The sequence below is a fragment of the Pygocentrus nattereri genome, chromosome 10 (assembly GCF_015220715.1).
Source record: "Pygocentrus nattereri isolate fPygNat1 chromosome 10, fPygNat1.pri, whole genome shotgun sequence".
Classification (NCBI taxonomy): domain Eukaryota; kingdom Metazoa; phylum Chordata; class Actinopteri; order Characiformes; family Serrasalmidae; genus Pygocentrus; species Pygocentrus nattereri.
Window position 1 is genome coordinate 29487922 of NC_051220.1, and position 143297 is coordinate 29631218.

General features: G+C 38.9%; 10 protein-coding genes across 14 annotated transcripts in view; 5 read left to right on the forward strand and 5 right to left on the reverse strand.

Moving 5' to 3' along the window:
* Positions 1–789: 789 nt before the first annotated feature.
* On the forward strand, positions 790–24588 carry LOC108415969 (bifunctional epoxide hydrolase 2-like). Its single transcript, XM_037542239.1, has 19 exons — positions 790–1116; positions 1207–1291; positions 1454–1610; positions 2458–2648; positions 2992–3114; positions 4265–4333; positions 6858–6953; positions 7146–7224; positions 8362–8396; positions 8482–8508; positions 12816–12901; positions 13100–13211; positions 14881–14949; positions 17612–17648; positions 17955–18057; positions 19538–19607; positions 20042–20122; positions 20257–20315; positions 24319–24588. Exons 1-19 carry the CDS (start codon positions 1019–1021, stop codon positions 24401–24403), a joined length of 1662 nt encoding a protein of 553 aa, XP_037398136.1. The 5' UTR covers positions 790–1018; the 3' UTR covers positions 24404–24588.
* Positions 24589–36450: 11862 nt separating this feature from the next.
* plaat1l (phospholipase A and acyltransferase 1-like) lies at positions 36451–40613 on the reverse strand. The gene is made up of 4 exons (XM_017721416.2): positions 40465–40613; positions 38614–38743; positions 37531–37784; positions 36451–37326 (listed from the first exon to the last, which is right to left on the reverse strand). The coding sequence occupies exons 1-4, from the start codon at positions 40471–40473 to the stop codon at positions 37261–37263; spliced, it is 459 nt and encodes a 152-aa protein (XP_017576905.1). The 5' UTR covers positions 40474–40613; the 3' UTR covers positions 36451–37260.
* Positions 40614–55957: 15344 nt separating this feature from the next.
* On the reverse strand, positions 55958–62214 carry LOC108441717 (zinc finger protein 513). Of its 2 annotated transcripts, none has more exons than XM_017721396.2 (4): positions 61018–62214; positions 59392–59520; positions 58544–59251; positions 55958–58159 (listed from the first exon to the last, which is right to left on the reverse strand). In XM_017721396.2, exons 1-4 carry the CDS (start codon positions 61055–61057, stop codon positions 57393–57395), a joined length of 1644 nt encoding a protein of 547 aa, XP_017576885.1. In that variant the 5' UTR covers positions 61058–62214; the 3' UTR covers positions 55958–57392. The 2 variants fall into 2 exon arrangements, with proteins under 2 accessions (XP_017576885.1, XP_037397991.1); XM_037542094.1 differs by lacking the exon at positions 61018–62214 and adding an exon at positions 60753–60944.
* gckr (glucokinase (hexokinase 4) regulator) lies at positions 60302–86250 on the forward strand. Its single transcript, XM_037542093.1, has 21 exons — positions 60302–60637; positions 76624–76711; positions 77647–77767; positions 77948–78103; positions 78192–78260; positions 78399–78467; positions 78828–78901; positions 78986–79052; positions 79613–79666; positions 79758–79852; positions 79991–80096; positions 80376–80494; positions 80583–80681; positions 82377–82474; positions 82632–82708; positions 82871–82967; positions 83063–83160; positions 83328–83408; positions 83528–83677; positions 84055–84189; positions 85645–86250. Exons 3-21 carry the CDS (start codon positions 77753–77755, stop codon positions 85762–85764), a joined length of 1779 nt encoding a protein of 592 aa, XP_037397990.1. The 5' UTR covers positions 60302–60637; positions 76624–76711; positions 77647–77752; the 3' UTR covers positions 85765–86250.
* Positions 65436–74791, reverse strand: fndc4b (fibronectin type III domain containing 4b). Of its 2 annotated transcripts, none has more exons than XM_017721399.1 (7): positions 74601–74791; positions 74067–74365; positions 69991–70106; positions 69595–69799; positions 68261–68350; positions 67844–67980; positions 65436–66697 (listed from the first exon to the last, which is right to left on the reverse strand). In XM_017721399.1, exons 2-7 carry the CDS (start codon positions 74131–74133, stop codon positions 66656–66658), a joined length of 657 nt encoding a protein of 218 aa, XP_017576888.1. In that variant the 5' UTR covers positions 74134–74365; positions 74601–74791; the 3' UTR covers positions 65436–66655. The 2 variants fall into 2 exon arrangements, with proteins under 2 accessions (XP_017576888.1, XP_017576886.1); XM_017721397.1 differs by having other exon boundaries at positions 74548–74791.
* Positions 86251–86367: 117 nt separating the features above from the next.
* On the forward strand, positions 86368–91378 carry si:ch73-340m8.2 (tyrosine-protein kinase SRK3). Of its 2 annotated transcripts, none has more exons than XM_017721402.2 (9): positions 86368–86816; positions 87398–87519; positions 87618–87784; positions 87877–88036; positions 88177–88329; positions 89179–89234; positions 89347–89500; positions 89613–89744; positions 89845–91378. In XM_017721402.2, exons 1-9 carry the CDS (start codon positions 86443–86445, stop codon positions 90036–90038), a joined length of 1512 nt encoding a protein of 503 aa, XP_017576891.1. In that variant the 5' UTR covers positions 86368–86442; the 3' UTR covers positions 90039–91378. The 2 variants fall into 2 exon arrangements, with proteins under 2 accessions (XP_017576891.1, XP_017576892.1); XM_017721403.2 differs by having other exon boundaries at positions 89616–89744.
* rp1l1a (rp1 like 1a) lies at positions 90753–107581 on the reverse strand. The gene is made up of 4 exons (XM_017721401.1): positions 107325–107581; positions 101121–101763; positions 99729–99906; positions 90753–98923 (listed from the first exon to the last, which is right to left on the reverse strand). The coding sequence occupies exons 2-4, from the start codon at positions 101742–101744 to the stop codon at positions 91581–91583; spliced, it is 8145 nt and encodes a 2714-aa protein (XP_017576890.1). The 5' UTR covers positions 101745–101763; positions 107325–107581; the 3' UTR covers positions 90753–91580.
* Positions 107582–108845: 1264 nt separating this feature from the next.
* On the forward strand, positions 108846–111711 carry c10h8orf74 (chromosome 10 C8orf74 homolog). Its single transcript, XM_017721420.2, has 4 exons — positions 108846–108909; positions 109609–109798; positions 110643–111040; positions 111451–111711. Exons 1-4 carry the CDS (start codon positions 108859–108861, stop codon positions 111646–111648), a joined length of 837 nt encoding a protein of 278 aa, XP_017576909.1. The 5' UTR covers positions 108846–108858; the 3' UTR covers positions 111649–111711.
* A 1516-nt stretch (positions 111712–113227) lies between these two features.
* LOC108441731 (L-threonine 3-dehydrogenase, mitochondrial-like) lies at positions 113228–117399 on the reverse strand. Of its 2 annotated transcripts, XM_017721417.2 has the most exons (9): positions 117254–117399; positions 115517–115708; positions 115257–115299; positions 115071–115141; positions 114809–114958; positions 114534–114706; positions 114322–114412; positions 113966–114235; positions 113685–113824 (listed from the first exon to the last, which is right to left on the reverse strand). In XM_017721417.2, exons 2-9 carry the CDS (start codon positions 115698–115700, stop codon positions 113685–113687), a joined length of 1122 nt encoding a protein of 373 aa, XP_017576906.1. In that variant the 5' UTR covers positions 115701–115708; positions 117254–117399. The 2 variants fall into 2 exon arrangements, with proteins under 2 accessions (XP_037397992.1, XP_017576906.1); XM_037542095.1 differs by lacking the exon at positions 117254–117399 and having other exon boundaries at positions 113228–113824; positions 115517–115700.
* Positions 117400–131325: 13926 nt separating this feature from the next.
* Positions 131326–143297, forward strand: part of LOC108441721 (XK-related protein 6) — a 20473-nt gene continuing 8501 nt past the window's right edge. The window contains exon 1 of the mRNA XM_017721404.2: positions 131326–132373. Within this exon, the coding sequence (XP_017576893.1) occupies positions 131823–132373 (551 nt within the window). The 5' untranslated portion in view covers positions 131326–131822. The remainder of the gene's footprint in view (positions 132374–143297) is intronic.

The following is a 143297-nucleotide window of genomic DNA, read 5'->3' on the forward strand; positions in this document are numbered from 1 at the left end:
AACAGTGCGGAGCAACAGACAAACAAATAAGGACAGCAACAACAGGCTCACAACAAACTTATAATGAATAAAATATGTCTACATTAAAAGGTTTGAAGTGTGCTCGTGTATTTAGGGGGCATTGGAGTAGAGAGCCAAATGAAGTCCACTTTTGGGGAAAAAAGATCCCCCCCCATCACAATGCTGGCTACGGGCCTGATGCACCTCCGCTGACCCCGCTCTGTCATTTTACATGGCCTACCCCTTCATCGCTGAGTTGTTGTTGTTCCCAATCACTTCCACTTTGACTGTGGAATATTTTATAGTGAGGAAATTTCACAACTGGACTTGTTGCACAGGTGGCGTCCAGAGGTGCCAAATTCAGGTCCAGAAAGTAAAAGTCCTTCCCAGGATTTTGTTCCAACTTCTCTAGTTAGATCACACCACCAGCAGAGCTGTCCAGCCTGTTGGAACAAAATCCTGGGAAGGATTTTTACTTTCTGAACCTGGATTTGACACCTCTGGTGGCGTCCTATCATGGTACCATGCTGGAATTCACTGAGCTCCTGAGAGCGACTCATTCTTTCACAAATGTTTGTAGAAGCAGTCTGCTTGGCTAAGTTCACCTGATTTGCACACCTGAATTGAATGATTTGCATGGATGAGTGAAGACTTTTGGCAGTATAGTGTATGTAACGTTGCAGTATTGTCACGATTGGCCCCTCCCAGTCCTGTCCATGTGTTCGTGTTTTGGTTTAGCCCTCTTGTTTCATGACTCCGCCCCTGGTTGTCTCCACCTATTTTCCACCGTCCCTCGTTTTCCCCGTTTTCCCTCCAGCGCCTCGGACCCTCGGTAACGTCACTAGGGCTATTGTGCTACTTTTCGTTGGCTACGGCTCTCCTGCGTGCCCTGCTTCCTGCTGAGCACAAGTCAGCCCACTGTACACCGTGCTGTATATTAAGTTCACTCAGCGCAAGCGCTGCCACTCGTTCTCTGAGTCACCTCGTTCTCACCACTTCGGTTCTACATTCAGGTTCGATGTATAAAGCTGTGCTGTTTGCTCTGTGGGGTGGTGTGTTAACCCCTCACCCGCTAAAATCTTTTCAGAAAGTCGAAAAAGTGCTTAACCTTCCAAGGTAAGTGGTTTTGAGTCTGTTGTATAGTTCATAATTAAGCTTTATTTTATTTCTCTATAATTATTCTAAAGCAGGCTGAATATCCTCTAGGGATTTCATATGGAACACCCTCGTGAAGGGAGGAGACCAGAATCCTCTGTTTCGTGCTGAACGGGGAAAGCTGACCCTTACACAGGTAAAGCTTTAGCTCCTCTGTAACTGGGCCACAGTCCAAAGTTCAGGAGGTCTGTTCAGTCCGGGATTCACACTGAGAACTTTAAATGCAACTTTCAGAAACGTCAGTGCTTTTTAATAGGCTTTGGGCATCATTACTGATTAAATCTTTGCATGCTTGAAGATGTTTCCAGAGCTGGAGGCTGACTGTCAGAAGGAGGCTGACAGTCAGGGCCTCCCTCTGCCTGCCCAGTTCTCAGCCCAGACCCTCTTTGATGAGGTAAGGCGGGTAGAGTTCAACAAGACGGTGCTTGATGCTGCTGCCACTCTTCAGCGTCAAGGTATGCAGCACATATCAAACCTGAGTACCACTTTCATGTAGTTGTAGATTATCTACAGATGTTCCAGTTAGTTGGTTAGGATTGAGGTTATATTAAGTAAAATTAAAAGGGGATTCCATCAGTTTTTCAAAATGTCATCATAATTCAATTATTGAAATGTATGCAAAGTGATTCACAGTTCTCTTATGCGGAATTTTAATTGTAAAGAACCTTACTGACTTGGATTTCTTCACAATGGTGCTGATAGGAACCCGTAGTTGCAAAGTTTGCTATAGTTTTATAGCCATTTTATTTACTGTAGTTTTTATATGGTATGTTGATAATAGGAACAGAAAAACATTCACCTTGCTTTGTAATGGCCTGCATCATCTCTGCAAAGAATGGCTTTTAAAAATGTTTTAAACCAAAACCCTATTTCAAAACTATCATAAAACAGTGTCCTGGGCTTCAGGCAAAACATTCATAACAATTTATAACCATTTCAGGTAATATTTGCTTTGTAAAATTGATTTCAGAGGCATTAAATGCTTGCTGACATCTGGACACCACGACTAAAATTCTGACTCTGAAAATTTCTCTAAAGTGGTGCATTTTGCTTTGTACTGCTCTTAATCATTTAATTTTGCAGACATTTTTAAAATATCTATGAAATTTCCCTTGAATTAATAATTTAATAGATTTTAATAGATATTTAATTGAACATAAGTTAAAGGCAAGGTACACATCAACAAAGCGTCTAGAGAGGGCTATCCAAAAAAAGTTACCATTTCATATGAAAAACATACAACAGCATAAATGCATCCTATACTGATGATTCTGATTTAATTCTCTCTTGCTTATTGTTAAGGAATAAGTACCTGTGTCTTGGCCAACATCTGGGTTGATGACACTCCTCAGAGGGACAATACTGCTAAAGTTCTCTCAGTCTTGGAAAGCCATTTTGACTTGGTAGTGCGATCCTGCCATGTTGGGGCAAAGCTTCCTGAACCTGCTGTGCTCCACAAAGCCTTGGATAAACTGAATGTTAAACCCCATGAGGTGGGAATAACCTTGTCCTTGAGCCTCAAACAGAACACAAGCAATACATTTTGACTCAGCTTTTCACACACTTTACTAACTGGTTAATTCTGTGTGTTTTAAATTTCACTAGTTCAGGCTTTCCTGTGCAGTTTTTGTGACTTTTCCTGCTCAAACACACCTGATTCAACTGATTATATTAATTACCAGGTCTTGTCAGTGTGCTGCAAGAGGGAAAACGGCAAACTCTGACAGAATTCAGCCCTGAGTTCTCCACCCCTGAACTATTGACCGAATGTTGGTAGAGCTTTCATGTGCTGCATGATCTTCATACCTACATTTCTTTAATCGACTTTCTGCTCAGGCTCTCTGGTTGGACATTTCTGAGGAGAGTGTGAAGGCAGCTGAAAGTTTAGGCATGTCTGCTGTTCACATTACTGACATCAGTGAAGCGCTGAAGAAGGTGGAGAATCTCACAGGGATAAAGGTAATGTTTGTTTTATTTTGTCCACATTGGATCCTGTAGCTCTGTGTCCACATAAGCACAGTGAGTTACCGTTATTAGGTAATCCTGTCTTGTGTCTACACTCACTGACAGTTGAGATGCATGCATATCCTGTAGTTGCACTTTGTAGGTTTGCAATTGCCCACCTGTTCTTGCATAATTTGTCAGCCCCACATCTGTGACTGGAAAGGGACCACCACAGTGGTGGACAGTGTGGTGGTCTTTGTTTTGTTTTTGTATCAGATCCAGCCATGTTTTTTAACATCTTAATGTCATTACTAGGTTGAGAATAATCTACCACCAAAAATATCCAGCCAGCAGAGATACTTTGGCCAAAAATTGACCATTGATGAAGGGCTAGATGTCAAACAAATTATGCATGGAAAAAGAGCTGTAGTCTGTGCCAAGAAGTTGTGTTTCTAATGAAGAGTCTAGTAAAAGTACTATGTTTACACAATACTTCCATGCCTGCACTCTTAGCAGCATTAAACACACTACCATTCCACTACTGTGTGCTGATCCACTACCTAAGTAATATCTGGTCAGCAGATCCTATGGCTGTCCCTTTACACTGATGGTTGGGGTGGATGTTGGGGGCTGACAAATTGTACAGCATCAGATCAGCTACAGTCAGTAACTGTATACTTGCTACATAATGAGAGTACTTGATAAAATAGAACCCCAGTGTATGTTATCAGAAGTAAGTCATGCTGTAATTGTTTTTATCAAGTGATATTCAGTAGGTCAGAAATCAAGACCACATTCATAAACTGTCATAATTACTCACATAAAGGTGGTAAAGAATGAATGTATCAATAAGCTGATGTTGCAGAGAAAGGAAGAAAGGAAGATGTAGGAAGAAAGGAAGATGTAAATAGTGTAAGCTGTAGTTTAATCTTTAAAGCTACACTATGTAAGTTTTGGGGATTTGGAGACCTCTCTGGTGGAAATGTAGAAGAACATTTTGTAATATCAGTTGCACTTCAGTCCTTCCCCCAGGAGATCAATCTGATTGTGTGTGTGCTGAAGAGTACTCAGAGAATTGTTTTTGAGAGTTTTGTACATTTTTGTGTGATGTATGGATGCTTATGTATGTCAGATGTTTCACTGACTGGTATTGCTATATCAACAGCTTACTGGTGAGCAGGTGCCTCGCTTTTGTGGTCCTGAAGAGGTCAGCCATGGATATGTTACTGTCAAGGTAAAAGCACAACGTCATAATACTAGTGCAATGTTTGAGTTGCAACTATATGAGCCATATTTCAGTGGAAAAGTCATGGTGCTGGTCATGCACTAGATCAGTGAATACAACCTCCAGTTCTAGAGCTGCCTGCCACTTGTTTTGTTTTTCGAACTATTAAGGCAGTGTTCACATTACATAGCCGAAGTTTTTTTTGCCCATATGTGACAGAGCTCAACTGTTTATGCAGAAAAAATCAGATTTTTTGTATATACACTACCTTTTAAAAGTTTGGGATTACTTGTCATAATAATCTTGATTTTATACAAAATATTAACTGTAAATTTATAATATAGTAATGATTTACATTATAATAGAGATATTTTATATACTATAGTAAAAACATATTTTAGGGGTCTTATTCAGTATTTCAGGAAGTTATGAACTGATGCATACTAAACTGTAATTATCTATTTACAAACATTGTCAAGTTATCTGCCTCAAGATTATTTCAGCATTTTAGAAATACAAAACTTTCTTCGGCATTTTAGAATCACCTATAGCTCTGTTCATCATTCTGCAGCCATCTAATGTTTCATCTTTTTCCTACAAATTATTTGAAACCTGTAAAGTTGCACCGAAGTAGCACCATAGACTCATATTATACATGCATCTGCAACCAAATTGATTTTATATTGTTAAACACGGATTCCAAACTTTGGGACATTTGTTTTCAAATATTTGAATGATTGTATATGGCCACTGGCTTGCTCATGGGGGCTTGCACCCAGATGTTCTTTCTGTAATGCTGATTGTTCCGTAAAGCTGCTTTTTGACAACACCTGTTGTAAAAAGTGCTATGTAAATATACTTGCTAGTATTTCTAGTTAGTGCCCATATGATTGTATTTGAATGATTAGATTGGAATTTATTGTTTTTATCATACAAATGTGCATATCATTGTGGTCCATCATCCAATGTCATATGTGGATATGTACATCATGCATGTGTCGATTTGAAAATGTGGGTTCTTGTAGGTCATTAAGCATATTAATGTGACACATCTTGAATTATGTCACATACACATTTGCATTGCAAAACAGCAAATCGTGTTAAGTACTGTCATGTTCTTTTTTCTGCATTTTTACTGCAATTTTGATCAGTCAGGGACTGCTGTCCTTAAAGGGCAATTACACTGATTTTTCAAAATGCATGCATAACATAGTCATTGAGATATAACAGTCATTCAGTGATGTCCTTCATTATACAGAAACATACAGAGTCAAAATTCATGTGGTGGTGATAGGTTGCAATACCTATAATACAAATATAGACATTTTATCTACTGTCCAAAGTGACCAGTGATCCTACATGTCATCTGAGTTTTATATGTAATGTTGATAAGATAAAATAATCCTTTTAGTCCCACAGCGGGGAAATTCACAGTATTACAGCAGCAACAGAGTAACAGGAGTAAGGCACTCAGTAATAGAAATGGGAAACAGTACAAACATTATCAACATTATAAATAATAAATAATTAACGCTAAATCTCTAGACTATTTACAGGAAAAATAAGGATAATAATAAAATAAAACAGAGTTGCATAGGAATCTGTATTTCACTTAGCATATTGCACAATATGATATTTGCACAAATATTGCACAATTTGATATTTGTAAAATAGTTGTAAATTTAAAAAAGTTTTATTTGAGGTCTGTTTTGCCTTATCGTGCCATGTGTACCTCTGTGCCATAAATAGATTAAAAAGTATAAAGTGAGAGAAATTAAGCTTCTATCTTCTGACCTGAGGGTGTTCAACTCCCTGCATTGTTGGTATGGCCCTTTGATTGCCGACCATAAAGTCACACAATAACCCTGCAAGGAGTGTTGATGTTCGCCATCCTTGCAGGGAGTCGGCACCTGTCCTTTTGATAAGGTAATCATCCCCCTGCTTAATCCCCTCTTCATCACCCTCATCCCACTCACTTACCCCCCTAAAACTCCTCTTCCTCACCTTTATCCTCCTCCCACAATTTCCAGTGTATATAAGGTCCTCCTAAAGTATTCCTAATCAGACTGGCTGTGATAGACTGGCTGTGATCGACTAAGCTGTACCCACATTTCCTGTGTCAGTCAGGTCTATGCTGAAGGTCTCCTAACTTCTGAATCCAGAAAGCTGAATTTCTAACAATAGTTTAGCCCAAAAGCATATCTAAAATCTATCATAAAACAGTATCTAAGGCATCAGGCAAGTTACCATTTTGTGTAACTTTGTCTAGAACAGAGCATTTGACATCAAATTGCCTCTTGACTTTGTTTAAATCTAACCAATTTAATTTAGCAAAAAATGTGGAATTCCCCTTTAAAGTCAAGAGGGTCAAACATTCCTAACACAAATGGATCACTTACAAACGCATGTGAACGAAATAGGCAATTGAAAATGAACAATAGGGCTGGTAACATGAACATAACAAAAGTTTTAGAGGTCAGTGCTGATGCTGTTGCCTAGCAGCAGGGTGACTTATGGTCTGCCTGCCTTTTAGCCCGGGGTGAAGATCCATTATGTGGAGATGGGGGATGGCCCTCCTGTTATCCTCTGCCATGGATTCCCTGAAAGCTGGTTTTCCTGGAGGTACCAGGTAAGAAAATGCAAGCTGCACATGCAACTCTATGTAAGCTGAGCCCCTTTACCGTAAAGCCAGAGACAGTCCAGAAGATGGGCTAAATTCTGAAAGCTTTGCAGAAAGAAGTGACTTGTTAATGATGTAGTATGTGGAGTTCAGCATCTACATGGGGAAAGGCATTAATGACAGATATACTACTGCTCTCAGATTCCTGCCCTGGCTGATGCTGGCTTCAGGGTTATTGCTGCAGACATGAAAGGCTATGGTGACTCCTCTGCTCCAGCAGGTCAGTCCATGTTATAATAAGCTGTAACCATTTAAAATGGTTTAATTACATATCTTTGCTGCTGTATGTTTCTGGTCATCTGTGCTCAGTATTTCTATATTCTACACTATTTTGAATGGCATAGAGGTCATGCTTAGAACTGCTTAGAAATTAGTGGTATTAAATCAAGGGGTTCTTGTGAAGCTACAGAAAGTTCATTGCCAGATTGGAAATGTAGCACCTCAGTCCAGCTCTGTCATTCACTCGCATCCTTCTGATCAATGCCCTCTGAATTCCAAATCGGTAGGGCCTTTGATATGTGAACAAGACAGTCTTTCAGTGACATTTTAATCCTGGTCCAAAACCTTTCAAAGTCGATGATCTTGCTTTTGTCTCTGGAGGTATCTAAAATGATCTCTTGGAGTTTGAAGAGCACTTTAATAGCAACTTTCATTTGTCTTGAGTGTTTTAGTGTTTTTTTTTTTTTTTCTTCAAGACCTTGCACATCCCTGTGGTAGAAGAGCAGTCATTACTCTGTATTTGCACAAGTTCTTAGTGACTTGTGTAAAGAACCCCAATAACCACATGTTACAAAACCACCCTATGACCAATTTGAGATGCTAGGTTCAAGACAGTGAACAGAAACTAATACTAGAAAGGCCTTTAACTTCAAAATTATAGGTTTTATGCTGCTGTTAAACAGTCTTTGGTGTTAATATCCAGCTACAAACCACCACAATAAAAAAGGTTTGCTTAATCTTTGCTTTTTAAAACCATTGGAAGTGCTTTAAGGGGTGGTTTCAGTACTTTCTTAATTTAAATACATGCTTCAAATGTCATGTGGATTCTTTGAGAATGTTCTGTATACATAATGCCCTCTTGTGTCACAAATTCAATTTAAAAAACAGCATGAATATCCAAGTAAGTGTGACACCTGCCTAAAGGTATTTTGGTTCTGTTCGTGTTGTATGATGATTTGGACCCCACGCTGGGAACGAAAATAAGAATGGCTGTTCTTTAATACTTTACATGTGTAGGGTTTTTTTTTTTTATCTTGGGATTCTGTCTGATGGGATCATTGGTTTCTTTGTTGCTTTATTGTTGAATATGAACAGTTAAAGCAGACTGTTCTAGTCGTATGCTCTAATCTCTTTGCAGAGATTGAGGAGTATTCCCAAGAAAGTCTTTCACAGGTAAGCTAACAGACTGACACTCAGACATACAGAAATGTTAAAAACAATTGGTGATCTTGTCTTGTTTGTGTCTTGCTCTTTATAGGATATGGTGACTTTCATGGATAAGTTGGTATGTATATTACTTTACACATATGAACAGTATTGTGCAATGTACTTTTTTAGACATCTAATACAAGTTTATCTCAGCAGTAAATTTGTTTTGGCCCATAACCACACTGACACTAGCATAAACACATACACATGCATGCAGTTAAACATCTGCTTAAGCAGGTATTTGACAGTAATTGACAGATATAAATAGACAATGTACAGTAAAATATAGCATATTCAGGACACCAAGAAGTGCTGACTTCCACTCATTTGTTTGAAATACTTGTTCAGCTGCACAATTCCAGACTGGAAAAAAAAAAAAAAAAAAAAAAAAAAAAAAAAAAAAAAATATATATATATATATATATATATATATATATATATATATATATATATATATATATATATATATATATATATATATTTATAATATATATATATTTAAATATATATATATATTAAAATCTCTGTAGGTTTAAAGTTTCTCTTCCTCCTGTTCAGAGAGAGAAAGCTGAGAGAGAGCTTTGCTGCTGGACTTGTCTATGCATCTTGGCTCAGTATTGCAGGATCCTGTCTTTCAGTGCTGACTCACACATACCAGAGTGTCACAGAGTGGATTTAATTCTCTTTTTAAAAGTCAAGACTAAGAAGTGTGAAAAAATGTGAGCTTCCTTTCTGGTGATGCCAGGATGTTTGTAAATGCACAGATTTAAATTACAGTGGAATCCTGAGTACTTCTTTCCAAATTCAACATTAATATGCCTAAATTGGTCTGACTAATTGACTGTTACATGAAATCACATGTTCTCTTTCTGCACATTAGTGGTTTTGCACATCAATATACTGGAACATTGAGTTTAAGTGTTCTCAGGATATTGCAGCATTATTTTTTCTATCTTTTGAAGGGTGAACACATAGAAACAGGCCCAGACATTACATGAGACATTTGCGCTCAGCCTTTGTGTAATTTTATTTGTGTATTGCCTGACCGTTGCCATACTGAGCAACAGACTTCAGCTAAACATGAGAAAAAAAGTAACATCATATTCATATCCTAGCAAAACAGTTGCAAGTAACTGCTTGTAACTTCCCAAAAACTCAGATAAGCTCACACCACAAACAGGAAGATATGTAAGATTGTATTCTTGAGAATTTCCGTCGTTCCCAGTAGTAGTGATTCATGCATTCTGTAGAGTTCACTTTTTTTTTCCTTAAATTCCTAATATTTTTCATGAAGTTTTGAAAGTTAATTTTCAGTAAAGCATTAAGCAATGAGAACAAAGACAAAGTTCAAGGCTTTAGGGACTAATTGGTGGTAATTGGTATGCCAGTAATCCCGAGCTATATAGTGAACAGACAACATAGTGCATCATATTTAGCACAGAAAGCTATATAAATGCAACATTCACCCATCTGTAAATTAACCTTTCTTCTGCTTCAGAGTCTGTAATCCAAATAATGAGCTTTGCACATATGCATATAATTTGATTATTTTAATGTGAATTGAATTTGTCTTTATAGGACTCTAAACCATTTCATAAGAATGTGTCACAGTGAAGATACTTTCACTACTTTTAAGTATAAATTACAAACACCATGACCTGTCACATTATCTTTAGCAGCTTTTAATATATTTTAAATTAATGTTTCCAGGTGTAATTCAAATGCATTAGTTATAGGTGCTGCAATGAGGACTTGAAAGTATTGAATATGAAAATATTTTATTTATTTGGCTTCTCTGTGAATCTAGGACCACTTAGATTAGTTTTCCTACACATTTGTCTGTGCTCTTTTGCTAAATTGTTTCCATCAAAAGTAGATTTTTTTTGGCTTCAAAAAAGAACTTTTTTTAGTCAGTTCAGTCAGTGTCAGTTGTCATAACACTCACTGAGGTGAAATTACATTGAAACAGACAAAAGTGCCTAACAGAAATAAGCTGTTGTAAATGTTTATGTAGATTTGTCAGTTGTCATCAAAAAATAAATGTTGCTGTAATGTATACATTTTATCCATACAAAAAATACCAAAAAATCTAAAACGAATGTTTTTAATGTAGATGACCATTTGCAGAATCATCTGTGATTAAAAGTGAGTCTGAATTGAAGGCAGGTTTTGAATGCTGAAGTATTGCAGAGGAGACATGGGTTCAGATGAGGACAGGGAAGATGACAGATGATGGAGCCAGCAAAAAAGCCAGGAATCAAATAAATCTCTTCAGTTTGCTCTGATAGTGATGGATTTTTTTTAAACAACTCTATATGGAAAATACAAGACGTTAACACCAAATATGCATGACATTTCAGTGCAGTTAAGAATTGAAGCGTCTAAAGAGATTACAGGCTATAATGATGTGATATCAAATGGCGAGGCCAAGCTTGATGTGTCATTACTCTCAGACAGTAACGGGGATGGTGGGGGAAGGGTAGCTGCAGGACTGTTGCCCTATTCTGGGGATGGTCATTATCCTCTAATTAGCCACTGCAGTTGGCAGGCTAATCAAGTAAATATTGTGCAGAGTAAAGTGAATTATCCTGGTGGAGTGATTGTTTTTTAATTTGGGAAATGACTGATGTCTGAGTGGTTGGCTCCTCCACTGGCTAAAGATTAACAGATTAAGGCTGTAATAGTTTGGGTTGGTGTTATGGTTGATGTTAATCTGCCAAAATACTGCAGTGACGGTGAAAAAAACAAGCTGGTGCAATTTGTGTATGCTGTTAGTAGGTGAAGGTTAGCTATTTAAATCATTATTATAATTGTTTATCCAGTCTTGTGGTGGTAAGATGAGTGTTTTAAAGTTAAAAACAAGTTACTGTACAAAACGTATCCCCAATTCCAATGAAGTTTGGACATTGTGTAAAACATAAATAAAAACAGAATACGATGATTTGCAAATCCTTTCCAACCCATATCCAATTGAATACACTACAAAGATGAGATATTTAATGTTCAAACAGATAAACCTTGTTGTTTTTTGTATATATTCACTTATTTTGAATTTGATGCCTGCAACAAATGTGGCTTGGCATTGTCTTGCTGAAATAAGCAGGGATGTCCCTGAAAAAGACTATGCTTGGATGGCAGCATATGTTGCTCCAAAACCTGTATATACCTTTCAGCATTAATGGTGCCTTCACAGATGTGCAAATTACCCATGCCATGGGCACTAACACACCCCATACAGTCAGAGATGCTGGCTTTTGAACTTTGCGCTGATAACAATCCGGACAGTCCGTTCCTCTTTGGCCCGGAGGACACGACGTTCATGATTTCCAAAAACAATTTGAAATGTGGACTCGTCAGACCACAGGACACTTTTTCACTTTGCATCAGTCCATCTCAGATGAGCTCAGGCCCAGAGAAGCTGGCGGCGTTTCTGGGGGTTGTTGATATGTGGCTTTTGCTGCATGGCAGAGTTTTAACTTGCACTTGTAGATGGAGCAACGAACTGTGTTCACTGACAGTGGTTTTCTGAAGTGTTCCTGAGCCCATGTGGTAATATCCATTACAGAATGATGTTGGTTTTTAATGCAGTGCCGCCTGAGGGATCGAAGGTCACGGGCATTCATTGTTGGTTTTCTGCCTTGCCGCTTCCTTGCAGAGATTTCTCCAGATTCTCTGAATCTTTTGATATTATGGACTGTAGATGATAATCCCTAAATTCCTTGCAATTGCATGTTGAGAAATGTTCTTAAACTTTTGGACTATTTGCTCACGCAGTTGTTCACAAAGTGGTGAACCTCATCCCATCCTTGCTTGTGAACAACTGAGCCTTTCAGGGATGCTCCCTTTATACCCAATCATGACACTCACCTGTTTTCAATTAACCTGTTCATTTGTGGAATGTTCCAAACAGGTTTTTTTTCCCTTTCAGCATTCCTCAACTTTCCCAGTCTTTTGTTGCCCCTGTCCCAACTTCTTTGGAACATGTTGCAGGCATCAAATTCAAAATGAGTGGATATTTGCAAAAAACAAAGTTTATCAGTTTGAACATTAAATATCTTGTCTTTGTAGTGTATTCAATTGACTATAGGTTGAAAAGGATTTGCAAATCAACATATTCTGATTTTATTTGTTTTACACAAAGTCCCAACTTCATTGGAATTGGGGTTGTAGTGGTGAAATGCTCAGTTAAAGCTGGATTGATTACCTAAATAATTGTGCAGTAATAAAGTGCACCCTGAAGCTCAATGAAATTACAAGAAACTCTACAAGAGTCTCCAGTATAGGCTTAATAACATTTTCATTGTATATCATTGATATATTTTTCATTGATATTTTTTGTTAATTTGAGAAGGATTGTCTGAATATCTTTTTTCTTGAACCCAGGGCCTTGCACAGGCTACTCTGGTGGGCCATGACTGGGGTGGTGCGCTGGTGTGGAATATGGCTCAGTGCCATCCAGAGAGACTGAGGTATGAAGCCCTCTCCCATCACACCTCTGACACAGACTAACAGAAGTTTAATTAACAGATGAGTGTTCAGTATAGTTGGTATACTATGTAGTTGTCAAGTCAAATCAGTAACTCATTTGTTGATACAAGCTTTGCATGTTGAGATGCACATTTGGTTTTAATTGATTTTAATTCAAATGCTCTTTTTTGCAATGCAAGGGCTGTGGCTTCTCTCAACACTCCACTGTTCCCTGTGGATCCAAACAAGGATCCAATGGATAAAATTAAGTCTATACCGATCTTTGAATATCAACTCTACTTCCAGGAGCCTGTGAGTTATATACTGTGTAAAAGTATTCAAATCCGTTTCAAATTTCCAGAATGTTCTGTATTCCATATTACACATTTAAGAATACAGTATGCAGAGACACCTGGTTAAGTGAATAAAAATAACAGTAAAGTAATTACATGTAAGGTTATACAGTATTGTGAAGGAGAGACATCTCTATTTAATTTTCAGACAAATTGGAAGTTTTTCATGAGATTCCTGAGGAGATTAGACAGTGTAATTGCTTTGCATAGGGAAGGGGAAAAAAGTTAATGTTTTCAATGACTGAACTTCAAAAATTATTCAAAGATAATAGAATAAAAGAGAAAATTGGATGCTGGTAGACCAAACTGTTAACATTAGATAAACAAAACCTGAAGCTGAAAGCATGACTCTTGCCTCAGATCTGAAAAATCCTCAGGTGTTTGTCCATCCTTCTACTGTGAGAAGGCAACTCAACACTATGGGTCTGAAAGATGTGTAGCTTTCAAGAAACCATAACTTAAAAAAATGGAAAAATTGTAAATCAAACATAGAAACTGCTGGTGTTCAAGGAACAATGGACTGACCATCCTAAATGAATAATTGGGGTTCTCCTACTTTTTCATAATAGTATATATGTAAAGTTAATGTTTTTTCTTGATAACTGAAATTCAAGTTTAATATAGCTGGTTTAATATAGCTGACATTGCTTAATCTTTGAACTCTCAATGAAGATGCATGAAAATTAGATATCTGAGGAATCACTCATGTATTTGTGATTACCATGCAATTTCATTTGCTTAACAGACTGACTGTTCATTGTGGGCTGAGGAAAGGTATTCCCATTACCTGATGTTAATATTATCCAGCATGAGATACTGTGGGACATAAGCAAATATTCAGGGCTTAGGAAAATATTTAGGGTCCATCTGCTTCCAAAAAAATAAAAGGGAAACTAAATACAATGTCTGTAGTATATCCTGATCATTATCAGCTATTATGACTGGACAAAAGTGCTCTTTAGGATTACTGTTTAAGCACTCGTTAATTTGTTTACCACCATCCAAATATTCAGATCAATATTAGCAGAGCTGTTTTTTTTAACCATGTAGTTTTATTATTCAATCAAATCATTAACTACTAAACTCTGTCAGGTCTTTGTTTATATGCCCTGATTAGTAGAATCTGAAGAGATGAATGCTTGTACCTGGAATGTGTGGCCATGCACATTTCACTTCTTAATTATTAAACCAGCAGAATCCAAACTCTTTGCTACTATATTCCATGTATTTTTCACATTTATACTGAATTAGTGGTGGAGGAAATGGTGATTACTATAGAAACTAAACATATCTATGCAGGACAGTGCACCTTACTGAGTATTTTTTCCCACCCTAAAGTAATTTAAAATCATCATAGGTCTTCTGTAACCAGTCATTTTCAAGTAAATATTTAGTAAGAACTCATCATTACTTGCACTATGTTTGACAGTAAGCCTAAGCAGGTCTGTTTTCCATATACCTGTTATCATAACAATGTTGACTGAAAAATGCAAATGTATCCTAGGTGATAAAACAGAAGCTGAAAATGTCTGGGTCTTAATACTTTTGCCATTGAATAATGCTTATTTTGCGCTTTGTCAGAGAAGAACAGCACCCAAACAGTATGTTCCTGCTGTCTGTCTGAACAGGGTGTAGCAGAGGCTGAACTGGAGAAGAACCTGGCCAGGACTTTTAAACTGCTGTTCACTACAAGTCATGTAAGTTAGTAAGTCAGTGGAGCTCTGGTCTGCAAATATGAAACATATTTACTGATTAGTTAGTATAACAAATTTTATTTTAAAATTTAACAGTTCAGTCACACAAGCTGATTGGTTGAGAAGCGTTCTAACCATGCTGTTATTTTGCCATCAGGTTTTTTTACAAATGTTGTATCACTCCGCTAAGACACCATTGCTAAGCAAGGAATTTGACAGCTGTAGCATGATAAAAATGCACTTTCGCAAGAAGGACCTAATAGTGTGCTTGAGGCATTCAAAGTGTATACAGCACACTCCTTAAATGTACATGGCAAAGCTTGGCTTTAGTTGTGCCACTCTTGCTCCTGCTGAAAAGTTCAGTGTTTCCCTGTTCTTGGAAACCTGTGGATTTGCATATGTTCTGTAAATGTAAAGTTGTTCAGAACGGTTTGATGTGAAATGCTCAATGCTAGAGAAACATACCAAGTCAGAACTGTTCAGAATTGTGGTGATAAGAACCAGATATCTGAATACCGAAAGTTATTGCATTAAATAGTACAACCCCAATTCCAGTGAAGTTGGGATGTTGTGTAAAACATAAATAAAAACAGAATACAATGATTTGCAAATCGTTTTCAATGTATATTCAGTTGAATACACTACAAAGGCAAGATATTTAATATTGAACATTAAATATCTTGTCTTTGTAGTGTATTCAATTGAATATAGCTTGGAAAGGATTTGCAAATCATCATATTCTGTTTTTATTTTACACAACATCCCAACTTAATTGGAATTGGGATTCTAACAAATATGTTGCCTGAGACAATGTTGTAAATTAGGTTTGTGACAAGACTGGAAAAAACAAACAATTTAGCAGGGTAAATGCAGGGCTTTGTGAGTCGAAGTTATACACAAAAAATATATACAATTTATAACCATGATCAACATTATATATTAGACATATGAAGGTCATTTTGGATATGAAATAAAATGTAATCTGTAAGTTTATCTAGTGCACCATTTCACATCAAACTTTGTTAAATGACTGTTTTCATCTCACCAATTAAATTATACAGTACTTTAGAAAAATCGGTGGAATTCCCCTTTAACGGACTAGTGTAGGGCTTGCAGTTCTTACGCAGACATTACTATGGATAAAGCATGCAGCACATGAGACTTACTGAGGCCGTGAGGTGAGTTCTGCACCACAAAGATCAGTTTTTAATTCAGGACCCTCTCACTAAATCCATGAGTGCTTATGAGGCTGTGCACAAGAGACATGCACTAAATATTGCTTAGTCAGAGAAGTGCCAACTATGGGGATTCTGCTGTCTCAGCAATTTCCCTTAAATTGAACAAAATACAGATATGCCCTAGAGCCTTAATCTTGCTCCTATCTCAGAATAGCAGCAAAATTGAAGACGAAAGCAGTGTGAAGAAGAAAAAAAGGTGTCTGCATTACAAGCCTGTGAAGTCTCATTCTGGTCTGTCAAGAGCACATGCAGAAGTCTGCCTTATCACAAGTGCCATTGGCAGGCTTTCCATATTTACAAGGTTTATCATGGCCATCAGAAAGCAGTGCTGATGGAGATCAAAGAGCAGGCTGTGTGGTTGTGGCTGAGTGACTTGGCATCGTAATGAGGGCCACATAAAGGCCCTCCATCCGGGCCTCTGCTGCTGGAGTAATGAGTCACTACTGACCAGCTAGGCCATCACTCAACCAGGCTGAGACAGCCACAGCGCATTCTAATGAGTGAGTGGGCCAGTGGCGTGGAGGGCTGGCCAGAGACACTGCTCTTATGTCAGCCTTTTATCTCCACACTTGCTCCTGTCAAACAGAGGTTATCACCCAGTCATGGAGGGGTCAGACATCATAGGAACGCTCCCCATTAATTAGTGACCATTCGTTCATCCCACATGTGATGCATCTATAAATGCCATTTGCTACACAAAGGGGTGTGGTGATACTATTACTAGAGCTGTTCCAAGGTGGTATTAGTAGGGCAAAGTGCAATAGATTTGATATCATCTTACTCAGAGTAGCAGCTAATCCAAGAAATACCGAAGCAGGGACTTGAGAGATCATATCTAGAAGGGCTAATTAAATTCAGATATCTTGTCAGTCAGTTATTTAATGACTTAACATTCGCCGTAGGCTCCAGGAAATAAAAGTGAAAGGTGAAGTGAAAAGACTTCTTCCTTTTTTTCTCAGCAAATGACTTCACAAGGTTAAGGCATGTCAGTAACTGCAGTGTAATGAGTAATTACAGTACTGTGCAAAAGTCAGAGACGACTTTTTGTTTATATTTGTCACTTTGTCAAAATGGCTGTCAAGTTATTTTTTTCAGGATATTTTTTCTGAGGAGATTCAATAAAAATAAAAGTTGGGTGAAATAAAAAGGAAAATAGAAGTTCAAAAAAGATATTGAGCAAATTGAATTGCAGAAAATGCAACCAACTTCTAAAACTGAACTTTGGAGGTATGGAAAAATATCCCTGTAGATTTCTTGGGAAAACTGCATCTTTTTCAGAGGATTTGTTTTCAGTGTTCCTAAATACCACAAAAATTGACATATTTAATTGTTGTGGCTTCTGAGTAATTCTGTTATTTTCTGTTTTTCCTGAAGCTGAAAAATGAATTACTTGTGCTTAGTGGCTGTTTTATTATATTTTATCACAGGATAACATGGTGGCTTCTACTGGAGTCCTTAAGAAAGGTAACAAACTTGTGAAAATATATGTCTGAATTTAGGTTATTTGTCTACTGCTAAATTCTGAATGAGCCATGTGCATTGATTATTTTAATGTGTATCATGTCTCCATTAAACACACTTGATTCACACTTTAAAATTGAATTTAGCATGTGGCACCTCACTCAAGGACAGTGTTAACCTCTGCAGTACTGTGGCCTGTAAAGAGCATAGTTTGACACCGTGGACTTTTGTTTGGGTGTGTTTTGACACCTTGGGGTGTGTAGTATCTTTTTTTTCTGTGGGTAATTGTTTTTTTCCTGTTCCTCTCAGGAGGCCTGTTTGTTGGGTTGCCTGAGGAAGTTCCTAGGAGTTCTATGCTGAGTGAGGAGGCTCTACAGTATTATGTCCAGCAGTACACAAAATCTGGCTTCAGGTACACAGAGAAAGAGGCTCAGAGTCTCAGAGCACTGCATTCCCTAATACAGCACTCTCCACAATTATTGGCACCCCTCGTTAAGATGTGTTTTTAGACTCAGATCCAGTGGCGAACCATCTTCAGCTTTTGGGCAGAGGCCACTAGATTTTGATTTAAAATGTCCTGGTATTTCAGAGTTCGTAATGCTACACACCCTAACAAGGTTCCCGGGGCCTTTGGAAAAGAAACAGGCCCACAGCATCACCAATCCTCCCCATACTTCACAGTGGGCATGAGGTGCTTTTCCACATACTCATCTTTTGTGTTATGCCAGACCCATTTAGTGTTTGTTGCCAAAAAGCTCTATCTTGGTCTCATCTGACCAAAGCACGCTGGCCCAGTTGAAGTCCCAGTACCGCTTAGCCAACTCCAGACATTTATGTTTATGTTTGTAAGTGAGAAGGCTTTTTCCGTGCATGCCTCCCAGACAGCTTGTTGGCATGTAGATAGCGCCTGATGGGTCTTATGTAGACTTTGTGACCCCAAGATGCAACTCTTTTATGCAATTCTTTAACAAGCTTTGGAGAACTTGCTTCTCTTACCATCCTCCTCACTGTGCATGCTGGTAAGAAACTTGCATCCTCGTCCAGGCTTATTTGCTACTGTGACACCTGTTTTAAACTTCTTGATTCCTCTGACTGTAGATATGGGCAGGTGTAGGTGAGTGGCTATTTTCTTGTAGCCTTTGCCTGACTTATGAAGGTTGACACACATCTGCCTTACTTGAATGGTGTTCTCTTGTCTTTCCCAAGTTGAAGAGTGGATAAGAGACATAGGCCTGTGTCATGTTGTATTTATACCCCAGGGAAACAGGAAGTGATTAATTACTAATTAAAGGTTCCTAGATACTCTGATCAACTTTATAAACTACAGTAACTACAGTAGAAACGACAGAAATGCTTCAGTTATATTTATTTTTTGGAATTGTTAGGGTTGCCAGTAATTGTGGTGAAAACAGGTGATTTTATGAAAAATAATGATTTAGTCAGGGATTTTTAAGTTCACTTGAGTTAAAAGTTACATTGAGATTATGCTTCTGAAAAATGTAATTTATTTTAAGGCTTTTAACACATCTTAATGAGGGGTGCCAATAATTGTGCAGGGCGCTGTATTTTTTGCTCCGTTAATCATTTGACTTGCATAGGTACCACATTACAGTATTATTCATACTGTGTATTTCACTGATGTAACAAAACATCATAAATTATATTTTATTAGTACTTTATATGGGAGAGAGGGACAGTCCTTAACTTTAAAGTATGCTATGTATGTATTTTTTTTCCAAGGAATTTTGGGCAGCTGATATTTTCAAATCGAGATAACATTAAAAAACAAACTGAAGGAGAATGTATAATTTGTGCAGTGATTATGCATGCGCACTCAAACATTCCCTCAGTACAAAAAAACTGCAACTTTAATGATCATGTATGTGTCCAAGGGGTCCTCTGAGCTGGTATCGGAACGTGGAGAGGAACTGGCGCTGGCTGTGTTCCAGGCCGAGGGGCAAGGCAAGTGTGCTCCAGCTTCTCTAGCTGTGCTCCAGCTCTGACACAATCACTGTCAAAAGCACCCCAGTGCCCAGCTCTTCAGCAAACTCGCATGGCATTAAGCACAATCATGCATGCTGCACGCAACAGATGGTCTCCGCTGCCTATTCCCCAACATCTGCTCCTGAGAGGCCTAGAATGAAGTGCTCTGTTGCACTCATTACATCTCTGATAAACATATCTCTTAATGCAGTGGATGTAGACCACAGCCAATCCTTTCTAACTGTTAGGTTCTGCTCCACAATGGACACTCTGTTTATTTGCTCGCTATGAAGAAATGTCAGTTTTTCTTACTGTTCTTATCATGTGTGAGCAGTTAGTTTGCAATATTGTTTCGTGTGGATAGCAAAGACGACAATATCACATGCTTCAGAGAACTCTTTTCCTATATGCAGATCCTGATGCCAGCTTTGATGGTGACTGCAGGGCAGGACAAAGTGCTTCTGCCCAGCTTCAGCACTGGCATGGAACAGATGGTGAGTTCAAGTTTAAACCAGAAGTGAAGTTATTTGTAAACTTGTAATCGTTTTATATTTAACACAATATCATTAAACTAATTTCAGTATTTCTGATTTTCTGATTCAGTGAGTTAAATGCTTTTTTTCCCAAGATTCCCAATTTAACAAGAGCCCACATTGAGGACTGTGGTCACTGGACCCAGATGGAGAGGTATGTAAATTATGCCTGCTCGAGTGTACAGGTTTAGAGCACATTGTTCTTCCAGCTGGACGTCAAATGAACATCACATAAACACCCCTTAGATTTAACGGTACTCATGCATTAAGCATTAACTCATTGAACCTTTGTCTTTAGTTATATTTGTCAAAAACAAGACTAGGAAGCCATAGTTTTTGCTGGGCTGGTACTGGATGCAGCATATAAACACCTTTCCAGTTTAGGCAAGTGACCAGTTAACATTTTAGTCCACCTGCCCACATTTTTATCAGCTCCTCTTTATGAATACATGCACATTTTCTTTTATAATACCACTAGTAGTACTAGTACTACTAATACTACTACTAAAATCTGTTCTCTGATTTTGTATTATAGTTCTATCAACTGACGTCATGAATAAATCCATAAAGACCATTAGGTCTTAGAAAGCAAGATGTCTGCCTGTCGGCTGAAAGCCTAGTGCTTTTCCCTACAAAATGTGGCACAGAGCCACCTACCTTGTGAAGAGGCCATTTGACTGACATGTAAAACAACCAATTACAACTCACTGTTTTGCCACAATTGACGATTATTAAAATCCTCAGATCTTTCTCTCATTTTTCATCACAGCGTCCAGTGCAGCAGCTGTTCAATAATGCTAACTACAATTTTGCTGGAAAAATGAAACTTTGTTTGCTGTCTGAATTATGAAAGACTATACTGAAGTATGTACATGAATTTGCTGATAGCCCCTCAGAATGCACCTGACAAAATCCAAATAGTTGTGGCAGAAAAGACATTCCATTTCTGTGTGAGCAAAGAGTCTCAGACTAGGTTTAAATTTCTACTCATGCACTCACACAAATCCCAGCAGTTACCTACAACAATGGTAAAAAAAAAACACTGCTTATACTTGAAAGTGCTCATTTCCAATTGAAGTGAGACACAGACCTGGGCTCGAATAAACACTAATTACTAGGTATGCATTGATACCAGTACTGGTATTAAGTATCAGTCCAATACCATGTTTGTTAACTTGTACTCCAAATTCACTGATGCCAACATTCCGATACCTGCTGATACCATTTGAGAAGCAGTGTGCACTACCGTGCTAATGAACAAATGACTCAAACTGGTTGTGATTGAGGCTCTGTTCACACAGAGAAGTGATACTTCTCCTTGGCATTTTCCCACCAAACCTGCGCTGTGTGACTTGTTTTGAGACACTCAATCACTACTGATTCTCCAATACAGGTAGAGACACAGGCTAGAAACTGAGGCAAGAAGTCTACATTTGCTACCAAAATCCAAAAAATGCTGTCTTTACTGTTTAACTGAATAGAAAAGTCAGTTAGAAAGGTTAATGTGGTGATTTTTTTTTTTGTAAAATAGCATGTTGAAACAATTTTCGGTCCAGTTTTTCTCACTTTCACCCTTCGTCGGTGGTATGTTATGTCTGTGTACTGTAGCTTAGAGCACACAAAAAATGAATAGCATTCATCTTCTGTCACTACAGTCAAACTGCCAATCTCATAGAACTGACTGTTCACAAGGTTAAACAACCCAACCTTGAATCCACTTCTCCACGAAATTCCTCAAATCCTGGCCATGATTTAAAGCCAAGGTCTGCTGGGCTGTTGCGTTAAACAATGCCTCTGGGTTTTTAATCAAAAGCAAGAACCAAGACACTGCTGTGTTCTGGAGTCATGTTAAGTTGGCTGGTAAAAAGCCCATATCATGGAAAAACAAAATTTGTTGAGAAGTGAGTTATGGTAGTATGTAAACATCCATACAAATGTCAAGTTCACCTTATAATACAAGAATGTAGGATATGTGCCCTTAGTAGGTGTTAAAACACCCTGATATTATGTATTTAAACTTTTGTAATGCTACATGTCGTATCGTGAAATAGGTGGAGAAAATCTAGAAAGCAGTCTAGAAATCAGATAAGCATATTATACATAAATCACTTCAGTGTATTAGCTGTCATAGAGATGGAATGGATGCATGTTTAGTCAAAACTAACCCCCCCCCCTCCCGCCACTCCTTACACTCCAATAGTGACAGATGATGGCAGTTGCAAGCACCATATCAGACATATTGGTAAAAATGGGAATTCCATCCATCTCTGCCCAGGTCTAAGCAATGCATCTACTGCTCCACCTTCTAACTCCAGTCATTTCATTCAGAGGGGAATTTGAGCATTTTGGCTGAAGTTGAGGCAATTTTGCTTTAACCTATTTCTGCAGGCTTTCTAATGGCCCCTCTACCAGCAGAATGGAATTTAAATTCAAATAAAAAAAACTAGATTAGATTAGATTTAATTAAGATAAATTTAATTTAGATAAAATTAGATTTTTTATTTCTACATGCAAATTAATAAAAAAATCAAGGCTCAACTGAGACCTCCAAAACAAGGATAAAGGCATGTGGATTATGCATTTAACCTAGACTAAAAATACAAAATATCTTCATCAAACTCAGATGTTCCTTCCATGTTAAGTGTGAGTAATCCACGCTTTCTGTAATAATAGCCAAGCTGTGTCTAATTATAGTTATCAACAGGGCAGAACTGGACAGACAATGATTTAAGCATCTTCTCCAATCAGCTGACCTGAGACCGCAGAGCACTTCTCTGGAACTAAATCATTTGCTCATTGTCTTAACCTCAGTCCCCACTCTGATCACTTGGCAGGTTGTTGACAGTTGTCAATGTTGGCGATAACGCTTCTTTGGAGCAACACCATAGAAAAACCATGATTCCCTATATAGCTTTTTAAATGCAAATGAGATGTGCGATCTGAAAAGCATTTTAAAAAAAGCATTTTTAAAATTTAAGGTTTAAAAAAACCTTCCAGATGTAAAAATAAATGTTAAGGTTTTGTCTCAGGAGCATTCAGCTTTGGTCCTGGCAGGCTGGTGTCCTTTGAATTTAAGTGTGATTCAAATTTATACATCAGTTCAACACAAATAAAATGCATTACATCTACATGATTCTTGGAAAAAATAGGTAAAATGAACAACAGTAATTGTGTTGATGTAGTATATTTTGTACATGTGGAACCAGTGAACTTGTTCAAGTAAATTCCAATCAAGATTTTTTCAGTGCTGCTCTTTACAAACTAAAGGTTTATTCAACCCAGTTTTCTTGAGGTTGAGGGAGAGCACACACTTCCTCTGAGACTCTTGAGGCCCCCTCTCCTCTTTTTGAACTGCCGTTAATGCAGCTTCATTGTGTGATGCAGAGAGGTGGGGGAGGGTGTCCATCCTACCTACCCAGAAAGAGTGCTGTCTTGGACTCCTGGCCATGGATGGAAATGGTTTTCCTAGGCTTTATTTCTAATCAAAGAACAATTTAAGAGCCCTTGTTTTTAGGAATGTGAATAGGTGGGACTGTGGTGAAGCTGCAGTGTAAAACGTTTATGTTCATAACCAAAATCAAAGGCAAATGCAAAGGGATAAGTGTAGTAGTAAGTAGTAAGCATGTTACTATAGTAAGTGTGAGATTGTGTGAAAGGGAGGCATTTTGGTGTAGATTGAAGCTTAACAGGTGAAAGACAGGGTGACTGAGGCTCTGAGCTCCAGTATGTAAGATTTGGGGATTTGGAGACCTCTGTGGTGAAATGTTTAATTGCATGCAATATGTGGAAGAATATTTTGTAATGGCAGTTACGTTTTGGGATGATTCGGATTGTAGGGATGCTGAGTATACGTATACAAAGAGAACTCGGTTAAAACTTAATGAAAAATGAAGGATGTCTCTTCTGTTGGTGAAGGATCTACTTTTGCCATCATGTCTTCATCAGTGTTTTTTGCATTTGAGACCTAAATATTGAACTGAACCTTCTTTTTTAGCCTGTTTTTGTGATATGGTCCAAAAAACAATTTCTATTTGAACAAATTTTACAGTGGAACGTTTAATGTCTTTACATTTCTGTGATTTTTTTTTCCAGTTTCCATTTTCTTTATATTTTGCAGTGAATTACTTGTTTTAACCATTTGTTTTTTTTTTTATCAGGCCCGCCGAGCTGAATAAAATCCTCATCCCCTGGCTAAAAGAGACACACGAGAAAGCATCCATTCCCATCTTTCCAAAACTGTGACGGGATTTTCAAGGCCTCAAGAGTTAGTGCAGCCGCACTGTGAGAATGGACAGCTACAGCTGGGATTCAGTACATTTATATTCAGTAATATTTGTATGCTTTTTACAGAATACTGCATTAAACAACCCCAATTCCAACAAAGTTGGGACATTGTGTAAAACAAGAATAAAAACAGAATAAAATTATTTGCAAATCCAGTCCAGTTGTCGTATTTTGCACTCCAAACCTGTATGTACCTTTCAGCATTAATGGTGCCTTCACAGATGTGCAAGTTACCCATGCCATGGACACTAACACACCCCCATACCATCAGAGATGCTGGCTTTTGAACTTTCTGCTGGTAATACGGACAGTCCTTTTCCTCTTTGGCCCGGAGGAGACGACGTCCATGATTTCCAGAAACAATTTGAAATGTGGACTCATCAGACCACAGGACACTTTCCCACTTTGTGTCAGTCCATCTCAGATGAGCTCGGGCCCAGAGAAGCCGGTGGCGTTTCTGGGTGTTATGTGGCTTTCACTTTGAAGTTTCACTTTCGAGTTTTAACTTGCACTTGTAGATGGTGTGACGAACTGTGTTCACTGACAATGGTTTTCTGAAGTGTTCCTGAGCTCATGTGGTAATATCCGTTACAGAATGATGTCGGTTTTTAATCCCTCCCTGAGGGATCGAAGGTCACGGGCATTCATTGTTGGTTTTCTGCCTTGCCGCTTACTTGCAGAGATTTCTCCAGATTCTCTGAATCTTGATGACATTATGGACTGTAGATGATGAAATCCCTAAATTCCTTGCAATTGCACATTGAGAAACATTGTTCTTAAACTGTTGGACTATTTGCTCACGCAGTTGTTCACAAAGTGGTGAACCTCGCCACGTCCTTGCTTGTGAACGACTGAGCCTTTCAGGGATGCTCCCTTTATACCCAATCATGACACTCACCTGTTTCCAAATAACCTGTTCATTTGTGGAATGTTCCAAACAGGTGTTTTTCGAGCATTCCTATACTTTCCCAGTCTTTTGTTGCCCCTGTCCCAACTTCTTTTAGGTTGAAAAGGATTTGCAGATCATCGTCCCAGCTTCATTGGAATTGGGGTTGTAGAGCGCTGCACTATTTGCCAACCTAATTTTAGTTTGCATAATATGAAGTTTCCAAAAAGCATTCTTTAATAAAAGCTTTGTGCAAAGCAAAACAATAAATGGCCAAGTGTGTTTGTAATAAACTGCATCTTCATCACTGTGTACACAATAAACAGCTAAAGAAATGTACACCATCTTCCTAATATAAGCTCTCAGCGGAAATATTAATCCTGTTCCAGCTCCACGGCACAGCGCTAGTTCCTCACAGCCAGTAATCAACCCATTCAAAGCTTTCACTGTTATCAAGATTGGAAACAAGACGCTAGCTGTCATTTCCTGAGGTGTAGCTTTGATTACAGTCATGGAAACCAGCCTCTTAGAACACTGTGCAGTTCTCTTTGTTAAGGCAAGTTGATTACTGTGACCTGAGTCTGCGTCTTTTTAATCAAGTGAGGAGAGGTAGGCAGAGCAGGGCCGTCTTGGTCTCTTCCATTTAAACAGTTGATACTTTCAGAATGAAGCTTAAAAGCAGGCAGGCTCTGTAGTTGCGGAGGCACTTAATTTCATAGTTAATTTCATAGGGTTGTACATTTTGGTAATACTTTACTGTAGGGCAAAGTTTATGAGGCTACATGAGTCTTTCATGACAACTGGCATAACACCTATGTTAGGTGACAGATTTATTTCTGATGTTAGATTGCGTCATGACACTTTCTGGAGTGAAAAGGCAGGATTTATAGTTATAGAGTATATGGCTCATAATACTGATAATGTGACATAGCTTGTCATGTAAGGCTGGTTGAACAAAGCATTTTCTGTAGTCCTTAAGTAAAGTCAGTTTCATTTTTATTGTTTATAAGACTGGCTTTACTTGGTGAAACTTACATGTAACTTTAGTTACTTTAAAGCTACAAGCCCAATTCTAGAAAAGCTGTATCAGTAAGTGAAATGCTGATAAAAACAGCATTTAGTAAATTCTCTTTGTCCTATATATTAAACTGAGAACAAAAACTGCAAAAACACAATATTTTATGTTTTACTCTACAAACCTTGTTAATTCATTTAATTACTGCAACACATTAGAAAAAATTGGGACATGAACATGTTTACCAATGTGTTACATCACCTTTTCTTTTAGCAGGGTCTGAAAAAAAACCCCAAACTGATCCAGTATTACACAATAGTAGTAAAAAAAATAATGTAGTAAACAATAATATTAAATCTTTGCCATTCTTCTATTATACAAGTCTTCAGCTGTCAGACCATACAGATCCTTCATGTTTTCAACGTGAGATGGTTCTGGACTGCAGGCTAGCATACACACTCTTTGATTACACAGCCATGTTGTTTTACCATCTGCAGAAAGTGGCTGTTAACTTCATGCTGATAACAATCTGGATAGTCCTTTTCTTCCTTGGCCCAGTGAACATGATGCCCATCATTTCCATAGACAATGTTGACTCATTCACATGTTACATGTTTCCACTGTCCATCAGTCCATTTCCAAAGAGCTGCAGACCAGAGGAATCAGCAGTGTTTGTGGATGTTGATGTCATATAGCTTCAGTTGTGCATAGTAAAGTCTTAACTTTTGCGTGTGATAATTAAACATTTGTAGATGGAGTGACGGTGTTTAGTGACAATGGTTTGTCAAAGTATTCCCAAACTCATGTGGTGCAATCCATCACAGAAGCATGTAAATTTTTAATGCAGTGTTGTCTGTGAAATCGAAGGTTATGGGCATTCAGTTATGGGGTTTGGCCTTGTCCTCTACACACCCTGCCCTGTAGAGTGGGAAGTACTTAAAATCCTTTCAGTCACACATAGAGAAACATTTTAAACTGTTGGATTTTTAATTTTTTTTTTTTCTGATACATTTTGACAATGTGGCGAACCTCGACCCATCCTTGCTAATAAAGCCTTTCCTGGACGCACATTTTATACCCAAACATGACTGCATCACCTGTTTATCTGTATTTTTGAACATTTCACAATTTTCTTAGTTTTAAATTGCCTCATAACACCTTTTTTGGAACCTGTTGTGGACATCAGTTTCATAATGTGCGCATGTTTAGGTCAATTCATTTATCCCAGGTTTTTTTAAATTTGGGTTTGTACTTTCAAACTATTGACTTCCACAAATAAACAGACAAAATAAAACAGTGGTTTATAGGTGGATGAAAAGATGACTCCCTGACTGACTCAAGGTGGGTAGTTTTTCATTTTGTCTGTTTCCATAGCCATGAAAACAAATATGAGTTTCTTAAAGCTTCCTGCATTAACTAGCCAGCTAATGCAAAATTTTTCTTTAGCCTGCTGTTAATGTGACAAATATCTACATTCATTTTCTCTCTCTTAATGTTCATTCATCTCGCTCTTAATGTCCCCTCATTTTACAAGGAGCTCAAATTCTTCTCGGATCCAAAAAATGAAAATTATAGAAGGGGGGACTGAGACATTGTCCTTGATGATCGTGCTGTGCTTGTAGATAGAGCAGACATCAAATAGGCTAATATAGGCTAATAGGCCGCACAGATTTTTGCAGATGACTGGATGTTGGAAGGTGAAACTGACTTTGTGTTTATTGTGGTGATTTTGGCAGTAGAAGTGAATCAGACTAAGCGTATCAGTGAAGCTCATAATCATAAGCGGTTTTCTCTTTCAGCAGGCTGGAAAGAAGATGACAGCTGTGCTGAATGTGGAGAACAGGAATGGTAGGTCTTCACGCTAAAGTATGGAATATTTACATACGTGCTGAAGTTGTGTCAGTACTGGACACTGTGAGAAGATGTTACCTATTCCTGTACTACCTGCTCCTGTTCCTGGGTTTCACTTGGACCTTTAGCTTCCTCACTGCTGATCTCATAGTGCAGAGACAAGGTGAGACCTCAACTGCTGATAAAGCACCACTACATGTTGTCTGTGTTTGCAGTATGTAATGTGTACACCGATCATAATATAACATTATGACTATTATGAACATTATGAATATTATGACCTTGTTTCTACACTGGCTGTCCATTTTATCAGCTCCACTTACTATATAGGAGCAATTTGTAGTTCTACAATTACAGACTGTAGTTCATCTGTTTCTCTGATACTTTGATAGCCCCCTTTTACCCTGTTCTTCAGTGGTCAGGACCCCCATGGACCCTCACAGAGCAGTTACTATTTGGGTGGTGGATCATTCTCAGCACTGCAGTAACACTGATGTGGTGGTGTGTTAGTGTGTGTTGCACTGGTACGAGTGGATCAGACACAGCAGTGCTGGAGTTTTTTTTATCTATTTTTTTTCTTGGAGAATGATTCTTTGTTGCTGCTAGAGAGAGTGAATCACAGTAATGGACTAGGTAATGGTTAAAGTACAGGATATTACTTTCTGTATTTCCTTTGTATCTATTATATTGATTGGATTGTTTTAATGAAATAATGAAAGCAAATGATAGCATCATGTCTTTGTCCAAATGCTGCACAAGCATGGCAGTACTGACATGCCACTTCTAGCAGATATATTTTTTATAGCTGTCTTAGCAAGGTTAAACATTCTCAAGGGACAGTCTGCAGGGTCAAAGAGAGCAATGTGGCAGACAGAGCATCAGCACTACAAAAGCCAATTCAGACCCACAGTCAACAGCCATTGATTTTCAGTGGCACTGTCCAAGAGACTGAAGAACTGTCAGTCACAGGCTGGACAGATGGTAAGAGAGATGGTCAGCTGCAGGGACTTTCTACCTGATGTTCAAATTACGAAAGAGTAAATAGCAAGTTAAGAATTTGTTAAATTGCTAACTTCTAACACATATAGTTACACAGTAATGATCTGTAGTAGTTAAAAGGTGTGGATTATCCTGAGTGTTTTGTCTAGTTGATATTGGTGAACTGAACCAGGAATAAGCATTAAAATGTATACACAGAGCCCTGCGATGGACTGGCGACCTGTCCAGCGTGTATCCTGCCTTCCGCCCGAAGACTGCTGGGATAGGCTCCAGCATCCCCCCGCGACCCTGACGGAGCAGCGGCTTAGAAAATGGATGGATGTATACACAGATGACTGACAAAGGAAAAATCAATGTGAAAGGTCTTAGTAAGGTATTGGGCCAAAATGAGCTGCCAGAGCAACTTAAGTGTGTCTTGGCAGAGATTACCACAAGTCTCTCAAACTCTACTCGAACAGCCCACTTACACAAGATTCCCTCAGTTAATGTTTTGATGATGGAGGTAGAGAGTGCTGTCTGACATATTGATCCAACATTCCCCATAGCTGTTCAACTGGCTTGAGATTTGGTAACTGCGAAGGCCAGAGCATATTGTCACTGTCCAAAGAAAAATATATATATATTTAAAAAGTAACTTTACTGGAGGTGTATATCGCACATGCACGCATGCGCACTTTTGGAGAATCAGGTGAGGGATGATTCATTTGCCCGTAGCACTGATTCATTTTAAATATTGTCATAAGTTATATTGGACACCACGAAAAAGGGAGTGAGGGGGTGGGAAAGGGGGTGTTTTTTATTTCCTGCAGTTCTGTAATGTTAAATGCTAATAAAATAAAACGCTGCTTGATTAACAGAAAACAAATAAAACATTGATCACAAAAAAACAACAATCTGACCATAGCAGTTTTTCCATCGCTGTAGACAAGTCCCAGGTTTTGGCACCACTGAACTCTTGTGTTTGTCTTCGTGATGAGGATTTCTGCACTGCACCCCAGTACAATATCTCTCTCTGTGTAGGACTCTTCTTGCTGATAGAGTCTAAACATGTACTACATTCAAATTCTTCTGAGGAACCTGAGGAACAGTTGCTCTTTTGTTTTTCATTTCATATTGCACTAGTTCATCACATTCAGCATCTATTTGCAGATAAAGCTTTAGTTTATTTCTTTTAGCAACAAGAGAATGTGAAGTGTTTTACTGCTGTGATGCTCCATAGTTCCAGTAGTCTATCAGACTCAGAACATGAAGCATAGTAAGTAACAGTAAAGAAGTATCACATCTAGTCATTGTGTATATCCCCATTTGTCAAGAGCACTTTTTGGTGTCCTTTAGAGTGGATCTCTGAGGAATATTGGGCTAGAGTTCGGTACGGCTTCTGTGGGTCATGAGAAGGCCGACCCCCCAATTAAAGAACAGTTGTAGGTGTGGACAAGGTTGAGGAGAAAGGGGAGGAGATGGGGTGCAAAATTGTCACGAGTAGGAGGAGTGAAGGACTGGTATTTATAGGAAGCTAGAATGAAGTAGGAGGAGTTTAGGTGTGGTCTTTCCTCAAACTTCAGTTATTTCATAACTCCATTTCATGTCAACAAGATGCAGGAGATCTTACATGATTGCATAAATCTTTGGTGGCTTCAATTAAAGCACAATCTTTTATAAGTGTAAGGTTATTTTCTTAATCCCACTGAGCTCACAGTATGAGTATAATTCATTTTATTTCCTAGCAAATTCTCACAGTGCAAAAACATAGATTATTGTTAGAGAAAGAGGCCCAGGTGCACATCTGCAGCAGTTTACTGGTTATTAAATCAATTTATAAAAGTTTTTCAATTGCTGTCCAGTTGATAAAAACACCATTAGCTACTCCACTTGAGCACCATTTGAGCTCTCAGATGCATTCATACATATGAACGCTCCCTCAATGAGTTTATTACACGATTTAATCTACCATATGCACGGCAAACAATAGAGAAAGAGCCTTAACAGATGCAATTACTGTTCCGATTCAGAGTAATTTTCCTTTTTATTTCCCTGAGGGATTTCTTATACAAAGCCATGAATGAAATAAATAACACTATCAGAAGAGCATTTGCCTAAATGTTTATTTTCCAGATTTATTTAATTTTCCTATATCATTGTTGGAGAGAATGGCTAGCGAAATTCAATTACAGCTCTGACTTTTAAAGAAAATTACGTATCTGCAAATATGTGATTTAGTCCTAGCTTTCATACAAGACAGGCATTGAGCAGACTGGACTTCTGTAGCCTAAAACACTCTCTGATAGTCAAGTTGGAAAAATCAGGCTGATCGCTGAATCATGAAATGATCATGAAGCGCCTGTTTCGTTTGACTGACTTCCGCAAAGAAATAAGGCGTTGACCATCTCAAGCAACCAACCTCAGTATGTGGAGCATTACGAAGGCATGGTACACTGGTGTTCTACATTTTATTTACCAGGACCAAATAAAGCTTTAGTGAAGTATCACATTGTTTCCTGGACATGGCTTAAGTCTGGTCTTGGACTAAATTGCAATGCTAATGGTGAATGGCTGTTGGACATTATATTATTATATGATTAGCCTTAACCTGGGTCTAGGAATCTGGCCCTATGGCAGTTTATTGATTAATAAATGTATTAATGTATCTCTGTGTGGTTTAAGTTTGAATTGAAACATACAATGATTGTCCACTTTATAAAGACTGAGCTTATAGGTCCACTATATACAGAACAGTGTTAAAGTCCAAGACAACCATTTATTTATTTTATGTCCTGTCAATGCAGGCATTAAGTACAAGTGATTCATTTTCAGGACAAAAACAGTTTCAACAGAAAATTACAAAGGAGGATCAATAACAACTCAACATCATTGCATGTGTTTGGGAATACTTGGATTTTGGAGGTGAGGAAAAACATCCCTTCAGATTTCTTTCAGAAACTGAAAGTAAATCTTCTGAAAGAATGGAAACTGTAATGATTTGCTTTATATTTAGGTGTTGTAATTTTTATGAAATATATATGCTTTCTGCTTGTTTCCTGATGCTGAAAAATGAAGAATTTGCACTTAATGGAGATTTTGACTGGAAAAGAAATGAATGAATGTCTCTGACTTTTGCACAGTCCTGTATATTTAAATTTGGTGTAAGAGATATTACAGTTTTGTATAACTGCTAACATCCTTTTGTCCAACCTGTAGTCACATTTCCAAAACTCTAAACACAGTAAACACAACATCAGTCTTTAGTGGGCTATACCATTAATACAGTTCATGTTGTTTTTGCATAATATGCAGTCATTTAACATGTTCATACAATGCTTACATTTTCTGCACACACAAGGTTACCCAATAACAAAATTCTGGATCTTTCTTGTCTTATTTATGAATGCTTGCACACAGCATGTCAAAAATGAAAACCTAAGGTTCAAAACCTTAAATATTGTGTAAAATGCATAGTCCTGCAAAAAAGCAGGTGAAAAGCTATTACTGTGGTACACATTTTTGTGAATACAGATCATTGAAATAAAATGCAGTAATAGACCAACCACAGCTGATTCCAATCCCAGTTGGAGACACAGCCAGGTGCTATCAGTGACATGGACACATAAAAACAGGAGCTGGATTGGACTGAGTTTGGTCAATGTGGGCACAGGAGCAGAGAGAGTGACAGAGGAAAGAAAAATCATGTCTGGACAAGGAAGAGGAATAGTTGGGCCAGGGCGAGGAAGAGGAGTAAGAATGATAAACCATGGTCTGTCACTGAGAGAGGCTGGTGAAAGAGTGCAGCCTAACCTCAGATGGTCAACTGTGGCTTCCATTATCCGGACTTTTAAACAAGCTAACAGGAAAACAATACATTTTACCAGTATATTCCTACTGATACTATACCTGTAACTGCAGACCACCAGTCCCACCGCTAATACATATGTTGTATTTTTGTTCCTTTACTGTAAAGGAAGCAGCATCTGCCTCCCTCTGGGGTAAGGAGAAAACTCCTGAGTGAAGACCAGGAGCATGCCATTGTAGACATGTCCATTGCTGACAATGGAATAAAACTTCAGACCAAAATAATAGAAAATAACCCAGTATTTCACAATGTGGAAAGCATTAGCCTGACAACCTTTGCCCAGACTCTGACGAAATACAGAGTTCGCATGAGACAGTTGTGCACAGCTCCTTTTGAAAGGAACAGTGAGAGGGTTAAGGAACTCCGGCACCAATATGTCCAGGTATGGTGTCTGTCCTACATACCTGTTATGTCTTGTAATATAGTGAATTTTACACTATGCCACCGTGCATGGAAACATGAGTTACAGTATGTACAGTAGGACAGACCGAAAGTGTGTTCAAATACTGTTTGATGTCTTTTAGAGAGTCATGGAGTTGGAAGCCAATCGGACCCCACATAAACCCATTTATGTGGACAAGGCAGGAATTAACCTGGCTAGAACTCGTCGGCGGGGTAGAAATATCATTGGTAAAAAAGAGCCACCACTAATGTACCAGGTCAGAGAGGAGCAAATATCACAATGCATGCTGCAATCTCAAGTGCTGGTTTGGGCCTTCACAAGTGCCAGATTGGTCCCTATAACAGTGACCTCCTTCTTTTGTTTTTGGATTAACTCTACCAACAACTGGTAACAAAAACAGAAAGGGAACAGATGGTAGGAAACATGAGGACATTTGTGATTACATTGGACAATGTAGCATTCCACCATTCTCATGTCATCACAAACTGGCTTGCAGACCATGATGTCCCTTTTCCTCCCGCCCTACTCGCCTTTCCTCAACCCCACTGAGGAATTTTTTTCAGCCTGGAGGTGGAAGGTGTACGATCATTGGCCATATGACCAAATGTCCCTCCTGGATGCAATGGATGCCAACTGCAGATACATTTCAGCTGAAGACTGCCAGGGGGGATAAGGCATGCCAAGCATTTCTATCCCAGGTGCAAGGCAATGGACATTATCAGATGTGATGTGGATGAAAACATGTGGCCACATGCTGAAGACCATTCAGATTTCCAAGACTGTTCAGTTTTGTGTTCTGATTTTGCCCCTATGTGCGGCTTTTTTGTATATGTGTATTTTTGTACCTATGGGACCAAGGCTAATTATGTTTATAATTATGGTAATTCTTATTTTGAGTTAGGCTGCAATTTCATGTCCTTAATAAAATATAACCTTTACTGCAAGACTGTCACAGACTCCGTTTTGTCTAATCTACATTCCATTCAGTACGTTGCCAAAAATGCACGCATTTGAGTAAAAAGTCCAAATGTAATGGATTACAGTAAAAATGAACTGACTTATAAGAAAACAATGGATGTTATAATGTCTGTTGTTTGCTGGGAGAGAGTAAAACATTACATGCAATACTGTTTCTGTAGTGCCATCAACTGTTAGTTTTTTGACAGTGGCTGTGCAGTGATTGACTTTATGTTCCTCTTGAACAGAAAATCTGCGCTAGTGTTTTGAAAGAATGATTGGATACTGAACCAGGTTTGCTGTGTTTTAACAGAGTTCGTGCATATAGAGAAAACCTTGTTTGCATTGTGAAATGCAGAGTTGGTTTTTAGTTAAGAATATGTGCTTTTGAACAGGATATTAACTATTTGGCTATTTGTATGAGGTAGATGTGTTTATTGATTCTGTGCTGTATAGCTGACAGAACTTAATATCTAGTTAGATTGTGGTTTACATTTTTTAATTTAGTGCCACCTTTTTTGTCTGTGTGTCTGTGTGTGCATGTGTGCCTGTGCACGCATGTGTCTGTGTGTGTGTGTGTGTGCCTGCGTGTGTGCCTGCGTGTGTGTCTGCGTGTGTGTCTGCGTGTGTGTGTGTGTGTGTGTGTATGTGTGTATGTGTTAAACTATGAAGCCGTTCTTCCTCCCACAGCCTGAAGAAAAAAATCAGGCCATACATCACCCTAAACCTCCTGCGTCTTGTGCAATGTTTAGTCATGCCACACCACAAACCAGAGAGATCAATAATCACTCAGGCACTGAATGTCAGTGGTCTGGAAGCCATTGTCTGTCTCCTGCTGTTTGTAGGTCCTGTATTACTTGCTTGTTAATGCTTGTTTGGATCCTCCCCTGAAAGACTTCATGACAAGGCCTGACTCATTTTCATCAGGTATTTCCCCTTAGTTCTGTGACTAAAGAGCAAATTCTGGTCTACAATGTCTTCTATTTGTCTGAAGGTTAGGACCTGATGAGAAAAATAGGGTGTGGATAAAATGCTGGAAATTGTCAATAAACCCACACACACATTTTCTAAGCTGCTTTTCCTTCTGGATCACAGGTTGCAAATAAACAGATACGGGTAATGAGGTGCTGGTTATTCAGCATCATGGAATGCTCTTGTATGCGTTGCGTGTTTAGAAATTGGGGTATTAATAAAGTAGAAGTGATATATTGATCATATTTAGCTGCTGTGGCCAGTCAGTTAGTGGGATAAAGGTTTCCTTTGGATGACTAAGCAAAAAAACCTGTCCAGATTTTGTGCTTGTTGCACTAGATCAAATGCTTTATGTGTCTTTGTTTTTGCTTGTTGATTAGTGGTTTCAAAAGTAAGCCTCAGTTATATACTGATTTACTTTGTGAAGATACAGATGCACTGCTTTGTTTATACAGATTGAATGGATGAATAAAGTAAGTTACATTTTGCAATCATTTCTATGTCAGTGTTCACTATTATTGCTGATTTAGTTTGGACGTTAAGTGTTTGGATGCATTGGTAATATGTGGTTTCAAAATTTCTTGTTTTGCTTTCAAATCTAAAATAATAAAGATTAAAATGCAAAATTACCTTTATACATATACTTTTTGGTGCATACATGCAGCAGTGATGAAATATTATTTCCATTACTTGCCACCTGATTGAGCAGCTTGATCAGGTGACTGAATTTGTTTTTTAATCTCAGAGGAAAATGACCTCTCATTTTTTTTCACAATAAAGTATTTACAATGTCTGTGCTGTGTACAATGAACTAAAGGAAAACAAAGGCAAACTAACTGCAGAGTATTACATCTTCAGTGGAACATCAGCAGAGGTGTGGATCCTGTAATCTGAGTAAGATCTCTGCCTTTGTTTAAGCGTAAAGATAAAATATCTTAAGGCCCTTTAAATATGACTCTAGAAAGAGAATAAGGATGAACATTTTTGCTTCACTGTGCAGATTTTATACGTGAGAAAACTTCTGCATAACTACAGTATAATAATATTGTGACCGTCAGACCAAAACAGTGCAACTCCATGTTTTTGGTTTTTTATTTATTTATTTTTATCATTTGAAATTTTTAGTGGAGACAATATGCAACTGTAAGTAACTATAATATATAAGGTGGAAGAAGATATTGAAGGTCTTATTAATAAACTATATCTTAAATGTTTAAGAGAGGATTCCATGCAAAAGTGATCATTTAATATGTAATATTTAACTGTCATGGCAGCTTTAACCTTTCTTTACACAAACTGCTAGTGAATCAAAAGTCATGTGACTTGGTAATGTGGGATAGGAAGGCAAATACTACGCTTAAAAAGTATATATACATTTCTTAGGTAACCATGAAGTACTCTTTTTCTCATATTTCCTTTTTCACCTTTTCAAAGTTAGACAGGGTTTTTACCAACATTTTGCTTTCTGTTCCCAAAGTGAAGCAACCACTAGTCCTGCTGACTTGTTTTCTCCAGTTTCAGTGTTGAAAATAAATTTGTAAGTCACTTCCTCCAAGCTCCACAGTATGAACTCTTTTAGTAAATGGTGGCCTTGGTGTGAAATGCTCCCTCAGAACAACATTAAATGTGTCAATTGTGACCCCAAGTGGAGATACTGAGTAACTGACTAGTGTGAGAGTCCAAGTAGAAAAGGTATGAAAAAAATTGAAGAATCTACTCTACATGTTCCCCTTGTTGTTCTGACTTTACAATTGAGAATAGCTTACATTGTTGATACGTCTATATGATGTGAATGGTACACAATTGTAAATGTAATACAGAAAAAGAGAAGTCAGTCGTCCTGTAAAGATCATCTCTGTAAAGGTCCAGATCAAGATAAACTTCTGAATCAAAACCTTTTCTTCTCAAACGGTTGACGCCAGGTGGGAACTACCTTCGCATAGACTTTTTCAATCTGAAAGAAAATAATTAATAACAATAATTACTTTTTCATTTCTAATGAGCAGCTGTCCATCTTGTCTGGCATTTTATCAAACTGAGACCATCTAGTGACAGTAGGCCTGCTTATGTTCATTTCCATGGCAGTATCTGAATTTTTGTGCATGGTATTAAATAAAGCAAACATTCTTACTAAAGTCACAAAAAATTCATGACTCACTTGCTCTGACTTTTTGACCCCGTAGCGTAACAGTGTTGCTTGATGTTCACTGTTGTGAAACAGGATATCGAAGGTGATGGTTTTAGTCATCACGTCTTCAATCTCAGGCTTGATGTGGGAGTAGAAGTCTCGAGGAGGGTGTTTATCATCCAGGTAATTATTCACTTTATATTTTTTCCCAACTACGTCAAGTGGGTCCAGCTTTACAGCAGAGTTCAAAGCTCGACCGAAGAGCAGGAGTTTTGTGTCCGAGTCTAAAGGATGTTTGAAAGATAGCAAAGTTTAGTACTGTCACTGCTGAGCTGAGAATGGTCCACCATGATCTACCACAAATCATATCTAGTCAGCTGTGGTCCTGTGGTGGTTCATTTCCATTTAATCAGCAACGGATGAGCTACAGTCAGTAACTTTGATCCTACAGTGTGGATGCTTAGTGTTTCTGATAAAATGGCCAGTGAGAATAGCTACAAAGAGGTGTACCAAAAGAACTGTATATGTACACTCCCCGGCCACTATATTAGGTACACCTTGCTAGTAAAAGGTTGGACCCTCTTTTGCCTTCAGAACTGCCTTATTCTTCATGGCATACTTTCATCAAGGTGATGAAAACATTCCTCAGAGATTTTGGTTGGTTATTTGATTACTGTTGCCTTTCTATCATCCTGAACCAGTCTGCCCATTCTCCTCTGACCTCTCACATTAACAAGACATTTTTGTCCACCCAACTGTCGCTCACTGGGTATTTTCTCTTTTTTGGATCATTCTCTGTAAACCCTAGAGATGGTTGTGTGTGAAAATCCCAGTAGATCAACAGTTTCTGAAATATTCACACCAACCCGTGTGGCACCAACAACCACGCCATGTTCATAGTCCCTTAAATCAACTTTCTTCCACATTCTGATGCTCAGTCTGCACTTCAGCAAGTTGTCTTGACCACCACTACATGCCTAAATGCATTGAGTTGCGGCCATGTGATTGGCTGATTAGCTATTTGTGTTAAGCAATTGAACAAATTGAACCTAATAAAGTGGCCGGTGAGTGTATATGTATGTGTATGAGTGTATGTGTGTCTGTACCACTTACCCCTGCATGTCAAATGTGCAACATAAGGAACTCCATCCCTCTCTCCATAGAAGACTCCAAAATGGGAGAAATACTTGTTTCGAGGGAATTCGATAATGTCTCCAGGGTACAGCTGTGGGCGTGAATTGTGCTGAAAGCAAAGAGTCGATCATATCTGAGAACTGTTAACCATTTTATAGAAGCGCAGAGACTCATATTTTCCTCTTTTACATCTGACATGGATGTAACAAAATTGAATTTTGTTTCTATTTACGTTTTGCACAGCTTTCTTGGAAATGGGGATGTTCCAGTACAACAGCAAACAGGGTACAAATGTTGATATGTAATTTAAAAAACCATCAGAAGAATAGAACATTTTTTGGACAGCTAGGTTTATATGTATATATGTCTATGTTTATGTATATGTAAAGTGGCACTATGTAGAAAATTGCAATAATGCTCTTATGTTATTTCATGTTTCATGTTTTATAAATAGTTAATTAACACATCTTTTTAAGAACTTCTAAAACTTCTCAAAGTTAGTCTTTCACCTTTTGAGATATCCATATAAGATGCATGTACTGTCCTTTTTTAAAAATAACAAAAAAGTTTTTGTAACGTGTGTGTGTGTGTGTGTGTGTGTGTGTGTGTGTGTGTGTGTGTGTGTATATATTACATACAGCAAACATACTATATATATATATATATATATATATATATATATATATAATAGGTACACACACACACACACACACGCACACACACACAAACACACACACACACACACACACATATATATATATATATATATATATATATATATATATATATATATATATATATATATACACTGCTGTCGGACCAAAACGGTAACTTTACAGGAGAATGAAAAAAACATACTTTCCTTTTAATGTAAGTCAGTGGAACCAGACATTTTGCCAAGTAATTTTGGGCCATTTCCTTTGGTCCATTCATCATGAAATTTACACACAATATAAGGGATAGTAGGTATTTTTTACAAATTAGGTCAAAAACTGAAAAGCGATATAAATATATACATTTTTTTCATTTATAAAATTAAGTGCACTGTTAGGAATGAAACAAGGAATACACAGACATTAATTAACTGTAGTTTACTCTTATTTTGAGCTTGTTTTCATGTCTTCAAAGTTGAGGGCCAGTGTTTAGCACCACAATGGTACATCATCCATTTACATTCTTAAAAGTAAATGTTCTTTAATGATTCTCGATTGAACATACTATTATAGGAAAATCTTACAGAACAGACTGAACACACTTGAACTGGCTCATCAAGTGTGAGCTTCATGAGTTGGATCAGGTGTGTTGGGCTGAAGAATAGTTGAAACTGCGCAGGGCTGTAGATCACCAGAAGCAGAATTAAGAAATGCTTGTAAAGAATATTCGCAGTGTTTGCAGGTCCTTTAAACTTCAGAAAAGATTCTTCACCTTCTCACAGCCCAATTAGCAAAACTAATTTTTAAAAAAAAAACATCTATTGAAAGGTTTTTAGGGATCCAAAAGAGGTTCTTCTGTGGCATCGCTCCAAAGAACCCTTTTCTGGTACTTTTACATTTGAGTGTGCAGTAGGTAAAATGTCAGTCCAATGTAATAACTGGTTTGTACAAGTAAGATTGTTTATAAAGAAACAGTTAAAAATAGCTATAACAGGGTTAGGAAGAGCACACCTACATGCTACATGCTAACGAGAATCAAGTTCCACCTTCTAATCATTACCTACATTTTGAACATGCAGACATGGATGATGTCTCAGGATATATACACCTATGTCTTGTTTTTATTCAGAAGTAGCTTTTAATAAACCACAGCTGTACTAAATGAGTAATAACTTACCAAACCCATTGACGATGGCTATGCTGTCGATCTCTTCTGTGTGATGAACCTGACTGATGCTCAGAGGCACTCTCATGTCCTCAAAAGCACTGAAGCATTGATGGGTGCTGTTATGGGTGACATTAGCTACATGAAGGTGCTCCCCCACTCCTCCCTTTAAAAAAACAGTTAATATTACAGCACTGGTCACTCAAGGGAATCTTGAATGCAATGATGCATTTGCAAAACAATAAGCTTATACTACAAGACCGTTTCTTGAGTGGCACACCCAGGAACTACAGCCTAATGATCTCAAACAATTGTTCGCTGACGTGTGTTGTTGTTATGTGTTAACATTAATGTTTTCATCATCTTACTGAAACAGCTAATGCGTGGTATTGATTGGACTAAGTTGCTGCAGCCTAGCAGAGTACATAGTAACGAAAACACAGGTGTTCTGCAGGTTTGAATAACATATGTCTTTAAGGAAATATACTATCCAAGTGATGTGAAACCTGTGAAAACATGTGAAACCAATGATGGGAGCTCCATATCATCTCTTTCTCTTCTTTCTTCTGTTTAAACTTCTCTTTTCATCAGGAAACATCTGTTTATCACCTTCACATGGGTGAAAGCCTCTATGCAAATGTCTCATGTGGCAGACATGATAGTCTAAGAAGTTGTCTAAAGTTCACTCAGAATACCTAAAAAAAGAAAGACTACTTCGAGAATGATCTAAAAATATTGGAAGTGTGAAATGAAAACAAACACTGAATACACTCTAATGAGTTGTACAAACTTCATTTAATTGTGCTACACATTTACATCCAATTTAATAATTGATAATAAATAACAGAACATATAAGTATGTATGGACTTTGCTATGTCAACATAAAATTGCATTTAATTTCAATATGCTTATAGTTTGTAGGTCAACAACCTTGTCTTAGGACATGCTGGACAGAAATGGTTTATCTAATTATAAACTGAGCATCATTATGCATTATAGAGCATTATGGCAAGCCAAACAGGAAATATTTAATGAACTTTGATAAATATACAATGAACATTGATATATATTGAAGGAAAGTTGCTGTTGAAGGGTTGAGGATGGCCAACAATATATATAGCATAATATATAGCATAATAAATGGACATTAATAAACTCTAGGTGGATATTAAAAGAAGGGAATTCTGATAAAGTGACCAGTATATATACACAGTGTGTATATATACTGTGTATATATACTGGTATATATCATATCATGGTTATCATATCATATATACTGGTATATATATATCATGGTTATAACAGACTATTCCATAATGACACAACAGCTCAAAGACAGCCCAGTGAACAAGGCAATTAACACCAATTAGGGGACTGAGGGGAGTTTTTGATTGCTGAGAGGGAAAATCATATAAAGTTATCCAAGTACAGCAGAGAAACATGAGAAGAGTGAGCAAAACCAAAGGTTTGTCCCTACACTTGCAAACTTGAGCTAACTTTGATTTTTCACGTAGTTCTGGCCTTAATGTTATTTATGTTAGCACAGATGGTGCCAGTGTTGAGTAATTACTAAAAAAATTACTTCTCTCAAACTGTATTAGGATTGCATTAGTTCTTGGAAAAAGTAATTTCATTACTCATTACATCATTTCTATGTTACTCTGTACCATATTGTTTCACTATGTTAGCGTTTTTTCTGAATGCTGAAAAAAAGCAAAATTAAGTATAATATTTAGTCTAGACTTAAGATTATTTTATTATTTCAGGACATTTTCTGTAGATGGTTGCACCAGTCGGGAGCACAGAACCTCAACTAACTGAAAACTGTGCATCTAGAGGGCCCCATTCCAGTCTTTTGCTTTGAGCCCCAGAATCTCTAAATCCACCCTGAAGAGAGGGCAGGGATGGATCAAGGTCTTACAAGGCCGCTGGACACAAGTGCTTTTGGAGGTTCTAACCCCTATGACCTGACAAAAAAAATTCTGAAAACAAAGTAGCTAAGACAATAATCAGTGCTGCAAAAAATTAATGTTTCTCTATATGTTTAGGGTTATTGTGCTTTTAATTAATTTTAACTATAGTGGCTGGGTATGGAACAAAAGGGCTTTATTTAGTTTATTTCATTCATTTATTTATAGTTATCACATTTTCCAAGGGGTTTTTGTGCATTTAAATTTTGCAGCTGCGGTGGACAGTCCCCAGTCTTTGAGCTATTTCGGGCCTTGTGATCTGGGCCCCCCCATGGCCCCTTGTAATCAGAATCTATCCCAGTAAATAATTTATCCATGGTCAATTACAATTACAATTATAGTTTATTTACATGAGACAGTCACACATGCTTTATTACATGTAAATTCTAACAGGATTTTCATTTGTCCCGTTTTTGATCAAAAACTTACTTGTTGCCTCTTAAATTTTGTAGTTTTTTGCTTATAGAGGCTTTTAAAACAATCGTCAGCTCAGCTACCTTTTCATAAATTATTAGTTTACAGAGTCTGTGACCTGAAAATGCAAGGCTTTTGATGGTAGATTACTCTGTTGCTTATTTTGAGTACAAATGAATGATTAGCATAAGGCAACTATTTTATTTATTGATTTTATGTCCTTTTGAATCCATGCTGAGTGCTAGAACTCTGACAGACAGCAAGACAAGGCCCTGAAATATTTTTCCCCGAGCCAAGATAAGTACTTTGAAATTATATTTAATTTCAAGTTGAGTTGGATGTTTACTGTCAGCTATTTGTAATACATCGTTTTGTTTCTGTTTTCAAGGAGAGAGGTGAATATTATTAATGTAATTAAAATTATTTCTCACTTTATAGAGTCCATATCATGGAAAACCTCATTTTTGTAGCTTTTTTGAGATAAAAGAGTTTGATGTAACCAGACTGCTTTTTGAATAAGACACAATACAGGGCACCCAATCAGAAAAGCAGTATCACATAATACACATACCTTACAGACAACAGTCTTAAAGGCACAGTAACAGAAACAACTTGTTTCATTTCTAAGAGATGCTTATTGAATATTTGTGGCTGGATTATTAGACAAGACTAACTAGTCTGGGGTGTGAAGAGATTTAAAAGCAAATATTTCAACTGGCCATAAAACTACAGGAGAGCACTGGCAGATGGCAGTGAGTTGAATGCTCAAATGAGCTGTGCTGAAGTTGGCGTAAAGAGATACGGGCTTTCTTAATGATAGCAGCTGTCAATCACACAGCTGTGTTGAGAGAGAGTCGAGTGTAATTCGCCTCTGTCAGAGTCGTCACACAGGACAGCTTGCTCTGCACAGACGCTGCGCCTGACTGATGCCAGATTCTTTACTTCACATGCTCGAAGAGGAAGAGAATCCTTGACGCTATCCACAGTCGATGACTTGTCACTTTTAACAAGTGTTCTCCAAGAGTTCTTTAGTAAAGACTGTGCTTATATATATATAACCATGACACCTCAAAGACCCACTTAAGTGCTTTAAGGGGAGTCAGAATTGTTTACAATGTTGGAAATAGGAACCAGACGTCTGATAAGTTTAATACCTCTAAAAGCTCCACCACAGAAAGTTATTATATGAAGATGTTATGAATACACGTCCTAATGCCTGAGACTTTTTTATTTTAGTTTTGAGAAGATTTTGGAATGAATCGCATATTTTAGAACCCATTCACAGCAAAGATGTGCATGCAGAGTGCTGTGAGGCAAAATAGACCCCAATGGCTATTCATTTACATTCATTACGTATAAAAACTCTGAAGATGTTTAGGCTTTGGGTGGTAAATAAAATGGCTATAATTGTGTTCTAGACCTTGTGACCCCGGTTCCTCTCACCACCACTGTAAAGACATCCAAATTGGTCAGTTTCTCTACAATAAATTATTTCACATTAACATACTCTGAATGGCTTTGTTTAAATCTCCATGACAGAGGAATGCAGATATTTTAAAAACCAGAGGAACTCCCCTTTAAATGGTTCTTTGCAGTTCAGAAAGTGGTTATTTTTAAATGTGCCATTTTAACATTGCCTTCGCCAGTGTTGTGATAATTACTCAAAAAATTAATCCATTACAAATGACTAATTACTCCTCTCAAACTGTAATGAGGTTATCTTATTATTTCCTGGAATAGGTAATTAAATTACTCATTACTTTATTTTGACTTTTCTCTGTAAAACTCAAACACATCTGTATGAACTGGAAAGAACAAGGGAAAATCCAGTAGTCATTTCAGTATTGTTTCGAAGAAACAGCCAATTACAGTAGGCATGTCATAGTTCCTGCCATTGAACAAGACACAGCCAAATTCTGAACGCTATGCTGTTTAAAGAAAAGAAAAACTAGCCTGTTTAAAAAGCTCTGCCTCAGAACAAAATCTTCATCAATAAAATGTAAAGCTCTCAGAGCTGGCCCTGAAAGAAAATCGATACTTTGATTGTTTCCCAAATGTACAGTGGTTAAATGTCCAAACTAAAATGAAAAAAATCAGTTTAGACCTCATAAAATTAAAGACACAAGCTAAGGTTTCTGTGAATAGCTTCTTAAATTTAGCTCCTGATTCTATATGAAACATATTTCCAAGGATTACATTATGTTCTATTTAAACCCAAGGCCATTAATAGAGATAATAATAAACTAAATATACACAGAATCATCATTTGTAGAGTACTTTCTATTGGGAAGTGGCTTTCCTGAACCCTAACCCCCAAATTTCAACTTGTGAAAATAATACTTTATTTGTTTTTTTAAAGAGCTTTTTGAATGATTTAAAATTGAAATTGAAAGATTTCGATTTGAGTTCCTTTATTAAATAAAAATTCTTACCCACATTTTTATGTCACTGTCAAAGAGTTTTAGTCCGTAGGTGGAGCCTTATTTTAGTCACACCCCTGCATTTTAAAACAGGAAGTGAGACTGCATCCCTGTCCCTCACATGGCCACACGGTGAGCAGTTTTGAAGTAAATGTGCCCCAAAATATGAAAATCAGTGCGTTAACATTACGAGTTGTCACTACTGAGATGTATTCTCTGCAATTAAGTGCAAAAGGCTTTTGTGTTTTAATGAAAAATATAATGATTTTATGTGTTTACAACTCTTCATCTTGTCATATACTGGCTAGTATATGAAACTACTGAACTGAACAAACTACTGAAACAGCCTCGTCCGAAATAAAAGTTTCGACAGTGTTGTGATGAAGTTTGGTAGTGATGAAATGGCAATCATTTATTTTAGTAACATAAACATAATTAATGCATAGGGTCACTCAAAGCAAAATAATTTTAGTCTTAAGTCCAAACCGGTAAAAAGTTCACAATGTGTTTTTGCTTTGAACCAGTTCAGTATGCATATAGCACCAAAATGTGTTCCACTATTGCTACACTGTATAATCTTTATTGGTACCTTAAAGACCCCTTTTCGCCAAGAATGTGTTTTTCCTAAGCAGTAGTTTGGTTTCAGGTTTAAGATGAAATTCTATAATGCTGGATTGATTGACAGACTTTCTAGATAGTTATTTAGCTGCGTTGTCACACATATTTTGCTTTGTCACTCCACAGATCACAGAAATCACTTGGATGTGAAGTAAAATGTGTCTTTTAAAACAAATGAACTCACAACTGTTGTCAAGTAGTCAAGGGAAGAAACAGCAGCCGTGGGCCAGAGCAAACAGTAGGACTTGTGTGGCATGCCAGAGATTTGGATAATGCACTAAATGCGCATGTCTGCTCCCTTCCAAAGCTCGCAGGAACTTAAACGATGGGGCATATGAGAAACAGACACTAATCACATCCCAGCTGAAAAGCCTGGCCTTGGAGAGAGGTGACATTGCTACAGGAGGCCAGTTCTCTGGTCATGCTCCACCTGCTCTGCTCTGCAGACCATGTGTAATGGCCTCAGCATGTCCTACTTGAGGTGGGGCCATTGCCCAGCTGCCCCTTCAACTGTGGCATGAGGGAGGGAGGGGCTGTCTTAGTAACAGAGCTCTGTAATGGTCTACTTATCTATACATTGCATTTCAAGCTGTTTTCCTGTGGTATAAGTCACTGTACATATCATTGCTCATGTCTCAGGGAGGGTTCATTATTGAGGCATGGCTGGTGGAAGCTTCAGTCACAACGAATATTGAACTTGTGTTTCAAAAGATACGATGACTAAAGTGACATTTGCATTTAGATCTAATTCTGGTCAACAGCAAAGATCACAGCTCATTTTAAAGCTCAGTAGGGCCAAAACCACAGACACTGGCCTATTGAAAAATTTAAAAAGAGTCATCCTCCACCATGTTCTCGGTGAGTGGGTGAGTGCATGTGTAACACACACCAAGAGAACAGCACAGGCATCAATGCTTAAGCTCTAGTAGGGATTTGTTGACATGGTTTAGGTCCACTTATAGTGAAGCGTCATTGCTAATCAGTACAAAGTTATTCTGGCTTATCTTCATCCTGTGATGAAACATTTCTATTCTGGTAGGGTTGGTTTCTTCCAGGATAGCCATGCCTGCAGGATGCAAGTACCATGAATCATATAAGGCCTTTGCCATCACCAGATCACAGCCCAGTCAAACACCTATGGGAGATTGTGGACTGACGTGTTAGATAGTGCTTTTCATCATAAACCAAACACTAAATGAGGGAATATCTTGGATGACTCTCTCTAGTACAGTTTCATAGACTTGCCCAACATTTTACTAAGATTGTTGTTTTTTCATTTCACGTGTCACTCAGTCTGTACTTTTTTACAACTTAAATCTATAAACCTATTAACTTTTCAGAAAATTGGTGGCCAGATAAAGTTGATTTGATCATTTTAATTTTAGGTATGTCATAACCACTATCTTGACTACCACTACAAACTGGACTGAAAGTTATTTTGCTGTGGGGGGGTACTGGAGCCTATCCCAGCAGTCATTAGGCGGAAGGCAGGATATACCCTGCCAGTTACGTAGTAACTAACCACTGAATAACTTATAGAACACCCTTAAAAATGAACCTTCATAAAAACTTTGGACATACTTCTTTCTTGGAAAAGCCTGTTACTAGTATGGAACCTGTACGTTATGAGGAGATTCTTTGAACGTCTGTCATACTGTCAATCAAATCTCATTTACAGAAATGGTTAATTTAAGAACAATTGATAGTTCACTGGAGTCATCTTGTGAGTCACCTGTAGTCACCTCATGCCCATTTCAAGAACTCTAAACTGCAATGTAAGCTTCATTTCAAAACAGAGATGCTTCCAGATCTGATATGCTTTGTCCTACATAGATTTTCCATCTAAATGTCACTGGATCCTCTGAGTTATGAGGTTGTCAAGGAATTTAAACTTGAAATTTGCTATATGCAGATTAACATGGTTGTACACTGCACTGACATCTTAAGACTGGCAATGTCACAAAAGTACCGCAAACCAAAAAGCTTTGACAAATGTGGGAATAAGTTGTTTTGGTAGTAGTGGAGTAGCTGGTGTTGTTATATAATAGTGTTAAAGTTTAACAGTAGATCTGCTTTAATACAACATTGCTTCAATGTCCAGGAGTGTTACTTTGCTATTAGCACGAATGTAGCAATGTTCATATTTTGACTCCTTAATAACCTTGTAAATCAGAGGATCCAGTTACATTTAGAGGAAAAAAGTACGCAAGACAAAATGTATCAGGTTTGGAACATTCTAGTTTACCACAGGACACAATAGCAGCAATCTTTGAGAATCCTGTTCATTTTGGTCATAGAGAAATGTGTCTTAAACCCAGAGTTATTACATGACACTGGTTACAGAATGATACACAACTTCAGAGGTCTGTTGAAAGTTTTTTTTTGTTTGTTTTAGGGAACTAAAAGTGGTTCTTCTATGGACGTATTTTAAATCTTTTTTAGCACCTTTATTTTTAAGAGTGTAGTTAATGAGTAACTGCGCTGTGGTTTATAAGCTTAATTCAGCTTGTGCCTTTATTCATTCAGAAGAACCCAAAATACTACAGCTAAGTGAGGAATTATCTATTACTCTTCTCACCAAGTAAAAAGGCACACCCCACATGGAGGTGAATACACACAGCCTAATTTGTCAAATGGTGTAAAAGCCTGTCCAACTTAGGAAAAACTGGCACATGCTACGTCCAGTCACAATCACCACCTGTTTTTAAGCTGTTGATTGCAGTACCTTTGACCTCTGTGATAGGAGCATACACAATGGCAGGCCTTTAAGTGACTGTTCGTGTGGCCCTTAGTGAACAGCTGTATCAACCTCAGGGCCAGCAACTGGCCAGCATGCACAGGGGCTTCCCTTACTTTAATGCACTGCAGGCCCTAATGAGTCAGCACACGCCTGTGAATAAGTCATTTGTGAAGTCCTGTCAAGGCCTGATGTAGCAATAAATCACTATTACAGTATCATTTGCATAAAATAATACAACTTACCAAAGCAGGATTGTTGGTGGTGATAGGAACCAAACATCGAAGGAGTGTATTGCCACTAGAAACCACCACACATAAAGCTACTACACAAAATTATGAATATGTTGCTTGACGTCGGAAACATTGTTTTACATTAGTTTTGAGAAGGTTTTGGCCTAAAAATCTTTTTTTAAAAGCTGTTCATAGCAGAGATGTACAGGCAGGGTGTTGATTTGATTTTTTTTTTTTCAAATTTATGACTAGGTCACCATTACCAGTATTACATAAGGAAACTCAGAAGACTTTTAGGTTAACTGGTCTTTTTGGATAGTAAATAAAATGGCATTATTTGCATTGTAGACATGCAAATAATGTGACCCCTGGTTCCTTGCAGCATCATTGAAAAGAAAGTTGTTAAAATTTCTTTATAATTCACTATTTCACATCAAGCCGCTCTGAATGATTCTGTTTACATCTTAACAGCTGATTTATGCAGAACGGTTAAAAAATCAGCAGAATTCCCTTTGGGCTTGTAGATATACACTCGCCAGCCACTTTATTAGGTACACCTGTTCAATTGCTTGTTAACACAAATAGCTAATCAGCCAATCACATGGCTGCAACTCAATGCATTTAGGCATGTAGAGGTGGTCAAGACAACTTGCTGAAGTGAAACCGAGCATCAGAATAGGGAAGAAATGTGATTTAAGTGACTTTGAGGGCTGGTATTTCAGAGACTGCTGATCTACTGGGATTTTCACACACAACCATCTCTAGGGTTTACAGAGAATGGTCTGAAAAAGAGAAAATATCCAGTGAGCAGCTGTTGTGTGGATGACAATGCTTTGTTGATGTGAGAGGTCAGAGGAGAATGGGCAGACTGGTTCGAGATGATAGAAAGGCAACAGTAACTCACATAACCAACCAAAATCTCTGAGGAATGTTTCCAACACCTTGTTGAAAGTCTGCCACGAAGAATTAAGGCAGTTCTGGAGGCAAAAGGGGGTCCAACCTCTCACTAGCAAGGTGTATCTAATAAAGTGGCCGGTGAGTGTACATTGATAATGCAATCGTTATAATGTGGAGAAAGACAGCAACACAGCTAAGTCACTGATACAGCAACTGCTGTTAGTAATCAACAAAGCATGACTGCATCAATCACATAGGACAATGACAAATGCAAAAGGCTAGTGCTTCCTACATCAAGCAAACACAAGGTCTCTACAGCTCTCAAAATAGCATACTTTAAAGTTCTATTATTTTATTAATATTTTTCAGCAGTTACACAGTTAACAATCCTGAAAGTAGCAGCCCATGTCCCAGGACCATGCGTTAATCATTATGTAATTCTGCAGAGTAAGCAAAACAATCTGTCAGAAAAAAAGTGTATTTTTGTCCACAAAATATACCACCTGGTCCAATTTTGTTTTAAATGTACACTGCATTCACCTTGCCAGGGGTGAGGGACATATTTGTACCTTTGTTCTTATTTTAAGAAAAATAAAAATGCTGGAGTAAAGACAGGGTGTGTTGAGTCAATAAAAATAATAACTGAACAGAATTACAATTATTGTATTGGTCTATTCATCATGCTGCATGACAATGTTCTTTTTCTTTGCATTTTGTGTTTCCATCCAGGGAAAGCATTTCATGTTGTGGGTGCTGAAACTTCAAGCACCACATACAGTATGCGGCTTACACAGTTAGCAACCATGCCAAATAAAATGGATAACATGTAAACAAAGTCATTCAGAGTAGCTAGATGTGAAATGCACTATTCCAGAGACACTTACGGAGTCTGTGGTGATAGGAACAAGATGTCTGAATTGTTTGATGTCTCTAACAGCTGCATCGCAATCACTGTTATAATAACACATTACATCCACAGTGTGGTAACTTTTATAGGAGAATGAAAATGTGATCTTAACATAAAACTATTTAATGCTAAGTCATTTTGATCCATTTATATTGGCCTATTTATCAGGAAAGCTTCACACAATTTTCAAATGTACAAGAAAAAAGGTTGAAAATTGCAACAATGAAATGAAAAAGCAGCAGTAGTTAATGTGAATATCATATTACCAATTTGGGAATCTGTATGATTCTTTGTGGCCAATAGGGCTATTAAACTGGAGAGGAAGCCTTGCACAGAGAGTGTGTCAGAGTCACTGGGCCGTAATCAAAGTCTATTCAGCAGATCTTCTTAATCAAATATTTCATGGTGATTCCTCGGGGATTCTGACAGGGGAAAGTGCACACACAAAGCGAGCCAAGCCTATTTTCAGCTTCTGTGTAGAACTGAAATAGATCCAGTGTTGGGCTTCAATATTACTGTGTCTAATGACTATGAGCTTATCTTATAACTGCTCTCTCTCTCTCTCTCTCTCTCTCTCTCTCTCTCTCTCTCTCTTTCTCCCTCTTCCTCTCTCTCTTTCTCTCTCTCTTTCTCTCTCCTTCTCTCTCACTCTCTCTCTCACTCTCTCTTTCTCTCTCTCTCTCGCTCTCTCTCTCTCTCTTTTTCTCTCTTTCTCCCTCTCTCTCTCTCTCTCTTTCTCCCTCTTCCTCTCTCTCTTTCTCTCTCTCTCTCTTTCTCGCTCTCTTTCTCTCTCCTTCTCTCTCACTCTCTCTCTCACTCTCTCTTTCTCTCTCTCTCTTTCTCTCTCTCTCTCTTTCTCGCTCTCTTTCTCTCTCCTTCTCTCTCACTCTCTCTCTCACTCTCTCTTTCTCTCTCTCTCGCTCTCTCTCTCTCTTTTTCTCTCTCTTTCTCCCTCTCTCTCTCTTCCTCTCTCTGTTTCTCTCTCTCTCTTTCTCGCTCTCTGTCTCTCTCTCTTGCTCTCTCTATCTCTCGCTCTCTCTCTCTTTCTCTCTCTCTCTCTCTCTCTCTCTCTCCCCTTGCTGAGTTTAGAGCACAGGTGTTGACCTTAGCAGCCATGAGGCATATGCCTCCATGTCTACATTTTCCTGTGCTCTCTTGTTTCCAGCTTCAGCCCTGGATGGACCCCTGCATGTGATCCAGGAGCTACTGAACGCCACTGGATGAAATGATTGAAATGGAAAGAGTGAAATTCATAGGAGTTCATCTGGTGCATTCAGCTGTGCTGCTCAACTGCAGCTACTCAGTCATTGTAATCAGAGCTGGAGCACCATTCACAGAGTGCCATAAAGCTGCTTGTGAGCCTGAATTCAAAATATTCCATCTGTACTAAGTATACTGGGACACAAGTGAAAGCTTCATGGTAAAACAATACTATTGTTTAAAGGGCATGCAGGTGCACAGAGATATCAAATCAAACCTCTAGTAAATTATGAGAGATGACTGATTTTTATTCTATATTTGTACATTTTTTAGATCCAGAATTATTTGTAAGTTCTGTAAATTATATACATTTTATAACTTGTAGGAGTTTTTATAAGGTGAGAAGCCCATTATCTCTCTTTGAAACAATAACACTACATTTACTGAGATGCCTTAGGGATTCTGATTCACTGATGAACACTGGAGAAGCTTTCATTGCTCTAACCTCCTGGAACAGTGGGCAGCTCTGTTGTTCCAAACTATCATCATTGATGATCTCACCTGACAGACCTTTAACAAAATCAAGTCCACATTTAAGGCCTTTCTTTATGTGTATGTTGCACACAAGCAGTGGCATTTTGCTCCAAATAGAAATGATGATACCACTGCACAAAATGACGAGACAAAATAGAATTCCTGACATGCACAATATTCAGTTTATCAAAGAAAGCTGCCTGGATATTTTTTTCACACCTCTGAAGTTCAGTATTTTTGCATTTTCTGCTTCACGTAATCCAAGTAATCCCAAACACATTCAGTGGTGTTGAGGTCTGGGCTCTGGGGTTCTGAGAACTCTAGCAGAGTCTTTGATTGATGTCTGCTTCTTTTTTTCAGTAGCAGCTTATTGGCAGCTACACGTCCTTTCAGACCCATTTAGATACATTTTTTATTAGCTCCTATTTGTGATTGCAACAGTCATTTTCAGTAATTTCCATGCAGTCCCCTGTCATGATGTGATGACATAATTGCATAGAGACACAATAGCATGAAATAAGACAGTTGGGAGAGAACCTACATTAGAAGAGAAAGTTCTTCTGTATGTTGAGAGGGAAAATCAAATAAAGTGATCCAAGCGCCGCAAAGAAACGCAATGTTGTCACATTCTATGTTTCTCTGTACAACATTATTTCAATATATTGACAGATTTTGCTTTATATTTTTCAAGCATTATTTTTAATACAATTAAAAAAGTCTACAAAATTTCAATAATCTTATTATATTTTACCAATGAAATATTAGGTCTCTATTTGATTTGAGATGACTTCACTTGCTATCATTTTTTTGCAGAGTAAATGACCATTTAACTAATCAAAAATTAATCTAATTTAAAAATCTAAATTCAAATCTAATTTAAAATCTAATCCAGGGGGGTTGCTATCTTTTGCCTTAAGACACAGATTTGATTCCCTCCAGGCTACAACTTCTTGCATTGTTGTTAAGAGTCTCATTCCTCTAATGATGTTTTGGAAACTTAGCAGTAGTGAGTAGATGGATGGATGGATGGATGGACAGACAGAACAAACAAACTACAATCTCAAAGAACATTGTAAAGGACAACTCTGAGTTTATTAGCTTAGACTGTTTGTAAGCACACAAGACAAAGTGTCTAGGGCTGTCTGGAGATTTGAGTGTCAGTATGCCATACTTAAAATATAACCTTCTTTCTCAGCTGTGCCCCTGGAACCATTTTCTGATCTACTGTCCCAATAAAAGCTCCTCACAGTTGTCTACCAGCCCACCCTGCCCCCAGAAGCCCTCCTTTTTTAAGGAGTCATTGACATTCTGTGGAAGAGTGGCCAGTGGGGTATAGGGTGTCTCAAGTGTAGTGTGAACAGCTGAGAGGTGTGATTTCACAGGCTGGCCGGCCCTGTCAGAGTGCTGAGGCCTGGGAACAGGAGGTGCAGGAGAGGCCCAGGCCTCTAAAGGACACTGACAGGTGGATGGCCGCCAGCGAGGGGGAGGGCAGCCCATAGAAAAGGCAGAGAAGGCAAGCCTGGCCTGGATTCAGTCCAGCAGTCCACTGCAGAGGAGGATATGAACGGAAGAGGACAGGGGAACAGACAGAGGTGGACAAACTGGACCTTTTAGTATCTGAGTGTACTTCTGGTGAGGGACCGTCTTTCAAGGGATGGGCAAGTAACGTGGTCATCTAAACTGGTTGCCAGTGAAGTCATTTCACTGCATTCGGATTCAAAGGTGTTTCGTTATGAAGGGGGAGATTTCTGCTGGTTACATCTTCCTAGCAGTTGTTACTTTGCATCTGTTTTGGTGCCAAGAGCATGAGGAGCGGTCCTTCATTTGACAATGTCTTTATATTCAGGTGTATTTCAACTAAACCACTAAAACACTATGGCTGATTTTGGTAGATCAGTGAAGGTTAAAATGTCAAACAACTTTCTAGTGAATGACGGTGCTGTCCACAAAATGTATAGCAGAATATGAATTCTCCTAAAAACGCCAACCCTGTGACAAAAGGGAACTGAGCAGATTAAGGGACTGGTGACCAATATTAAAGGATTTTTAAAAATGTACCTAAAATTATACATATTTCATATTTACAAACTGCTTGTGTTTAACAGCATTTTCCATTTTACTACGGCTCTTCTGGAATTTATAGACCATTGTGAACTAACATTTCATGTTCTGGGACTAGTAAAACATGTAGAGTTTGTACACTTGGCTTATTTTTATAAGATACATACAACGGACAGAACAATTCAGTGCTTACTCTCTTGAGGCAACATACTTCCTTATATCCCCATATAATGAATCCAGCTATGGAATGTAAGGAAGTGTGTGGTTTCAGAGGGACTGACACTTCGAAGAATATCTTACAAGGCCTGATATGGAATCTACAGAGAAACCCAGCAAAATATATTTTTAAAAATATTTTATATCATAGAACTTGACTAATGAAATAAGAGTTTAAAAATATTTAAACAATAACTTTATTGCCATTTTGGAATACTGCAAATAAGTACACTATTTTCTTATGTACAGTTTGTAAGCATTTTTTATCTGACATCTTCCTTTTTCTTGCATGTAAGGAATGCCAAAGTCAGTTCCAGGTCATCCATACAGCACACAGTCAGCAGAGAAGGATCATGAGATTATATATATATATGTAGGCAAAGTTTTCTCCATGACAAGCATGCTAATAGTCACTAGCGAAGCTGCATCCTATACAGCCAGTGATGGTGCGGGCTGAGTGACAGAACACAGGTGCAGCCCCTGAGAAGAGTTCACTCTTATAAATAGAGGGACAGGTGGGAGGAGGCTAATTTGGGAGAGCTGTTTCCATACAGGACATAATGGCAAATCTATTTACTCACTCTGTGTCTTAGCTGCAATGAAAAAAAGAAAAACAATCATAAGAAAAGTAATATTTTCAGGGAATTGGCTTTCAGTTTTCAAGAGGCCTTTAAAACAGCCTCATAAACCGTTTGAATAGCAGATGGTGCTCTAGCTGTGGGATAATAAGTTAGCTGTGGGGGGCATTTTTTTCTTAATATTTTTTTAATCCATTAATGGACAACTGTGCTGTAAATCATTAAGGTAGTGCTTCAAGATGGGCATGTCTCACTTTGATCCAAAAACATGGACAATGGCCAGTAACAATGGACAAAAAAACCACTTTCTTCTACACTTTGACTCACTTACTCACCTTTTCACTGATACCTACATACGTTTCATCGGGCAGCACATCTTAGTGGCTGGTAAAACGGAACCAAGTCAGGAGTCTTAGTGAGGTTTGGTCCCCTTCAACCAGCTACTGCGCCGTGATTTCAGCCCGCAAGACAGTCCTCTGCTGGATCACTGCACATATTACACTCCTTCTCACTTGGAAATTCAGGTTACAGTGTTCTCACATGTACTGCTTAGGCACATAACATTGTTTTCTCCTTGTCAAAATTACATCTTACAAGCTCTATACTGCTCTCTAGAGGCAAGCAGTAGCAAATACAAAAGGATGAACAGCTTCCTCTCTGCAGTACTTTCATTTACAATTAAGTATATATATTTAAAAAAAAAAAAAGACATTTTGTAGTAAAAAATAAAAAATGTGTTTTATTATAAAGCCAAAGGTCACTTGACAAGTCCTCAGTCCAACAAAGCAAAGGCAAACCACAAAAATAATATACAGTACATAAATAATCATTTTGAACAATATATAGCAAACCAAACATCACATGTTCATTATTATGCATAAAATGTCTTAATGTAGTCCCTGATATCATTGAATGACTTTTTTTTAACGATCTTCATGGCCATTTTATAAATGCTATGCCCTTTTGTGTAACAAAAATACAATGCACAACAAGCAGAAACTGATAACCATCTACACCTACAAACACAGATACGTTTTAGAAATGTAACATCTGTGACTGCATCAATAAAGTGATGAAAATAAAAAAAGTGGTCCCTTTTATTTCCTCTCAATTTGCAGATCTGCACACTCCAGATTAAAGAAAAAAAAACATTTCTTCCCCAAACAAAACAAAAAATACAGGCCCACCACTTTTCATGGATATCGTTTCACAGTAGGTTTCATGCCAACTAAATGAACAAGAAACATGATTTGAAAGTTAATCACAAAAAAAAAAAAAAAAAACCAACACACACATATAGAAAGAACCATGTGTCCCTCTAGTGCCCTGGAAAAAACACGAGGCTAAGGAACCGAACCCCCCACCCCCCTAAAACATCAGTGCAGCAATGTTGCAGTGGCACCTGATACAGTAAAATCAGGGAATGGTGTGTGTCACCTCCCAAACAAGGCACCTAGACATTACTGTCATTGTGCATCTACATAATTTAGCAGCCACCAGAGGTTTTCAGTGTAATCAAATCCATTACAGAGGAAAAAACAAACAAACATACAAATAGCTGCTGCATCAACCTGGAAAGGGTGAGTAATTCAATTTATTGCAATACTCTTTCATTCAGTAATTCACAGAGAATGTATAAGGACAGAGGTGTAGAACTAAAGTCTTCAAGTCTTTCATCAAATTGATCTACAATCGATAATGGCAGACAGATTCAACAATGCTCAAATTCTTTAAATCAAATTTGTATGAGTATTAAATTTGATCTGAAGGGTCTGTATGCCAAATGCAGTCTAGCTCAAACAATGCAGGGGGTTGCAGAAAATTCACCTAATTCAAGCTAGCTGTGCTTTTCTTGCCTGTCTCTTGCAATTTATTTGCTGTACTGTCTTTCTGAACCCCTTTCAAAGCTTGTCTACAACCAATCTCCAGACACATTTACTGAGACTGCTGGCTGTGCAAGACAGATAATAGTTAACTGCTACGGATATTTTCCAGAACCCTATACAAGGCACAAATGTAAAACTGCACTTTTGTCATGTGTAGCCTGCCCCTTTGTTTTGTGAAAATATTAAGGCAACATCAGTTAGAATTTAAGAGCAGGAGACAAGAGCTCCTAAAAGGGGGAACTGACTTCATCCACATTTCATTATTCTACTACATCTCCCCCTCCTCCTCTTCCTCTTCCTTCTCTGGTAATGGCATTTTTATCCACCCTTCAGTGGAATGGCCATGCTTTTTTTGGTGGCGCTTGTAGTTGTCCCAGTGTCCTGTGGTATAGGCACACTCCTGGCACTTGAAAGGCTTCTCGCCAGTGTGACGCAGCATGTGGCGCTTCAAGTTCATGCTCTGGTTACAACTGTAGTTGCACACGCCACACTGGAAGGGCTTGGCACCTGAGTGGATGCGCTCGTGCCGTTTGAGGTTGGCCAGGTTTCCGCAGGCATAGTCGCATAGGTGGCACTTATAGGGCTTCTCGCCCGTGTGCACGCGGTGGTGCCGCTTCAGGTTGTCAAAATGGGCTGATGCATAATTGCACTGTGTGCACTTGTAGGGCTTCTCTCCACTGTGAGTCTTCATGTGACGGGCTAGATGGTTGGGGTACTGTGTGATGAAGCTGCAAGAAGAGCAGGAGTACAGCTTGTCTCCTTTGTCCGGGCTGGCGGGGGAGCCTTTAGACAGCATGTCCAGGGCACACTTGCCGCAGATCTGCGTGGCCGCGCCCTCTTCGTCCTCCAACACTGAGCCACAAACACGGCAGGTGAAGGGAAAAAGCAGCACGGGCAGCCCAGGATCTGGCTCCTGGCCCAGCTCCTCTGTGTCTAGCAGGCTGGGGGCATGACGTTCGGCACGCAGGCTGCCATAGCTATGCAGGAAGTCTGGATCACCACTAATGTGCAGAGTCAGATCAGACACCACAGCCTCTGGAGAGAGGAAAAAAAAAGAGAGAGAGAAAAAGGAGGGGCTTTCAGTGAGACAAGAGCAAAATAAGCTTCTTCCTCTTTCCGGGGAATCCAGTTTTAGGAAGTCAACAGTTGTTACTTCCCTTCACACTTACTGTTTAAATGCATGCTATACACTGAGTAGTTCCTCTTTGGCCAACAAGACTAAGAGAAGCTTTCAAACTAGAAATACCTCCCAGTCCGATGATCAGTAATTCATTAATTTAAAAATCTTCATCTTGCAAATTCTACATACTTTTGGGTACTATGAAAAGGCAAAGCAAATTCAAAAGAGAGAAAAAGTCAAAATGAGATATTTGTCTGTTTTTACCGGAATGAGATCAAGCAAACTGATCATATATATACCTTCCACTGTGGGTGTTGAGACATCTGTCTTGTGGCTCACCATGTGCCTCGTTAGGGTCTGGCTACTGCTTGTGCAGAAATCACATTGGCTGCACTTGTTGGACTTCTCTTGAGTATGCATGCGCTGATGCCTCTTAAGGTTGCCAAGGGAGTTACAGGCAAATGTACAATAGTCACACTTATAAGGCTTCTCCCCAGTGTGTGTACGCACATGTCTCTGTAAGTTAACCAGTTGAGCTGAGGCATATGCACAGTGCTGGCACTTGTAAGGCTTTTCACCATTGTGCGTTTTCATGTGCCGCTTCAGGTGGTTGGAGTAGCGTGAGGTAAAGCTGCACAGTTTGCAGGAGTAGGTTTTGTAGGTGCCATTGGCCATAGACCTCCCTTTGTGCCCTTTCTCTTTGGAGCCCTCCGCAGGCAGAACCTCCTCTTTCCGTCTAACCTCCTGTTCTGTGCTCCTCTCTTCACCTTCACATCGGAGGCAGTAGAGCCCTGCTATGTCCAAAGCTCCACTAAGAGGGTCCCCAAGAAGTTGGCCGCATCTCCTGCAGGAGAGGTAGGCTGTGAAGCCAGCATCCCTGCTCATCTCCTCCCGTTCACTCTCAGTGTCTCGTGGGTCTTCAAAGTCACTTTCCATGCTGAGGTGGTTGTAACTGGAGCAGTCTTCATCACTGAAGGCATATGCTGTAATTCCCATGTCAGCAGTCACTGAATTTGGAAAGAATCCCCAGATGATTTTGCTCAGTATCATAACACATTTCATCATAAGTTGTAAAATGAATGTGGGTGGTTCTACGTAATGTTTAAATTTAGAAGAAACTACTGAAATGATGCTAAGCATTACTAACCAGAGTCTTTCTCAAATCCTATGATCTTGTAGTCATTCTCTCCAAACGCCAAATCTTGTCCAAGGAGAAAATCACTCTCGAGGACCAGGCTCTCTGGGTTAACACCACCAACACCATCCTCAGATCCCACTGAGAAACCAACAAGATTAGGTTAGCACGAAAGGGACATTGTTGCTGTTGGAACAAAACCTTGTATACCCAAGAAATAAGTTCACAACTTGCAATATAACGCTGTTGTCAGAAGAAAACCTCATATCTCCAAAATGGTAACTTTACAGGAGAAGGAAAAAACATACTTTACTTTTAATGTAAGGCAATGGAACCAGACGTCTTTCCCATTTGTTTTGGGTTGGTTCTTTTGGTCCATTCATTATGAAATTTAAACAGTATTTAAAGGACAACAAGCATTTTCAGATTACGTGAAAAACTGAAAAACGACAAAAATGGAGATACGAGGCTTTCTTCCGACAGCAGCGATAAGTAAATGTGCCATTATTTTAGACCATTTCTACTGGCCCCTTCAGCATGCAATTTTAAACAGCAACTGGTTAAGTCACAAAGCAAAAAATAATCAAATAAATAAATAATAATCAGGACACAAACGTCTTATTTTCTGACAGCAAAGATATGTTATAGTATGTATTTATAACAAACCTCAAATCAAACATGTTTTAGCATTTGTGCCTGGTCATAATTAAGCATTACTCATATCACAAAATCATTTAGACAAAAGTCTTTGTTTCTCTATAATCTTTGATTAGAATTTAGTCACTTTTGTCTGTGTCTAAAATGTTTTAGATTTTGTGCTATGGTGGCTTTAGTGTCATGATTTCCAATACACACTCATTCTAAAATAAAGAGTAAAAAATAAAGGGTCATTTTATGACGCACAGTAGAAATGTTCAAAGTTACAGCTGTTTTGATCAGCCAAAATGACAGGAAGGTGTCATATCCCAGATTACAAACGCAAGCTCTTAATCCAACATGAGAGAAGCACAAGGGAGGAAAAGGACAGGACAGGAGAGTAAGTGACTGAGGAAGGAACTGTGGAAAGGATTCAGATAAATGCAGGGAGGGGTACACAAGCAGGTCAGAGATGGGTTAGCTCCGAGGCTCTTGGCAGAGATGGGGTTTGTTTAGAGGAAACGGAGCTAGGAAAAAATGACAAAGGAAGAGGGGAGGCCAACAGGACATTTTTTTAAGTGAAGACACTACTGGTGTTTCAGCAAACCCAAGATAAGAACTGGTAGGTCTTATTTAATACACACAGTAATACGAACTGTTGTTTAAATCTTAGTAATCAATCAATCTCAATTATGGAACTAAATGTATTGTAGTTATATGCCTAAAAATTGGCTTACCAGAGACAGGTCTTTTATGCCACTCAAACAGTGTGTGCCCTTACTGAAATGAATTACCCAACTAACGCTCATAAGCCACAGTTCAGAACTAATCACCACAGGCATGTACAGGAAGGCAATGTCACCTACTCGACTTGACAGAGGAGCCAATGTGGCCAGTACAGCCTGAAACACACGATGACACTCTCTGGAAAGAACTTTGTCCTGCACATGACATGCGTACTAAGCCAGCTACACGCTTCACCTACCTAAAGGCAGTACTTACATTTCACAGGCTGCGGATTTGACTGTTTTCTTCTGGGCATTTTCTAGCAGTACTTCGAGTTGCAGTTTCTTCTGGTCGACTCCGAATGAGCTCATTCCCCCTCTACACTACACTGTCATCTTCCTCTTCCACCGCCACACACAGACAGGACTATCAGTGTCATCAACTTGCTCATCATGGCTGTTCCCCACTCTCCTTCTCAACCTCATGAAATAACAGCGTAGTTAACCAGACTCTGCAGCGGACAAGCTAATGGAAATGTACTGGGTTTCTTACGAACTGAAGAACATTGCGAATCACTGTAAAAGACAGTTAAACCCAGAGAGGACCCAGACGGAAACTTAACTAAGTTAGCCTGCAAAGCTGAGTGCAAGTCAGTCTCACTGACACCTGGTTAACTAGCTTAGCTACTAGACGGAGCTCGAGTTAACAGCGCAGCTAAAGAAGCTCAGCTATTTTGTCAGCTTTAGCTCATGATGACAGGCTACGCGCCACAGCGAAATTACCCCGAACACAGAAAGCGACACCGTACGCCCGTCCAGCTAAGCTGTCGAGCTGTGAATGAATTTGTATTCTGAGTTGTATTAAAAAGGCCTAGCCAGATAAACGGTAACGTTATTACGCAATCCAGTAGATTTGCTAAGTGGACCGTGCTAGCACGTTTGGTGAAGTACTGAGAAATTGTTACTGACCAACAGAAATCTAGTTGGTTAGTTAACCTAACACGGGCGAGGAATTACAACTTGGGTTAAGTTACAGTGCCGTGGACAACCGATTCGATCACCTACAAACCACAACAACGCTGTAAACAGTTATTACTGTAACGTTATACTAACTTTAACACTGTACCAGGAACTGGCCGCTTGCTTACGAACCATCGACAAGTTGTAAACTATCTAGATAGCTATTTTAATTCAAGAGCCCTTAGCCTAACTTGCTAAACAGCTTGCTAGCATTAGCCTATCTAGCCTAACGTTGAGCGTCTATAAACTCGGAGCTGATAGTTGCAGCATTTAAAGGTCCAGAAAAGAAAAACATTGCGGCTTTGTTGTCTTATTGTCTTGATTAAAATACAGACTGTGGTACATAAATCATTTCCCTTAGCTTATTTCTAGTTTGGCGGCTACTTAGCAAGCTAGCTGTGTATTACACTAATTTAGAATTAGTTCATGTCAACAATGCAGCCGCTTCCACTACAGGAAGTGATTCACTTCTGGGTCTCATGTCTCCCAACCCCAGGATGGTTCCTCAGGCGCCATCTAGAGGCCGTACAACTAAATACAACCAGAACATAAAAAAACACACCGCATTTCGGGTGGGAGGTATGGAAGCACGGAGCCCATTCCAGCACCCAGTTATTCTTTTTTCATCATTAAGTGAATTGCTATGTCCTTATTCATTAGCTTGAGATGCTAAGTCATTATTTTAGATGCTTTATGCTTTGAGAATAAATAAAAATACACACACACACACACACACTTATAAAGTTTCTCAAAATAAGGAGAAAGTATTGCAAAATAATAAGGTGGTATCTCAAAGTGGTATAGCAATTCACTCAAAGGGGAACTCGATTAATCGAAACGATTAAGATGTAAACAGAGTCATTCAGATTTGTTTACTCTCCATTCTAGAGAGTAAGAATTGTTCACAATAGTGGTGACAGACACCAGATGTCTACCTCTATAAGCTTCCTCACACAAAGTTATTACATGAAATGGTTATGAGTGATGCACTGGTCTAAAATGTCTTGTTAATTAATTTACTTTGAAAGTTAATTCCTTTACTTTGAATCCATCCATATCGGAGGGGTATATGCAGGATATTGTGAGGCAAAATAGTCCCCAAAGGAAATTCAGATTTTGCCCAATTTTACCATCGTCAACACTACGTAGTGCTTTTCGATAATAAATAAATGATTTTCTTATTCATGACTATTTTATCATCATCAATATTTAATATAAAAGCTCAAGACACATTGTTTTGGATAGTAAATGACTTTACTAACATCTCAATTCTTGAAAAATTTGTAGAATTCTCCTTTAAAGAAGTTAAAGAGGAATTTGACCAATTGTTAAAAAATTCTGCATAATTGAATCACTGAGTTTTTAAGTAATTTAGACCGGTTTGATGTGAAATGGTTCATTGCAGAGAAAATTGTGATGGTGGAAAATGTTTTCTTTAATTAAATACATTTATTGCCCCACAACACCCTGTATGTACATTATACTGCCAAAAGTATTCAGTTGTCTGCCTTCACAAGCATATGAACTTGAGTGACATCCCTTTCTTAATCCATAGGGTTTAATATGATGTCGGCCCACCCTTTGCAGCTATAACAGCTTCAACTCTTCTGGGAAGGCTTTCCACAAGGAGTGTTTGTGGGAATGTTTGAACATTTGTAAGGTCAGGTACCTCACAAATATATTGGATGAGAAGGCCTTGCTGGCAGTCTCCGCCCTAATTCATCCCAAAGATGTTCTATCAGGTTGAGGTCAGGACTCTGTGCAAGCCAGTCAAGTTCTTCCACACCAAACTTGCTCATCCATGTCTTTATGGACCTTGCTTTGTGCACTGGTGTGCAGTCATGCTGGAACAGGAAGGGGCCATCCCCAAACTGTTCCAACAAAGTTGGGAGCATGAAATTGCCTAAAATGTCTAGGTCCAACCCACACCATAAGACTTTTCCAGATCAATCAAATTGCCAGATGGAGAAGCGTGATTCGTCACTCCAGATTACACATCTCCACTGCTCTAGAGCCCAGTGGCGGCATTTTACACCACTGCATTGAACGCTTTGCATTGTGCTTGGTGATGTAAGGCTTAGATGCAGCTGCTTGACCATGGAGACCCATTCCATGAAGCTCTCTACTCTGTTTTTGAGCTAATCTGAAGGCCACATGAAGTTTGGAGCTGTAGTGATTGACTCTGCAGAAAGTTGGTGACCTCTGTGCACTATGCACCTCAACATCCGCTGACCCTGCTGTCATTTTACATGGCCTACCACTTTGTGGTTGACGTGCTGTCGTTCCCAGTCACTTTGTTATAATACCACTGACAATTGACTGTGGAATATTTAGTAGACAGGAAATTTCACAACTGGACTTGTTTCACAGGTGGCGTCCGATCATGGTACCATGCTGGAATTCATTGAGCTCCTGAGAGCGACCAATTCTTTCACAAATGTTTGTAGAAGCAGTCTGCATGCCTATGTGCTTGGTTTTATACACCTGTGGCCATGGAAGTGATTGAAACACTTGAATTCAATTATTTGGATGGGTGAGTGAATACTTTTGGCAATATAGTGTGTCTTTAGGCATCAAAGTGGCACATACACATTAATGGATTAGATACATTTTAAGGCAAAACCTTATCACAAAACTATAATAAAACAGTGTCTCAGACATCAGGCAGCATACTCATAACCATTTTACGTAATAAGTGGTGATAGGAACCAGAGGGAGCTTTAGTGGTAGATGCCTCAGCAAGTTTCTCTAGAAAGTTTCACACCAAACCACTCTGAATGAGTCTGTTGACTGACTGACAGTTTATTGACCCCAAAGGAAATTTAGCAATCTTACATCTTAACCGTTTAATTATGTGAAATGATCCCCTTTATCGCTGATCAGTAACTATTCTCTGAATAAGTCATTTTTACACTGTATGTGTAACTGTGGAAGGTCAAAAACCTTCACAGAAACCCCAAATCCAGTTCAGCAGTGCACTGTTGTATTCTTTAGGGCTGTTTGCTTCCAGAAATGTTGGAGTCGACCCAGATTGCAACTCTGTGAAGGCAAGTGATGGAGTTGATTCCACACAATAATTATCTGGATTAAGTGTATAATACACTATTATGATTTATGAATGAATGGCAAAAGGAGCATCTTGATCATGCTACCATGTGCTACCACTTGTTAACACCACAAGATGGCAGTTTAATTGTATGACCAACTTTATTTTCCACAGCAAAATACAACCAATCTAGTGAGGTGTTTGTTGTGGAAGTACAGATTTTTCAGAGAATGACAGAACATCTCACTCTCTGTGTGTGCAGTAGACAAACATGCACATCTGTGACTCCGAAACTTCAGAGTCGAATCTCAATTCCCAAAGACCTGGAATAGGAGAATCAAGTCTTTTTAGGATGGATTCACTCCCAGTATTCTCAAAAATGGTCAGAATCACAGGGGCTGCTTGTGTTTTGTGATTTCACATTGGCTGACAAGGGGACCAGTACTTTCAGTTCCATATTCATACGATATAACATTTTGTCTACTGAACTTCATCACATGTGATACAGGATCTGCATGTGGGCCAGTGTTAGTGTACATTAGTACTATAAGTTAGTATAAGTGTATATTTACATTCTGTATAGAGTACTGAGATGCTTTTAGTGTATACAGACCCAAATCAAACAGACAAAATATAGAGTTTTTTTTATTGTGATATGCCCCAAATGTGACTAGATAGACAGTGTTGACAAATTTACTAACTGAACAGCCAGTGTATATAAAATCTAAACTAATGCTTATGTATTGTGAAAAACAAACAAAAACAGATTAACAGAACCACTACTATACTCAAAATGTTGGAAATCTGAACTGAATTCATGTGAAAAAAAACAACATTTTTTACTTCTTCTTCTATGAAAAACAAATGCTCAAAATGTCAAATTTAACAATCTTTTCCAATGTGCAGTACATCTTATCTTCAAAGCAACTGGTCACTGTCTCTAATGCTCCAGCTATCTGCTACACTACTTTATAACCTTCAAATTCTCTAGATACAACATTCTATACAGCAGAGCACTAAATAAAACATTATCACGCTAAGCAATAGTTTTACTGACATGTTTCACTGCAGGTAGACATCAGAAGTGGACTTTTTAAAGACACATTATTTCTAGTTGTAGATGTAAAACAATTGAGAATCTCTATTAAAAACTGAGGAACCCCATCAACAGTGTATTTGTTGTGTCTTGAATCAGAGCCTCCAAGTAACCTAACTTACATCAACTATGTACTTAATTCCTTTCCAGGATTTTGCTGGTTGTATCGAAATTACTGTCTTTTTAGAATTACAGAATAAATGTCTCTCAGTAACGCATTCCATCAGTAAAAATAAATATGGTAAATATGGTAAAATAAATATTTATATTTAGTCCCAATCAGGATGGTACAGAAACAAATTACTTCTAGGCTGTTTGAGTTACCACACACATGACATTTTCTCATGTTTTGCATAGAATATTTAAAGAACATAAGGAATGATGTTTCAGATTTGTTTTCTATGGATGGATTTCAGCATGCGTTGTTTATCTAGTGTTTGACATCGATAATAGAAGGCCTGTTTTATTGATATGTTATTTTGTAACTAGCTCCACTGTGATTGGAACTTTTATTTTGCCTTTTTCTATTCACATTCCTTGCAGTTATAGCTTGTCATTGCCATTCTCCAGCAGATTTTTTGTCATTAGAATATAATACAAAAGTGTATTGCAGGTTGTTGCAAGTGTATTGCAGTGCAGGTTGTCATTAGTACTGAAGGATGCCTCAGAGATTTACTTTGGATTCCCAAACAAACAAGGCATTACACACTCATGTCTTGAGGACTAGACAGACCAGATTCTGTGTTGTGCTGGTCAGACCTTGATGATGCTAACTGATGATGGTGTTCTCTGGAACTAGGAAAAAGAAAAAAAAAATTTCAGATACAGTGAATAAAAATAACATTTGTTTATGCAATAGGATTTGTACAAAAATGGGTTAACTTTTCAAACATTATCAGAACTAAAAAATAGTGTGTAGGAGACTTCAGGAAGCAAATTAACTAATATATGGCAAATTAACTACTAATATATGGAAAAAATAGTCCAAGCACATGTTTAAATATTCCATGCGTTTGTTTTTGTTATCCATTAATAAGGTAATTTTATGAATGAGTGCTACCTGCTTTACTAGATAAGGATTATTTCAGAGTAAAAGTCACTGTCTCACTACTAAACTACACCTGTCAACATAATCCTAATAGAAACAGGGAGGTGACTGATGTAGGACCTTGAGCTATTGACACCCCTTTCCCTTGCCCTGAACTGTTTGATCTCAATTATTTATATATGTACTTTAACCCCACACACATACACTTACAAGAAATCTGGCTTTGATTTCTTAATGTAATTGAAACAAGACATTTTAGCTGCTGTTTGACCTTCCTTAACATCCATTTTATTGGCCTGCTGAAATACTGCAGGTGAAATCCGGTCAATAATTTGATAAGGCACTATTGGCCTGATATTACCTGTTGCTGTGAAGGCCAATTTCGTGAAAGTTATTTTGGGAGTGTAAAAACCCATAAGATTTACATTTAGAGCCATGAGACTGCAGTAAAGGCAAAAGGTGGGAAAAAAAAAAACAAAAAACACAACAACAACAACAAGACTTGAGAGCTATGTTACCGTAGACTCAGTGCTCTCATGTAGAGGTGCACTAATCATACATTTTTAAGGGGAATTTCTATTAACAAATACTTTTTTTAAAGCAACAGTTAGCAGAGTAAAATGAATTTAACATACAAAAATTTATTTGCTAAACATACAAAAACAAACAATGCTCATAGGCTGCTGGGTAAGTGTTAGCACTTCAGACAAGGTATGGCAACTGAATTTAATTACAGCATGCGCACATTTCCATTATACTTCCATTATTTATGTCATAAAATCACACCACAAGTCAGCCTATTGCAGATGTGCATTGGCTACCAATATTATCTGGTTCTAATTGAGCTCTTCTACACAAATGCCATAATGCCAAATATACTAATATAATCTCACCTTGCTCCCCAGCAGACCCCCATTACGGTAGTCTGGGGTGCTGTGTTCAGACAGAGGTTTTGTCTTCTCCTTGCTGTGGTTGTTGGAGTCATTGTCTTTGATGATATCATACTGCCTACAGAACAGAGCAATCACAGCTGCAACAAGACAGATTTATTTGATTAGGAGACAGCAGATCAGATCTCCTTGACCTTAAAAACATTCACTGGGCATCTGCACAAACAAGCTATGCTCACAACCGAGCACAGGCATTTAATGTGTTCACAAATTCAGATGCAATGAAACCCAATTTTATTGCATCCTAGGAAAACATGGAAAACACTGATAATCACAGCTATGGTTAACAGTGCTGTATGTTTTACTGCAAATGAGATTAATAATCTACAAACTGGAACCAGTTTAAAAATAATCAATTACCTGCCCACATCAGTAGCACCGTCATGATGATCACCATCTCTTCAGTCAGAAGGCTTCTGGAGATGTCTAAACCTTCTACTGAAGGGTCACCTGACCAGATCAGAACACCATATGCGCACACAGACATTAGTGGACTGTAGCGATGAGGAAATGACAAAATGTTCATACACAAGAATAAGAGGCATCAAGCATTTTCCAGTGCAGGGCATCCATAATTCAGCAAGTGTGTCTTTACCATAACAACAGTAGGGGGGGACAAGGCATGATGAGCTACTGTAAGTAAACATTGTCAAAACAAATGATGCGATAGCATTATCAAGCAGAATCAATCATTTTATACAAGCTACAGTGGAATGTGGTGAGTGATTCATGTCCAAAAATGTAAAGTTCTTAGAATTCCATTGTCAAAAAAATAACAATAGGAGAATATTTTCAATAATAAAAATGCTATATTACATTTTAGTTGGTACTCTCATATGTTATGTTTTGCTTGTTTGAAGAAAATGGCTGTGTGAAGGAAAACAGTTGTCAGAGGGTAAGTTAAGCCATCAAGCCCTGTAATCCTACAAGTGAATCAAATGTTTTATTTTTCATATTACCAAGTAGATTTGAACACACCTCAAACTACACCAAATCACTTAAGTAAAACTAAGATGTTTAATAATCACAGGTTTAGTGGTATTAGACATTGCATGTCACACTTATTTATCAAAAAGATCAAAATATTCCACAAAGCTAAAATCAACCTCAATTTTACAGATAACAGTATGTGGTAGCTCCAATTCAAAACTAAAGAAGAGGACAAGGGATGCCATGTTTGCTTTTTCTTAACTAATTAATTACATCTGGGTTGAGAGGGAAATTATGTAAACCTCATTTTCCCTCATTATTTCTTTAACAGAAGGTGATCCTTTAATGAGATCATCACTTGGTAGCAGACACTCAGTTCTTTGAGTCTTGTTTTGATTGTTTTGTACAACTAGACCTAAAAACAGCTTACTGACTTTTTAAAAATGGTCTATTAATAGTGTTTGTTTTTGTTGGCCACCATTCAGTTCCATTTTACTCTAACTGGCTTGACTTGCCCAACTCATCATCACGGATCAAATTACCCATCATCTGGAGTAAGTTTTGCCAAATGACAAACTTTTTTTCCTATTGGGCATACACTAAACTATGTTATCTGAATAAAAGATCATTATTAAAGAGGCACAGCACTTTTTAACTGACATTAATATCATGATTGTACTAAATGAAAACAATTGAAAAATGGCTCAACTTACCCTGTTGTCCCTTATATAGTTATAATCTTAAAAAGTAAAATCTAAGAGTACCTTGAGCCACCATGCTCGACTGAAAGTGGTCTGATTTTTCGAGAGTTCGAAAGTGAACCCTCTTGCTGGCTTGACTTTCTCCATGCAGTCCGATGGACTGGACCTGAATAATGTAATCCGTGTTTTCATCAAGATCCCACAGCACACAGGCACGACTGGTGGTATTAACTTCTCTAATGAACCGCTGCATCAGGCCATCCTGTCTCTGCAATAAACAAAACACCCAGAACCACAAACACAAGTCAAACACAGAGTATGAACACAAAGCTTAAGCAAACTGTACACAGAGTTTATTGTGAAGCAGAGCATAGTAAATGTGGCAGTAAAGTGTACAGGTTTCTGAAGTGGCGCAATGAATTCCTTTAGGGCTACATCATTATAGTAACTTTTCTGAACCTGAAGCGAGATGGCATAACCAATTACAGCTTCTCCCTCTAGAACGTTCCAGGACACAGTGGGTGAACGTGCTCTCAGGAGAGTGACAGAGACATTGACAGGAGCAGCAGGCCGATCTGTGGGAGTTCAACAAATGTATTATTTCGATATCATGATCCTCAAAAAGAAGGCACTCACAGCATTTTGATGCTATTGTTCAAAGTTCAAATAAAAATGCATAAAAATACATGATTATAAAATTAAGTGGAGAACAAAGTGTAATGGAGCTGTGAAGGTGGCGTGGCTAACAAGTGATGGATACTCATAGCCCACCAAATAGCACTGAAAACATCACACAGATGCCCAAAAACATTTCAAATCTAAAACAAACTTGCGTATGTGGTCTGAACAATTCACAACATTCGCAAATTTGCTCAATGCGATATAATGGTGTATCAATTCCATACATCTTTGATACAGCATAAATAAGCACTGGCTGAAAATGGGTCTTACAATAATATTGCCACAGTTAGAACAAAACCGTTTCCAGTGTTTTTTTTTTTTTAATTTAACACATCAAAACACTTGCTTATCATTATATTTTGTGACATTTTTGATAAATGGACCATTAAAAATGATTCAGAATTACACAGAAGAATGTTTATTTACATGAACTTCAATTCATAATTGAGAATATTTTTTTTCATTCTCCTGTAAAATTACCATTTTAGAGATTAAATGTTTTAGATAATTAAGTTATTATTAATAATAATAATTGACATAAGTATTCTGCCAATAAATGTAGTTCCCTCAGAGCATGGTATTGTTGCTAAGCAACCACTGACCGCTGAATGAGAAGAACACTCGGTCACCCATCACTGTAAACTGCAGACATTATGATTATTAAACCTCTTTCATATAATAGTAAATGCAAGTAAGACGGCACTGTTCAACGCAAATACTTTCAGTTTATAAGTACTTTTTGGTCACCAAATTACCACCATGAGTCTTCTGCCAGTCTGATGATACCACTTTTCATGCTGGGGCTGAATCTCAAACTGCTCCCTGCTCCCTACATAATGCGCTACATAGGAATTTAAATAATGACTCAAAAACGGGTTCTTACTTCATAAGTACACTCGTTGCTCCGTGCAATCCGCATTAGAGTCAAAGCTTTACCCATTAACAGTAGAAGGGGTTTTAGTGCCATGGCACAGCAATAGAGTTCAGCTGATGAGAGGCAGTCATAGCCGTGGTATATTGTGGATTTTACAACAGCTTCAAACATGGCTCAGCCAATCAGACTTTAGGACCAGAACTACCTGTTTTATAAAAAATGTTTTACTCTGACAGTGACAATATGTAAATATTTCCATTTTCAGTTTATTAGTGAATTTAGCATTATAAAAGTACAATATTTGAAACAAAAGTTGTGCTTGTAATCTAATGTAATCTAATGCTCCAAGTACATGCTAATACATTAGCCCCAAGCTCACACACTAGCCACCATCATGAAGCAATGATACAATGCAATAAACAGCACTACAATTTGATACAATAATCTATGCTATTTTTACCTAGTCTGACACCATGTGACATGCAAATGGACAAAATATGTTACAGCTAAAGATAGTAGTAGCCGCCATCTTGAAGCCTGATATTTGCCTGTATTTTGATTATTTTCATAGATAACATGTCGTATAGTATCAGCAATCACAAAGTCTATTTGAGATTAGTGCTGAGGTAAGAGTGTGATGATGTAGGCATGCAGTCTGCATGAGGCTAACTTGTAAGTACTATCTTCCATTAGTTGTTAGCTAAATTAGCCTATGTTGGGGTGCAGTAACAGTTAAGATAGCCTACTATACCTGTGAGCCTTGGTGCAGCAGTGGTAGTGGGACAGTTATCATTTCTCTAAACAAATGCAATGATGTGTTTTCCTCACTGAAAGAGCATAGTGAAGGCTGTATAGTGTTTCTCAACTTCCAAGTCCTTCTTAGATTGCCTGTCTCCTACTTAAGGATAAGAAGCATAAGGGCCACGTTTTCATCATTTGAAAGAAAAGCCATGATATCATGAATTTATGAATATGTAACATGTTCTGAATTTAGCCGTTAGTCACTTTTGGTCATTATGTAAATCTAGTCTGAGTTTGTCTCCTCTGTAATTGGCAGAGTCAGACACTAGTGGACAAAGGCAACATGCTGATCGGTGAACTTTGCTCATTCATTCTTATAATGAGGCTTCAGCACACGCATGACTTTTGCGAAAGACACCAGATACAGAAGGGTATGACTGTTCAGCCTGCATCACAAATAACACAGATAACTCATATCACAGGCAAAGCAAAGTTAATAGTGAGTTTTGTTTCCATGGTTTTTCCTATCGATTTAAGTGTTTTCATCTATTCTTCTGATTACAAGTTCACAAGATAATCAGTGGAAGTAAGAGAGTGAGCATTTAGTTGCAGCTGATTAAATAACAGCTCTCACTGCAGCTGCATTTCAAATCGCTGGCATAACTGCATTATACAGCCAAAAGATGCATTAGTAATTATTATACATTACTCTGCAAAAATGTAATTGCTGGAAGTCTATGCCAAAGTCAATACTGGCATCAGGAAAAGAAATTATGGTAATAGCAGAAAGACAAACCAATTTTAAATTGCTGCTTGGAGAGCATCCCCAGTGCATGCTGGCCAGACTGCTCTCATTTGTCAAAGAAATATGATGTAACTGACAACCTAATGGATGCACGTTCTGTACAGCTGAATCAAACAGGGCTGTTTGAGCCAGAAAGATCAGTCTCTAAATACAAGACTTAATGTAAAGGCAGATTATTTTTTTCCATGATTCATCTCAACTGGAGCCTTTTTACTGAGCGTATTTGAAAATCAAAACTAGCGAACACAGGAAGGTTTAAGATCATGCATCCTCGCCTCTATCTTAAAAGAGTCACAGCAATAAATTTATATTATTAAACACATGTCCACATCACGCATCATTTCCTCTGTCGTACTGCTAGTTACATGGTATTGCCTCATCATGATCTACAGCAGGTCCTTTCTCGGTTTAACTATGCCTTAAATCAAATTCAACGACCATCAGAGTAAAGGCAATTTCCCTAATGCCTGCTTGTGCTGGGCTTCGTGACAGCTTTCAATTCAATCATTTCAAGAGCTCCCCTATTAAACACCAAAAATTTAAATACATTCATAACCAGATCCACAATACATAAATCAGTCCTGGCTGAACAGCTAGATTTTTGGTAAAAGGTGAATTTTTTTTTCTAAATTTTGAAAATAAACATTCAAAACAATTAACTGAAATTTTAAATCATGCATGTACATATATTTGCCCACAAAATATGTGTAATATGTCAATATATGAGATATATCTTAGCACCAAAATGCCAGCTTTCAAACTGTATTGCAGTATATTTCAATATGTAATGTCTTAGAACCAAATATATATATATATGTATATATGTGTGTTCCACACTGTGTCTAATGACAGTGAAATAGTAATCAATGTTATCAGAGACATCAAAGGAATATTTATGCTATTTATTTCCTTCCAAGAGTCCAATATTTCCTTCTCACATGGGTGATGACAAACCCCTCTGTCCTGTCCAAGGGTCTTGCTTTCATTTGTCGTATTTTGTTAAAGCCACCATCAATTATTCATTTATAGTTCAATTAATTCAGACAAACTTTAAATTTACAGTTAACACTTGAGCTCAGGTTCAGTGTAATTTTTTCCACACATTTGTGTGTAATTGTGCTTTTTATTCATATCATGTCAGTATTTAAATTTTGGGGGGTTTGAAAATTGAGCCATTTTAGGTTCTTTTGTATTTTTTTTATAGCTACACTGTTTTATAAGATCAAGGTTTTGCACAAGGACAATCTAGTTTGAATTTGTATGAGCCAAACCAATGTGTAATATCATTTAGAGCTCTGTAGAATCAACACACTGAAATATCGAAAATGCTCCACAACCCTCAGAATCGACAATCGTATCGAGCCCAACAGTCTGTGCATCGTTACAGCCCTGAAGCGGTGATGTTCTCGGTGAAGCAGAGATAACTGTACTTACTAGCTCCAGCCAGGCAGAAGCAGCTGAACAGAAACAGGACCAGGCAGACAGTAAGGAAAACCCTCATATCTCCCACGAAGTTGTTAAAGCGATACGGTAGAATTCTGGACCCACTTTCCCTTCAACTCCTCACTCCTTCCAGCTCCATCAGCGCTGGGCTCCTTCACTGCGAGCAGCTAAATCGCTGTTTCCACTGTCAAGACTGTTTTAGAGTCACATGCAGAAACTTAAACTCATATTCTCAGACACTGTCTTGAAATAACCACAATTTTCCTCTCAGCATTCCCGTTCCGTGAAGTCTGCAGAAGAAAGAAAAACACAGTTTACATTTCGATAACAAACCAACCGTCTTTCGACTACAACGAGCTGAGGAAAACAAATGTCTCTGTTTGAAACACTGACGTGCTAAGCTGCTAAAGCGTTTCACTACACGGAGAGAGAGCGCGCTTCGAATATGCTAGTAAATCTTCACCAATCTCACCAGTTAGTGAAAAAACGATGGAAGGAGTGTGGTAAAAATAAATGCCAGCGTACATTCAGAAGCGAACAAATGGCGTCCAGAGCTGGAGCTGCTCTTGTTTCCGACCTCACTTTGTCTCTCCTGAGCTACGTTTTGAGAATACTAATAAATCAGTAAGCACATGACTACAGGTGGTGGTGCGCAATGGAGGAGCCCTGCTTTCAGCCTGAACACTCATCACATGCCACTCTAGAAGAAAGTATCTCGCTAATACAGGCTCAATCCCAAATGGCTCCCCACTGGACATCCATTCAGCTGCCAAAAAGGGCTCTTTGCCAAAGGAGAACTACTTGCTTCTCTAAATAACATTTTAATGTAAATGAAATGTGTGAGACTGAAGAACATTTTGAAATTGCACATAATGAGAAGGTTCTACAGTAGCTATTTTTCCTCGATTCATGAAAGGTGAAAAGGATCTGGTGTATTTTTAAATGTCCCCATTGTGGGACTTATTTCCTCAAATTTCCGCATTGTGGGACTAATAAGGGTCTCTTAATTAAATTAATTAATTAATTGTTAGGTAAAAATCTGGTGAGCTCCCGACACTATGTGGTGAGCATCCAATACTGTCAAGTGACTATATTGGCAAAAGTATTCACTCACATATCCAAATCATCGAATTCAAGTGTTCCAATAACTTCCATGACCACAGGTGTATAAAACCAAGCACCTAGACATGCAGACTTCTCCTTCTTCAAGCATTTGTGAAAGAATGGGTTGATTTCAGGAGCTCAGTGAATTCCAGAGTGGTACCGTGATAGGATGCCACCTGTGCAACCAGTCCAGTCGTGACATTTCCTGTCGTGAAAGTCAACTGTCAATGGTATTATAACAAAGTGGAAGTGATTGGGAACGACAGCAACTCAGCCATGAAGTGGTAGGTCACGTAGAATGACAGAGCAGGGTCAGCAGATGCTGAGGCGCATAGTGTGCAGAGGTCACCAACTTTCTGCAGAGTCAATTGCTACAGACCTTCACACTTCCTGTGGCCTTCAGATTAGCTTAAGAACAGAGTAGAGACCTTCATGGAATGGGTTTCCATGGTCGAGCAGCCGCATCTAAGCCTTACATCACCAAGCACAATGCAAAGCATCGAATGCAGTGGTGTAAAATGCCACCACTGGGCTCTAGAGCAGTGGAGACGTATTCTCTGGAGTGAAGAATCACGCTTCTCCATCTGGCAATCCGATGGACGAGTCTGGGTTTGGCGGTTGCCAGGAGAACGGTTCTTGTCTGACTGCATTGTGCCAAGTGTAAAGTTTGGTGGAGGGGGGATTATGGTGTGGGTTGGAGTTGGGCTTGGCCCCTTAGTTCCAGTGAAAGGAACTCAATGCTTCAGCAGACCTAGACATTTTAGACAATTTCATGCTCCCAACTTTGTTGGGACAGTTTGGGGATGGCCCCTTCCTAGAAGAGAGCTTCATGGAATGGGTTTCCATGGCCAAGCAGCTGCATCCAAGCCTTAAATCACCAAGCACAATGCAAAGTGTCAAATGCAGTGGTATATATACACACCATTACACTGTGAACCAGCTGTGCTTGTGATCCTCCGTCATTCTCTCATGGAAGAAGACATTTATAACTTTTTAGAGTCACCACAGGTGGCACAAGAACAAATAAAGCAACTTTGAAGAAAGTTCATATTAGTTTTGTTCACACAGCTATCAAATGTTAATAATTTACCAATTTGTCCCTAAATGTAAGCTGCCTTTGTGAGATACAGTTAGCTAGCGCACTTAGCTAGCTATAAGGTTTGCATTGTTCTTTGTGCAATAGATATTTTTTTGCATTAAAACTTTACACACCCACCCATTTTTTTTCTCACCACATAGTATCCGGTGCGCACCAAATTTAATCTGAAAAACCAAAAAAAATACACCATGTCCTTTCAGGAGCTCCATAGGGACCAGACATGCAGTCAAATAAATTTGACTAACTGTCTGGCCCACTAAACAAATCTTCAGAAAAAAATCACAACATTTTGTTGTATACTTCTCTCTAACTTTATAATAGCTAATATTACACTGTTTTTTTTAGGTTGCCATCTTTGCCACAAGTGAGTTTGAGAGATTTCTGTTCAGCTAGATCTGCCCCGGTCAACTATAAGTGCCATCATTCTGAAATGGTAGTGTCTAGAATGCTTACCCCTTTATGTGTTATTGATACCTGGGGTTTTGGAATGGGATGTCCAATAAGCTCATATAGGATGGTCAGCGTCCAAATACTATTGGCCATGTAGTGCATGTAATCATATATAACAAAAACTATAATGGAACACTATTCTAAAAAATATAATACAATGTCTCAGACACCAGGCGTCATATTCATAACAATTTCATGAAATAGCTTTCTGTGACTAGCTCACTTTTAGAGCCATTCGATGTCTAATTTCTATCACCACCATTGTGAACAGTTCTGAGTCTGTAGAGTCTCTAGGATAGATGATTGCACATCAAACCACTCTGAGTGACTTTGATTACATCTTAAAAATTTAATTATGCCAAAATGTTGAAAGAACTTTTTTTAAACACTTTCTTTACTAAAGTAATTATTACAAAGAAACAAAGTGAGTTCAATTTGCTACACCCTCTTAAAAATAAAGGTACTAAAAAGGGTTGAAGTGATTGGAAATTGGATGATGCCACAGAACCACTTTTGGTTCTGTAAAGAATCTTTCAGTGAATGAATAGAATCATTGCTGAAATGAGATGTGCTGAAGAACCTTTTTCAAAGTTTAAAGAACATCTGCATATTAATAAGTTCTACCTTCAAAACCAATTTTATGAGTAAAATATATGGGTGTAGCAGACCTTATTTAATGATTTGTGTAGTTCATTATATAGATAAGGGGCATTCTAGATTCATCCAGACTTGCTGCAGTCATTTTAAGGCTTGTCATGAATCCAAAGTGCTGGAATGAATGTTACCTGAGCAGTGATGAACATCCAGATTATTGCTTTTTTCTCTGCTATATGCTGTAACCTATTCTGTAAAGACTTTTACAGTCTGTGTCAAAGTCCATTTAGGTGAACTTTGTCTTCACTGTTTTGTGTGAATTAGGCTGTGTGGTTCTAAAGGAATCAAAGGATCCTGAGCACTTAGCTCTGGCTTGCAAAACAACATATCAACAAGAGTAAAGAGGGTGTTTGACTACGACCTTGAAGAAATGCAACATTGGGAGGTAAGAGTACAGTGTGTAAGAGTGTCGTTAGGAAGAAAAGCATGTTTAAACAACCTGCATGTTAATGTTGAGCCTTTACCTCAAGCTTCTATAATGCTGTTTGTAATTGTTTGTTTAATGCTGTTATACTGATGTTCCTTTAAACTGTTATAGCAATTTTGGCTTGTCTTTCTACAATAGCACTCAAGTTATGAGCCATCCTTACCCATCACAGAGAAATCCAATCCAATCACCAGAGATATTGATAGAGCAAACCCTGATGAAATTGTACAAATGCTGAAAAATTGTGATGCAGAGATCTTTGACAGAACAGCATACCTAGACTCCATGTACCAGGTTTGTGATAAGTCTATAAAGCACATAGTGACAATAATACCATTACAAGCATTATTATCTGCTGGTGTATGAAACATAATATTTACAGAAGCTGAATAGCTGTTCCATGGTACAGACAATGGTGGAGATTTCCAAGAAAGTGGAAATTATTCTCAAGGTATGATGCCACATTTAGTGTGCTTGAAGTGTAGAAGCTTCTGCTAGTCTGACATCTTTTGTATCTGAACTATACGAAACAGATTTTTCTATTAGATAGCAGAACATTACAGAACTTTCAACTGATGTGTTTTAACAGGATCCAGAAAACAGTCTGATTGTCCTGAGTGGCTGTGGGACGTCCGGTCGTGTTGCATTTCTTTTGGCGGTAAAAGCATTTTCTCTAAAATGTTGAAGTGCTAAAAGTTCCATGTGTTCTCAGCTGATAACCAAATTCTTTAGGCTGAAGGCCATTTAACTCCATATATTGTCACAGTACAAGAAAAACAAGTGTCTCCTTTAAACATGCCTTTCCATGTTTTTTCAATGCAAAAATTATGTACTTTTAACCTCTTAAATGGCCTGAGCCCACCGACAATCTTGGGACAATGTAAAGGGTAGTTGATGTGTTCAAATGATGTAGAAAAGTGAAGTGCAGTTGCGTGTCTTTTTTTGGACAGTGACAATACAGTGTCAGTCAATTTCTCCAGTAATCCCTGTTTTGCTGTTTTCTCATGTTGTGCTTCAGACCTCCTTAAACAGATGGCTTGTTGCTCTTCATCAAAAGCAAATCTATTCTTACATCATTGCTGGGGGTGACAAGTGAGTAAACGTAGGTTGAGTGCTTGATGCATTGGATGAGACGGGAACATGACTTTGCAGTATTTGAGCACTTTTTTTTTAAAGGGCCCTGCTAACATCACAGGAGGCTCCAGAGGACAACCCCTCGCTGGGAGCACTCATGCTGGACAAGGTGAGAACAAGGGCAGAGAGAGGAAAGAGGGAGTGCATTGCATCCCATTGCAGTAAACCACTCTCACACTGTGATACACCACAATATAAAACCGTAGAGGCTGCATCTATAAGGAGAAATGAGCATACTGTTCTCTTTTTTCCATTATAGCATTGCTATGGCACTATTGTGTGTGTGTGTGTGTGTGTGTGTGTGTATCATTCTACTGAACTGGTTCAAAGTCACTTCTGAATAAATGAATGACTCTGATTGAATTCCATTCTGTCACTGTCCAAACAATTATGACACTATCTATTCCTTTTCGGTAGTGACAGTTTTGGTAGTGATAACTTTGAGCAGAACTCAAAAATGCCAGTACATGACTGGCAAACATAACTTTTAACAGTTTTATACACATTAATTCATAATATCTTTATTAAAATACAAAAAAAAAGTTAAGATAGTCTTATCATTTTTGGGAAACTGGGCCATGATAAATAGCTTTACATATCATTTTCTCAGATGGCTAAGACTTTTGCACAGTACTTTGTTGTTCTGTTCTCATGCTGTTTTTTTCACAGGCTTCTACCGGCAAGAAGCATGTCCTCTTCATTGGAATATCCTGTGGTTTGTCTGTATGAAAGATTCCTTTCAGCTGTGCTTTCATTTACTACACTGTAAACTTGCTCTTAGTATAAACCTGTTTTATATTTTCTTCTTGTAAAGGCTCCTTTTGTTGCTGGTCAGCTTCACTTTTGTCTAAACAATTTGGATGTCTTCACTCCAGTGCTGGTTGGATTTAATCCTGTACACATGGCCCGGTATTGAATTATTTACAATTTTTTGAACTCAGCACAAAATTATTGCAGTGTTACAAATTTGTTTGGTGGGTAGAGCTGAAATATTTGTCGTTACAGTAGATTACTGTACAGCTTTAATTGTCTGTCTCATGCTGACAGGTCTGAGCCCATGCAGGACTTTCCATTTAACTTCAAGGAGATTGCAGAGAAAATGAGTGAAATGCAGAAACACCAAAAAGCCTTTGTGCTCAATCCAGCAGTAGGGGTATGAGCTATTCTACCACCCTCAGTCTTAAAAACAGACCATCTACAGTTTTAGAGCAACAAAATGTGAGCAAACAGTTACTATAAGCTGAATAAAGGTTAAACATGCATGTAATGTAGTTTTGTAGCCCTGGCTACTTTTGAATCTTTTAATCAGACAGTTCTATTTGAAAAAATAAACTGCATTAGTACACTTCTGTTTTCATTTTTTAGAAGACATAGTACAGAGATTTAATATAAAAAATATATGTGGTATAATCTCTACTTTATTTTCTTGAAGCCTGAAGTTATCACTGGATCTTCAAGAATGAAAGGAGGAACTGCCACAAAACTAATGCTGGAAACAGTCCTTTTGGCAGGACATGAAGCTGTTTACAGTAATGAAGCAGTAACTGCTGAGTATGTCTCCTCCAGTGTCCTCATTTTCTTTGAAATGTCACTATAAAGCTTTTCAGTTTGTTTACTAATCTGTTACTGTTTTAACCAGCAATGTTTTGGCCTCAGTCAGAATGAATGAGAAAGTTTATGAAACCACGTACTCACAGATTGATAAACTGGCAGCCCTGCTTCAGAAAGCTGGAGTGAGGTAAGCTCTGAATTTCACCCACCATTCTAAATTATTTATGATTTTATCATCTCTGTCTGGTGCATTGTACATTGGACTATACAGTGCATGTCAGATTCAAGACTGACTCTTCAATTGCTGACTCTTTAGGTAAGACTGCTGTTTTTCAGCCCAGATATTAAGTTGGCTTGACAGTGGCTTGTTTTTGAGCTAAAACCACAAAACACTGCAGGATGCACATCCAGTTTTTGTGCAACATTTATTCAACCAAGATTCTTCCCATAGAAAATGAAAGACAAAATGCCGTTTATATTCATTTTAAATCTAACTGCCACAAATGATGTCGGAAAAGACATAATTCTCTCACACTTCCCCTCATAGACATTACATACAGAGTAAAATATAGCATACTATCATGCATACACTCATATTAGAAACCACCTGGGATACCATAGCAACAGCCTAGCATCACCTTAGCAACCAGCTGGATATCATAGCAACAACCCAGAAATACCCTAGCAACTACCTAAATTTCCATAGCAATGGCATAGCAACACCTAAGCAACAACCTCAGATTCCTTAGCAATGGCCAAACAATCAGTGTAGCAACGGCCTAGTAACACCTTAACATCATTTTGGATACCATAGCAACAGCCTAGCAACACCTTAGCAACCAGCTGGAAACCATAGCAGCAGTCTAGCAGCACCTTAGCAAGCACCTAGGATACTAGAGCAACAGCCTAGCAACATCTTAGCAGCCAGCTGGATATCATAGCAACAACCCAGCAACACCTTAGCAACTACCTACAATTCCATAGTAATAGCCTAACAACACCTTAGCCACAACTTCAAATTTCTCAGCAATGGCATAGCAACCACTATAGCAAGAGTCTAGCAACACCTTAGCAGCTACCTAAAATTCCATAGAAATGGCCTAGCGACACCTTAGCAACCACTTCAGATTCCACAGCAATGGCCTAGCAACACCTTAGAAACCACCTAGGATACCATAGCAATGGTTTAGCAACACCTAAGCAACCACCTGGGATTTCATAGCACAGACTTTGTGAAGCTAACTTAAACATTAATTCACGAACCTTCCGATTCTAGTTAAAATTGTGGTTTCCTATCAAAAACTACTGTGCACGGCAGAGTCTCACTGATAACTTCTCACTCCACAAGTCCACAGTCCACTGTGGCAAAAAGCTTTCAAAAAGTAGGCGGAATAAAAAACATTTAAAAAATAGCAAACTCACAGTACATTCCTCATGTGTTTTATGCTTATTTGGAGGATGTGTGAAGTAATACCACATTGTATTTTTTTAAAAAAAGTTTCTGTTTCTGCTTCCAGTGCAATGTTGCCAAGTAAATAGATTTGAAAAGTGTAAAACAATGTCAAAAGAACCCAACACAAAACACAGTTTTGATGTATTTTTTTTACAGATGTGACTTTACTGATAATTTTCCTATACTGTTAGATTCACTGGTGTTTTTAACCCAAGCTGCAGAGGAGTAGTATGTTTCTAAGGCTGTCTCTGAGGTTGCTGACAGTTATAAATAATGGGAAACAACAATTTTAAGGCCAGGATCCAGTTTATCAATGATTTTAGACTGAACAAGATAGTAAAGGATTCTAAAAGTTGTTGGTATAATGAAGAGCTCACCCCTTATTCAAATAAGACATTGCTGTATTCTTTTGTAACTGTTGAAATACAGCCTGCAAGAGAAAGGACATGTGTATTATCTTGGATGGCAGACTCTTGGTATTATCGGGATTATTGATGCCAGTGAGTGCATCCCGACATATGGAGCAGGTACTGCTAAAGATAAAAGATAATGAATAACAAATATGGAATGCTTATTGTAGACTTTCAGGAATATCCTCAAAAGATGATAATGATTATTCAGACTATTGTAGTATTCATTGTATAGGCCCAAACAAAGCTGCATTTCTTGTCTTATTTTTTTCAGCCTTTGAAGACATCAGAGGCTTTATTAGCAAGGGCTTCAGTGAAATGAACAACAAAGAGGGAGATCTGTCGTGCGTGGTGGGTTAAAGCCTTTGGATTCAGTTAGAATAGCATGAATGGTGGGAGTGCGTCGTATGAAACAGACTGCCTGTACTGTTGGCTTTCTCTCTGTTTTCTTTCTCTGTTTTCCCGTTCCTGATTTTCTTTCTCTTCCTGATCTGTGACCTGTAACATCTGCAGGGACCACGTTTTGCTATCGCCCATACGGATTTCGTGAACGCTATTTTGCCCAGCCTGACTGACAAGGACATGGTGATATTTCTCTTCAGTGTGGAAGGTAAGCTGTATTCACAGTGCTGTAAGTAAACATGATTATCACTGCAGTTGCCAGCTTCTTTCTAACTATTCACATGACTCTACATGTCTCCTTAGATGACCTAAATGAAGTTTCGGAGTTGGCCAAGCGTGTAGGCCAAAACTCATCAAACCTCCATGCTCTCATCCATGACCTTGAAGGACACTGTGTTCCAGTGAGTAAAATCGCTTAGAGTGGCTTTTACTGGGGAATGGAAGATAATTGTACAGATTGTGTTCAAGTGGTTTTTCAAGGTAACATATGTTCCTGGCTGTGTGCTATGGCTTTTGAGCTCAAAGTACAACATATAATTTTTGTAATAATGTGCAAAATGCTTTTCAGAAAAGCGTGATTGGCATGTTTATGACTGCCCTCAACATCACATGGCCCTCATCTTTAAACAAGCACAGTTCGATCCTAATGGTGAGCCATGACATTGATTTTCTTTCTTTTCTTTTAATGCAATTTATTACCAAGAAATGGTGAAAATGAATATGAAGTGAACTGACTGCTGTTTACACTTGATTCCTTTTTGTACACAGAAACAGCACTGGGAGCTTTCCACCAAATGGTGTCTCAATGCAATCAGCACAGGTGCTCATATCCTAAAAGGAAAGGTGTACAGGAATTACATGATAGACCTCAGAGTAACTAACAGCAAGCTCTTCAGAAGAGCCATTCATATATTACAGGTAAGGAAAGGTCTTATGCATTATACATGACATGCAATATGCATGTTCAATTGAATGCCTTAAAATACATATGTGTAAATGCCAAGACCACACTGAGCTAACACAAACCTGTCTGTTCCTTGTCCTCATTAAGGACCTTTATCATAATTTCATAATTCTTAGATATGCTGTTGTGTGTATGCTTAGTTAGAAGGTGTTCCTCAATGGTTGATGTTTTTAGTGCTACAGTTACACAGATGCTAAGTGTTGAGCAATTAAGTAATGCCTCTTGATTCACCAGTTCTCCAATGCAATTACTACCAAAATGCAAAGTGACCTCTGCATCAGATTTAAATTATGAATGAACTGCATCATTTGTTTAATATCGTCACCTTCAGAGGTTCACGAACAGCACCCAAACACAGTGTGAGACAGCTCTGTTGAGATCCATCTATGATGTGGAGGAGCTGACTGATGAGATAAGTTCAGCAGATGTGACCCAGCATACACTGATGGCTAACCAAAAGGACAGGGTAAGAGCATGTTCAGAGATTAATGCTTTCATAAAAGTTCAAATGGAATTGTGATTTCAAAAAGAGTCAAAAGTTGTGGCAAAAGTTGCATAATGTGACATGTGCATAATGTAATTTTATTGTAACCTGCATCACTGCCTGAATGCAAAGTAATATACACTATATTGTCAAAAGTATTCACTCACCCATCCAAATCTTCGAATTCAGGTGTTCCAATCACCAACAAGTCCAGTCATGTAATTTCCTCGCTACTAAATATTCAACGGTCAACTGTCAGTAGTATTAAAACAAAGTGGAGGTGATTGGGAACAACAGCAACTCAGCTACGAAGTAGTAGGCTACGCAAAATGACAGAGTGGGGTCATCGGATGCGCCAATTTCGCTTCTGGAAGAATGGTTAAACACTCCCATAAACACACCTAACCCTTGTGGAAAGCCTTCCCAAAAGAGTTGAAGCTGTTATAGCTGCAAAGGGTGGGCCAACATCATATTTAACCCTATGTATTAAGAATGGGATATCATGCAAGTTCATAAGTGTGTGAAAGCAGATGAGCAAATACTTTTGGCAATATAGTGTGTTCAAAGTCTTGTGTAAGTGCATTATTATATTGCAATATACTGCTAAATATAGGTGGGTGTGTATTTTGACTCCTAAATAAAGAGTACAGTTCAAAATTCAACAATTAAAATAGATTTAAAAACAGAACTGCAATGGAAACATATCAAGCATTCAGCTTTTCAACTGTAATAACAAGTAACAACATATAAAACTGGCTCCTTTAACTTGTATTTTGCAAAAACAAATCTTATTATTATTATTATAATAATTATTATTTTTATTATTATTAATACAATTTACTTGTGTGATGCGGAGCGATGAGGCAGATGCACGTGCTGAGATAAGTGAGTTTTATTTTGGACAAATCCAAGGTCATAGTCAGAACAGTCCGGGTTCAAATGGCTAATACGAACAGAACGGGGTGCAGACATGACGAAACCGCAAAACGGACAAACAGCACAAACAACATATTTTCAAACAAAGACCAACACAGACCAGGGCAAACACAGGGCTTATATAACACAGGGATGACGAGGGACAGGTGGGAAACAGGTGTAAACAATCAGGGGTGGAGTAGCGAAACAAGGGGGCAGGACATCAAGTAATCAAAACAAAGAGGCAAGACCAGAAAGTAAACAGAAAAGCACATGGAGGAGTGGGAGGAGCTTATTGTGACAACTTGAAACAATCTGATGAATCATTACTCTTAAAATAATTTTTTTACAAAATGTGTTTGTTTTTATGTTGTTCATATATTTTGATATTTATATTCATAACTTGTGCATTTATTTGAATGACATACATTTATACATATATTTCACTGCACCTCAATATCTACAGCACACAGACACATCACAGACTCTCTGGTTTTTCTTGTGGATTTCTTGTAATGGCAGGTAGTTCCTACTGCGCTGGTGATGCTACAGTCTGGCTGCACACTTGCTGAGGCTAAATTCCACTTAGATGCTCACCCTGTGATTCGAAATGCAGTGGCTGCCCACCTGAGGTTCTCTTAATGAAGGAGTTCTGAAGACTGAATAGAGCAATATTAAACCAAGTAATAACTAACAATGATGATGTCATTTACAGTACATTACCAAATGTGCAAATTAACAGCTTTAAAAAAATACACTATAGTCTTTTTTTTCAATTATTAATCCTAAGACTCATTATTCAGTAACAAGTTAATGCACAATTGCCGTTTATTTTCCTGAATTTAACTTAGTGGAAAAAAACATAACATAAAATGTGGCAAAGAGTCATGACACATTTACATTCTTATTTTTTTCCAGTGTTAAACTCAACAATGCACTGAAACCGTAAAGTAAAATTTGCAAAAAATGCCATATTTAGCTGGCCTTGCCTTGGACTAAACTGCAATGTCAATGTTATTGTATTATTAAATTTTGCTATTTTACTGTCCTATTTGATCTAGACCTTAATCTGGGTTAACTATCCCAAAGTCTTATTAAGACAGATGTCATAGAGTATGAACTTATAAAAGAATAAAAGAAAACTGCAAAAGTACTAAAAGTAATCTTTTGAGTGTTGTTTGCAAATGGAATTTTCTGGAGCTCCTTGTATAAAGGAAAGTTGGAATGATAAACAATGAAGCTTAAAAAAAAAAACACATAAAAAGCTGCTTCCTCTCTGATTACTGGCAAACGACACAAACCAGTTTTGCAGCCATTACCATGTTGTATGCAGGTGCCCAGGTAGTTTGGCCATCATTTTATAAACTCTGGCATGGTGACCTCAGGCACGTCTGCAGGGAAATGGGCAACTGTGGCTGCTCGTGTAAATGTTGCTGCTTGCTGTGCTCAAAAAAAGAAGAAAAGGAGTCCATCAAGCGTCGTAGAGTCACATCGCTCTATGATTATCGCGGCCGCACCTTGAAGGACCTGAAGCTCAACAAAGGGGATATACTGGAAGTGATTGAGGAAACCCAACACTGGCTGTATGTAAAGAAACGCACAGTGAAGGGTGACAAGCAGAAAGGAGTTGTTGAGGAGCAGGGCTACGTACCCAAAGACTTTGTCAAACCTGTGGATAGTTTGGAGGCAAAGCCGTAAGTATTTTCATAGACTGAGTAGAAATACTGTTGTCAGTATGTAGTGGAGATGTGGAGATCTGCAAGGTTCATTTTTCAATACAGTGCTGTCTCGAGTCAGAGTAAAGTTATGTTTATACTGAGTTAGTCTTAAGCTTTATTGTTCAGTAACTACTATAAATTATGTGAGAAACGACATGTACGCTGTGAATGAGGAATATAAGTGTGAACCCCCATACAGATTGTTCGATTGAGAGTAGGTTAAAGCAACTCTTTAAAGTGCAACAAGCATGCTTTGTTTTTGTTGAGTCATGCTATACATACATGTGGGCACTGATGATATGTATACAGCAAATAAGAATATAGCTTGAAAAGTTGTAAACCTTTGCACTCTGTAAAGGGGAGCAGGAGATATGCGCCTGCCTGTCTGGTTCAGCAAGTTGCTCGGGTTGAGGGAGAAAATAACAAATAAGAAAGGTTTCAGCATTTATGAAGTCATCTAAAGTCCCTGCTCAGAGCAGAGTGACTGCCAACTCCTGCTCATATCTACAAACCTAGTCTAATTTAATAGGACATAACAAAAATCATTCTACTTATAGATGGTATTTTGAAAACATCAAAAACCGCATTGAAGCGAAGAGATGTCTACTGAGACCAGATAACAGTGAGGGTGCATTTCTTGTGTGGAGAAGTACACAGAATAACTACTTCTACTTATCAGGTAAATGGTTTCTCAATTCTAAAATACTGCATCTTCCTGAAGGGCCACTCTTTTAATAGGATGTTATAAATCAAACATATCTCTTCTCTTTTTCTCAGTAAAGAATGGATTACATGCAAGGCATTACAAAATTCAGGAGGGAGAAACTGGCAAGCAGTTTTACCTTGTAAGCCAGAAAACATTCCAGACTCTGTGTGAGTTAGTGGATTACTATTCCAAGCATGAGGATGGACTCTGCACACAACTTAACAGCCCTTGTGTTATGGTAAGTATCCCAATAACTTTACACAAGTGCCTGTTTTCACCTTGATTATGCTGTGCGCCCTGCATAATGCTTCATTTTGAATATCCTCCTAGCTGGACCGGCCATCCCTTCCCAGCCTGTCATATGAGGCAGAGTGGGAAGTGGACAGAAGCTCACTGACCAGAGTGGAGAAGCTTGGAAGCGGGGAATTTGCAGAAGTGTGGCATGGAGTGTGGAATAACAAGATAGATGTAGCCATTAAAGAGTTTCGAGGTAAACAGATGAATGTAGATATGTTACAGATCAAATAAGAAAAGGTTTGTCACACCTCTGTCCTAGTGTCAAAGTAAATCAGAAGTAATTCATTTCCATAATATCCCAATCATGTCAGTCACTTTGGACTTTTCTTACAGTGATTAGCCCAGAGATCCAGACAGAGATAAAGATCATGAAGGAATTTCAGCATGCGCGCCTACTGAAGCTCTATGGAGTCTGCACTGTCAGCGAACCCTTCTGTATTATCACAGAGCTCATGAAAAATGGCAGTTTGAAAAAATACCTCATTAGTAAGTGCAAAAATGCTACTTCAGCTAACAGTTAAAACTAAAAGTACCCTTAAAGGATGGTGTAAAAGGCACAGACCTCCCTTTATTTGCTCAATTTCCAGTCAAAATCTCAATGTACATTAAATACAGGTTCATTCATTTTCAAGAGAAGATCACATATAAGATAATCCACTTGTTTAAGGAAGAGGAAACCAAAGGAAAATAAATAATGTTTCCTGAACTGAAGTTTAAATAACTTGTAAAGATTTAGACAAAATAGAACTTCTAATAACCATCAAAAAACCTGGTAGACAACCAAAATCTGATAAAAAGCACTTATTTTTGAGGGTGAAAATCAAGCCCCACTCTGGAAAAAAAATCTACAAACTCTCAAATGCTATGGATCTGGAAGGATGTGTAGCTGATAAGGATGAATAGACAAAAAACAAGTCAAAAAAAGAATCACTGGCAAATGAAGAAGCTGCTGGTGAGCATTGAACAATGAATTGGTCACTCTGTTGTCCAGACCTCAACATCACGATTGTGTTTGGGATTACTTGGATTGAGAGAAGCAGTAAATGAAACCAACTTCTAAAAGTGAACTTCAGAGGTGCTGAAAACTATCCCTGCAGATTTCTCTGAAAACTGAAACCAAGTCTCTTAAAAAGAATGAAAGTTGTAATAAAAACAAACAGTCTGTGTTACTGTATTTTAAATTAGCTAAATATGTGTTTTCTACTGTTTTATCTGATGCTGAAAATGAATAATGTACTTGATGACCATTTTGACTGGAAATAAATGAAGGGCTATCTCTGACTTTTGCACAGCACAGTATGAATAATTAAAACCCTCATTTCTATTGTCTTTCAGACCACAGAGAGAAGAAAGACATTCCATTTTCCCTCATGATTGACTTTGCAGTGCAGGTATCCTGCTTAACTTGGACAGAAGTTAATTTGTACAATATTTCTGTCAAACATCTTTTACGATTTTAGCTCATATGTTCTTTATCATCTCTGTTTTTCTTCATGATGTCAGGTTACAGAAGGGATGGCATATTTAGAGAGCAAGAGCATAGTCCACAGAGACCTGAGAGCTGATAATATCTTACTCACTGACATGCAGTTCTGCAAGATAGCAGATTTTGGGCTAGCTCAGTTTAATTTACCAGGAGACCGGGAAAGTTCCTCAGGTAAACATCATGAGTGTTACTACATCATTGTGACCATTACTACATCATGATACCACTCTTACATCATAGATACCAGAAAGCAGTAACAGTAATGTAAATGCTATTTGAACAGCAGTAAAAGTTCCTGTAAAATGGATGGCACCAGAAATATTTCATGGAAAGGAATACACAAGCAAGTGTGATGTGTGGTCTTTCGGGATCCTCTTGACTGAAATCATCACATATGGAAGTGACCCATACCCAGGTAAACAAATTGGGAAGAGGGACAAAATTGAACTTGATTCTAGAACTTAATATTAATGACTGTTGAGTTTGTAAGCTGTCTGCATTTTTTCTGAATTTAGATCAAGACAAAATGGCTTGCATTAAGGCCGTTCAGAGAGGATACAGGATGGAGCAGCCTCAAGAATGCCCCCCAGCATTGTATGACATCATGTTGATCTGCTGGAGGACCATTCCTGAGGAAAGACCTGGGTTTATTGAGCTTCAGGATAGGTTATTGGCTCTTGTTTCTGAACCCATCTCTGAGCTGGAGTAGGACTTTGCTAAGATATTTCAGATTCTCTCTCTGAAGCCAACTGACCACTGCTCAGAATGCCTAATCTGAAGAACATAAACCAACAAGTACTTTGTCTGGGATTCTAGCTAAGCTCCCATTTAAAATGTTCAGTAATATCATAAAGGGTGACAAATACAAATGCAATGATGCTTGTTGTAATACCTGGTTACATACCTAAGTTGTTAGGTATGTTCCCAAGGATTCTCTTGCTAACTGCCAAAAAGCCACAGTTATTGCTAAACTTCAGTAACGTCATTAGCTAATGAGCAAGCTGAATCAGGTGTGGGAGCAGGGAAACATAAAACTGTACAGTACAGGTGAGGCAGCAGGACTGAAGTTGGGAAATACAGCTTTAGACAGTTAAATAATACCTGTCCCAGATTAGGACTGGTGCGAGTCAGCTTTAATCCTTTCTCCCAGCTAAAGAGACTCCACTGCAAAGGCAATGGGATTAGCATGACGCAAGTACTATTTAAGTGGCTGGACTCAAAGGAATTATGCCATGTGTTCCAATGCACATAAACCAAAACATGCATTAAAACTGCAAATAAGCAATACTAGTTCATAGCTGAGAAATCTATACATTACAGCAACAAAACGCTAAATTGATCTACATCTAATACCAGTTTGTATAGGCAAATACATATACAAATACAGTGGCTGCTTTGGTCCGATCAAAGTAAATTTCCAAAGTTACTTGACTTTGATATTTTATTAAATATACAAGAGAATAATAACATTCCTACAAACAATAGCCAAGTGCTTGATGTTCCATACATTAGAGCGGTAGAGGGTATGAAATGCCGTACCCAACCAACCAGTTAGCAGCATCGAAAAATCTCACAGCTACAGCAATCAATAAATAACACAGCATGGCAGATCTGGGTGAAGTATCAAGGTGAAAATGTTTTCTGTTGCTGCTGTCCTCAAAGTAAGTGGCTTCAAATCCCTTCAGCAGCTTTCACTTCAACAGACTGTACATTGTGCACCTTCAACATCCTTCTAATAGCAAAAAAAAGTCTAGGATGGTAGTACATTAGCATTCATGTACATAATTACATAATCCAGAGGTTCAAGTCAAGAATATTTTAAATATTTTCAACATCCTTAGATAAGATTTTGGTCTGTGAAATGAAACACTGTAAAAGGGCCTATGGAATGTAGTATACACAGTAAATCCTATGTCCTTGGTTCTTTGATATATGTATGATGTGTAAGGTATTAATCAGATTTATGTCTAATTGTACCTGGATTAAAATGTGAGACATAGTTAAAACATTTCCTTTAAACTAATTTCAATAAAAGTGAATAATTTGTAATAACACTTGACTATCTACTGTATACACGTAATATTATACATATAATATTACAATATACCGTTTTAAATACAAGGATTTTTTCATATTTATGATATGTTCTGAGATAAGCGTCTCAGTAGGAGACATCTCAATTACTGAAGAAATATCATGCAGTCGTTAAAAATAAAGTGCTTAAAGTGAGGAATTAACGTCAAATCAGAGATCAGAACTCTAGATCGTCCACTTTAACTTCACTGTCTTTTGGCCTCCTTTGTTTATTGGCCCTTGCTGGAGATCTGTTCCTTCTCTTAGGTGAAACTTGCCATTCAATCACCTCGTTCCCCACTTCCTCTTTGTTGCCAGGCCTACTAGTCACATTTCTTCTCTCTGTGAAAGGAGACTGTTTGGTAATCACAACTATGCTGTCTTCTTGGCTCTCCGAGCTTTCCATAAAACTACGAATATCCTTTAGCTTCGCTTGTACTTTCTGTTCTGTGGCATTTTCCATTGATCCTGGCTGGGATTCTACTGATGTTTTTGTTAGTTGTTTAATAAGTCTATGGCCAGAATTCTCACTGCAGGCTTGGCCTGATATGTCTACCTCAGTGCCATCAGACTTGAACTGCTCAGTAAGACCCTTGACAGAATTGTCTTTTTTGTTTTCAGCCCCCTTTTCGCTGTCTTGGTTCTTTGCTTCTTCAGTACTTTTGTCTTCTGTGTCATTCTGATGCTTTTCATCAGACCTGCAGTCTTCCCCTTCTGCTTGCACTTCCACCTCCTCAGAGGCTGTCAGTGAAGGTACCTGCTGCTCTTCTTGTTCGGTCTTAACCTGGTCAGGATTTGTTTCAGTCTGATCCTCATCTGCCTCCTCATCTTCTTCCTGAGAAGATGCACCTTGGTTCCTTTCCCCATCATCCTCATCAGGTGCCCCATCCTCATCCTTATTTGTGGTATCACCTTCATCTTTTGCATCACCTTCAGTGGTTTCATCCATGTCATTCTCAGCTTCTTTTACATTCTCAAGTTCTCCTGATTCATGGGCTGATTCTGTTTCTTCTCCCTTTCCATCCTCTGTCACTTCATCCTCCTCTGCTGTCTCTATTTTCTCTTCAATATCCTCTACTTCTTCTTCTTCAGCTGTCCTTGCTTCTTCTGCTGCTTCTCTTTCTTTAGCTGTTTCCCCTTCATCCCCATACTCACTATTCCCCATTTCTTCTATTTCTGTGGCTTCCTTCTCAGGTTGGTCCTCTTCCATTGCTGCCTCTCTATCGTCTGCATCTTCTGCATCTCCATCAACAGCTACAGAAGCCTCTTTGTTCTCTTCTTCCTCCCCCTTGTCATCTGTTTCCTTTTCTTCTTGGACATTCTCCTCAGCTCTTTCTATTTCAGTTTCTCCCTCCTCTGCTCTGTCTTCCTCCTTTTCAATCTTACCATCTTCTGCTGAGTTCTCCTTTTCTGCTTTATTCCCATCATCATATAATCCCTCGTCCTCTCCCAGTCCTCTGTCATTAACTAACCCTGCATCTACATCCTGATTCTTAGAGGCCAGAGTTGCATCCTCTTCTGTGTTTTCATCTTTTGTCTGAGTTGCATCAGCAGTACCTTCTACCTCCACTGTATTCTCATCTGTCTGACTCTTCACATCATGATGTACCTCTGACTCCTCATGAACCACATCCAAATTGTTTTGAACATCGCTGCTGTTGGTAGCTTCTTTGAGATTTTTTTGTCCTTCCACCTGTGACTCTGTTGCCATAGTAGCAGGAGGATCCTTTTTTTTTTGCAAGATTTTCCTAAGATCAAAGTCCTTCAGGACTGGAGCCAAGCTCAGAGCTTCAGCACGTTGAACAGCTCTAGATGCCATCTTCTTTTTCAAGCATGTATCACATGGACAGTACTCATCCTCACTGCGCTGGTCACTGAACTCAGTACCTGAGGCAGTGTTCATGTCTTCACTTCTTGATACGGAGGGATTGATCGATTTGTCACGCATAACTTTTAGCCGTCTTCGCCGCTGTTCTGTTTGAACAGTGGAATCCCTAGACAGAGCACTTATAGGCGGTCTCGGTGGTCTACCAGCTCGACTTTGGATTTTCTGGAGCTCACGATTTATACTGGATTGTATCCTTTTTTGAACCTCTTCTTTCAGTTCACTGATCATTTTATCAAGCATCTCACTGTCATCTAAATCCCACTTTACTTTGAACTCCGCCACTGCATTTGCATAGTGAGACAAAAACTGCTTTTCTAGTTTCTTCAGCAAGCTTAGCACCCAAACCGGATCTGGGTCTTGTGAAACTCTCCTAGTTAATATACCTCTCTGAGCAGATGTGGGCATTTCCAAGTTATCATTCTCTGGTGAATCTGTTTCTTTATCAGCAGGTGATTTCAAATCATTACTGTCATTCTCAGAGCTCGTGTTAGATAATTCTGCTTCAGTGATTTCCTTTTGATTTTCATTACTTTGAGTGGCCTCCTCTCTGGCATGAGAGTCTTCATCTATTGGCAGTTCCTCCTCTGGTTTTTCATCTTCTGGACTGCATCGCACTCTCTCAGCAATATCGGGAGTGAGAGCTTCTGAAGGAATGTGTGATGCATCTGTACTTTCTAGTGAAGCAGATGAAGGGTAATCTTTGCCTTCCTTTACAGTGTCTACTTGAACCTGAAAAGCCTCTTGTTCAATAACAGGTGCTGTTCTACCTGCTGTTTCTGACTTTTCAACTCCTCCATTGATACTGCCTATCGAGCCACTACTGACATCTACACCTGATGAAGACCTTGGGTTAAATTCATCTTCAGCAGAGCACTGATCTTTTATGTTATGCTTGTCTTGCTCACTTTCAGAGGGCTGACTGATCCATAGTGACTGCAGGATACTTATTATTTCGTTATATTTGTCCTCTTTGCCATTTTTTGGATCTGGGTCAATCAACTGCAGATTTGCAAGGCAGTCTAGTAGTCCTTTGGCTGATGTGCTTAATCTTCTGCCATATACAGGTGAAACTTCGGGCAAACTGTTACATCTGTCCAGTTTTGGGCTTAACAGGACCTTCATGACCTGAACTGAGGAGTGACAGCGTTTTGGTAAACCCTCTTTCTTGGTAAATTTTGGTGGAGGACTAGGATCAGTGTTAGCTGCATTAGTTTCAGATGTCTCACTGCAAGCCTGTGTTTCATTACAGATGACACTGTTGTCCTCCTTAATAGGATCCCCGCCTTCAGCCCACTCAATTTCCTGAGAATCTTTCATTTTCATTACATTATCAGCTACTTCTCCTATTTCCTTTTGTGAGCTCTCCTCATCTTCTTCATTTACAGTAACTATCTGAGGGACTGCTTCATAGTGTTCCTCATTAAATTCATCTTCCATTTCATACATAGGGCCATCAACTGGTATATTTTTAAGCCAGTCATTTATTACCTCTGCGGGAGATGCATTAGGTAAACTAGATGGCATCACTTCTATACCCTGATCTTTACTTTTGTTATGTGATGAAGTGCTTATTTTCCTTTGTTTAGACGTGCTCTTCTTTTCACATTTACTGCCAGTATTCATCAGCTCTTCAAGGTCACAGTTTTTGCCTGACGTATGTGATCCTTTGCTATCTGGTCTTGCATTGCCAACCTTCTCCCGTAATAGATCTGCTGCTGAGAGAGTGTGAGACAAAACGCTGTCATTCGAGGAATCAAGATGTATTATTGGCATCACATTTTTGTTTGGCATTTCATCTGAAGGATCTCTACAGTTTTGGGGTATATCGGACATGACTGAAGTCCTCAATGTCTGCTTCTCTTTGTCATCAAGGTTGTTATCTGACTTGGAGGTTTTAAGAGACTTAACACTGCTAGCTTCACTGTTATGATCAGATGTTATCTTGCTTCCCTTTATTTTAAGGTTTGAGGAGGATGTTTTCTTAATTTTTTCAGATCCCTGATCCTTAGGCTTAGTAGTTTCAGTGGGCAAAGCTTTTCCAGAGACTACTTTATTTTGACCACTTTTTGTAGAACACCCAGATGTTGCAGAAGCTTTGTCTGTTTGACTCTCATCAATATTATTGTTTTCCGCAACTGCTTGAGGTTGTGAGGCTTTACAGCCATCATCTAACTGGCTCCCTGCCTTGCTTTTTGCCTTTGATTTAGTTGATATAACACTTTCGGGTTTTCCTACAGAAGCAGGTGAGATAGCTCGTTCGGGACTCTTGCATAGCCCTTTTGAAACAGAAGACCTTTGTGAATTCTTTGAAACTGCAGAACTCATAGTTACAGATGTTTTGGCCCTCTTCCTGGTTTCACTGCTGTCAGCAACGTGATCTGACACAGCTGGATCTGGTTCAGGTGTAGACCTTTCTAATGGACATTCACTCTCCTGTAGGGTTTGTGACATGCTGCTTATGGATCTTTCATTTAGGTCATCAGATTTCTGTTCCTCACCAAGTCGGAGAGAGACTGAGGCTGTTGATGTTGGACTTAGTGGTTCATCTGACTGGCCATATGGAGAGGGAGTGGGAGATTTTGCTGATTTAGATTTTCCAGACAGACTGCTTGCTACTCTGTGTACACATTCATCATTAACTGGAGGTTTCTTTGGGTTTGCTTCTTTTCCATGACTGTTTGAGGAGCAGTGACACTTTTTGGAACTTGAAGATTTTGAAGATGCTATAGAATTCACAGATATTCCACTTGGTGCCCTTTCATTGCTCCCAGGAGGAACAGGTGATTTTGGTGTGCCTAATACTGGAACTCTTTTGCTCCTCTTGGGTGATGGAGAACTCACTGTTAAGCTATTTTGTACACTGCCCTTTATGTCCTCTTTTGCTTGTCCATTTGGCTTTAATGCTGATTTTGAAATTCTCTCAGAGCATGCATCTGACTTAACTGAAACCTTTGAGCTCTTAGAGATTGCACTTGATGGCCTCTCTGAATCTATACTTTTTTGAATGTTCTCTGTACCCGGGCTTGTAGCTCTGGGTTGTGAGGTAGCTTCAGTATCTGGAATGTTATCTGATTTGTTAGACCTACGAGATCCTGTGGAAGAGTGTGTTTTAGCTGATGTTGTACTAGGTTGGACAGCAGCATTCTGAGCTTCATTTAATTTGGTGCATTTTTCATTTTCCTGCACCAACTCCAAATTTCTTGAGGATGCATTTGACTTCTTAGATGTTTTAGAGGTATTTGACATTGAACTAGCTGCTCTGTCCTGCATGGATATCCCTGTATCTTTGTCAAGCTTTGTTTCTGGTGCAGTAAGTAATGGAGAAACACCTTTTTCTACCATCTCATCTGGGGATTTGGCAGACATCCCTGATGTTCCCAAAACACTGGATGGATGCTTGGAGGAGGAATTTGAGGTCACTGACATGGCACTATCCACTCGCGTTTCCTGAATTGTCTCTGGTTCTTGTCCATGACTAGCTGATGCAGTCGATACAGGACTGTCTCCTCTTTCTGACTCTTTGTCGTGAAGCGTTTTTATTAAATAATTGTTAGTACATTCAGGTATCATTGTCTTTTTAGAATTTGAACAACATGATCTGTTTGAAGATCTGGATCTGTTAGATTTGTGTGACAATGGACTGACTGCTCTATCATCTTGGCTAATTTCTTCAGCTTTTTGATCATCCAGTCCCAAAGTTGTTGATACTTCTGGTATGACACTGCTTGTGTTTGACTTTGCAGAGGCATTTGATTTCACTGACATGGCACTTTTGGTTCTTTCTTCTATGTCCTCCACTTTAGCAAGTTCAGAAACCACGGATTCTGCAACAGAGGACCTCCCACATGCTGTCCGGTTTGATTTATTCGATTTTTTTGAAGTAGCAGAAGGATGGGATAAACCAGACAATGCACTTTCAGAGCAACCTTGTATGTCTTCTGTCTCTACTAGATTATAGGAGACAGGCTCACCATTCTCAGTGACATTGGAAACAGGAGAAGCTCCTTGTGTATATTTGTTTGATCTTTCAGATCTGTGAGACTTAGATGATCGGCCTCCAATGGACTTAACCTCAGTATCTTTGTAAGGATCCTGAGCATTTATATCCTGAGTATTTTCTGATAGTCTTGATTTTTCACATCCACTGCAATAAGGGCATACAATGGAATTTCTAGATTTTCCTGAGACACTAGCATTTGCTGACATGGCACTTCTAGATCCATCTTCACTCTCTGTTCCCTCCCCACATGCTTGAGCAACTTGTATATCTAACACTGCTGCATTAAGGGAATTTGTTCTTGCTTTAGATTTATTAGACACTGTGCTACTCTTAGATGTAATTGGAATTCTTTCATCTAAACCGTTCTGCAGGTCAGACGCAATTGAGCCTGGTGTTGCTGCTCCACATTGGCAGGGAGGCCTTGGGGAAACTGAAGATCTGGCACTGTCAGGGGTTCGATACATACTTCTGTATTTCTTGTGCTTTGATGAAGGAGCAGAGCAGCTGGAGACCTTACTGGGTGGTCTGGGGGATAAATGGAAATTTGGTGATGCTTCACCACCGTAGCAGTGTACACATGTGAAGTGGTGTTCATGATCAACATTGTCACTCTGAGACCATTCAGATGCTCTTGATGCACTTGGAGGAAGGTCATCATAATCATCATCCTGATCCTCTTTGAGAGACTCAAGCACTTTGGATGAATTGCTGACTGCAGAAATTGGACGATCCTCTGTTGCTTTTCGGACTTCAAAAGCACCCAGATCACTACTTGTGTTTTCAAATGCAGTATTTGTCTTTTTGACACCATTATGGTGACATATATTTACAATATTTGTCTCATGGGTATCCTCATTGGATCTCCTACTCTTTAATTTTGAGGCTGTACCTGATGTCTCACTGTGGCTGCAACAGCGACTTATTGAACAATATTCAACCCTAGTATCTCCTTCTTCAACAGTCTGTTGAAAACACAATGCCTTCTCTACTACATGCTCAGTGTACTCCTCACTGGACCTGGAGATTGTGCGCACACTATCCACAGATGCCTTTTTGTGCATGATTGTGTGAGATGATGCACTAGAACTTGATGACTTCCTGCCTCCATTGTCTCGACTGTCCTTGTGCATGGGGTTTTTCCAAATGTCATACTCTTGGCAGTGGTTGCAGCAGTTCTGACAGTGTGATTCTTCAACATGCTTTTGATGGAGCTTTGGAGCACAGGTCTCCTCAGCCTCACATGCAGAGTTGGACTCTGGATCAGAGTTTTCAGCTTTGCCTTGAAGATAATGAGCCTCTCCCTCCTTTACAGAACTACTTTCATTTAAGTTTGTTGCAGACTTCTTGATTTCAGTGGACCACTGAAGAGTTTCATCATTAACTAGTCGGAAACGAACTTTCATCTCCACGGATAGGCTGCCATCTTTGTTAACGAGGACCCTTTTTTCAATATCATCATTCAGTATGATGTCCTTTGTGTAGGGGCAGGTGCTAACGCAACCAGACTGTCCTGGTGTCATGCATAATCCATTTGTGTATGATTTTTCTGAGGAGAGAGAGAACCTCGTAGATCTGTTGCTAGAATCTGATCTTGGATGGATGATGCTTTTCTTGGTCTCCAAACCAAAGTTCACTGTAAATACAAAATGATGAATAGTAATGAGAAGAATGTTTATGATTTAAACATACACAACATAGTCTTTGTCCAGACATTGCTTAAAAAGTTCCTTTAAAAGATTCCTGTAGTGCAAAAAAAGAGAAGCATTTTTTTCCTTTAGAGCCTTAAAACCTTAAGAGGCATTTTTGTAAATGAAATGTGAGAGAAGCATTTTAAAAAAAAATGAAAGAACTATTACATAACATATGGTTGTACACCAATTAAAGGGTATTTTTTAACTTTTAGAGCCTCTTTATACTTTTCATCAACATGCATTTTTGGTAAACAGATTACATTCAGATTTTACTTGACAGCATAAAAAGCCTGGAGTAGAAGACTGGAGTTATCCTCACACCAAGTGGCTTCTTGTGCTTTGGGCCAATAAAAGTGACCACGCAAAGGTTGTCAAGTTTTATCGTAACAGGAGCAAAGGAAAACAAATAGAACTGAAATGTGTTTATTTGCTTTTTATGTAGGAATAGTACAGTCAGATCTCATCTAGTAAGGCTGGGGATGCATTTTAGTGAAAAGTGTAAAAGTAAAATGTTTACTGTAATTTGCATTAGGAAGTCATGAAAGAACTATTAACTAACAATATTTCAGGAATATCTCTATACATTATTCCTTGTAATACATTTGGAATCACTACTTAAATCTAATCTTTTACACAACATTTGGTTTGTCTTAATACTGTTAGAAACTTCAGGAGATTAGAATGATTAAAAAAAATTAGTTTCTCCACATTCTATTCAGAAATATAATAGATATTATCAGGCCATACCATTCTTCTTGCTTTCATGGCCCTCACTGCAAATACTGGAGTGGGACCTTGTGCCCATTCCAGGCAACTTCTCTTCCGAGTGCTTTCTCAGGTTCTCCAGCAGTAGGGGCTTGAAGGATTCCCGGCCCACACACACAAGCACGCTGGGGCACTGCATCAGACTCTGAACACTGTCAATCTGTGGGGGCCAGTTTATACAGTTAGAAGCTTTACAGTAATTTGCCGTCACTATATATATATAACTAAAATTGTCTACTAACAATATATTAGTTTTACAGTTAATTATGTGTGAGAACAGCATTATATAGAAGCACAGGAAACATTTTGTGGTGTCAAAAAATAAGACCTACACATATAAAAATAAAGCTGTCAAAAAGAGTTCTTTACCCAATCCCATAGAACAGGGGTTGGCAACATTTGACTCTTTTACTGCCCTGTTGCAGGTCCATGACAGAATTATATTTAGGTATAGTTTAAGTAAAAATAAAATAATTCTCCTTTGCAGAAGAAAATAAAGCTCTGCTGATTGTTAACACCAATAAATGGTCTTAAACACTGGAGTTAATGTAGAACTGAGAAAAGAGAAAGATTTAAGATGAACATCAATAATTTAGAGGCAAAAGTACTTATTTATGTTTATAAGCAATCCAGCTCCACACTAAAAAGTCGCAAGGCTGAAGTCAACTTCTCGTTCGCCAGCTTCTTGTTTAAATTCTCCCGTTCCAACTTAAATGTCAGCAATTATTCTGGTGCCTCATTTAAGGTGGAGTGGGAAAATTCAGATGAGAAGTTGACTTCAGCCTTGTAAAAAATCAAACATTGAGATACATTTTACAAGAAGCTATTGTTCTTTTGGCTAAAAATATTTTGTCAGGGATGCAAGAAAAATGGCTATAGCTGAGCTAAAGTTGAAAGCAGAGCAAAGTAGGTCTGCATTTTCATTTATATTACATTTTTACCTTATACTTTTACATTAGCACACACTGAAACATATTTACAAGATGGTAAAATGGACATAAAACACTGTGGCTCCCAAGGTGGTTTGTTTTTCGTTGAAAGGACAAAATAACTCTTCTTAACATTTGGGTTGTCGACCCCTGCCATAGAAGAACCACTTTTGGTTCCCTAAAAATCTTGTAAATGGATGACATGGACGACCATTTTTGTGAATGAGATTTATGAGAACATTTTATTAAAAAGTTTTTTAAAAACCTCCAGATGAGGAAGAACCTGTAAATCTAATAACAGAACTCTTACGTGATACAGAGGATCTTAAAAAGATTCTTCACACTCACACATTTCTTTTACAAACAATCAAAAATTTCATATACTATTACGCCAGTTTTAACAGTGCTAAGTGAAATCTTTGAAAGCAATGATACCGTAGCTAACCTTCCGTCCGTCCAATGTGTATAATTTCCTGACATGGCATTGCATGAGCTCTGAAATCTCGTCCATGAAGACACGGAGGCTACGAGCTGTCCTCCTGCTTAAGATGATAGACCTTCTTACTGCAGGGTCACTGTTCTTCACTAGCACAATCCTCTTTGGATGCCGATGGTGGTGCTGGCCAGAATGGCCTGTAGGGCGTTCCTCAGGTCGGGAGGGCTTTTTCCGGGTATTATTTGGGTGGCTGTGGTGCCAGACAGCCGGTCTTTTCCCTGCAGCCTCCACATCAATTGGCCTAACATAGCGGTGATCAGAGCAAAGGTAGCATCCTCCATCCTCTAGCTGCTCCAGGCGCTGAATGGAGTGAGTGCCCCTGGGTGTGGTGATGGTCCGCACACCAAACGGCAAAGGCACCTTCTGCGAGAGGTCATCCAACAAGGCATCGAAGCATTTGAAGCTTCTCTTATGAATTGCCATCCTGACACCGCTGAACTGGGCGTCGCCGCTCTTAAAGAAAGTGATTCTTTTAGCCGGAGTGGCTGAAGTCACACTGGAGAACCGGGACACTGGACGTTGAAAGTCATCCCTAACTTTGGTGCTTGCATTGGAGGAACTTGCTCTCTGCATTCTTCCTAGTCAGTCTACACTGTAAAGAAGATATTTTTGAGATTTTATTAACAGTCACTCCTTGATAACAGCAAAGCAGTTAAAAACCACTTAAATACCACAAAAGCACCGTATTGGGTGATTCTGTTAAAGTTTAATGTGCAAACGTTTCACAAAATAACTAGTTGAGATAAACAATCACTTGATTGTTTTCATTATCCATATACATGGATACCTTTGTTTGTAAATCAGCATTTATTGAATATGATAGTAGTTTTATTTCATTTTTTTTGTATTAACTGTATTCCAAGTAGGATTATATTATTTGACTACACTTTCTTAAAAACAATCATAATATCTAAGAATGTAAATTACAAGTAAATTACAAGTGTCCATACATCCAAATTTAGCCAGATATATAATATCCTCTGCATTGTGGAATTCATGACTATGTAATTATACTTGAAATTGGGAAAGGGGTGATCTGTTCATAATAGCTATAAAGGTATTCTGAGCATTTTAGCTGATAATAGTTTCTCTTCTTATATCAGCTCAAATGTTGGGGAGGCTACATTGTAGACAGTGCAAAGCTATGAAAAAGTAGTTAGGATATTAGCTATTAAATCACTTTACATCATGATCTGTCATGATCTTTTTAATCAGTCGTGCTGTAATGCAGAATTCTTCTAAAGCTGGATTAACTGACGTTAACAACATCTTTATACCTTATGCTTTTAAACAGCTGTGAAACTGTACCTCTGTTCAAGGATTAATCAGCTCTTTGGAACAGTTACAGGTCAATTTAAATAGCATTTCCTTCTTAGCTCTTAATTGCCACCTTAATCCAACATTCAAAATAGTAGGCAAAGAGTTTATACTGTACAAATCAGACACACATGACCAAACCCAGCTCTCAAAACATAACTGTGGAGGTTTTGCTTTTGAAACCTAGAGTGACAAGCAATCCATCCTGAGTTCATCTACATAAACAAAGCAAATGACCATCAAATGACCCCTTTGAAATTATCTAATGACTTCACAGAAGTCACATGATATCTTTTATTTACATACACAATATGTTGCTCATTAACCAACTCTAATAAGGCTAATTTGCCACATTTTGTCCAACCCCAAACTAATTTGCCATGTTGTACTTTGGAAGAATGCCTTATGAGTGGACAACATGGCCTACACTTGACCTCTCCAGAATGTCTGAACAATACCAGCTCCAGTAACCAACTTAAAACATCCCCATGTCTTCATTTCTGCTAAGATTTGACCCATGTTAACTTTTAGGATACAAATTCTGACCAATAACAAAAGTTCTGTGTAGAACCATGAACACTTTAAAGAACCATTTGTATACTTAAAGGGTTCTATATAGCACCATTTGAAAAGGTTCTATATAGCACCAAAAAGGGTTCTTCTGTTGTTACGATGCCAAGCTCGTGACAATAGAAGAGTGTTCATGGTTCTATATACAAAGAAAAAAATCCCCTGAAGAACCATTTTTTGAGAGTGAGTAAAAACCAGCCATCATTTCCCAGAGTGCAGAAATAAAATCATACTCACACTGATAGGACACATGATCCAAGTTAATGTTAACATATATCAGAAAATAAAAACAATGAAAACAAATCTATATGACCAAGCGCAGCAGCATGTTTCAGGTAACATCCAACCATGCGAACAGTAGCAACTGTCACAGTACCGTAAGTTCAAAAGCCCTCCCACAACAGGTCTAGCCGCTAATCACGTCCTTTGGAAGCTAAGGATAGAATGAAAAGCTCCTTTAATCATCTTGAGATTTCACTGAAAACTAGGAGAGCATTAGACACAGCACAGGGAGGCCCGCATCACACAATAAATTAGACAAACAGCACACAGAGATGAAAAAAAAAAAAAAAATCATACTAAGATGACTACAGTATGTACTGTGATTTCACAGCATGGCACATTATGAAAATGGACATTTGGTTGCAACTGGCAGACAGGCAGGACAGACACTGGAACACTGTCATGCACACAGTTTAGAAAAACAATTAATGCAGAAAGATGAATGGTGTAGTGAAGTAAATAAATTTGCATGAAATTCTTTCCACTATGAGGCTGTTATTTCAGGGGAACTTAACCTGCAGTGTGCAGCATCACTTGTATGTAGATGCTCGTTGAATTTGCAGACAGGTTAGCTGTACAGATGTGTGCAGTGTCGGTACACAGCTCTGTGCCATACTCAGAGGTTACATCAGAATGCAACATTTAGGACACCACACCTTGGCTGAGAATTCCTACACTGTAAAAAAAATGGCTCGTCAGATGAACCTTAAAAAAATGTCTTCATGTAGTAACAAGTGATTGAACTAGCTGAACACAGACTGAAAAATTCCTTCATTCAAATGATTTATTTAGGTGGAATAAAAATAGTTTACATGTTAGGACATGAAGTAGTGTAGGTTGATCTGACGAGCCCTTTGATCTATGACATGAAGTAGTGTAGGTTGATCTGACGAGCCCTTTGATCTATGACATGAAGTAGTGTAGGTTGATCTGACGAGTCCAATATTAAGTGTTGTGGTATCCTGCCACTGGTTTGTGCTACCGTGGGAGCGTGGGAGGTCGCAGAGGCTCCCAGGAGGAGCTGCACTCGTGGTGGGAAAGATTTTCCTTGTATAGAAGTTGTTGTTAGCTCAATTAAGTATTGCTCATGCTTTATGTGTTGGGCTCTGGTATAGTAGTGTCAGTGTTTGTGCCTACCATAAAGTGAAGGTGTATGGCTAGAACTGACCTGCCTTCTGCCACAGCTGCTAGGTGAGGACTGGGCAGTGGTTCTCCCTTGCTGCATGTTCAATAAAAGAGCATAAGCCTAAAAAGGCGAATCCATTATGACGATAGAATACACCTGCTGTTGATGTAAAGCATGAAGATGTGGCTTTGGAACTCTCACCTAACAATCTGAATTTTCTCTAGCAGGAGCCAGACAAGTCGCTTTAGTGTACATCATTTAGAGAAGAAACAGCCATAAACCCCAGCAGGATCTAACAAACAGCTGCGCTTGCAGTAACAACTTTCAAAACAAGAGGCAAAAAGGTTTATCACCAAAAGTCGTTGAGTTACTTAGTATAATTTACGTAATTGTCATTAAACATCTACATTTAATCAGTTAATGCTACAAAGCATTAAGTTAAAGTCCAGTTAAAGACAAGATACAGGGGCTAGTGTTAGTTTCACAAGGAAACAAACAGCGTTTTTAACCACTATTTCACTATTTTCACTATTTAAAACACCATTCAAATTATTTGCTGTGTTAGATTGTGATAACTTTTTGTACAACTATTCATTTATTTTTTTGGTCTTTCTGTCTTTCAGATGAAAAACAAAAGTTCCACTTTCAAAAATCCAAAAACAACAAAAATATTTGGTGGCAAAAATAATTCTGTGCATCCTTAATTGATGGGAACATGAACTCAGAAGTGTACCAAAGCATGTTGGGTGCAAATCTGCAGACATCTATATAGAAACTGCTCAAACTATAACAACTCTAAACAGAAAAAGTGCCTTTTGAAAGAACATTTTGCCAAAAAAACAAAAAAAACAAAAACAAAACAGTCTTAAAACATATTACATTTCTAAGTGTGGCATAAATTTCTAAATTCTATTTGGGGCCACTGTCTGTAAAGCTCTTTATAATGTGAATAATGTGTGCTACTGTTAATTCACTCATGCATTGCCAAGACAGTGGCTTACTCTAATCTCCAGCAAAGCCAGCACATCCTCTGGACTCTTAAGTAAAATGACCCTCTGTTACCTCCAAGAAACACTTAACAAAAAAACATGGTTTACTGCTTCTGTAACTGCAATTCAGAGCAACACTGCTAGAACATTTATCTACTAATATGTGTACACCTCTTACTGTGAACAACAAGTATCAGTTTTTGCTTGTCTTGTGCTTGGCTGTGATATATGTTCATTTTAGGACTGGGCAATATGACTATATTTTTATTGTGATAAATTATGTCGCAGTACAATATAATAAGCTCTTCTGAACATATTGTGTATATAGAACGCTTAAACTGCAAGTTCCATTATAAAGACAGCAAAATTAGCCCCATTTATCTGAACTCTGCAACATAGAATATGCCAAATATTTAATAAAAATCATTGTGTTTTTTGAAATGTAGCACTACTGTTTCATATTCATCTGTGCAAACTGATCAGATGTCTGAAAAAAATAAGTATCATGACATATTGTGTATCACGAAAATTTGTGTATCATGAAAACTATAACGATATTATAGTTTTGCCCATATCACCCACCTCTAGTTCATTTCCTATGGAATGGTGATAATGGCTACATTTTCTCAAAGCCTTTCTAGATGTCCTGTCTTCTAAAAAAAATGACACAACTACTTATCACGAGTGCTCATAGAAGCTTCTAGCAAAAAGAGACTCCTGAATATTAATACAGAACATTAACATAAATGCCATACTTAATACATCTTCTTTAATATCATTTATAGGAGCCAAGGACGGGCAGGTTTTCATTTGCTACGCACGACTGTTATCTTCTACTTTATCTTCTTTTACTCAAGCAGGCACTTGTGAGAGCACCGGGAGCAGTCTGCTATGAAGCTCTGTCAGACACGCATATCACTAATCTGAAACAGAAGCGTTTTAGGGCCCAAAAGCTGTCGGTTGGAAAGCAAGGTGAAAGGCATAATAGCTTCTCTAGGGATACAGCACAATACCTGCAATATGTTGGAGCAAGCAACAGAGATCATTAGAGAGAAATAGGACTCTAAGATCATTTCTTGATTTAAGGGGCACCAGTTATACATCACATATACATCTTCATATTTAAATATCCTGCCTTGATATGAGGTGCATAGTGATCCCAGGTCACGTTTAGTCAATACCCTGTCTTCATGGATTGCAACAAGACAAAAAAACAAAACACTTGATGTGTTATATCCATGAAATGTGTAGGTACAGCACAAATGAAGTGGAGCTATTATATACCTGTTTCCAAGGTTATCCTCAGGTTATAGGGTTATATAAAGACAACACAGAGGTACAACAAGTAATCAAGCACAATACTTAGATAAATATAGAACAGTGAAAATACTGGGGCCAATACTAAGGCATTAAAAAGTACAATAAAAATATCACACCAAAGTAAACAATATTTCAAGTATGTTTGAAGATAATTTTATCACATATAATGAGAAATACTTTAATCACCCCCTATAGTCTGTGCAGTATTCTTCATTAGTCTGTAACTGCCCGCTCAGTCAGTGTAAAGCCTAATTAGCTCACAGGATTTTAGGACAGCCCTGTTGAGTTTGACATTCAGAAGCTTTACTTCAGCGTGACACTAACAATTGAGCCTGCCAGCCTATTTCAGTGTCTAAAATGTTTCAAGGTGATTTTATTCCCTTATCACATACATTAAAACATCCGTTCTGTAAACCATGCATTAAATTCTGACCAATTGCTGATGTAGGCCCTGTTCCATTCTGATCCTCATCCTACAGCCCTCTCCCTGGACCCATCTTGTTTCTCTCACTCTAATTCTACCCTACATTGCACTGATCAGCAGCTTACCCTTTGGGCATGTATTCCTCATCGCAGTGTGCTGCGCCAAAAGCCTCCAAACTATGGCACTGCCTATGAAGTAATCCTGTAAGCCATTTCAGCAGGTTCAGCAACGGTTAAAATGGTTGTTCTCTCTCGCACAAGCAGGTAAAGATGAAACAGCAGCAGGTCCAGCATGGCGTCACCCCCCTATGTGGAGTGCCACTCAACACCCACAGATTTCCACAGGAGAGATGACACTGCTCTATATTACTCCCTTCACTCTGTCACCATTCATTCCATTAGACTAATTATCAAATGCATGCAGACCTCCATACAGGGAGGAGGAGTGACTACTATGAAAGAGGATTATACTGTTCAGCCATCTGTGCCAAAAGATTTTAACTCTTAGTTCCCCAAAAACAAGCCGTGTTGTCTGAGTTTGTGGTAAGAAAACATAAATTACTGTTCACTCTAAAGCTAGTTTGAGGAGGCTGCAAGTTAGCATATAGCCTAGCATATTGAGGCCTATGCATCTTGCCAGTGGAATACAACACAATAGTAAAGTGTGTTTGTGCCAATATAAACATTTATTGTACTCTCACAACAATTACCTAACTTATTACTCACGATTCATGCTATTATCATATTGTATTAAGAAAAAAAGTCACTTATAAGATACATACATACATCTAGTGTTCCGAATGTTATTTTAACAGCAGCAGTGTGTTGGTGATTAAACATTTTGCCTATTTCTGTATTTAAAAACATGAAAATGTCCTTGGAATTTTTTCTAGAAAAACACAGCAGTCTATAATAATCTCTTGTTTCCTGTTTAATCATGTTTGGTTTTTTTTAACAGTCTTAATAAGCTTTATATGTTTGGTTTCCTAAATGATTTCTGTTTTTCAGGCCAGGCTGTAGACTCTTGGTACTCTGGCTAGTATGAAATAACTGCACTGCGAGTCCACTGTGAGCTGTGAAGCCACTCAGAGTGATAACGCACAAACATCTGTAAAAATATCACATAAAACATGAATTCACAAGCTGACAGCTGTGAGCTGACTGGACCTCTACTCTGCATAAACACATCTGGTGAAATCTGTTTGACTAAAATGCTGTAACTTTATTCCAAACCAGTGTGTGGTAAATACTGAGGTATACCTTATTATTGATGATCAGCACATGTCTACTGACATGCTTAGCAATTCATGCACAAGAAAGACTTGTAAGCAGTGAAACTGTAAGAGAGTTTAAAGCATTTAAAAAGTGAACTACAGCCTTTCATGCGGTCGTGTTTTTGCCATATACATTAAAAACATTATAAAGAAATCAACGAAAAATATTCCATTTATAATAATAATAATAATAATAATAATAATAACTAAATTATTAATGTTATTATTAAGAACAACGGCTTTACGTCGTGATTCCCTGTTCCATCATGATTCCATCATGTAAAAGTCTGGCAGCTCAAATGCACGCTGATCTAAAACTCCGCACTCTTGTACGCGCGCGCCAGAGTCGCATAGCAACAAGTACGCCCCTAACAACGCCAGCAGCCATGGCAACGGACTTAACGGAGAGCATGTTGAAGGAGTTATCGACACTCGAGGTGAAGTCCTGCATAACCTTCTTCGTTTACATTTTATTAACATATTTCTGAGATTTAATGTCGTTTTCAGTAAGATGAACTGTAGTCTGTTTAGTTACATTTGGTTTTGAGCGGGCCAGGGAGAATGTGTAAAGCAGTTATTGTTTTGAGGTGATTTGCAGGTTAGCTAGCGTTAACCAACCTAGCTAGCTAGTTAAGTAAGGTTATGTTCTGGCGAGAAAACAAACGATCACGCTGATGTAACGGTAACGTTGCTCTAGCCTTGTTTTTCGGTAGCTCGTGTCGAGGCCTAACGACCGTACCATTCTGTGCTAACGTTAACGTTAGTGGCTGCCAAATGTGCTGCTTTGTTGTTCTCAATGGTCCCAACAGGTTCGCATCAGGTGGTATTGGAAAGCCTAAAATCGTGAAATCTTGGCCGAGCGTCACTGTACGTTAGCTAGTATACAACCGCAGCTGCATCTTACCTCTACACAACTAAAGGCAGTCGATCCGATCAAACGATCCAGAGAAACAGAGCCATCTCTCGCTTTCGACAGCTTTTTCAAAGTAGTACCGTTAACGTTAGTAGACGAGGGCTCAGACAGAGACGTCCACCAGCAGGCTAAATCCGATAAAGACTCTTAAAGCGAACTCTGACACGGTTCTTTGCTTCTTTTTATTCTTCCTTTTTTGCCTTCGTGCTCCGTTTTGTTGTAGAGGGAAGAAGGCATTCTGCGCCTGAGCAGTTGTTTTCAATGGAGGGAGTTTGAAGGCGACGACCAGAGGCAATATTTGCACCAGGAGTTTGTGTATGAGAGTGTAATGTATTCTGTAAAGCGTGGGCTTCCATGGTCTGCAGTGGCACAAATAGCAAACATGACTAAAGAGCTCCTCCCTGAGCTTAAAGGTGAGACACTGCTGATGAATACAACACTCAAAAACTTCTGTTTCCACCATGTTTCAGTCATAATCCACAACATGTCATTAAACATCAACAGTAATCATACACTGTGTCCAAAAGCATCTAGACAGCTACTGTAGTGTATTTGTCTCTGTGAAGGGCATCCTTTACTGACACAGGCAGTTAGTTGCACACATACAGCTTGTATAATTGTAAAAAGCATTGCCCATGGAATGGGATGCTCTGGAGCATTTACACACAAGCCACAAATGAAATATATTGCTTCAGCTTAAATTTAAGTGCTTACACATAGCAATTCCGTTCATGTAACCTGTTTAATTCATGTTAAGCCAATGCACACATTTGAATGACCCCCAGCGTTGGCCTGGGGAGCAGTGGAACCATGTTCTCTGTAGTAATGGAGCACCAGGTAATGATGATTTGGGAGTGACATTTGTGATCCAGAACTAATCAGCCAACATCAGGACCTGCACTCACTAATGCTTTTGTGGTTGAATGCAATCAGATCCTTACAGCAAAATTCCAACATCACAGTGTAAGCCTTCCTGGAAGAGTAGAGGCTGTCACTACAGCAAAGGAGGGGCAAACTCCCCATCAATGACCTTGATTTCAGAATTATAAAAACATTGAGCAGGTTTTTGCAAACTTTTTTGCAGAATTTACTATAAAAGTAAATTTAATCAGCTCACAACTCGTGATAGACATGATAGACATTTCAGTTAAATCCCAGTTCAGAGGAAAGCTTTAATGCAAGAACTTGCAGATGCCTTCTTTGTCCTTTAGTTGCAACTGAACATGCGTGTCTGTGTCTCCTCTCTGTCTATATTAGGTCTGGAGAAATCTGAAGTCATTTCCCTGATCCAGGCACGGCTGTCACAGTGTCACCCTCGACTCTCTCCTACTCATCATGCTGCCCTGGGTGACTTCATTTTAAAGGACTATATCCGTCATCAGCGCCTCTATCAGGCTTTTTTAAAGGGCGAGATGAACCTTAAAAGCATGCATTCCCGGCTTGAAATCCATGTTGCACCATATCCTCTACCTCTTTGTGAAGGAACTGATGTGGTGGTTTGGGAGAAGCAACAGGCTTTGAAGGAACTAAAGGCAGCTGTGGCAGAGAAACAGGCAGAAATCCATAGACTCAAAGAGCAGGCTGATGCACAACTCATGGGAAAGCTACAAGACACTCTTGGTGACCTTTCACTGGAAAACCGACTAGATGAACAGGTACAAGTACTAATCAGTTTATATCTGAAGGTACCATCGTAATATTGTGCATGGTAGCACACATTAGGCTAGGGAATGGAGTCATTTGTGGAGATTAAGGTTTAATTAAGATCTGTTAGGTATAGCCACCTATTTTATAAGAAAACTGTAAAAATATGACACATTATTTTACCAACTATACATCACAAAAGAAAATGGGCCTTAAAGAGCTACACTATGCGTTAATCAGCTACGGAGTATAGAGCTTTGCTCAATCAGCAGTTGTCGTGTAAACCGGATTAAGCGATTACATTTGTTTACTACTCTGAGGGGTCTGACTTTATTAAATAGGTCAATAGGTTACAATTTACTCATGTATATATTCTCACAAATATTCTCTTCCTGACATTTTCTGCTCTTTACCCTTGTAGGCGGTGAAGATCATGGTACGCACCTTTCTGCAGTCACATGGAGACGCTGTAAAAGATACTTTAATGAAGGAAATCAGAGCTGTACAAGAACTGTTGGAACTAAGATTGAGTCAAAAGTCTCTTACTGGAGCAGGACACTCTTCACATGTATCAAGCTTCTCTGAAAAGCCAAGCTCCACGAAAGCAAAAAAGAAATGATGACAAGAACTACTTTAATGCTTCACATTCTGAATGTAATAAATATTTCATTCTTTTTTTGAATCCAACTTTCTTTGCAGTTTATTCTATTGCACTATCCAAAAACAATGTCACCCAGTTTCCCGGACATGGATTAAGCCTAGTCAGCCTAGCCTAGTTAGCAAGACTGCTAACACCACCATCGCCTACCTGTGTAAAAATTGATCAAACTGTAAGTCGCTCTGGATAAGAGCGTCAGCCAAATGCCGTAAATGTAAATGTAAATCTGGAAAGTCTTTTTAGTCCCGTCTTATGCATTGCTAATATGAAACGTGGATTTTTTGTTGTTGTTTTTTTATTTTTCAAGTATATCAAGACTAACTGCTTTACACAGTTTTTGACCATTCATTTGAAGAGGCCCACTCTGAGAGGTATTTAATTTGTGTCAGTAATAAATAGTACATACATGCATGGCAAACAATCTTTAATGACTAAAAGAAACATGAAGTATAAAACAGTAATGACTGTCTAATATACTCTACATTGCAACTACAGATGATGAGACCTGATCCTTGAAGAGTTTTATTATCACTGTACCTTTGGGGAAACTATTTGTAGGCAAATGCTTTTGATAAAGCTGAAAGATACAGTCTTCATAGTAAACAGCACCAGGTTCTTGATGTTCATATGAACAAAACTATATTTCAAATGTTTCCATATGTGCACACCCATAGTAAATAAATAGCAGTAAAATATGTTACACTGATGTGATTACAGTACAACACAAAGTGCTAGTAAAACTAGCTTAATAGTACAGTAGTGCATTAAAAAGACACTGCTTATGATGCAGGAAGACGACAACAATATATCAAAATTACTGCAAAAGGATGACATGAAAAGTGTCAGGTAATCTGTCAAGTATTGAAGGATATTTTTGTAGAAAATAAAGTTAAAAAGGAGTCATCCTAGCTAATGTACAGAGTGCTGTGTTTGGTGTAGTATATATATATATATATATATATATATATATATATAACAACAACCCATATATATACACAACCCTGTATGTGTTGATGGGGAAAAATATTAAACAAATTAAGAAATATATACAGAAACGCTTGACCTCAACATCCATACTAGGAATGGGTATCATCTGAAAGCTTCCTATTTCAGATCCTATATAAATACTCATCTGCTCTTGTCACCACACGTAGAAATGGTATACAGCATATAACACAATTGTTTGTATGTTAGTGCACGGTTTACCTGAGTGGAATATCATCTGATCCAGTACTTGAAGATGTTTTACTATACTCACTTAGAAACAGTCATGTGCAAAAGTTTTAACACCCCTGGTGAAATGAAAATACATTCTCTACAGGGAACACACATATAACTTTATATGCTATTTGTATGCAAATTTTGTTGCTCAATTTTCTGAGTTTAACATTTAAAAAAAAACAAAATATAACATTTCCCATGACTTTTGCACAAGCCACATTGTATGTTTTCCAATATGTTAAATTTATCATTTAAAATGTGCATGTGTGTGTTCTCTGTAGAGGATATTTATTTTCACATAGAAAATCAACCAATCGTAATCTAACCAGGAGCCCAAACTTTTGCTTATAAGCTCTTCATTAAAATACAATTTTTTATGTAAAAAACTGTTTCTCTCTTCTGTTTAGCTGGATGATTCATCTTTATCACCTCATTAGCTGCAGATCACAGTACTGCTTTCACATTTTAGATACTTGCCTTCAAGTCTACGTTCAAAAGAGTTAGCACCTTTTTCCTGTCAGCTTTGGTACAATGATCCAGTGATGGTGTTTTTGTGTAAACTAGTGCCAGCAAGATTTAGTTACTGGATCTACTGTCCTGAAATTTGGTATCTGTTCATCCATCTACTCTAGACAAGCTACACAGACGAACAGTCTGGGAATCCACCAACTGCACACTTTTTCTATGGTTGGACCCACCTAGTAGTCTACAGAGAAAGGCTAATAACATTCCATAATGTCCAGCATACCTAAGTATGCAAGACTAAGTGATGGTATTCAGTTAACATGTGCAACTCTAGAGTCAGAGCCAATGAAGTTAAGCATCATCTGGACAAGCTCTGCTAAGTCATATTCATGTTTCCAGCCCCAGTCCTTTCTTGCATTGCTGTCTTCAAAGTTCATGGGCCAACTGTCAGCTAAGAATGAATGAAAAGAGGTAAGTTTACAATATTGCAGCATTTGGAAAAGTGTAACAGTACATATATGTAACGGTATAGATCTGAAGCCTAATACTCCATTTTTAAGAATATTCATTGTCATATATCTTTAGTTCTTACCGATTGCCTGTCTAACTGGGTCAATTTCATAAGAGACCTCAAGATCAGGCAGCTGTTTTTGCACCTCCTGCGCCAGCTCCTCAGGGGTGAAGCTCATGGCGTTGATGTTGTAGGTACGCATGCTCAGCATCTCAGCAGGAGCCTCCATCACCTCCAGTGTGGCTCTCAGACAATCATCGATGAACATCATAGGGAGGCGTGTGTCAGGCTTTAGGTTGCACACAAACTTACCCGTTTTTATAGCATCATGAAATATCTGGACAGCATAGTCTGGGGAGATAAAGGCTCAGAGTAAATGCAGGTCTGAAGTGCAAAAATCAATCAGTGACAGCTGTTCTAAAAAGGTAGAAGATAACCTGTTGTTCCTCCCCCAGGCTGAGAGTCTGCTGAGATGATGCCCGGATACCTGAGACAACGGAAGTCAAGGCCATATCTGTGGTGGTAATACTGTCCAAAAAAAACAATTATGATAAACCTGAACCAGCACAACAATGTCAACTGTGCACTGTTAAATGTCCTCAGCAAAGCTTAAAAGCAAAAAAGTATTTTTAGACAAGTCAGTACATACTTCTCCCATTAGCTCAGCATGGACCTTGGAGACCCCATAAATGGTTCGTGGCCGCTGGATGCACAGGTCTGGTGTGGGGTTACGAGGGGATGTGGGTCCAAAAGCTCCTATTGTGCTAGGAACAAAGAGTCGAAGCCCATGCTCCACAGCAATGTCAAGGATATTGTGCAGTCCTTAAAAGAAAGAAGTGAAAGAGGAGAGAGAAAAAATATTCAATAGTTTTCACAAAATATCAGCCCTGAAAATGATGAAAATTTTGTTTTTTCATCACTCACCAGTGATGTTGACATCACGAGCAAGGGTCACATTTGCCTCGCCAACTGCACTCAGAAGGGCACTGTAGTGCACCAGCCAGGTAATACGATTGTTCACAACAATTTCTCGTAAATTCTTGTAGTCCAATATATCGGAATAGATAAATGGACCTGGTAATCAAATTTACATTACTATTAAACACATGAACACATAACACATGAAAGCACAAAGGAATGTCTGTCAATTTCAGAATAAAACTTTTAAAAACTATTCCACACTTACCGCTGTGGAAAACATCATTTGGAGGCTTTCTGATGTCAGACAAAATGACATTGTTGTTTCCGAATTGCTTCCTGCAAAACACATTCAGAGAGGGTTGAATTTAGAATTTAAGTGTAAGATCTTCAAATGAAATGAATAGAAAATCTTACAGGCATGTGACTGAGGATTTTGAAAAATCACTCCTACCTAAGCAGCTTGGCAAGTCCCACACCCAGCTGCCCCAGACCCCCTAAAGCACAAGACACAAGAAAGCAGATACGAGCGGTCACCAGTGACATTAGCCAACTGTTGCCATGGAGACTACACTTTGGTTTTGCAAATGCAGTTACCAAGGTAACTCATCATGCAGTGTATATGATGTTTATGGCTTAGATAAGTTACATCTGATGAGAGGTTAGAACACAAATAAGTTAGTGAAAACAGAGGTTACTGTAATGCTTTGACACCTGTGATCAGAACTTTGGGGTGGTCAGTCTCGGAGAAGGACACAGAGTGAAAGCTGGCATCGGAGGTTACTTGACGTGGTGAGAAACTGATGCACCGTGCAGAGACGTACAGGGGTTCACAGCTGCACCCTGGAGCCAGAAGGACTTGCTGTGCTACCTTACTCGCAGCTCTGATGAAGGACATTTCCCACTCTATACAGAGAGGTGCATCAAAACTTGTAGTGAAGTTGCATTGTGAACATCCTTGCTGCCTGCTCATTTTTTAGTGGTGATTTATGGCAGGGGCACCTTTGTTAATAATGATGCTGGTTTAAACTCTAATCCAGAGGTGCCCAATCCTGCTTTTGCAGATCTACCACCCTGCAGAGTTTAGCTCTAACCATAGTCACACCTGATCCTGGTAATGAAGTGTGTCTAAAAAACTAAGCTGGCTCTCCACGACCAGGATTGGGCACCCCTGCTCTAGGACATGGTATATGCTGCCACCTTGTGGTTAAAGCTTTAACACCTAAAAATAACCAGGTATACTAAAGCCTCCCAGAAAAGCTTAACCTAAAGTAAATGGGTCAGAGAAGGATTCTCAAACTGGTAGTAGGAATTTCACCAGCATATTAACTGAGACATATCAAATTTGGAGCTTGCCAAAAGGTAACTTCCTATATGTGTAGTCAGGCAGAGAACTCAGGACACGTATTAATAAAGTCAGCAGCCTGTCATCTTCTACATTACCTTAGCAGTAAATCTGTGGAAAGCATCTGCAGTTCAGCTTTAGCTCTGTATACGTAGGCTATGTGCTGTACAAAAAGCATTCCTCAACCAGGATATTCCAACCTGGGCTGTAAGCCAGAGCCCATTTGGTTATCTAGATGGGTTCTTCACCTGACTAATAGCAGCATGGATTCTAGAGGTCAGTGGCTTCTCAACCCCATGTCCTTGGCACTGCAAACCCCTGCTCTACACTCAAGAGTTCTTCAGTAAAGGGAATGGTTCTATTTAGAACCACGGGAAACGGTTCTTCAGATGGATGAAGAATGTGCTGTATATACGCCAATAGCCAAGCACCAATAATGGTTCTTCTATTGTTGACATCCTAACAACAGCAGAACCTTTTTTGGTACCATATAGAACCATTTTCAAAAACACATTCACATTTACAACACATTTTCCAGCAATCTGAAGAACCATTTCACCATGTGAAGAGCACAAAATGGTTTATTAAATCATTTAAGCACAAAATGGTTTATTATAGAACCATTGGTTTCTAAATAGAACCATTGCCTTTACTGAAGAACCTCTGAGTGTAGAGCAGTGTTTTCTATGCCAGTCCTGAAAGCTCAATGTACTGGAAATCGTATATCTTATATTTCGTGCTTAAATGGTTCTTTTCGTGGTGAAATTGTTCTTCAGATTGGTGGGGAATATGCTGTGACTTTTCTGAAAAAGAACCATTTAAGCAAGAAAAGTTTCTATATAGAGTTCATGGTCCCAAACAGAACCTCTGTTTTTAGACAAAACTGATGCCCTAACATGAGGAAGGAGACCACTAACTCACTACTGAGCTTATGTGAAAACTAAGCGACTCTCTATAGACATAAACATGCGGTTATGACTTCGTGTGAAGCGGCAAACTTAAGGCAGCTATGCGACCTATCAGCTCTCTGTGAGGTCCAGGGTTGCTAACGTTACCAAGCCAAGCGGTCAGCACGCTCTGTGCACCACTGTTGTAACCTTACTCACTGTTTAGAAGCTCCACGGAGACGAATGGTCCTCGGTTTAAGGTCGACAGGAAAGTAAAAAAATATTTTTTCTTCAGTCTCGATGACGAGAAATGAAGCTACAGACAGAGATTTTTCAGGGAAGCTGTCGGCGCCAGACCATTCCTACTGTAGTATTGCATCAGACTGACGCCTGACTCTTGTAGGGTGATTGGGACGCTCGTCGGTGCTGCCCTGCTGCTATTGGATGAGAGCGCAGAGGCGCGGCTCCCCGCTGTAGTATTTTATTTCCCACCCGTATTCCGACAACCCCCGCCTCATCCGCTGGGCGACTGGCTCGCCGTATCTGGGGCTATGTTTTTTTTTTTTCAGATATGGAAAAGTTATTTATCTGGACAGTAAAAAACACTAATATAAAAACAAATACAAACGACAATAAGTGGTGTATGTCATTGTGTTCGTTCAACAGTTTCCAGCCCACTCCTCACAGCAGCTCGGTATTATTTGTAGCTTTTTTATTTTTAGTTTTGATTTTAATTTTAAGAAACATGTACAGGGGTAAATGTAGAACTGTGAACATTAAGCAAACACATGACCGTATATGCGGATGCAAAAGAAATGTGGCAGCCTTCTTTTTACTTTACTTAACTTCTTACTTAGTAACACAGCTATTCTTCATTGTTATTGTGAATCTTAAGAAAAACAACATTTACACTCTGTTTAGCAATTTTTCAAGTCTTATGTCTAAATACAGCTGAAAAAGGCAAAAGAAGAAAGACTGTCCTGAGTCTGGAGTGGATGCTAGGTCCAAGGTGTTCCAGTCGTATCGCAGGAGGCGGGCTCTGCCGGAAAACAGGCGGGGAAAAAAGGACTTCTGCAGTCTCAAGTTCATCCTTCTGTCGGTCCTCCCGCCGGCGTCATAGTCCTACTTGTCGAATGGACCTGAACGAAAAGTGATCAAATTTTGGACACATGTGCACGTTATAGGGGTCCAAGCACCGCGTAGAAGCGCTGGAACCCTTTTGTAATTGTTAGAATTTCTTCTTCGTCTTCAAGAAACGAATCGTGCCGACCAAACTGTAAGTCCTGCAGACAGGACACTTGATCAATACGTCGTGGTCCCTCCTGCTACTCAGGCGCACGAGCTCAGCCCGGATCGGCCCGATGGTGGCGCTATAGCAAAGTTTTAAACACTTTTGTGTATATCTCATTTCCTGTATATGATAGAGACAAAATTCTTTTTTATTGATTATTTTTTTCATATGCTCTAATAAGAAGGTCTCATGAGCCATTCAGCTCTGCCCTTTTTGAATTTTAGATTTACGTTTTCTGAAAAATCCTTTCTGAGCACCAGCTAGACTCTGGATTTTCTCCATGTCTGCATGTCATGTGTCAGAAGTATCATAAGAGGCTGAACTTTAATAATTATCAAAGCAAAATGGAATTTCAACACTGTGTAATGTCCAGGCACCACCTAACAGTAGAGAGAGGGGCTTAAGTTGCTGAATTCAGTCATTCAGGATTTTTGTTTACTTTGTTACAAGTAGAATCTAATGTTCATTTAGGAGTGAGAGTAATTGATATTCTATTAACTGATGAATAATATTGTGATTTAGTGTCTGGATTTTATTTTCCTGTATACTACAGATTAAATCTGAAAGATTTTGAAAAGTGAAAAGTATTTATTATCACTGGGAAAATAGACCCAGACTGAAAACAAAGCATTGTTTCTGTGTTTTGGAAATAATGTCATACCTGTCTACTTCGTTGAGCCAGCACATAAATGTTTGTATCTCGATCTTGACGGTTGATTATTTGATGAACCATTTGTTCATTTTAGATATACTAGTGTAGATCAGCATAAAGGATTTGTGTTAAAAAGATATTTGCGACTGTACATCCAGTAAACACCGGAACAGTTCAATGCTGGCTTTGTGTCTGATTGTGTTGGTGATAATAAATACGCTAATTTTTCACACTCTCACATTCGAGTCTAAATGTCCTGTATATTGGACATTGAATATTATATGGTTTCCAATAAACAAATAATAAAACAATAGTAATTCAAATATGATGTTATTTAATATGTAGCAGAGGATGTGTTTCATAACAAAACACTGTTTGTTCTTAAACTGAGTTCAACTCAGTTCATGAAATTAATAATTAGCACCCCATCTAATGGACACGTGTCAGATTCAACACATTGTATTATAATGTCCATTAGCCAAAGTCTATCAGACTACGCACAAACCAAACATAAAGTCCTTTTACTGCAGTATTTCAAAGAATCTGGCAGCCAAAATGACCAATTCAGTTCATTAAGATAGTATTTTGCAAACATAACACATTATAAAATGACCATTACCAACAAGTAGATCAAAAAACAGCACATTTTGGTTTACAGTCTGTCATACTATGAACAAAGATATAGCCCATTTACTGCAGGATTTAAAACTTACTGACAGCCAAGGTTACTAAATCTGTTCATTATGTTAGTAATTTACTCATTTGCATGTGTCATGGGGTGGCAATTTTCAAATTTTGGTGCAGCTGCATTGCTAGGGGGCATAATAACATGCAGGAAAATGTTACACGACAAAACACTGATGTGAAATCGTGCATGCTGCTACTTTGTCCTGCCCTTGTTCAAGTTATATGAGATTGACATCACATCCAGAAAAACGTGGCTAATCAGAGCTCTGGCATACCCTGAGGGACTTGGGCATAACAGTAATGTTGGCCCTACTGCTTGTAGCTATGATGATGATGATGATGATTATTATTGTTGTTGTGATTATTAGAGTAATTTAGTGTGTCCAGTTAAACACTTTTAGATTGTATATTAGGCAACCCATCAGGAGAAAAGTACATTTTAATCATTACATGTAAATTTGAATTACATAATAATATTATTTCCATGCAGTGGATGTAGACCAGGGGTGTCAAACCCAACCACTAATAGGGTCACCTCACTTGACACTCGTACTGACCATGAGGTGTGCAGTGCATACTCACGTAACAGGCATAACGACTTCTGGTACGTCTCTCTAAGCAACAGGGAAGTATTTTTCTCCATGTAGATGATATTCAACACCAAAGGTCATGTGGGAATTCTCTTAAGTCAAATTCTGTTCATTTGTGCTCTCAGCACAGATGCCAGTCAGGCTAGTCTATAACCGTACTGTTACTGTACACCGGTGACAAACAGCATTTGCTTCAGCCAGTGACAGGCTAGTACATTTATTCAGACCTCTGGAACAGAGCATAATACTTTTTCAACTGCTACCAATAAACAACCAAAGCTGAACGGACAGCAAAGCCAGTAGAAACTTTGTCAGGCACTGTTTGGTGGTGTTTACTTTACATTACATAAATAGTAAATAACTAACTGAATTTCTGAGATTTATGAATGGATACACATAAATTTGGACATTAAACTGATATGCTTTCTAAACAAGGTGTTAAAGTGCAGTTGAAACAGTGGTGGTGATAGGAACCATGGGTCATTATGTCTACAACACAAATATAAAAATATAAGAAAAGATACCATGTAAAATAGTCAGTAAATGTTAAATAAACTTGATTATCTTTGAATTTACAGTGTTAGTTTAACATATAAAAAACAGACCTGCCTATTCTCCAAAAATCTTTATCATCACCCTTAGATTATGATGACATTGTAATCTGTGATGAGAGTTGAGAGCAGGTGGAAGAGAATCTGGAAAGGTGGAGGTTTGCACTGGAGAGGAGAGGAATGAAGATCAGTAGAGATAAGACGGAATACATGTGTGTGAATGAGAGGGAGGCAGGTGGAAAGGTGAAGATGCAAGGAGAAGAGGTCGTAAAGGTGGATGACTTCAAATATCTTGGGTCAACCATCCAGAGCAATGGACAGTGTAGAAAAGAGGTGAAGAAGAGGGTGCAGGCAGGATGGAGTGGGTGGAGACGGGTGTCAGGGCTGATGTGTGACAGAAGGATAGCAGCAAGAGTGAAAGGGAAGGTTTACAAGACAGTAGTGCGTCCTGCTATGATGTATGGTTTGGAGACTGTGGCTCTGTCTAAAAGACAGGAGGCTGAGCCGGAGGTGGCGGAGATGAAGATGCTGAGATTTTCGTTGGGAGTGACAAGGATGGACAAGATTAGAAATGAGCAGATCAGAGGGACAGTGAAGGTAGAGCAGTTTGGAGATAAAGCCTAAAAACTGTAAAAACACATCCAATTATTAATAAGTTTAAATAATCAAAGTGTGTGTTTAGAAATATTTTATATTTTCTTTTACTTAATGAATGTTTACATGTAAGATGTGGCTAAACATCTTGCTAAAATACAGGATACATTAATTTCGCATTTACATTTTTGCATTTTATTCTAATTGACACTATACCCCCACTGGTCTGAAGGCACAAAAGTAGCAGATAAGAATTTGATTACTTTTACTAAAAGTCTTAAAAATATGAATTTATTATTGTATTATGACAGAAATAAATAATAAATAACAAGATGTTAAAAAATATTTGAAAAGTAATGTTTTTGCTAAAATTTAACTTAATCTAATCTAAATCTAACTTTATGGTTTTCTACTGGTACCTGCCAGTCAATCACCCTTTTACAGAATTACTTTTTTACAGTGTGTTAGAAATTAATATCCCAAACATCAGACATTTTATTTGTAACCGTTCACACATTGATTTAGCTTTTAAAGACATTAACGCACTTTGCTACCACTGTGAACCATTCTAACTCTGTAAGCTTGCTTTACACAATTCCACATCACACAGTTTGAATGACTTTGTTACAGCTTAACAATTCCATGACACAGATATAAAAAAAATGGTGGAATTTCCTTTCAAGTGTTTAGTTCTGGGCAGTGTTAGATGTTATGATTAAAAATCCATATTTAATTTTTTTTTGCATTTTTCACATTTTTCTTACAAGATATTTGTCATAAGTCAGTATGTCAGACATCAGACAATGTATGTGAAACCATTCACACACTCCACATGAATGCGCTTAATGACAATGAGCAGTTTCTCAGTACTCTGAGAGCTTGAGACTGGAGACAGATCAATGACAAATGGTATGAAATCTGTGGCTGGGCCAAAAATCAGGAGAGGGCCTGCAGAATTTCTCTGTACGGTATGAATCAGCTGAAGAACAAACACGTCTGTCAATATGTCACTCAATATGGTTGAATGTATACGATGATGTATCTGATACTGAATACACATTTTAATATTTTAAAACAATTACACATTAGAAAATAAAATCTACCAAACATTCTGAACATCTCACACAGCAGAAACATCTGAAGCACCATAGAAATGTGTATACAGTTGTTTGCAAATGTTTGTGTGCCCCAGTTGATGATTTTTAAAGTTAACATCTTCCACATTTTAATGTATTCATTCACATTTTAATGTATTCATTTCACAATCACTGTTTATTTGCTAAAATTCTAGCATATGAGGAAAAAATAAAACATTAAATATGGCCAGTGCAAATGGTATGGCAAATTTTATATTTCATGTTTTTTTTTTTCTAATATGGTAAATGCATTACATAAATTGATAGTTCTATTTGTTAAAGGGGAATTCCACCAATTTATGAATAATTCAGTCTTTGAGATGTAAACAGTCATTCAGAGCAGTTTGGTAAGAAATGGTCTTTACACTAATGGTGACAGGAACCTGGCGTCGCCATGAGTAAAACACAAATATAAGTTATTTTATTTATATAACGATGATGGTGAAATAGTAAGTTTAACTAAAAAACGGAGTTTTTCACGCTAAACTACTCTGAATGACTTTGTTTGCATCTCAACCCTTTAATTATGTAGAGTTCCCCTTTAACACCTTTAACTTCTATAACCTAAGAATAACTCAGCTAGTTTGCATTGTAGGCCATGTAGTTACTGAATAGTACATCTTACTCTGTCAGAAGCCTGGGATTTTTAGGGCTTAACTTCTTTTTTAAATCAACAAAGCGTAACTTGACCAGGAGTAGTCAAACTTGCATGTCCTGTTAGAGACAAGTTCCAGAAGCTGTCATTTCCATAAGCATTTTCAAAAATCAAAATGATGCACAAGAGGCAATGTGACTGAAAGCCTAAGCATCCATTTTTAAACCACTTGGTGTGTTTTTGCTCTCTGTGTATCTATTATTAGAAGTCCTTTTGAACAAAGTGATGAAAGTGATAGAATTCTCTACCAGGTAATGAAAGCTTCAACCCATACTGCACAAATTCATCTAGTAAATCACATGGGCAACATTTAATCTCATTATAAAACACATGGCATTAATGGAGTTGTCCCTTTGTTGCTATTACAGCCTCTACTCTTCTGGGAGAGCTTTCCTACTAGATTTTCGAACATGGCTGCAGGGATTCACTCCAGTTACAAGAGCATTAGTGAGGTTGAACACTGATGTTGGGTGATAAAGCCTGGCTTGCAGTTTCAATTCATCCCAAAGGTGTAGGGTAGGGTTGAGGTCAGGGCTCTGCACAGGTCAGTCAACATCTTTTACTGATGTAGCATGATGACTGCCAAACTCAGCAAACCATTCATTTAGGGAGCTTGCCTTGTCCATGGGCCATTATCATGTTGAAACAAAAACAGCTTCAGACCATTATTCCCCCTCCACCAAACTTTACAGTCAGCACAATGCATTTGAACAGGTAGTGTTCTCTTGACACCAGCCAACCCAGATTCATCTGTCAGACAGACAGATAGTGAACCGTGATTCCACTCCACCACAGTCCAATGATGATGTGCTTTACACCACTTCAGCTGAACCCTGGCATTACGCATGGTGATCTCAGGTTTTTGTGTGACTGTGTGTCTTCTGAAACCGTTAAATCCATGATTCTTATAGACCTGGAAGTGGAAGAAGGCCAGAAGATGAACATTCATCCACATGAAATTCAAAGTAGGTAGTAAAAAGTGAAAAAAAAGAATCATGTAGTCTAATTGGAGTATTTGAGTCAGTATCACTATAGGTATCCAGGCCATATAGGTACAGGCCCTCCTGACTTTCAAAAAATTACTTTACATTTTCTGTTTGAAAGTTAATTGTTATTTAAACTCTAGACTACTTAAAACATTTATGTAAGACTAAAACACTTTTCATTTTGTAACTGCAAGCAGACAATTTGCAAATAAATCAAGACATAAGTCCACCCTGCCATGGACAAATGCAAAACAGATTAAAGACATTTCTGCTGCACTTGTGTCCCTATATTGGCAGTATTTTTAATTTACGTTAATTATTTTTTCAGTAATGAGATCTAGTGTAAATTAATGTAAATTACACAACACATTGTTAAGAAAACACATCTGCTCACTGAATTCATAGCAAAATACAATCACTTTAATTTTTAAAAAATCAGTATGTTAAAGTGAATACATACTGTACAATTACAGTAACTGTGTGTCCACTTTGTTATGCGTCTCCCCCTGATGGCGAGAACATGTCAGCGATGACAGGACACATGATTGACCTACTTAGCAAGTGTGTGAACCTGTTTTAAGTAACTGAATATTTATGACGTATTAAGCTTGACTACATTCAGCTACACCTGCCTATGATGAGCTGTATGAGAGGCTGGACAGTAAAGAAGGAGTAAAGGACTTGTATCGTTTGGCTAAACAGAGAGATAGAGCTGGAAAGGATGTACAGCAGGTTAGGCTGATAAAGGATAGAGAGGGAAATGTATTAGTGAGTGAACAGAGAGCGATGAGTAGATGGAAGGAGTACTTTGAAGAACTAATGAATGAGGAAAACGAGAGAGAGAGGAGGACAATGGGGGGAGAGATAGTGGATCAGGAAGTGCAGAGAATTAGTAAGGTGGAAGTGAGGGCAGCTTTAAAAAGGATGAAGAATGGAAAGGCAGTTGGTCCAGATGACATACCTGTGGAGGTATGGAGATGTTTAGGAGAGAAGGCAGTGGACTTTTTAACCAGGTTGTTTAACAAAATCCTTGAGAGTGAGAGGATGCCTAATGAACAAAGAAGTAGTGTACTGGTCCCCATTTTTAAGAACAAGGGTGATGTGCAGAGCTGCAGTAACTACAGAGGTATAAAGTTGATGAGCCACACCATGAAGGTATGGGAAAGAGTTGTTGAAGCAAGGCTAAGGCGAGAGGTTCAGATCAGTGAGCAGCAGTTTGGTTTCATGCCCAGAAAGAGCACCACAGATGCAATTTTTGCGTTGAGAGTGTTGGTAGAGATGTACGGAGAAGGTCAGAAGGAGCTACATTGTGTCTTTGTGGATCTAGAGAAGGCATATGATAGGGTGCCAAGAGAGGAACTGTGGTACTGTATGAGGAAGTCAGGTGTAGCTGAAAAGTATGTTAGGGTGGTGCAGGACATGTATGAGGATAGTGAGACAGTGGTGAGGTGTGCAGTTGGAATGACAAATGGTTTCAAGGTGAAGGTAGGGTTACATCAGGGATCAGCTTTGAGCCCCTTCTTGTTTGCAATGGTGATGGACAGGTTGACAGATGAGGTCAGGCAGGAGGCTCCATGGACCATGATGTTTGCAGATGACATTGTAATCTGTGGTGAGAGTAGAGAGCAGGTGGAAGAGAATCTGGAGAGGTGGAGGTTTGCACTGGAGAGGAGAGGAATGAAGGTCAGTAGAGACAAGACGGAATACATGTGTGTGAATGAGAGGGAGGCAGGTGGAAAGGTGAAGATGCAAGGAGTAGAGGTCGTAAAGGTGGATGACTTCAAATATCTTGGGTCAACCATCTAGAGCAATGGACAGTGCAAAAAAGAAGTGAGGAAGAGGGTGCAGGCAGGATGGAGTGGGTGGAGACGGGTGTCAGAGCTGATATGTGACAGAAGGATAGCAGCAAGAGTGAAAGGGAAGGTTTACAAGACAGTAGTGCGTCCTGCTATGATGTATGGTTTGGAGACTGTGGCTCTGTCTAAAAGACAGGAGGCTGAGCTGGAGGTGGCGGAGATGAAGATGCTGAGATTTTCGTTGGGAGTGACAAGATTAGAAATGAGCAGATCAGAGGGACAGTGAAGGTGGAGCAGTTTGGAGATAAAGCCAGAGAGGCCAGGTTGAGATGGTTTGGACATGTGTTGAGGAGGAATAGTGGATATATTGGTCAAAGATTGTTGGAGATGGAGCTGCCGGGTAGAAGGAGAAGAGGTAGACCTCAGAGAAGGTTTATGGATGTAGTGAAGGTGGACATGGAGATGGTTGGTGTGAAAGTAGAGGAGGCAATGGATAGGGCAAGATGGAGGCAGATGCTCCGCTGTGGCGACCCCTAAAGGGAGCAGCCGAAAGAAGAAGAAGAAGACATTCAGCTACACCTGCAATAAGATGAAAAATGGGAAATATAATTGTAGACCCTTAATTTGCATGCAGCAGTCGTTATTAACTCTATTAAAGGAAAACATGATATTGGTTTAAATCAAAGATGCAGTAAGCCCAGTAATAACAGGGTGGACAGCAGTTTCATGGACACAGACAAAGCATGTTTATGATTGAATATTTGGTTGAATTATTCAATCACTTGTTGCAGTTACTGAAGATGATGGGCCAGTGACAAAAACCCCACATCCAATCAAAGAAACTCATAATAAATATGTAACATGCTTCTTAAAGCTAATGTAGTTTACTAATATATTTCGTAGAGATTTACACAGTCAGAATTTGAGCAATTCTGTGTTTCGCAATATTTTAATAAACTTGAGTGATTATACTTGGGGCATAAAAGGTAACTACTGATAATGACCCATTCCCTTTCTTGAGCCTAGGCCTTTAGCTACTTCACAGTCATGATGCTACAGCAGACTCTAAATAGCACAGCATAAACAATGGTTTCTGAAGCACTAGCCATCATTAATGTCTGTGTACATGTTTCTGGCTGTAATTAAATCCAATTTGAAATCACGGTAGGCTGCTTATTAAGACTAGTAGCTTTAATTATGTCTTTTTTTCTTTAATTTTGTTTTATAATTTGAAGTGTACAAGGGCATAGTGAGTAAGGACATTTTGCATGTCCACTCAACCCACTGCTGTGCATTAAAACACTGACTAAATTGTGACTATAACGAACTGTAGGGATGTAGGAGATATATGACTATATTATTGCATGTCTGCTCTGGTTACAGGCACATGAAAGCAATCTTCATCTCCAGGGATCTGCCTGCAATTATCTCCCTTACATTATTCACCCCATTCTCATGCAGAATTTACCCTCTTTGCCCAAGGGAAGATTACTGCTACAGCATTTGCTTTCATAAAAATTGCATGCACTTGAGAAGAAGAAAAAGCAGGGAAACTCTCTCTCTCTCTCTCTCTCTCTCACACACACACACACGCTTTTGCGGGTTGTTCAATCTCAAACTTGGACTCCAAGTCAGATGGTCGGGAGGAAACTACTCTCACTATGTTTCTCATTTGGTACTGATAGGAGGAGATGGACTGTCTGTCCTGCTGCTCACACTGTGTGTCTATCAGGCAGTAGCAAACCATGCCTATTAGAGCTAGGCCTTATGTTCAGGCCATAAATGTCAGAGGAAAAAAGCACCTCTTTGTTCATGCTAATTTCTGCTAGCACCCCATGGAATTCTAGTAGTACACCACTCCTAATCATTGAATTCATATATTACCGCCACAGCCATTGCTAACAGGTGTACAAATTTAAGAAAGTAGCCTTGCAATCATGATAGACAAACACTGGCAGTAGAATGGGTCATACTGATGAGCTCTCTGACTTTAAACATGGTGCTGTCATAGGATGCCACCTGCTCCCAGTCAACTGTAAGTGCTATTATTGCTCAATTAAAGCGCCTAAAAGCAACAACAGCTTAGGCACAAAGCCCCTTAGTTCCAGTTCATGAAAATCTTAATGCTTCAGCATACCAAGACATATTGGACAATTGTATGCTTCTAACTTTGTTGGACCAGTGTTGGACCAGCCCCAGTGCACAAAGTAAGGTCCACAAATGCATGGCTGGGTGAGTTTGGTGTGGAAGAACTTGGCTGGCCCTCACAGAGCTGTGACCTCAACCCCATCAAACACCATTAGGTTGAACTATATCTGACCTCTCAATTGCTCTTCTGGAGGAATGGGCAAAAGCTTCCCAGAAGAGTGGAAGCTGTTATAGCTGCAAAGGGGGGACCAACTTCATATTAATGCCTATGTATTTACAACAGGATGTCGAAAAAGCTCCTGTAGGGGTAATGTGTAGGTGTCCCAATTTATTTTCCATATATTGTATGTTAGTGCTAAGCTAATGGCGATTCACATTAATATTTTTGGCTGTTCTACATTGGAGATATATAACTGACATATACACACAGACACACACATTTTCTAAACCGCTTATCCATCTGGGTCTCAGTGGGGTGCTGGAGCCTCTCCCAGCAGTTATTGGGCGGAAGAAAGGATACATCTTGGAAAGATATATAACTGACATGTTAAAATGTATTTCACTTCTATTTAACAGATTTGCAGTGATTCTTTCAGTAAAGAGCCCTGACACAGGGCTGCCACTGTTTTCCATTTTAAACAACTGACTAAACCTGGTCAGGCTACAGCTTGCACTTATTGAGTGCATCCACAAGGCCTACAGAGAAACTGTTTACTCACAAAATTAGTCCCAAACTTCAAATTTAAAAATGACTGATTGCACTGTTAGCTCCTACTTATGTTAGTGGATAGGTCTGCTCCTGAAGGCCTAATCAATTCTGATTGTTTTGGTTTATATCTTCAGTTTATTATGGAGAAAAAAGATCCTGATTGGATAGCTATCTGTTGGAGGTTTCAAAAATGTAGCTCTTATTTTCCAACCAAAACCTATCAATGAAATAAGAGCATTTGTACAGGCATTATTTTCTATTTCACATAAATCATTAGGCCCTCTCTCATAAGGCCCTGAGTATTCTCCACTGCTAATAGGCTGTGCTGCTGTGTTTATGACTTGAAAGGTTGGCCAGTAGATGATTAACCCTGTTCTGTAAAAACTGGATGTTACTTCTATTGGAGAAAGAACTCTTCGTTTTCTAACCATCCCTCTCTGAAGTATAAGTGCTCACTGAAGACTCTCATATAGTTTAGAGAGATGAAATAGATATTATGACTTATTCGTTAATAACACATAGATTACTATCTGGATTAAACATCGAGATCTATATTGTAGATAACAGTGGGAGAAGTAGAGTTGTCCCAATGATTTAAATCAATTATTTTCTCATATCTCTGTAGCACAGCAGTGTTAATTAGCAAAGAGCTGATCAGCCATTGGGACGCGTCTCGCTGTGGAGCGTCTGTGTCAGGATTTGAGCCCTGTGTGTCCTGTGGGATTATACTAAAGATGGGGGCTTTTGCAGTGTTTCTGTGACAGAGGGTTATGATTGTACTGTACTAATCCTGGCAATTGCCCTGTGCAGTGAAAGCAACTGCTGTGGATTTAAGGTTCTCAGTGATAGGACACAGGCAGACAGCAACACTGCCCAGAACACTAATATTGCTGGAAATTACACATAAAATATAGTGTTGACTAAATACAAAAATAAAATAGTTACAGTCACAGTGTTGCTGACATGAGTAACGACACAGTATGACTTACTGTGAATTATAAAAATGAACAAAACTTTGTACTTCGTGTAGCTGAATGCTGTGATCAGCCATTTTAGACAATGGGGTTTTGTACCAGATTCCAAAATCTCATTTGCTTGCATGCACATCACGCAAACATATGGAGGCTACAGATTACATTCTCTTCGGGATATATTCATCGAAAAGATTTGGGTGACTATTGACTTCTGTTTGCTAGCAATTTTAGTTTCAGCTCCCGTTTACAACTTAAGAAGCAAAACTTGGACACCAAACATGTCTTGGCTGATTAACTATATCTGCGGAAAATTGTGTAAATTTGTAAATGCATATTGTTTACATCCTTTATAACATTGTTTTCAAGCATCACAGTGGTAACTGACAGATTTCCACAATACTGAATGATGGTAAAATCTGGTAAAACAAAAGAAGTCACTGCAGGAGGGGAGATCTCCTTGATTAGGACAGGATAAAGGTGGATCTGGAGTATCTGCTGTTTCTGGATGAACAGAATGTATGGAACCCTCATGTCATTCACCAAGTCAATAGAGGGGGGGGGGGGGGGGGGGTTGGGTGAGCCTATCCCAGCAGTCTTCGGGCGGAAGGCAGGATACACCCTGGACAGGTCGCCAGTCCATCCCAGGGCACCAAGTCAATAGATAAATTTAAATCTCTTCAAAATAAGAGGCAAAATATGGAAAAACATAGGGTAACATTAAAAACACTCACACGACACTAAAAAAGGAAGATTTGCCAAAAAGCTAGTAAAAAGAGATATAATGTTGATCTCTGGCAACATTAAATGAACTTTCCCCCATTTTTCAAAAAATGAGACCAGAGTTCATATACATTATATGGACAAAAAGTTGGAGTTGGTCCCCTCTTATCAGCTATAACAGCTTCTGCTTTTCTGGGAAGGCTTTCTATAAGATTTTGGAGTGTGTCTGTGAGAAACTTTGCCCATTCATCCAGAAGGGCATTTGTAAGGTCAGACACCAATGTTAGACGAGAGGGCTCGGCTCTCAATTTCCATTCTAGTTCATCCCAAAGGTCTTTGATGGGGTTCAGGGCTCTGTGTGGACCAGTCAAGTTCTTTCACACTAAACTCACCCAACCATCCCTTTATGGACCTTGCTTTGTGCACTGGGGCTCGGTCATGCTGGAACAGAAAAAGGAACAGAAAAGCATACAAGTGTCCAAAATGTCTTGGTTTGCTGAAGAATTAAAATTGCCCTTCACCGGAACTAATGGGCCTAGGCCAACCCATGAAAAACAACCCTATAGCATTGTCCCTCCTCCGCCAAACTTTACAATTGGCACAATGCAGTCAGGCAGGTAATGTTCTCCTGGTATCCTATGGCGGTGCCACATTTAAAATCTACTGCCAGTGTTTGTCTATTGTGATTGCAAGGGTATGTACTTAATTTTATCCACCAGTTAGCAACGGGTGTGACTGAAACACCTGAACTCAATAATTAGGAGATTAGTGTTTTTCTATGGCACAACATCTATACCTGGAGTGACTGAACTGAGCGGTTGTCATTTGTGGACCAGGCAGACGGTATTCCCCTCAAACGCTGGCCAGCCCTCAGACTACTACGGGGTGTCTTTATGGAGAAAAACTCGGCATATCAGCACATATCCAGGTATAGGTATCCCAGTGCTCCAGATGAGGGACCTTATGGAACCAAAGTATCTCAATGAAGACCAATGACAGTTAACACTGCTAGGCTATAACTATTTATCCTAAACCTTGATCATTTTTTAAATCTAAGCCTTGTTTAGCCGAGGTGACCACCTGCACCAGCATGCGCTACGCAAGCATCACCACTAAGCGTGCATGCGCTCTCCTCGATTGGACAGCTGATGCTCATATTTATGAATTGGTAAGGCAGCCGGCTTATTCATAACTCCCCTTCAGTGTATGTTGGGGGGGGGTGTAAAGTCCAGGTATTTGGGAAGTGACGTCATCGACCCCCGGAAAGGGGGGGGGGGACGAAGCGTTTGAGAGCGCAAGATGGCAGCGAAATCCGATGGCGTGGGGGTCGTCGCCGGTTTCGCCCAGCTGCGCGAACAGGACGATGCGGCGGGGGCCGGAGAGGACGAGGAGCCCGCGGACAGCGCGGCCATCCACATGTGCCACTGCTGCAACTCCTCGTCGTGCTATTGGGGTTGCCGGAGCGCGTGCCTCTCGGCGCGCGGGAGGAGGAGAGGCGCGCGCCCGCGGCCCGGGGAGGAGCGCCTGTGGCTGGACTGCCTGTGGATCGTGCTGGCGATGCTGGTCTTCTTCGGCGACGTGGGCACGGACGTGTGGCTGGCCGTCGACTACTACACGCGGAGGGACTACCTGTGGTGCGGGCTCACGCTCTTCTTCGTGCTCGTGCCCTCCGTGCTCGTGCAGATCCTCAGCTTCAGGTGGTTCGTGCAGGACTACACGGGCGGCGGGCTCGGGGCAGTGGAGGGGCTCAGTCGGAGAGCGGGGGTGAACGGCCGGGACCGCTGTTGCCACATCGCCGTGTGGGTCTGGCACGCAGCCGTGCATGTTCTTCAGCTGGGGCAAGTGTGGAGGTAAGGCGCGAGGCTGAAGTCAGCTTCCCATTCACCACCTTCTTCTTTCCCCGTTCCACCTTAAGTGGTGCAGCAGTTACATTCTGGCGCCTCAGGCTTCAGCTTCCTAGGGAAGGCTGGTGACAGTGCTCTCTCTCCCCCTCTCTCTCTTTCTCTCCCTCACCAGCATACTCACCAACATCACCAACACCTGCCATAATCCCCCTCTTCCCTTCAGGCTTCATCCTGCACTGCCAGACACGAGCTGAAAGCGCCCTTATCCTGACCTCAAGGTTTAGCCTATAGGCGTGCTCGCCTAAACTTGTGCCTGTACAATAGGCAGCTCTGTCTGAAGCACTGAGCTAACTGGGAAGTGCTGAGACCAAACGAGATTTATTCTGAATCACTGAATTCCAAGATTCCCACAAACCTATTTTGCCTCAATGTACAGACAATACATTTAGGAATTCCCACTTGAACTTCCTTGTTTAAAGCCGCGGTGCCTGCTCCAGTTCCCTCACTAAGCTGAACATAGCAAAGGTCGTCGTGTTTGTTCTTGGCGCGTTTGCTGCATGGACTCGTCCTGCATGGCTCCCTATATCAGCTGCACACGTTTAGCATCTGGATTTCGCCGTGACCGTTTCTGCGGTGGGCTTGGGGACGCCTTAGCTCTGAAACAATATTCCATTCATTTTGACCACTGGTTACAATATCTCCTCACATCTCTCCTATTAGCTTGAGGCTATGGAAGAAGGCGCTAATGTAAAATGTGCAAACGGGGAACGATGTGTTCTGTTGTTTTTCGGACATTTTGTTGTTGGACCCATCATAGTCGACGCCTGCCAGTTGTGTCAGGTGGGGGAAATGCTTCACAGTAGCCTTCTGTGGGTGGAATCGATGGAGCTGGAAATAAATTTACTTAAATGACCTCTACACGAGGTGGAGGGGGAGGTTGAGTCACTGGTGAAAGCAGAGCAGCTTTGTTTCTCTCTGTTCAGTGTGTGGAAGGTCCTTTAATGAGCAGAATACGATCTAGATGGGCTTCAGTTTCTTCATCACAACCTTCAAAATTAAGTTTCTTAAGCTTATTCAAGGTCAGAAGCATTTTATATGAGCAGCATTATAAATTAATGTTGGACATTGGGGCCTGTCATGATATGTATAGAGCTCTGTATTCCTTTAGGATCTTAAGAAGGTTTATGCAGCAATCAGCAATCCAAATGATAGTATTTAGTTGAGAATGAGATACTTACATATTTTTCTAATTATATTATCTTACCTTAAAGAAACCATCCTGACTTACTAGTGTCATTCAATTGAGTATCCAAGAGTAAATCACTAAGAAACAGTTCTGTACAAAACATGGCCTCCTCACCCAGATGCAAGAGGATAGTGGACCGCTGTTGGCCTGCTGATGGCAAAGCTGGTGGTTGTGGACGAAACCAGTCCTGCGTGTTCGTTGATGCAATAAAAATGAGACGAGTAGATCAGACTGAAGTGAAACAAAGTTTTATTACAGAATTCTGGAGAGGTTACAAACAGAGAACATGCATCATGTATCTCCCAAGTAAGCTCTGACCTCCCAATGTGTTCTGACTCCTTTTATACCCTGAAGCTGAATGTGTGTGCGTATAGGCTAAACCTAAATGTGTACATGTTCCTGTTTAGTGGGTGCAATGGACATATGGTTTACCATATATGGATGCGAAAACCTCATGTTCTAACGGTTAAGCGCAGACCTACTTCAGTTTTTGGCCTTGGCCGGTTTCCTGTTGTTGCGTACATCTCTGCATGTTTGTCACATACTGTCTGTTCTTCGTCTGCCCTGCCATGCGAATGTCATAACGCTTTAACGCTAAGCGTGAGTTATTGCCTTCTGATATTAATGCTTAAAAGTATGCTACTACAAATATTAAAGCTTAAAAATATGCTACTACAAATGTAAAAATCCACATGGTCCACTAGCGTTTTGCTCAGTGTTTTCTGGGCGGCCCACCGGTGCTTAAGCAGAGTTTTAGACAAAATTCCACTTATCCTCACTCATTTCCCATTCACAGTCCAGTTTACTTATTTTCCCTCCTTTTGTTTCGTTAGTTTTATTTTGTAAATTAGTTTAGATCATTTTAGTCCAGCACAGTGTCAGCAAGATCAGCTTCTATAAAAATAATTTTATATTAGGACTAGTCATTTTTTTTCTCAAAGTTGTTAGTAATATTTGTCCACATTTATTTTATAAATAAAAGTCTCTGTGCATTTATAGTCTGTTTAAGGGGATTAAAAAACAAGTTAGATCTTGTATATAGGACTGTAATCAGGGTGGTCTGAGAGTGAACCAGCAGTCAGTGGGGTGCCGACCTTATCAAGCCAGTGGACTGATATGCACTTGCTATCTGGGCAGTAAATGCAGTTTATTAAACCTTCTAATAAGCAAACTTACTGTGTTCTTTACATCATCATGCTTTTCAGAAACTCAGATTAGATTAGCGGAGATTGGCCAATCCTAACAAGTGATGGTTTTACAACTGACATTGTACTATGGAGTGAGGAGCTAAATTCTCAGTGACGCACATATATAGATTCAGGGCTGAGCACTTAGGATTGAAAAGTTGGGCTGGAAGAGATTAGATCACCTGTGCGTTTTTCAGCCCTCTGATGCAAATTTTCAAACATATGTCTTGGAGTGTATTCTCTCAGTATGCTCTGCAGACCACAATGGAGCACAGGGCAGTTAAGGAATGGCACCTGTAAGGTGGTTACATTCTACAGAGTGGATGAAAAGACAGGTTTCCTGTCTGTCTGCTGCTCCACAGTTCTCCTGTCAAGCACATGGCAAGCACAGGGCTGACAGACTCGGCCAGAACATTTGTTCCCTCCCTGCTGGCCTCACTTAGGCTCACTGGATATACACATATGCTGCCTTTGGCAAAGCTAACAATGATGAGGCTTGATTAGGGTGTTAAAACTCCACAGCTTGACTCTATTTGGTAGGCTTGAAAACCCCCTCTATCTACTTTGCTAATCTCAGATTTTTTTTCCATGGTTGCCAGTTAGTTCTAATCTATAGTCTTTGTATTTCTGCCTAAATTAACACTAGACCAAGGCGTTTCGGACATGTTCTCTTCTTTCGCTGCAGTTAGCACGTAACTGATGGTGTAAGCCATGGTAATGCTAATTATTTTGTTGGCATATTCAGTGAGCTTTCAAAACCCTGCCGTGGGATCAGTCATATTTACCTAATTTAATATGTAATACATCAGTAATAAAACTAAGTCTATCTTCATGACTGTGAACTCTGAATTTTCTTGTGATCAATATTTTCTCAACAAGCAAACGCAAAGAACACAAGAACTAGGTTCAAAATGCCCAGGACGTGCCCATAGAGCTCCCCACAAAGGACATAGTACAGAGTCAACAATCATCGCAAGACATCAAAGTAGCGACGACAGCAGTGATGGTCAGGGAACTCCCTGACCCTGAACTTTGTTTTTCACCTTGAAGTGTTTACATAATCTCAACCATCTAAGGAAAGACATAAATGCTCACTCACAGTAGACTAGTGCTTGTTTGATTGCTGTGTAAGTACACATAAATGTACGCTATTGTAATTCAGCATTAGTAGCACTGGAAATGACAATGACATAACCTTTCAATTATACAACTGTCAGTCAGTATTTTAGACACAAATAAACTTGAAAGTCTGCTTATAAAGTCTATAGCAAAGTATCTCTTGTTCTTACTGTGCACTGAGCATTACCATGTTGTGAATTGCTTCATAAAATATAGTTTTTACATAAGGTTCTCTGTTTCCCCTTCTGTAGAAGAAGCTAATGTGAACCCAGAGACATAAAATAGGATACTTTTTGCATAGCCCCTTTTGGAGGAAAAAACGGCAAGATCTCACTATTGCATGCATATTTGTGACCACAAATTGGTCACAATACAGTGTGTACGTGAAATAAAATGCCTGGAACCTCTGCGTAAGAAAGTGGTATTGTTGTCAACCACCTTGCTAACAAGTAACAAAGAAAAAAAAACAATGCAGATTGTTGTCAGCCTTCCAAAAGCAATTCCTTATGTATTGTTTTTATTGCAAAGCAATGCACCACCAGAGACTACAGATAAAGCTGATTTGGGCACAGATCATGGTCTTGACACACTGACCTGAATTTACCACTATGTGTTTGGAGCACTCGTTCTAACCTCAAGCCCCCATACTAGTACCTCACACTCCCCCAGCACACACTTTTTACAATCTCCACTCAACCGCAGTGTGAGAGACCCTTGGGACTTTGCACAGCTGCTGCTACACACACGTTTGACTCTAACATTGAGCTTACTTTATAGCCATCAATGTCCCTGGTCTATAGTCTTCCAGCATCAGCCACTCATAGCTGCTGTTCCCAGGCTCACTGTTTGAGGACTGCATTCATTCTTTGCCCTAAAGAATCCAGTGACTCCAGTACTGGTGAGAGGCTGATTCAGTGATATGATTATACTGACTTTAGGCCACAAATAAAATCACCTTGAGACAGTCTTGAAATGTAGACTGAACACAATCAGCAATATGCTATTTCACAGTTAGGCAAGTCATCTGATCCTCCTGTGTCTATTAACCTCTCTGCCAACCAGGGCTGTGCAGCACAACATAATGTTGGACTGAGACAGGAGCTTCAGGCATAAGTGGGTACAGTGCAGTTAGGGACCTCAAAAAGATGAAATAAGAAAATTGTTTCCACACATAGTGATTCGGATTCCAGGAAAAGAAAAACAGGTTGCACTCCTGCCCCTGTTCATTTTCAGGTTACACCAGTTGATGATTCAGTGCTGCTACTTTCTGACAGCAGTTGGACAATCAATATTGATGGCTGAGTGCAATGAATGCAAATGCAAGAGAGTTCTGTCCTCTCAGGCTTCAGGCCCATGCTGCTTCTGAACAAATATGCTCTATGAGCGCTTTCTAGCTAACAAAACCCATTTGTTTCTGTTACACTGTCATTTTAGTTCATGATCATCAGTTGTGCTCATACGGGCCCAGACTCTAGCACAGTTTGGTGAATTCCCTTCTCAAATGCTCCATCTGAACCTGCCAATTTGACTGTTTAGTTGAATCAGGTGTTTGTGCAGTGAAATCACCAAAATATACTTAACTGCAGCTCTCTGGGTCTGGACCCAAGACCCCCTGTTTTAGGCATTTGTGCAGTTTTGTTAAAATCAGTCTTATTTTTAGATTTTTTCAAATAAGGCAGTTACTGGTGGAGGGATCATCAATACTAAATACCCATGGGTTTAAAAAAGTTTGTAATGTTCTGTATACGTGCAGAAACAAGCACCAAAACCTCTATGTGCCCAAAAAGAATCAGTCAGTGAAGAGGAGAGCAGAGGTCCTCTCAGAAGGTTGTAATCACATTCATTATCTATGATGCTCAAAAAGCACCTGCATAGCCTCCAAAATTAAAACTGAAGACAGACTGTTTCTCGCAAAGTTCACATTTTTTTCCCTTTTTAAACCTTGAACTTGGTTGAATGGTATGGATATGAACAATCACGTGTAAGTAACTTTGGTGACAGAATATCTGGTAAGGTTTTGCATTTTGCTTGTAATGAATATAGTAACAGAGAGACTCAGAGTATGCTCTACGACGAGCATCAGTCTTCAGTTACAAATACACTGTATGTCTAAAAGTTTGTGGCCATCCCTTCTTATTAGTGAACTCAGCTGCATTAAGGTCCACCTGCTGACACAAGTTAAAATGCACGCAAAGCTTGTATCATCTCCATAGAAGAGCATTTCCAATACAATGGGACATGCTTGAGCAGGTGCACTTGAGCCTAAGGTCACCATGTAGAGTGCTAAGCATTAACTAGATGGGTATAAAGCCTGCCCCCAGCACTGAGCAATGAACAGTATTCTCTGGAGTGATGGAGCTCTATCTAATAACTTTAGGAGGAGTTGTAACTTTAGGAGGCATGTGTCATCATTAGCTGATGTATTAAAGTATCAGATCTTTACAGCAGGGTTCCAACATCTAGTGTAACAAAATTGTGGTGTTGTAGAGAAATGGCATAGACAGACATTTCTGTTTTGGATAACTATATTTGGAAGAATATAGCACTTGGATGTTAAAGTATTTTTCTTCCTTCAATTTAACTACTATTGGCTATATAGATGTTTTTTAATATTTAATCTTAATTATATTATTACATTGATCAGTGAAGTAAGTAATAGTCTCTTAAGAAGTCAGAATTGCACAGCTTATGGCTGCATTAAAAAACTATCTGAAAAACCAAGGCTTCACTGATTTTTCTATCGTTTTGCATCTGCTTTCACTTTATCCATTTTCATTCTGTGCCAGTTTTATCCCATAATTTTGTCACTATTTGTTTTTACTGTATGTTCTTCTTCCCTCACCCCATTCTCATTTCATGAATCCATTATTTTCTTTTTGTTTTGCTTTAGTTGCCCTGATGGACTGATGCGCCTAGAGAGAAGCTCTTGGGTTTGGGATAGGGGGGTACAGTGATTCACAGAGCAGAGGGCAAAGAGACAGAGTGGCCTGCGGAACGTGGGGCAAGTTGCTTGTAAGTCTTCACTTATCCACTTTTTTCTATTTCATTTCACCCTCTCCTTAGAACTGTTCAATTATTGCCATTTTATACAGAGGCAGAGCTAAGCACTTATCTGATCAGTAATTCGGCCTGATGAGTTGCTCTGTTTTACTTGTTCTGAAAAATGTGCTCCTTCATGATAAAATGATTAAACAGAAGTGAAACCTCTTCATTCTATCAAAGACTTCAGCGTGTCACTTTAGTCCCATGTCTGCATAATGCTGAAGCGTTTTTTCCCAGCCAGGCATTCCCCCTACCCGCATGTTTGTTCAGTGATATGAAACAGCGAGAAGAGCCTGTTTGATAGTACTCCCCAGGAAGCTTATGTGGGAAAAACTCAGGAACCTCTTGTGGGATTTCACAGTCATGCATGTCTTTCATCCGAGATGTCACAGTCGCTTTTACTGTGTGCAAGATCAATGGAGGAGAATCCCTCTAATTTTATTTGACTGTGTACCCACTTTGGAATCTACTATATGTAGGTTCACTGAGCACTTTCTCTCTTCATTTTGTACTATGACAAACAAAAATGTAGATCTACACAAGACGGAAATGTTTATATGCCAGTTATAAATACTTCACCTCTTTAATTTTGTGGTATTGGTTGACTTTTACTGCTATTAAAGTGGATTTGATGACTTTCTGTGCTATTAAAGTGCTCTCAATTAGTACTTACATTACATGTATCAAACATCTTGTACTGACTTGAGGTCAGCTTTTTTGCCCATATAACTATTTGGTCGGATATGATGAGAAAATCCAGATATTCCGGATATGTCACTAAGCATTGCAGTTCCAAACTGGAATAGAGTGACCAGTTTTGTTTGTCTTAATCAAGGCTGGCAAAATCAAGCCTGGGGTTTGCCATCTGGGCCTTTCAGTGTAGTGTACTGAATTCTTGTGAAATCTAGCTGTCATGTACAAGCTGTTAAGGCCAGAGCACACCACCCACACAAACACCAACAAATATGAAGGCTCCAATGATTGCAGTTATCATTAGAATATTCCAGAAAAAGATCTGACAAGCCAAATAAACCAAAGTGGGGAGAGAATATTCTGGAGTCTTCCAACAATCAAACACAGGTATGACATGCCAAACGTTTACCTTTAAGGCCATTGCACAATGACCCAACATTGTTCAACAAACATCAGCATTCTTAATAGATTTTCACTGATAGTTGGCTTTATACTGTTCAAGAATAATAAAGACAAGCTAGATGGGAAAACTCCCTTACGGGAGTTCTTCAAAGTGCTCCTTCCACCGACAGACAGTATCCTCGTTTGAAGTAAGAGTTCCTCCACCCCTGCCTAATACAGCTTGGGCGAAGTCACTCCGACCGCTCCTGAGTCGTCGGACAGTTGTTCAGAACCTCCTTGAGGCTGCCCGAAAGTCTTTTTCTATGGTTTCACCAAACTCCTCCTACTCCCTGAATTTTGCTTCTGCCACCGTTGTTGCTGCCACCTTTTTTGCCTGTCGGTACGTATCTGCTGAGTCGGGAGTCCTTCGGGACATCCATCCATCCATCATCTTCCGCTTCTCCGGGGTTCGTGTCACGGGGGCAGCATCTTAAGCAATGAGGCCCAGACCTCCCTTTCCCCAGCCACTTCCAATAGCTCTCCGAGGCACTCCCAGGCCAGCTGGGCAATAGTCATGCCAGTGTGTCCTGGGTCTTCCCCGGGGTCTCCTCCCTGGTGGACTTGCCTGTGACACCTCACGAGGGAGGCGTCCAGGAGGCATCCTAACCAGATGCCCAAACCACCTCAACTGGCTGCTCTCGATGTAAAGAAGCAGCGGCTCTACTCCGAGTCCCTCCTGGATGACCGAACTTCTTACCCTATCTCTAAGGGAGAGTCCAGACACCCTGCGGAGGAAACTCATTTCGGCCGCTTGTATTCGCGATCTTATTCTTTCGGTCATTATCCAAAGATCATGACCATAGGTGAGGGTGGGAACGTAGATCGACCGAGAGCTTTGCCTTGTGGCTCAGCTCTTTCTTTACCACAACAGACCGGTAAAGAGCCCGCATCACTGCTGACCCAGCACCAATCCACCTGTCAATCTCCCGCTCCCTTGTACTATCACTAGTGAACAAGACCCCGAGATGCTTAAACTCCTCCACTTGAGGCAAGAGCTTATCCCCGACCCAGAGAGGGCTCTCGACTATATCTAGCCGGTATCTCCAATAAAAATTTACCATTTGGGTTTAGATTGGGCAGGCTGTTCTTCCTAATCACACCTCTCCAGGTCTCCCAGTCATTGCCAACATGAGCATTGAAGACTCCCAGTAAGACTATAGAGTCTGTAGGCGGGGCCCATTCCAGAACCCCGCCCATTCGCTCCCTGAAGGCCAAATACTCTGACATGTTGTTTGGGGCATAAGCACACACAACAGTCAGAGTTTTCCCCTCTGTGATTTTAATTCGCATTGAGGTGACCCTCTTGTCCACCGGAACAGACTCCAACTGCACGGCCGCCAGCTGGGGACTCACACCTGCCCGGCTTCTCTCACCTTGTGTAACCCCTGAGTAGGAGAGGGAACAACCCCTATCCAGGAGTTTGGTTCCAGAGCCGAGGGTGGAGGTGAGCCCAACTATATCTAGTTCGTACCTCTCAACCTCCCGCACAAGCTCTAATAGTTTGGAAATGTAACAGTGGCATGCTAAAGCTCTGACTTTCTGCTTGTAAAGGTTTAAACACTGGTTTTAGATTTGAAGCTGCAATGACATATATGGCATACATAATAAAGACTATTTTGGGCTTTACACGTATAGGAAATACAAGAAATATCAATGTGTATTATTGATTAATAATACCTTTTATTAGAGAAGTAAACATGTATTTTGTGCTATATGTCAGCAGTTTTATTTTTTCAAAAACTGTTTCTATTCAAAATTGTTATAAATGGAAATACAGCATTGTGTAATGTTACTCTTCAAATATCTTCCCTGTTTCGTTTGTCTTTTGTTGCACCCACACATACACATACAAACACACCAGCATGCAGTTTGGGTTCTGAATCCTCAGTCAGCCAGCTGGTCTGTTTCATCATGGCTGCAGGTAGGGATGATGGATGTTCAGTGGGAGTGTTGCCTGTGAATGTGTGGGTTTGTGGGGGCGGTCAGAATTCAAGAACATTGTTGGTGCTAATTGGTCATCAGCTGTTCATAAGCAGGGTGACTCACTGAACTTGCTGCCAAGCTTAATCAAAGGTGCCTGTTAATGTATCCTGCGCTGAACTTGGCAGAGCTTTTTGATGACTAAGTTAGGTGTGAGTTAGGACTGCATAATATGGATAAAACATGATATTGGGATTGTATTGCTACATATTGTATTTGTGATATTTCTTACAAAATAGTAAAAGGATTGGGAACTCTTATTGGAACATGGTTCAAAGATTTACCCGCTGTATTCTAACCATATTTACTTAAATTTGTTAGATCATGTAGCTGTGATTTATGAAAACATTTATATGGAATTTCATTTACCTTAGGGCCCAACAGACATTTATTGCTATCCCATTTTTACGGGGGGGACTTTTTAGTCTGTCTAAATAAGTGTGAGGTATTTGTTTAAATGATCAAGTTTTTTTCTCATTTATTAAAAGAGATAGAAACTGTGTTACTGATAGATTGTTATTGTTTTCATGTGTTGCTTCAGCATTTCAAAACTGTCATATCAGTAGTAGGCACAGAATGTTCTTAACAGAAAGTTAATGTCAGTGAAATGGTAACATTCTTGATCAAAATAAGCAATTTTATACGGTTTTTACTTAGTGTGTAGATGGATGTACAAAATGTCTTTGAGAGGCAACTACTCTGCTGAAGGCCAAAGTCAAAGATTCCCAGTTCAAAAATTTTGAAAAAAATTTCAAATAGTTTTTGAAAAATTTGAGTTTAATCAAAAAAATTTATTTGTTTAAGCAAATACTGGAAAGAAAAGGGAGGAGCAGATCTGATCAGGTGTGTATTTGGGCTGGACAGTATAATATGTATTATATTTATGTTAATTTTCTGAGCTTATCAGGATACCAAATGTAAGTTTCATCACAAAGAGCCTGTTTTAGTGCAGTGCAGTATATGAAGACCTCACTTTTTCACTTCACTAAAAATCACTGTACTCGTAGATTTGATGGTATTTTTAAATTTAGCATTAAAAATTGTTTTTGTCAGTTTCAACTGATCAGACTGGAGGAATAAATATCCTGATATTACATGTATTGTGAAAATTTCCTGAAGTATTGGGCTATTATATTTTTGCTACATCACTTTCTCTACAATCTATAGTCTGTATGCAATTTAATAACATGTTTAGGACTTGCAGCTTATCTCAGAGAGAATA

Coding starts and splice junctions, on each gene's coding strand:
- rp1l1a (XM_017721401.1), bottom strand. CDS start 101,744: ATGCAGAGAGCAAGTTCCTCCAATGCAAGCACCAAAGTTAGGGATGAC. Junction 99,907..101,120: donor ACACATTGGACGGACGGAAG/GTTAGCTACGGT, acceptor TGGCCCCCACAG/ATTGACAGTGTTCAGAGTCT. Junction 98,924..99,728: donor CCATGAAAGCAAGAAGAATG/GTATGGCCTGAT, acceptor TTGTATTTACAG/TGAACTTTGGTTTGGAGACC.
- fndc4b (XM_017721399.1), bottom strand. CDS start 74,133: ATGAGGGTTTTCCTTACTGTCTGCCTGGTCCTGTTTCTGTTCAGCTGC. Junction 69,800..69,990: donor GTTATGCCATCTCGCTTCAG/GTTCAGAAAAGT, acceptor TGTTTATTGCAG/AGACAGGATGGCCTGATGCA. Junction 66,698..67,843: donor GGGGTCTGCTGGGGAGCAAG/GTGAGATTATAT, acceptor TCTTTTTCCTAG/TTCCAGAGAACACCATCATC.
- si:ch73-340m8.2 (XM_017721402.2), top strand. CDS start 86,443: ATGTTGTATGCAGGTGCCCAGGTAGTTTGGCCATCATTTTATAAACTC. Junction 87,520..87,617: donor TAACTACTTCTACTTATCAG/GTAAATGGTTTC, acceptor TCTTTTTCTCAG/TAAAGAATGGATTACATGCA. Junction 88,330..89,178: donor TTTGAAAAAATACCTCATTA/GTAAGTGCAAAA, acceptor ATTGTCTTTCAG/ACCACAGAGAGAAGAAAGAC.
- LOC108441731 (XM_037542095.1), bottom strand. CDS start 115,700: ATGTCCTTCATCAGAGCTGCGAGTAAGGTAGCACAGCAAGTCCTTCTG. Junction 115,300..115,516: donor CCCCAAAGTTCTGATCACAG/GTGTCAAAGCAT, acceptor CTTGTGCTTTAG/GGGGTCTGGGGCAGCTGGGT. Junction 114,959..115,070: donor AAATGATGTTTTCCACAGCG/GTAAGTGTGGAA, acceptor TTTGATTACCAG/GTCCATTTATCTATTCCGAT.
- c10h8orf74 (XM_017721420.2), top strand. CDS start 108,859: ATGGCAACGGACTTAACGGAGAGCATGTTGAAGGAGTTATCGACACTC. Junction 109,799..110,642: donor GCTCCTCCCTGAGCTTAAAG/GTGAGACACTGC, acceptor TGTCTATATTAG/GTCTGGAGAAATCTGAAGTC. Junction 111,041..111,450: donor AAAACCGACTAGATGAACAG/GTACAAGTACTA, acceptor TTACCCTTGTAG/GCGGTGAAGATCATGGTACG.
- gckr (XM_037542093.1), top strand. Junction 79,667..79,757: donor GAATATCCTGTGGTTTGTCT/GTATGAAAGATT, acceptor CTTCTTGTAAAG/GCTCCTTTTGTTGCTGGTCA. Junction 83,161..83,327: donor TTGAAGGACACTGTGTTCCA/GTGAGTAAAATC, acceptor AATGCTTTTCAG/AAAAGCGTGATTGGCATGTT.
- LOC108441717 (XM_017721396.2), bottom strand. CDS start 61,057: ATGCCCAGAAGAAAACAGTCAAATCCGCAGCCTGTGAAAT. Junction 59,521..61,017: donor AAATCCGCAGCCTGTGAAAT/GTAAGTACTGCC, acceptor TTGGTTTCTCAG/TGGGATCTGAGGATGGTGTT. Junction 58,160..58,543: donor CTCAACACCCACAGTGGAAG/GTATATATATGA, acceptor TCCTCTCTCCAG/AGGCTGTGGTGTCTGATCTG.
- LOC108415969 (XM_037542239.1), top strand. CDS start 1,019: ATGTATAAAGCTGTGCTGTTTGCTCTGTGGGGTGGTGTGTTAACCCCT. Junction 8,397..8,481: donor CCCAAGAAAGTCTTTCACAG/GTAAGCTAACAG, acceptor TGCTCTTTATAG/GATATGGTGACTTTCATGGA. Junction 18,058..19,537: donor TACACAAAATCTGGCTTCAG/GTACACAGAGAA, acceptor TATGTGTCCAAG/GGGTCCTCTGAGCTGGTATC.
- plaat1l (XM_017721416.2), bottom strand. Junction 37,785..38,613: donor TGCACATTTGACATGCAGGG/GTAAGTGGTACA, acceptor AACATCCTTTAG/ACTCGGACACAAAACTCCTG. Junction 37,327..37,530: donor GGGTCAAAAAGTCAGAGCAA/GTGAGTCATGAA, acceptor ATTTTCTTTCAG/ATTGAAAAAGTCTATGCGAA.